This window comes from Gordionus sp. m RMFG-2023, chromosome 4 (genome assembly GCF_954871325.1).
Source record: "Gordionus sp. m RMFG-2023 chromosome 4, tfGorSpeb1-WG-v2, whole genome shotgun sequence".
Taxonomy (NCBI): domain Eukaryota; kingdom Metazoa; phylum Nematomorpha; class Gordioida; order Chordodea; family Parachordodidae; genus Gordionus; species Gordionus sp. m RMFG-2023.
In genome coordinates, this window is record NC_088778.1 from 3,171,140 (window position 1) to 3,315,318 (window position 144,179).

The 144,179-nt window shown below is 30.1% G+C and overlaps 4 protein-coding genes across 7 annotated transcripts in view; all 4 read left to right on the forward strand.

The window, feature by feature from the left end:
- The first annotated feature begins 14,664 nt into the window (after window positions 1-14,664).
- LOC135928929 (uncharacterized) lies at window positions 14,665-75,162 on the forward strand. The gene is made up of 14 exons (XM_065465378.1): window positions 14,665-14,769; window positions 31,542-31,697; window positions 32,155-32,409; window positions 37,422-37,823; window positions 39,146-39,280; window positions 39,870-40,025; window positions 41,541-41,667; window positions 42,797-44,254; window positions 64,173-65,153; window positions 66,239-66,358; window positions 67,649-67,853; window positions 69,641-69,819; window positions 70,985-72,670; window positions 74,062-75,162. Exons 2-14 carry the CDS (start codon window positions 31,587-31,589, stop codon window positions 75,024-75,026), a joined length of 6,780 nt encoding a protein of 2,259 aa, XP_065321450.1. The 5' UTR covers window positions 14,665-14,769; window positions 31,542-31,586; the 3' UTR covers window positions 75,027-75,162.
- A 14,085-nt stretch (window positions 75,163-89,247) lies between these two features.
- On the forward strand, window positions 89,248-119,688 carry LOC135929146 (GATA zinc finger domain-containing protein 10-like). Of its 2 annotated transcripts, XM_065465664.1 has the most exons (8): window positions 89,252-89,530; window positions 97,643-98,061; window positions 98,492-98,816; window positions 98,933-99,047; window positions 99,101-99,261; window positions 102,946-103,141; window positions 103,446-103,504; window positions 119,473-119,630. In XM_065465664.1, exons 1-8 carry the CDS (start codon window positions 89,475-89,477, stop codon window positions 119,474-119,476), a joined length of 1,335 nt encoding a protein of 444 aa, XP_065321736.1. In that variant the 5' UTR covers window positions 89,252-89,474; the 3' UTR covers window positions 119,477-119,630. The 2 variants fall into 2 exon arrangements, with proteins under 2 accessions (XP_065321735.1, XP_065321736.1); XM_065465663.1 differs by lacking the exon at window positions 103,446-103,504 and having other exon boundaries at window positions 89,248-89,530; window positions 119,473-119,688.
- Window positions 104,222-119,462, forward strand: LOC135929000 (uncharacterized). Its single transcript, XM_065465485.1, has 2 exons — window positions 104,222-117,570; window positions 117,976-119,462. Exons 1-2 carry the CDS (start codon window positions 104,222-104,224, stop codon window positions 119,081-119,083), a joined length of 14,457 nt encoding a protein of 4,818 aa, XP_065321557.1. The 3' UTR covers window positions 119,084-119,462.
- An 11,774-nt stretch (window positions 119,689-131,462) lies between the features above and the next one.
- LOC135929068 (cleavage and polyadenylation specificity factor subunit 3-like) overlaps window positions 131,463-144,179 on the forward strand; it is a 19,304-nt gene continuing 6,587 nt past the window's right edge. For all 3 annotated transcript variants that reach the window (XM_065465560.1, XM_065465562.1, XM_065465561.1), the window contains exons 1-13: window positions 131,463-131,604; window positions 131,650-131,713; window positions 131,765-131,862; window positions 131,931-132,059; window positions 132,176-132,260; window positions 137,310-137,402; window positions 137,861-137,950; window positions 139,053-139,206; window positions 139,510-139,694; window positions 140,711-140,869; window positions 141,713-141,859; window positions 142,222-142,374; window positions 142,430-142,538. In XM_065465560.1, the coding sequence (XP_065321632.1) occupies window positions 131,534-131,604; window positions 131,650-131,713; window positions 131,765-131,862; window positions 131,931-132,059; window positions 132,176-132,260; window positions 137,310-137,402; window positions 137,861-137,950; window positions 139,053-139,206; window positions 139,510-139,694; window positions 140,711-140,869; window positions 141,713-141,859; window positions 142,222-142,374; window positions 142,430-142,538 (1,537 nt within the window). In that variant the 5' untranslated portion in view covers window positions 131,463-131,533. The remainder of the gene's footprint in view (window positions 131,605-131,649; window positions 131,714-131,764; window positions 131,863-131,930; window positions 132,060-132,175; window positions 132,261-137,309; window positions 137,403-137,860; window positions 137,951-139,052; window positions 139,207-139,509; window positions 139,695-140,710; window positions 140,870-141,712; window positions 141,860-142,221; window positions 142,375-142,429; window positions 142,539-144,179) is intronic.

Consider the following 144,179-nt stretch of genomic DNA (forward strand, 5'->3'; position numbering starts at 1 on the left):
TCGAGGAGTGTTTGGGACAACGGAATTGTCCCAAATGGTCTGGGCTTCAGCTAATAATGGGTCAGGAAAGTGAGAAAGCTGGCTAATGTGTGAGTCAGATGAGAGGCGGGAGGCGATGAATCCACTGATGGAAAGAGTTAGAGGTGAGCGTAAGCCGATGCCCCCGAGCTTGCATGGAAGTGATGCTTGTAGCCATGAATTATGGTTGAAGCGAAGATTAAGGATCTCTTCGGCAAGAGATTTGACGGAAGTTTCAAATGATTTTAGTGAGTCGGGAAATTTAAAGATTGAGGTGGATCGAAGAGCGTAAAGAATTTTAGGAATGTAGTAAAAGTTTTTGAGGAGAAAAAAAGCTTGATGGCGAGGGAGAAATTTAGAGATGTTTTTGAAATGAAGTAAGCTAGATGATACGTTAGTGAAGAAGTGATTAATGGATTGCAAGCCACCGACAGGTGAGCCGAGATGAGTGAGGGATGATAGCTCGGTTGTAAGGAAGTTATGGGTGAATGGGATGGAACAATGAAGTGGACAGATCTCGGTTTTTTGTTCGTTAAGTGAAAGTCCAATTGCGGCGGAAAATTCAAGATTTTAGAAATTATATATTTTTATGTAAAAAAAGTATAAAGCCAAAATGAATTTTATTAAATTTTAATATAGTTAAAGGTCAACAATAAGACCTGAAGACCTTCAAGATATATGGGCGGAAAACCAACCTAATAATGCCCCCCCCCTTATCAAACTCCTGGCAACACCTATGCCGCTCATCCATGGTTTTTTAAAATTTACCCCCCACCATCCCATTTCTAAAATCAAACATTGCATCTTTTCCCCAGTAAAATGGGCTGACTAAAAATTCTTCTATTTAAAACCCTTAGTACATGTATCAAATAAGAATTATTTATAACACTGTTGCTATTGAAATAGAAATTAACTTTGCCCAAATATAAAAAGGCGCTAAAAATGAAAAGGCGTAGATATAGAGCCTAAAACTAAATAATTATTAGAAATTAATTTTTTAGTGATACATTACACGAATAATCTGTATATTATATTTCTTCTCTCAAATGAAGGGTGTAAAGTTGTGTATTATATTGCCGAAATGTTGATGTGATATAAATTTTTTATTTACATCATTTCAGGCGCTTCCTTTTCCTCATTAAATTGCAAAGCTACATTTGGACTATCTCAATCCCATTTATTTTGGTTAATAGATTTAGGGTTTACCTTAAGAGATGAGCCCATTGGTAAATTATTGGGGAAAAGCTGCAGCTACCCCTGCATGCAAGAAATAAAGCCGCATGCTTAAACACCCACATGAAATAAAAGAGAAAGACCCATTCCCGGTTAAATAAAATTTTCTTATTAGGGGATTTTGTCATGTTTTAGCACTTTAAGCATAAATTAAATTAAAGTAAACCAATACGAAGGCAATCACTTATTAAATTGATTGATCCATATATCCAGACTTTGAAGATAATTAATAATTCATATTTTTAAATTTAATACTCATTCGCAACGGAAAACACAAGCCAAAAATCCGAAAGTTTTTATCATATATGTGAAGAAAAACTTCAATTTATAAAACTTAATATATCATTTCATAATATTTGATATTTTATAAGTTTAATTAAAAAACACATTAAAATATATGATAAGCCATTAAATAAATTTCTAAATATTGGGTAGGAAGTTTTAAAAATTTTAAACAAGTGGATGGGTTAGTTCATCCTAGATCTTGGGTTCAGATAAAATTTAAAAAAGGGTTCAGGGTTTGGAGAGCATAAAGAAATATTGACTCAATATAAATGAAATCTAATACAATTTAAAAAAAATTTTTATTAATTAATTTAAATGTTTTATTCAATCAAGCCATCATAACACGTTCCAGAATATCCTATTTAATATTTCTACGCAAATCTGATAAATGTATTCCAAAGAATATAATTGCTCATATTTAAAATATTGTATTTTTATTAATTATGTTTTTCTAAATTGTTATAAAAAAAAGTTAAGCAATGTATTCCTATTTATATCATATAATCATTTATAATGAAAGTTTACTAACAACATGGAGACACAAAATTGAAAATTTTGGAAAAGCAAAGAAAATTAAAAACCATGAAAAAAATCTCCTTTTATATGAACTTAAATTTTTAAAATGGGTTTGGGTTTAGCAAAAACATGAGGGTTCAGGTTCATATTTCCGTTTTCCCTATTTTTATTTCTATTTAAGAATACATTTTCTAAAATCAATATTTTTCATTTTTTTAATTTGATTAAACAAATGCCAGAAAATATTGCTTAAGCCAGGATTTCACAAACTGCTCAAAAATCTTCAAAGATTTTTAATCTCTAGAGATTAAAACTAATTTTTTTGAGAAAGCTAACACAAGATTTTTTATCAAATTTTGCCCAAATTTCCGTTTTTGTAAAAGAATCTTGACAAAATAATTTTTTTTGAATAAAAAATCTTTTATGACAAATATTACAATTTTTTTATGTAAATATATAATTTATTTTTTAGGATTTTTTTTATGTAAATATATTATTTATTTTTTAGGTTAAAAATTGTAATATAATAATTAATTGCATTTATAAAGTTTAAAAAAATATAATAAGTCACATAATCAAATTTAAGGATTTTAAATTTAAATGGCATCCCTTGTAGTCTGAAAAAATACTTATTTTGCCAAAATTCTATAATAATTCATTATATTATATATATATAAATATTATGAATATATATATTTCAAAAAACTCTATACAGAGGATGTGTTTTGCAAATTATCTAAAAATTGTTTAGTAAATTTGATAATCCTATATGGTTGTTGTTTATCATTATGTTGATTATTATCAAAGCTAAATGCAAATAATTCTGTGCCCTTTGGACTCCATTTTAAGGTGTCAATTTTAATATCTAAATATTTGTTGGTCACATCGGAATCATCGATGTTTTGGTAAATATTGTCAGTTTCCTCTCTATAAGTGGCACATCTGTCGGGTGTCCATAAAAAGCAGTATTGAGTTCTAGTTGATATAGCTAACAAATTTTTGAATGGGTTCCATTGAAAATCTGTTATAGGTAGTTTGTGTGATAATACATGAATCACTAAGCCACTTTCAGTACTCCAAAGGTATAGATGATTAGGAACTCTTGCATTGTAAGTGGCCAAATAAACATTGTCGTAACTAAATTTAGGCTGATAAAATATTAATTTGCTTTTATCAATTGTGGTATTAATTGGTAGTTGTTCAATATGGTAAGGTCTTTGATTCTGTGGAACATATTTACTCTCCCATTTATATCGCAGCTTTGATTCACCTATAGTAAAAGGGATTGTATTATCAAGAAGGGCATCATCATTATCCACAGAACTATTTATGCCATTTACAACCTTCAACATTTCTAATTCGGATGAAGTCATGTTTTGCTTGACCAATGTTTCTTCATGTATCAGAGTTATATCCTCTTCATTTATCAGATTTGGATGTGTAAGATAAAAGAGTAGTTCCCATGTTAAGCAATTTAATAAAAAAACTTTATCAAGGTAACACCATAGAACTAGAAAATCAGATTTATTTAATGACCATATACATCTAATCAATGTTTGTGAGCTTGAGGGACTAGGTAAACTTGGATTCAATAAGTTAATGTTAACAGTTTTAAGCAATTCTTGGCTCTTTACATTGTATATATAAACAATTCCTTCATAAAAAGGTTCCCAGGCACAAATAAACTTGTCATCTAAGCTCCATAAGAATCCTTGAGTAGATTTTGTTTGAAGTTTTATATATTTGTCCAATTTCCATATTATATTGTATTTGTTGTTTTTTACATCATCATCATATAGAGAAAAAATAGTTATCTGATCTTTAGAATATTGGTCAAAGTTTCCAAATTTTTGTAAAGGTTTACTTTCTTCTAAAACAGCTAAATAGTTTCCATTATTGGAAAATGATATGATATCTTTAATTGATTCACATGCTTTCATACTTTTATGTTGCATTGTTTCATCAGTATTAATATTACCTGTTTCTTTGATTTGATGGCATTTTAAATCTTTTATATACATTAATGATGATTTATTTGTTAATGACCATATTGTTGCTCTACCAAGATGGTTCATAATAACAATTATATGCCTGCTGTCTGGAGACCATAAAACATTGTTAAAGCCACATAAAGTTTCAAAAATTGTGCAGTTCCAGGTTAAATCATCTAACCTCCATATTTTAATCATATTGTCTAATAAAAATAATCCCATTATTAAATTTGAATCTGGAGACCATTGATAATGGTCTATATCGTCTTTGTATACTATTTTATATTCTTCATTGTCGTCGACGGATTTTATCTTAATGGAAAAATTATCTAAGGTAGCTATGAATAAACCATTTGGAGATATCTTGGTATGCATTTAAAAATTTTAAAAATTGCGCTTACAATATTTACTGGAATCAAATAATTTATTAAATGACACATCTGAGGGCATATTTGACAGCTCCTGTAAGATCAACTGTTGTACTTGTAATAATATAAATATCCTTAGTTTGTTTTTAAATCGCCTCACAATTATTATTAAAAGAGCTCAAAAAATTAAATTACAAATATTTTATTTATTATCCAGATATGGATGTAGTATAATTTATTTTTACATTAATAACTATTCTTAAAATTATACTTTACTTATAGTATCTACTTCTATATTATGTAGATTAGATTATAAAAATTATAAATGTAATTCTTAGAGCATATTTAGGAGATTTTGAGCAAAATAATTTATTAATACTATTTATACTTTATTTAATAAATATAATTTATAAAAATAATTAATAAAAAGGCATGTTAATTAAGAAACACATATATTTGAAAGGAGCATACTCATGAACATATTTGTTTCTCAATAGTAACTTTTTGTTGTTAATAAAGTCATTTTTATATAAATTTATTAAAGTACTTGAATTAATTTTTTTGAATTCGAATTTTAAAATTAATATTAAGTATTTTTTTTTATAATTAATATTGATTTTATGATCAATTTTAATCAGTGTCTACATAAGCGGGAGAGATAGGAACAGTTTGCATTTGAGGGAGGTAGGGGGTAGGCTGTTTTAATGAGGGTAGGATTTAATTTTGGGGGCGTTATCTATTAAATTTTGAGATAAAATAGGTCATTTAAGTTATCCTTTATAAATTCTCTGAAAAGAGTATCAATAAATTAAAAAGGTGAAAATAATAATAGAGGGTGGCGGTGATTTTTTAGGGGGGTAGTCAAAGGTTTTTGAAGGGGGTTTGCATCCAGTGAAAATCCTGTCATGTAAACGCTGATTTTAATGTCGGGTGGTATTTAATTGCCTAAGATTATTGTTGCAATGTAGAAAGATCTATTATATATTTTATATTCTGCTTTATTAATGATCATGGTTGTATTAATAAATGAATTTTATGAAATATACTATGTGATATGTGAAATTATCCCATTTATAATATAATTAAGCATTTGTTATGTTTACCCGTGAGAAGACATTTTTGGTTTAATGACAAGAATGGGCTAATACCGACTAATATAAGTGTCTTAATTATATATATATATATAACAAAAACTCTTTTTAATCAAAAACGACTTAGGAATAGAAGCTTTTAAATCTTTTCAAAAATTTTGAAATAATTAGGCCCTTAAGAAAAAATTTAGTAATCCTTCGTGTAGAAAATAGAAGTAAATCTTCTCTGAGTTTTATAAACTTCCTTCCAATGCATATGAAAGATAACAATATAAGAATTATTATCAATAAAACTTGGCTTATTGAATGATACCCGAAATTATTTCTAAGGTAAGAGAAATACAATTCTATAGTTAGTTGTAAAAAAAAAGTCTTGAGGAATTACCAGATGTAAGTCCAAATTATACACTTCACATCTACCGAATTGATGTATTCAGTGATATTATTGATAGTATTCAGTAACCAGTTTTATCGAAAGAATTTTAAATGATCCACATCCTATAACGGATGCTCATAGATGGTATGTTGAAGGCAAAGTAGGTATAAATGAATTGCTTTGTTAGAAAAAATAGATAGCGAGATACGAAAATAACTACTGTCATTTTCGTGGAAATTTATGGCAAATTTATTCATAGTGTTTATGCCATGTCATAACAGAGAGTCATGATAAAAATAATTCAAGGTTATATGAAAGAAAATTGCGCAGTGAAGAATAGCTAACCAAATGTAAAACAAAGTGCAAAAGCCTACACTTGCAGATTATTTTCTTACATTAACTTTTGCACAAATGAGCTGTTAACGAACTTCGATAAACTAAAAATAAATTTAAAAAAATCGACTATTAGAAAATAAATAATCGAGGTTACATCTTTTTTTTTAAATGATGGCAGTTGAGCGTAAATTAATAGAGAAAATTGAATTAAGCAAAATTCTCGATATTTGTGTATATTCCTTAGACAAGCGAGAATATATATCAAATTAGAATTTTATTTTATATTTTACATTATATTATGTATATGTATATGTATATGTATATGTATATGTATATGTATATGTATATGTATATGTATATGTATATGTATATGTATATGTATATGTATATGTATATGTATATGTATATGTATATGTATATGTATATGTATATGTATATGTATATGTATATGTATATGTATATGTATATGTATATGTATATGTATATGTATATGTATATGTATATGTATATGTATATGTATATGTATATGTATATGTATATGTATATGTATATGTATATGTATATGTATATGTATATGTATATGTATATGTATATGTATATGTATATGTATATGTATATGTATATGTATATGTATATGTATATGTATATGTATATGTATATGTATATGTATATGTATATGTATAGTGTTGTTAAACAGCTAACTCGATATTTTACCCACTAAAATATTACGCAAGCCTGAAGAGTTCGCCAATAGATGGCACAAAAGGTTTAGACATCTATTAGCGAAATCCTCGAAGTTTAGACAGTTGTTTTCTTGTTAAAATCTTGATGTAGTCGTTATATAAATAACAACACTGATTATATGTATAAATTTTTTTTTATAAAAGATTAAAGGAATTTGTTTACCGTATGACACAATAAACAATATAAAAATGTACAAGTGAAAAAAATTTTGTGTCACTTAAACTTTTGTCCTATGGGGTTTTTTCTCTTCTAGTCTGCCCCTGGCTACTAGTATAACATATAAAAAAACAAATGAAAAAGTATTAACCTAGAGCCTAATCTAAAATAAAATGTAAAATATAAAAATTATAAAATATGTACTTTGCCCCTACCATAATAATTTATATATATATAAAAAAATAAGAACAAATAAAAATATATATAAATCACCTCTCATTAAAATATAGGTTTATTTTTCATACCTCATGAAATATAGCGGATCGAATCAAGGCCGTGCAGAGACTTTTGGCAACCCAGAGTCAATCATTAAAACAAAGTGGGATTAGTAAATAAGCCTAAGATCAATATAAATAAAATAAGTGATATATGTAGTAGTGTTGTTAAACGGTTTGTTTTGAACCGATTTTTAAAAATGGCTAACTCAACATTTTAGCCAAAAATATATTGCCTAAGCCTCGAGATTTTGCTAATAGGTGTCCAAACATACATTCATTCTACGAACAAAAGTCTTCAGGCTTCCGTATTATTATTCTGGATGAAATATCGAGTCAGCTGTTTTTAAAAATCAACACTAATATGTATTTAAAAAATGAAATTATTCCAACGTCCTTGACAAAAATTCAAACATATTCGCGTTCAACGTTCATCAAATTCGTAAATGCCTTCATTTTAATCTATATAAACACATAGGGCAAAATGAAAATATAATCCAAATTTAGCTCGTATTATTTTTATCCGTGTTCCAATTTAATACTAGCCTCGATGCACCTAATTCTAGGGGTTTCAACCAATTTGTTTAAAATTAAAAGGGAAGAAAATTAAAATCTCCAAGCTTTCATCCTCTTATTTTTTTTATATAACTTCGTTTTGTGGATGCTTTTATCCAAGGCAATTCGAATTTAATAGGAGATGTATATGTATGTGTGAGATCAAGATACAATGGCCTAGATAGCGATACTCCGGTGGTAGATGCAAGTGTAATCGATAAGAATACTCCAGTGGGATATCAGAAATATAAATTAGATAAATAGAGATTGCATGTGTAAAAAAGTGGAGAGAGAGATATTAATAGGAGCCTTACCACCAGAAAAAAGGTGAAAGCTAAAAAGGAAAAAAATATATTTAAATTCAAATTTAGGGTAGAAGTAGGCACTAATCAAAAAAATGAAGGCGTGCTAAAAAGGGAAAAAAATATTTAAATTCAAATTTAGGGTAGAAGTAGGCACTAATCAAAAAAATGAATGTGTGCTAAAAAATATCTGACAACAGCTGACTGATTATTTTAAATAAATTTTTCGATAATAAGTTTCGCTTAACTTTAAAAAAAATTGAAATGAGAGAAGAGAAGCGCAAGAAAGGAAACGAATCTAAAAAAATGGAAAATTCAAAATTTGTGTAAAATGAAGAGAATGCATTTTTCATCATACCGTTCTTAGAAAGAAAAGAAAGAGAGAGAAAGAAAGAAAGAAAGAAAGAAAGAAAGAAAGAAAGAAAGAAAGAAAGAAAGAAAGAAAGAAAGAAAGAAAGAAAGAAAGAAAGAAAGAAAGAAAGAAAGAAAGAAAGAAAGAAAGAAAGAAAGAAAGAAAGAAAGAAAGAAAGAAAGAAAGAAAGAAAGAAAGAAAGAAAGAAAGAAAGAAAGAAAGAAAGAAAGAAAGAAAGAAAGAAAGAAAGAAAGAAAGAAAGAAAGAAAGAAAGAAAGAAAGAAAAGAAAAGAAAAGAAAAGAAAGGACTAACGAAAGAGAAAGAAACTCTTTGTTTAACGTAAAATATATCTCTGGTTCAGTTTTGAATATGTAATTTTTAAGTATACGCCACTTTGCTTTCAAATCATACCATATTAAAGGTCAGTTATACAAGCATGGCTTCCAATGACAGGGAATATGTAATCAAAGGTAGTAAATTATATAGCGCATATTTTCACAGGGTTATTTTAAAAAAAAATAAAATAATGGAGAAAATATTATTTTTTTAAAAATTAAAAGTAGAGGCCAAGGTGCCCCGTAAGGAGGCCAATAAGCCCCCCTTCGATTTATTTTTTTAATTTTAAAAATTAATATTAAATCGGTTATAATAAGGAATATAATTACTATTTTCGTTATATTTTTTTTAAATATATATTGTTCGAAAAAAAAAATGACAACCATGAATTTGGAAAAATAAGTTACCGTATTTAAAGTATAAAACTATGTGACAGAATTCTCTTCTTCTTCTCTTCTCTTCTTCTTCTCTTCTTCTTCTCTTCTCTTCTCTTCTCTCTTCTCTTCTTCTTCTCTTCTCTCTTCTCTTCTCTTCTCTTCTTCTCTTCTTCTTCTCTTCTCTTCTTCTTCTCTTCTTCTTCTTCTTCTTCTTCTCTTCTTCTTCTCTTCTCTTCTTCTTCTCTTCTCTCTCTCTTCTCTTCTCTTCTCTTCTCTTCGAGAGGAGAGGAGAGGCGAGAGGAGAGTCTTTTCTTTTCTTTCTTTCTTTCTTTCTTTCTTTCTTTCTTTCTTTCTTCTTCTTTCTTTCTTTCTTTCTTTCTTTCTTTCTTTCTTTCTTTCTTTCTTTCTTTCTTTCTTTCTTTCTTTCTTTCTTTCTTTCTTTCTTACATTTAAAAATAACTTTTTATATCAGTTTATTTTTTATTCCATTATTTATTACTTAATTATAGTATAAAAATATGACACGTACTTTTCCATATATTTGTAACAACTTACTTTTTTTTAAAAAAGAGAGGTTTTAACATGCCGTACTCAGTGTTGTTAAACGGCTCGTTTTGAACCGATTTTTAAAAAATGGCGAACTCGATATATGAGCCGGAAAAATATTGCTTAAGCCTCAAGATTTCGATAATATATTTCTAGACCTTTGTTCCTTCTACGAACAAAATCTTTAGGCTTTGCGTAATATTTTTCCTTTTCTGGATGAAGTATTGAGTTTGATTATTTTTTTTTATACATAATTGTCAGAGTTGTTACGGGATCTAGATACTATCTAGATACAAAAATGTGGTGTCCGTATCTGTAATCTAGATGGATTTTTGATTAAAATATCTGTATCTAGATACTATTTTAGACGATGTATCTGTATCTAGATCCATTTAAAAAGTATCTTTTAACAACTCTGATAATTGTTATCGATATCTTATCTTATTTTTCTTTTTTTTTACAATAAATTACAGCAAATCAAAAAAAACAATTTTATAAAGAAAAATTGTTATACAAAAATATATGTGGAAATGGTTTACAACAAAATCGTACCCGCACCGCACCAACGACATTTATAATACCTAGACTGACGATTCATGCGTTAAAAGTGTACAATGCCAATCAGCTGGAGACGCTGTCTTGGTTACACTAATCATCATTAAAATATTTTGAACGAGAGCCTAATTTATTCCTATATCCGATGCAAACTTTATTAAAGAATTACCGGATCATCGAGATAATAAGGAAAGCAAGTTATCAATTTAATAGTAGTTTTTTTAACATGAGAATAAATACCATATGTGTTACCAAAATGGCGGGTCCAGCTGATTTGTTTTTAACGACGCTTAAAAATGCATTTTAATGAAATGAATCGTCAGTCTAGGTATTATTATCAGAGTTGTTAAAGGATCTAGATATAAAAATGTGGTGTCTGTATTTGTATCTAGATAGATTTTTGATTAAAATATCTGTATCTAGATATTATCTTAGACGATGTATCTGTATCTAGATCCATTTAATATGTATCTTTTAACAAACTCTGAATATTATAAATCATTGACCCCCACACACACACACTGTAAAACGACTGCATAAAAAATATAATATTCATTAAAGTTAATTTTAAACCTGATACTATAATTACGTAGATAAATAAATAGTTATTTTGCTTAGTATATATTTTTTTATATATATTAATAGATAAATATTTAATTTATTTTATTTCTTTTGATTATCTATTTGCTTTTCTTCTTATTAATTTCTTCTTTTTTTCTAGAGGATAAAAAAGCTTGAAGATTTTAATTTTCTTCCCTTTTAATTTTAAGCAAAAAGTAATTAATATATATATATTTTTTGTTTAAAAAAAATAATTAAAAGAAATTAAAAGAAATTAAAAGAATTAGTTCAATTTTCAATCTATATATAAAAGTAATAAAAAAAATAAGTAACATAATTAGGTTTATTTATATATTAAGCTAAATATTTATATTATTAGGATTATAATTAACATGGAAAAAAATAAATAATATAAATAATTAATTGTATATGTAAGTAATTACAATTAATAAAAATGTCAAATTATTTGTTAATATAATGTGTTATTTTAAGTTTTTAAAGTTTCCAAAAAATAATTTAAAATTTTTTTTTTAAAAATTTGGGTAGTTTTACCAACCCAAACAAACCCATAAAAAAAATTGTGAAAAAAATTGATTAGAATAAGTAATAATAATAATCAGAGTTGTTAAAGGATCAAGATACAAGTATCTAGATCCTGTATCTAGATATAAAAATGTGGTTAGATAGATTTTTGAATAAAATATCTGTATCTAGATATTATTTTAGACGATGTATCTGTATCTAGATCCATTTAAAAAGTATCTTTTAACAACTCTGATAATAATGATATGTTATGTAATGTTTATTTTTCGATTTAAAGTTTAGAACAGAAACTGACAGCAACTGCGATACTTTATTATAAAAAAAATTCACATTTTTTAATAAGGCTTAATTATAATAATTATTTGTGGTTATAATAGCCACATTTTTTCTGCTATGTAACGATAAAAGTAACGAGTTATCAAATTGCTTTTTTTATGATATGGAATATTTATAAGTATTACATATATAAATATCTCTCTCAATAAATATATTTTTGAAACTCAATATTTAATCCAAAAAAATTTTATATTGCCTAAGCCTCGAAATTTCACTAATTAAATGTCTAGAGCCTTTGTGCCGTCTATAAGCAAAATCTTCAGGCTTGCGTAATACTATTCTGGATAAAATATTGAGGAGCCGTTTAACGACACTACTTTGAAATTGAACTTATTTTAAAGACAACATTATTAGATTTGTCAGTTTAAGGTTCAGAATTGCAAAAAAAATTACTGTTTATTAAAATATGAATGTCGCATTTACACCAAACTCACCCGTGGTACGTTGGCAGTTCGAGGAAGCTTGTTCTTGGGTGAAAAACTAGATCGCGCCATTTGAACATCAATGAAGAAAAATAGTGTATTTATCAAAGTTCCAAATAAAAATATATATGGTCTAAATTTTTAATCAAAAAACTAAATGCGTGATATTTTTGTTTTATCAGTGCAAACAATTATTTCTTTAAATCTAATTTGAATTTTAATTAAAATTCCTTTGATTAAAAATTTTGTTAAATCGCAAAAATTTATTTTGTATTTAAAATATAAAAAATAAATATAAATAGTATAAATTTGAAAAATGTAATTTGTAGCTATGATTAGATACTTTTTAAAGGGGGTTAACTTGTGATTGTAACTTTTTATCAAAACTGACAATAATGTTTTTAATCTGATAATTATAAGTGGAAATGATTATAAGGAAATATTGCTTAATATTCGCAATAATTAATATGGTCACGATTTTGATTTGTCCACGCAATGTCATTAGTAACGATAACCAGTTACTTTTCTAGGATGTAACTTGTAACTGTAACTTTTTAGAGAGACTGATAATAATGTTTTTAATTGATAAATTATAAGATGAAATAGTTATTAATATAAAAGGTAAAATAAATAAAAGGTTGCTTAAAATTAATATAAGCAATAATATAAGTTTACGATTGATTCAAAAAAAAAATATAATTTTAAAATTGGAATTCTTTTGTTCCTAAAGAATTTTACTCTGGAATCACGAAACAAAATATAATATTAAAAAAAATTAAAAAAATTAGTTCATTTAGGAATAATTAAAATATAATAATAATTTATGAAATAACATTTTAAAAGTATATAAAATATAAATCAAAATTGGGTTGAATTGAAGTTAATTACTTTACTTTTACTCAAGAATCAGCTTCTTCTCTCTTCTCTTTCTCTTCTCTTCTCTCTCTCTTCTCTTCTCTTCTCTTCTCTCTCTCTTCTCTTCCTCTCTCTCTTCTCTTCTCTTCTCTTCTCTTCTCTATGATATTAGCGCTTATAAGGCCAATAAGGTGGTTCTCAAATAGATATCTTTCAACTAAAATATAAATTAAACTAAAATTTCACTTCATTTTTATTTTAAACAAATATTAAATTTTGACGTTTTAACATTTTAGAATTTTTATTTTAAAAAATATAAATAAATAATTAATACAATATTTAGACATTTATTACATTTTGATATAATATAATTCTTGGTATCATTTAAAACAATATTACAATATTCCTCTAAGATTTAACCAAAAAAAATATTCATTGAAGATTTTTTTTTTTTGCTGCTAAATTATTCGAGTAAAAATAATCTTGAAGATCTAACAAAATCACTAAACATTTAAATTATAAAAAGATTTTTCATCCTTTTTAAGAGCATTTTAAAACCGTGAAAAAAAAACAACACAGTTTGTTTTTAATAATCTTTTGATCATCTGAAAGAGAGGCCTTTTAAATTATATTATTTTTGAAAAGAGGGGTTCAGAGATTCAGTCTAGAATTACTAACAGATTTCTTTTTAGTTTATTTTTGATACTTTTCAAATATAAACTATCCGCTCAGAAAATCATATAAACCCCCCAATTTTCTTCAAACTAAATCCAATATGGTCAGAGTCCCACAAGCCCGAACCGGTATCCGGCCCGAACATACCGGCCCGAACCGGTATCCGGCCCGAACCGGTATCCGGCCCTAAAAGAACGAATAAACCCGAGTCGGGTTTAACCCGAGTAAACAATCCGGGCCGGGCGTTAATAAAATTTGCTATAAGATCAAATATTAGAAACGGCAGAATTTTTTTTTATTTAATTTAAAATTTTATTTCGTATTTTTTTATTTTTACCTGTCTGTCTATTAGTTGGTTATTTTAAAAATATATAATAAATATTATTTGTACCTTATATTTTAAATACAAAAAAATACAAAAATATAATAATTAAAAAATAACAATATTATTTATTTATTTATTAAATATATTTTATTATAAAAATTAATGGATCAATTTTTTGTAATACATATACATACATAATAGAAAATTAAATGTACCTATAAAATTAAATATATATATTTAAAAATAATATTATTTTTAAAAAAATATAGTATATATTGTCCATTAGTATAATATAATATAAATAAAAGGGAGTTTTATTGGTTTTATTATATTTATTTTTTTATAAAATATAAAAAACTTGAAATATATACCTTTTGTCATATTTTTTTTAAAATAAAACAAATAAAAAACAATTGGACGTTTTTTAAAAAAAAATTATATTACAAAATAAATTGATTTATTAAACGAATAATTAAAAAATCAATACGCTAAACGCGCAAGGAGTACAAAAATATTTAAAACGATTTTATTGGATTCATTTCCGATACTTCTAAATCGAACAATTATCATTCATTATTCGGATAGATTAGAATCCCTTACTATAATCCCTTCATTCTCATTAATAAACACGCTATCGAGGTATTATATCAATATTATACTAAATAAATATGTAAATTTGTATTGTTTAAAAAACATTAAAAATACTAAAATTCCAAAGATAATAACTTACAATTTTAAGGCTGATATAAAAATAAAGACATGTCCTAAATATAATTCTTAGAAAATTTTAAAACTTTTCGAAATTTTTTTTAAAATAAGGTTTTGGACATAGCAAATAGCATAAGCCTCATTACAATTTTTTTTTTTTTTACAATTGAGAAATAAGGAAGGGAAAGAAATGTATTTTCTAAGCCAAAGAAGAGTATATAATAAATTTGATTCAGAGACCTGTAAAAGTCGGTCTCAGTCATCAAAAGAAAGAAAGAAAGAAAGAAAGAAAGAAAGAAGAGAAGAGAAGAGAAGAGAACATAACATACAACCGCTCAGACCTGTAAGAATCAGTCTCGGTCAGCACACATCATACAACCGCTCAGACCTGTAAAAAATCTAAATAAATACGCGGGATGGAGAAAAATTAAATTATAAAATAGTGTTTAATGCGTCCCTAAGAAATGAATAATTTCAAAAAAATTTTTGAAGGGTCTTTATGAGATAAAAAAAATTAATAATCTGGTTAATACGATTTTTGAAGGATTTGTCACCACGCCTACCTCAATCTATGGGGAAATAATGTGAGATAAAGGGTGTCAATCTTAACTAGTGTTGTTATAAAAACGATTTTTAATAACGGCCCGATTTGAGAACGATAATCTTTAACATATACGCAGGTTATCTCGCGAATGTCTTATTATAACCCATTTGACAAGATAATAATTCATGTTTAATATTACATACGATTACATATATATATAGAAATGAATAAAAAATGGTATATAATTAATTAAATTTAGTTAGAGGGCTTAAATCAATATTAAGATTATTGTAATAACTTCCAAATGTATTATTTTTTAGGATGGTATTGTTATGTTTTTTATTTTTAACACATACTTATTATAAATGCCTTTGAATTACCATAAATTTTACATTTTATTTTTTTGACTAAACGTGAATGATGGCGAAATCTTTATAAAATAAAGTTACTTGAGGTCTTAGATTTGCTCATATTCCGCAAAATGAATATAAACATCATCGGCAAAGGTTTTTAAAAGTTATCTCGCGGAATACAATAACGGAGGCGTAACGCAATAATTTTGGGCGTTGGACCCCTATCCATAATTTGTCGGCGTATCCAGGATTTTATTTCTGGTTTAAATACGCCAACGGACCCTCTATCCATCGTTATGCGGCGAATGTGTTTATCCGTTATCGCCTTTGGACAGTTATTACTGTTTTCTTAAAGTGAGAAACCTTCATATACCCTCAAAATGTCAGTTAGAGCGTGCATAGGGGAACTGCAAATTTTAGAATACTCCCCCCCCCCCCCTTCCCCCACTTAAAGAATTTCCAATTTTTTTTTATAGATATAAATGAGCCAACCCACTCATTCCCTCATTTAAAAAAAAGAGAGGGACACTTATATTCTCTCGAATAAGGTTATATTGACATTTAACTGAAAATGGGCATGACTGGCATTAAAAATTTTTTTTACAACATATGGGAAATGGAATATATAAGAGAATATCTATGTGATGTATCATTAATTTTAGTAGGTCTTACAAATCATAAAAGAATTAAATCAATCAAAAGTTAACATTAATATTTCTAAGTTTTATAGGGTATGGTGAAGTTAACATAAGTCTTAAAAACGAATTTAGTTTCAGATTTTTTTTAAAAAAAGTCATATGTTCACAAGAACCAATAATTCCTAGTAAAGATAATAAATTTTATTTTAAAAAAATTAGGAAAAAATAAAAAGAAAAGGAGATTGAAAAATTAAACAGAAGAATTGTTAAAAATAATATTAATTTTAAAAAAGAATTTTTTAAAAATTTTTTATAATACAAAGGCATCAACTTATTTCACTTTCTGTTTTAAGCTTAGATTTTTCGATTTTCAAAATTAAGGAATTAATGATAAATGGAAAAGTTTTGTTTTATATTAAATGATTTATATAAGAAGAAGAATATTAAAAAAAAATCCAATATATGTAGTACGTAATTAAAAATATATGTTTTTTTTGATTATTAGGTTATAAAAGAAATTCTTAAACGAATTCTTATTCTTTGTGCAAATCGATTTATTTAAAAATTTTAAAAAAACAAAAAAAACAGTTTTTTATATTGGTTTAATAATCGAGTTTTTGAATTCACGGAATGTTTTACAGATATCTTAGACTTTTAGGGTGATTAGAAATTTAGTTTCTTTTTAAAAAAAAATATATATTACAGCGTAGTGTTTGTTAAAACGGCTTCGTTTTCTAGACATTTCGTGAGATTTCGCTAATAGATGTCTAGATTCTTCTATGAACAAAATCTACAGAACTTTTGCATAATATTTTTCTGGATAAAGTGTTGAGTTACGCCGTTTAACAATACTATTACAGTTGTTGTGCAGATTTAATTTAAAAACAGTTCCATATTTTTTTTTTAAAATTTACTTTTGTAAATAAAATTATTTATTAACTTGTACAAAAAAAATTGATAAAGAATATATCGGCCATAGATTAACTCCCCAAGTTATCACTATGACAAATTCACCAAAACCCCACCCCCCTTTATTTTAGGGGCGATGTAGCATACTCCTCAAATTACCTTAGCGAGGAATGGATACACCCCATAAGATATACCCCTTATATCATTTTGATCCACTTTCCTCCTTGTTTAACTTTGGTTTACTGTTGTTAAGCGGCTCGTTTTGAGCCGTTTTTTAAAAATGGCTAACTCAATACTTGATCCAGAAAAAATATTACCCAATTTGCTCATAGAAGGAACAGAGGTCTAGGACATGTATTATCGAAATCTTGAGGCTTAGGCAGTATTTTTCTGGCGAAAATATTGAGTTTTAAGAACACTTACTTTGGTTATTGGAGTTATGTTTTTAACGGAGTTGTTAAAGGATCTAGATCCTCTGTATCTAGATTTAAAAATGTGGTATCTGTATCTAGATAGATTTTTGATTAAAATATTTGTATCTAGATATTATTTTAGACGATGTATCTGTATCTAGATCCATTTAAAAAGTATCTTTAACAACTTTGGTTTTTAAGTCAAATAATAGTATATTTTCAAAAATATAAATTAATAAATTTGGGGAAAAAAAAAATGTTTTAAAATTATATCTGAACGAACACTGTACAATAATTAATTTTTAAATAACTGTGTGTTTTGTTTAAGCAAGGATATTGGCAAAATTTAATTTCAAAAATATCAAATGCATATAAAGAAACGCGGAGAAAGGGGCCTGGAGGGAGCGGGAGAGAGTAACCAATAATTTTTTTTACTTATGGTATCAACGAGTAGAGGAGAAATTCTTTCCTAAAAATGATGCGGAAATTACTTTCTCTCACAAACTCGGACATAGTTTAATTTTAAAATATCCATTATGGAATATAATATTTTATATAAATTTTTTTTTTTTTACAAATAAGATTAAAAATTTTGATTTAGAAATATTTAAGAAATATGCATACCACATGAATTAAGTATTGTGTTAGCCAGGACCAGTCTTAAGGGGCTGATTTGGACCCACCCTTTCCAAACTCTTACAAATAATAATAATATACAATAGAAATTTTTTTTAGATAAATTGTTGTATATAAAAGAATGACTAATTTATAAAATATTTCGCTCATATTTTTTTTAATTAAAATTCTCACAGCGTATTTTTTTGTAACTCTGCTAAATACCATCCGTGGGGTTGACAGCTGTCAGAATAGCCAGATCTATCCTTTTAAATCAATCGTTTCCAAAACAAAGTTTTGTTTTTCATGATAATATTTTTTTTTCGTTAATTTTGACTTTTTACGTTCAATTTTTTTCCTACGTAACCGAAATATAACATTACAAATCAAAACATATTATAAAAAAAGTCACATTTTCGACTCTTATAAAAAATATATATATAAATCAATTAATTAAAGAAGATAGTCTTACCTATTGTTTTACCTGTAATTTTACATGTAATTTTACCTTACATTGTAGGTATAATAATAATAAATAATAATATTATTTAGACGCGTTACAAATGGGTTATTTTTATTTTTTGTGAGGTCGTAAACAAATAAAGTTTATAAAATTATTATTTACTATTACAATAAATAGCAAATGAACAATTTAATTTTTATAGTAAAACCAGGTGGTAAAAAATAAATAATATAAATAAAAATATTACTTTTTAAAAAAAAATAATATAAGGTAAGGTAAGGGTTGGTAGGTAAGAAAGAATCATAAAATATAATGTAATTAAGTTGTCTTTCTTTAAGAAATAAAAAATATAAAGTAATATATATATATATACCTCCGGAATTAAGATATTATTTTAAACAATTAATAATGAAGGCAATTAAATTTAAATTCGATTAATTTTCTGAGGAAAAAAAACAAAAATAAAAAACAAATTATGATATAAAAAACAATCTAGATTTTTTTCAATTATATATTATATACAAATTGTCTAACTAAGATTTAAAAAATTTTTTTTTTTGTAATGTTTTTTTAATTATTACTTATTATCTTTTTTTTACATATGTTCCGCGTGGAGTTGCGGGAAACTTCCCCCTATCCCCCCCCCAAAAAATAACGAATTTAATAAATCTTTTTTAGAATAGATAATAATCAACTATGCGCGTGCGCAGGAATTCGCTGCCAGGTGGGGTGTGGGTGAGTGTGAGGATAATTAAATTTATTTATATTAAAAATTTTTTTATTCTAGGAGTCATTTAAAGAATAACTTAAGTTTTCAGTATCCAATAAGGGGGGGGGGGAGGAGGGGGCAAAGAGATTTATTCTAGAGTATTCTTAGACTGATTCTATATTGATTATTGGAACGATGGACTTTGCCTTGCTGCGAGTCGAGGTAGATAATTACTAAATTCGCAGAGCTCTGTAACTATATTTGCCCTGATTTACTTAAGTTTCCAATATAATGCTTTTAGCTATTCTCATCATTAGTGTTGTAGATGGAACAAAGGTTTGGACACCTATTAGCGAAATCTCGAGGCTTAGGCAACATTTTTCTGGCTAAAATATTGAGTTAACCGTTTTTAATAATCGGCTCAAAACCGTTTTTAAAAACCGGCTCAAAACCGTTTTTAAAAACCGACTCAAAACCGTTTTTAAAACCGGCTCAAAACCGTTTTTAAAAACCGGCTCAAAACCGTTTTTAAAAATCGGCTCAAAACGAGCGCCGTTTTAGCAACACTAATTCTCCATAGTCTCCAAAATTATATCGATTTCATTTTATTTTTGAAACATTTTACTTTAGTTTTTTTTTTCCACCGTAAACGTATTAAAATTTTTAAAAAATGGTAGAAAAATATGACGCCACAAGGAAAATTTAAAATCGATTATAATTCATAGATAAAAATTTGGTTAGTGTGTTTTACTTCTGTTGTAAATGTGATGTATAAAAATTGTAAATCGGAACTGTGTATGCAATAAGATGTAGCAATCAAGTAATGTCTCTGAAAAATATTTAAGCCCCAACCACTCCCCGCTGCCTGCGCCTCTGAACTCAATTCAAGATGGTTCAACTGAAGGAGATTTTTGGATAATTTAAAATTAGACAAGTGTCTGAAGTAGAGGTCTGCACGGGTTTTAACCGCCCAAATGTTTTAAAGTTCCTTTAACCAGCTGGTCCACACTCCCCTGGTTTTTTTTTAAATTCACCCGCCAAGCCCATGTAACCCTCCCGCCCGGCCTTTAAAGATAATTTTATTGGTTATTTGGCTTCTTTACCTAAACTTAGAAAATATGGCGAATATGTAATAAAAATTTTATAAATAAGTAGTCCGTTCCGTTCATTTAACCCTAAAAATAATTCAAATTCTCCCGCCAAACGCCCGCTCTTTGTTTTAGGCTCATTGCAAACCTCTATTCTTAAATATGGAGCGGGATTATTAAAGGTCAGAGAAATATGGGTTAGGATCTAATTTGAGCAGAGTTGTTAAAGGATCAAGATACAAGTATCTAGATCCTGTATCTAGATATAAAAATGTGGTATCTTATCTGTATCTAGATAGATTTTTGATTAAAATATCTGTATCTAGATATTATTTTAGACGATGTATCTGTATCTAGATCCATTTAAAAAGTATCTTTTAACAACTCTGAATTTTAGAAAATTTAAGCATTTTTTTTAATAACAAACCTATCAATGACAAGTTACGTATAAATAGACTAATAGAAACTTAAATAAATCAGCTGTTATAAGGGAGTCATTTAAAAAAAAATATATATATATATATTGCGAATATTTTCTTTTCGAAATGGCATAATTTAGGGGATTAAACAAAAAATCTTTCAAAATCAAAAACATTTATTCGATCAATTAAAATTTTCGAGATCGCGAAGGTAAACCAAATATTTTAAGAAAAGAAAGGCCATAAGGATTACTGCAGAATCTATTTTACCAGCGATAGCCCAATGGGAAAATTTTAGGTCCGGCCTCATATGGGCCGGTGTATAAATGGAATTAGAATTTCGGAGTAAGAAAATAATAAGATAATAATAAAGGGGGTAATGGTTGTTTGTTGTTTTTTTTTGTTTTTTTTAAAAGAAAAATAGTAAGAGTTACCAGTTTTTTTTTGAAGCAGCTGTTGGATCCGTCCCAGTTAAATAAAGGGGGAAGGTGTCGTGATTGACAATCACGAGAAACGAGGAAAAATAGACGAAAGCAAATATGAAAAAAATTATTTCGTCGATTCATTATGATAATAAACATTTTTTTTGGTGTGCTATTTTTATATTATATGATTGTATTTTTCGCGTGAAATTAGGATAATAAGCGTTATTATGGAGTTTTCAAATTATAAAATTATATATTTTTAGATTGTAATTTTGTTTTGAAGGTTAGAGGCTTCCCTATAGGTTGTGCCGCTTGAATTAATATTAGAACGAATAATATGAGGACTATTTTATTTTGCAAACCAAATTAATGAAATATAATTTTACAACAACAAAATATATAATTTCACAATTAAAAGAAACCAAAACCAAAAAAAAACATAATGAATTTGAAGATTTCGGCTTCCCTTTTATAGGGAAGCCTCTAACCTTCAAAACAAAATTATAATCTAAAAATATATTCTTTTATAATTTGAAAACTCCATAATCACGCGTATAATCCTAATTTCACGCCAAAAATAAAATCATATAATATAAAAATAACACATCAAAAAAAAATGTTTATTATCATAATGAATCGACGAAATAATTTTTTTCATATTTGCTTTCGTCTATTTTTCCTCGTTTCACGACACAAATAATTGGAGTGTCTTGCTAAGATTGTTAGCGGCCCAGGAGAATAAGAAAAATTAACAGCTACTTTTAAAAAAAGTAACTCCCTCAATTTACTACTTACGCTTTTAAAATAAAATCACGTTCGTCAAATTTTTTTTAAAATGGTATTAATAATTTAGGAATTTAAAATATGTAATATAAGGCTTAATTTGAAGTGATATTTGTAAAATGCACAAGAATTATATGGTGGCCCTAGATGCCCCACCCCACCCCGCCCTGTTCCCCACATGCCGAGCCTTTTGTTATAAATTTTTGATATTTTAGCCATCATTTAGCGTAATTTTATTATTATTTTTAACAAGTTGAACATAAATATTCTAATAACAGTGTTTGACCAGATTTGATGGGAAAAATTTCGATAATTTGATATCAATTTTTACGAGTTAAAATAATTTTATTTAATAAAAACGAATTTTTTTAAAAAAAATATATGGAAATGTTTTTGAAATTAAATCGTCACAACACTGTATATAATTTTTTCCTATTCATCTTAAATTGTTAATGTTTAATTTTATCTATCTACTTTCCTTACATCCTTATAATGTTATAAAATTTGAAGAGGTTTTCGGGCTAAATGAGAAGTGCATTAATTGGGCTCTGACATTGAATTTGTATTACATGGAATTACAACAACAACAAAAAATTGCAGGAGAGATGATGATCCCTACTCATTTTTACTTATAAAAGCAAAGATTACTTTTCGATTTCTAAGCCAATATTTTATCCAGAACAATTACCAGGTAAGCCTCCTGAAGATTTTGGTTCATAAGATGGCACAGAGGACTGGACATCCATTAGCGAAATCTTGAGGGTTAGGCGATATTTTTTTTTCTGGCTGGAGTCGTTTAACAATACTACCAATGAGCAATATATCCAATATCATTTGTTTCTAATTTGACTTAGGGTTAGGGTTACACTCCACCCCTCCCATTTGCCTCTATATTAGAGAAGGTTGTATATTTTTTATTCATCAGGGATTAAATGGAAATTGAAAGGAAAAGCTAATATCTTTAAAGGAAATAATATAATTTTTTTTATTATTATATTTAAATAAAAACAAAAATAAAATTTAAAATTGTTTTTTTTAGACGATTTTATTGTTTTTTATGCCTAATTTAAATTTTAATATAACCATTGGGACTAATAGAAATATTTTATAACTAAACTCGAATTAGACACGAAATAGAGTATGTTTTTTTCAAAAAAAAAACACTTGAAACCAAGGCCTATGAACCCGTTTAAGAAAATTTTAAACTTCCATTTTAGAGGAAATTATGATAACAGGAAAAATTTGGATTAATCCAACCCCACTTCCGCATCCCACCTCGGGGTTCCACAATTTTCGAATTAGATGGGGTTATCTACAAATCTGTCCTTTGTTTTGGTCTCTCTCTGTTCTCCAAAATATATATATATAACAAAACAAATTTTCATAATTTTTGACTCGCTTTTAAAAGAAAAGGGACGAGAAAGAATGGAAGAATAAATATCGTTGTCTTAGGTGTGAACAGATATGGTGGTCTGCATCGGGCCTGAGTTTTCAAGCCCGACCGGGTCCGACCCGGCCCGAATTTTCTTAAAAAATACCCGGCCCAAGCCCGTTCGGGCCGGTTACGGGTCGAGCCTACTTTTGCAGAACTCTAAACAGATATATGAATGGGAAGAAGGAAAGGGGGGGGGGTAAGAGCGATTCAGCCTCCATATGTCTTCTATCTAAGGGTAAAAGATGGAGGTAAGAGTGCAGGAAAAGTGTTGCAAGGGGAGAGTGTTGGGGGAGGGGTATAAAAGGAAATTTTTTTGTTAGCTTTAGATGATATTTACGAGAGCAGTCATATTTCAGAAGAGTGAGAAATTTCCCCTTGCCCCTCCAACCTGTAAATCGTAGTTAGTTACAGATTAGATTAGAGATTATACTAAATATTTTTGTCTGGATGCTCTTCTTTTTTTTTTAGTTCTGGGAAGGATAAGGATTCAGGAATTTTCCCCAGAAATGGGAGGCAAAAGATAAATACTTTTTTCGGGAACTCGATGGCATTCTCTGTATTACTGCTATAGAGTGAATTTTGCGGATAAACATTAAAATCTCTATAAATTATTTTTTTGTGTCAAAATATTCTCTAAGCAATATTTTGCAGTTGAGTATATTTACATTTTTAATAGTACTCTCACAACCCACACGTTATATTTTATTAAATTTTATAATTTCATATGTGATCCAGAATATCTATCTACATCATTTAACACATTAATGCGCCTTAATGTAGTAAATCATGCCGGTTTATCAAGTTTAGACTATTTTGCCAATTTGATTTCCTTCAAAGGAATAAATATAATTTTAACTGTTAGATAAAATATTTTTTTAAAAAAAGTATGTATATATATATACATAAGTAAATTGACAATATTTTATATTATCATGACACGTTTCTTTTGACCTTCAAACTGGGAGACATGTAAATGTCCTGGGATTTTTTTTTTCATCCCGGAAAAGGAAAAATGGAAGGATTAAATAAAGTTTAAATAGGAGAATTAAAATAAATAATATACTGAGCATCTTTCAACTTAAATTTTTACTAAATTTGAGCAACATTTCTGGCTTCAGACCCATTTTCCTATATAAAATTAATCAAGGATCTTTAAGATAAAGCACACTTACCTTATCCAGTTTCAATGATAAGACTTAAAAATAAAAAAAAATACTTTTTTGAATAGAAATTTCAGCGCTAAATGTATTATCTCTTTGGGAGTTTAGCTTAGAAAATCATTATATCACTTTTTTTTTTAAAATTAGATCAAATTAGTCCCATCCCATCTTACCCCGATCGTGTCCTCGTTTTAAACAATCAATTCCTTTTTTTTTTCAAGGGGCTATGGGACATTTTACTTTTAAAATAAAGACCAAAGAAGAAAATTGACAAGAAAATTCTTGTGCCAAGAGATGGTAAAAATTTACTTTCTTGTAGATCTTAAAATTATAGATTTTTTTCATGTTTTATTTCATAATATTTTTTTTTTCTTCAAAATCATATTTCTATCTTTATAATCATTTATTAAAAATATTGTTTTAAAAAACAAAACAAAAAAATTCATTTCTGGTTTAAAAAAATTTTTTTTTAAAACGAAATAATATATTTCTGGGACGTGTCATGTCTGTAGCATAACTAATCAAATATTTTTCGGTCTGTGTTACACGACATAAAAATGAGGAACAAGCAGTTATAAAAAAATAGATTTAAAATGTTATTTTCTGATTTTTGAAGTATGACGGAAGAGGGGGGGGGGGCGGGAGGAGAGGAGGGAGAGGGATAAATGCTATACTTTTGATTTGACACGTGTATATCATCTTATTATATATTTTTTTTATATGAATATAGGTAATCCGATTTAAAATACAAATCGTATATTCACAAGATAATTTTTTGAACTCTAAGTGTCACATAAATGGTTGGGCGAGGGTAGGGAACACTATTCCTCCCCATGCCACTCAAAGTGTGTTGGGGTGTCGCCCCCAATTTTTTTTCTTCACTTCTATAGACGCTTGAGAAATAGATTAGCCAAGTTTTTAGCCGAAAAAACTATCGACTCTTTACTCAGAGACTTAGAAGTTCAAGTGAAGAAATGGCTCAACTTAGAGTAATACACCCGAAAAAAAACAGCTCTCGCTTAGAAGCTTTGCCGATATAACGTGATGTTGCCAATTTGACATTTTTTTTTCTCTTCTTCTTATTTAAACCAATAATTTCTTTTCCTGGATTAAAAAAAGCAAGAAATTGTATTAATCAAACTCTATGGTTTTAAATTTCAGAAACGGTGTTTCCTAAAGATCGGCTTAACTCACGCTTATAGCGCGATGTCATTAACGTTTCCATGCCAAAAGTTTCTATATCATGCATACTAAAATCCGAACATACAAAACATATTTCATTTACATTTATACCCTTTATTACCAATTTTACAACCTCATCCTCTGTACCTTCTTACCAATTAATTCTCTTCATCTTACACAAGTCATTTTCTATTTTATCATTAACTATGCTATCTCTCTTATTTGATTTTAAAAATAATAGGTCTCATAATTACCCCGATCATTATCTCCCTTACACAATTGTACGTTTCAAAGCGTAAATCTCGGAAAACCATTTGAATATTGAATTAAAACCACGGAGAATCTTTAGATTTTTCAAAATTTTTTATTAAATTTCGTTAATTATAAATGAAAAATTAATAAAATTAAATCTTATTTTGTTTTTACCCACCTTTCATTGTAAATTTATTAATAAAGGAAATTCAAAGAGTGTAAACTTCTGAGTGGACAAAGAGAAAACTTGTTAGTAATTATTAATATTAACTTATTATGTAAATAATTTGAAGATTTTTTATTAATTATATACTACGATATAACTTTTCATAGTATGATTGTAAGTATCAAATATTCAGTTGAAAACTATTTCGTTTATTCGATATTCACGAGAAAAGTAACAAAAAGACAGATTGATTTATATGTTCTAAAAGTTTATTTACAATTATCAAAATTTGATAAGATTGTGACCGTTAGATGGCGTTAAATGCTATGTAAATTATCGCTTCAAAAAACAAAATACTATTGATTGGTTTTGTATTTACGTTTGGAAAGCGTAAAAATTATAAATAAAAAATATTGGTTTTTATGAATTTTCTCATTAAAACACCGAATTTTCCACCACAAAATTTACTAGAAACAATTTGCTGGCCTCTTATGCCTATATTTATTTATTTTTCTTCATTTTTATAGTCAATTCTATGTGTAAGTAAATTAAAAATATTTTTCAAAACAATCCACGACTTCAGATTTCTGGCAATTTTAATCAGTTCTTTGACTACTCAGCTGTTTTAAGACCCGGTTAGGACCGGACTAAATTTTCGGAGACGACAGCCTTCTTGCTGGCGTCATATCAATCAAAAATTATTTTAAATTCTCATTTCTTAAAATCTAAGCGGTAAACATTATCCCAAATTAAATGGATCCCTTCAAATGACACTTCCGGAAAATCTGAAAGTCCAATATATTCCTGCCAATTTTGATAGAGAAGGGCTTATTAGCCTTCATAGCTCTTAAGAAAATCCGTTTAAGTGTTTGACGCGCGATTTACATTTATTTCCGCTTTATTCAAAATCGAGCTATATATATTCTTACAAAGAAAAAAAACCCGAGGATGATAATTTTTTTAGGGCCGTAAACTAGGGGCCCGCTCACACTCATCATTCGCGGAATGCGACGAAAATGAATTTAATTTTAAGGTTAATTTTAATCATACGCACACACTTTACCCACTTGAAAACCAGAGATTCCAACCGAACCCGACCCGCTATTTTTTTTACTTTAAACCGAACCCGACCGGAACCCGGGCTAAAATTTTGCCGGGTTAGCATCCCTGCTGAAAACATTATAATTTACACTAAATTGAATAGGAATGCCTTAATGGCATGACATATAAAAATAATTTAAGTCAAATATTTGTTTAAAAATACCAGAGTTGTTAAAAGATACTTTTTAAATGGATCTAGATACAGATACATAGTCTAAAATAATATATAGATACAGATATTTTAATAAAAATCCTCTGATCTAGATACAGATATCACATTTTTATATCTAGATACATAACAACTCTGAAAAATACGAACCTCTATGTTTGTATTCCTCATAATGTAAATAATTTATTTAGGAATGCCTTAATGGCATGACATATAAAAATAATTTAAGTCAAATATTTGTTTAAAAATACCAGAGTTGTTAAAAGATACTTTTTAAATGGATATAGATACAGATACATAGTATAAAATAATATATAGATACAGATATTTTAATAAAAAATCCATCTAGATACAGATACAGATATCACATTTTTATATCTAGATACATAACAACTCTGAAAAATACGAACCTCTATGTTTGTATTCCTCATAATGTAAATAATTTATTTCTTAAAACCGGGGATGTGGTAAACCTGAACCCGGGTTCAAGAATATAAAATTTCAAATAACAGAAATTTTGATAACGGGAATATAGTCGAAACCGAATTCCTATGAGGGGTCCGAACCTGCCCCTGGTCCATTTTACCCAGGGTTTATTGAGTTGTCCTTATAATCCGTCTCTGTTTGTTCTGAGGTTTCAAAATGCCCAACCAAACCCGGGTTCTCACATCCCTCTGGATGTATTAACTTTCGAAAGAGCCATTTTTTGATTTATTATTATTACAATCGAAAAAGGAAATTGTATAAAATAAAAAGAATATTCGTTGATTATCGCAAAAATTGATGTTAAGTTTAAGTTATAAAGATTAAAAATAAGAAAAAAGAAATAAGAGAGACCTGTACGGGTACCATTTGGCCCGACCCGATTTTTTACGGCCCGGCTCGGATCGGGTTTTATATTTTCGGGCCCGACCCGGCCCGGTTCGCCATCAGAGGCGATACTCTCTTAAATTCGAATAAAATATATGATAATTTAAAAATTAAGGTAAAATTTCAATAATTATATCTTAGAGAGTTCACATTACAATGGAACCGTTGTTTATGCCTTTAATATTCGACTTAATAATGAGACACCGCACAGTTATTTATTTTAAAAGAAGAATAAGAAGAAGAAAAAGAATCAAATTTTATTTTTATCATCAAAGACGGTTTTGACGGGAAAAAAATGACAAAAGTCGTAGAATATAATAGGTTTTATAATCATATCAAATCTAGAAAAATCAAAGAAATTCAAAAAAAAAGATTTTCTCGTATTATCTTCTTTGCCAAAAAAAAATTACAATAAACAATAATAAATAATAAACCTCATACCTTTATTTTTCATGATGTGTTACTGCTATACATTATGTTATTTTATTATAAAGCAATGACAATCAAACTTTTTATTTTTAAGATATATACCGAAGAACAATGATAAAATAAGGTATTTAATAATCCGTTCTTTCTTTCTTTCTTTCTTTCTTTCTTTCTTTCTTTCTTTCTTTCTTTCTTTCTTTCTTTCTTTCTTTCTTTCTTTCTTTCTTTCTTTCTTTCTTTCTTTCTTTCTTTCTTTCTTTCTTTCTTTCTTTCTTTCTTTCTTTCTTTCTTTCTTTCTTTCTTCCTTCTTTCTTTCTGATTAATTCTCTGGAATCCTTCCTTTAGAGGAATTCTGAATTTCTCAATTTTTTTTTAAATAACTTCCTTTGGCGCTATTTTTTAAATTTGAAAAAAAAAAATTCTTAAATTTTACCGTAAAATATTTTTCAAAACTCCCGCCAGATTTAGACCGTGTATATTATACTATATATGTCGTAAGGAGAATTCGAATAAATCATTTACTAAAGGGCGATCTTTGGATTTTAAACATCTGATTTTACAGGAATTGTATTTCAGCATGTAATAGAGTCACCCAAATTGTAGATTTCAAACAATTTTGCCAGGAACTTTAGAACTACTTCTTTCTATTTATACTAATTTTTATATGGATTTGTCATATGAATTACAAAAAATACTAAAATGTCTATAGCTCAAATTTATAGGGTAAATACTCTACACATGCTAGAATTACGGTCCTGTATGATTTTTAAAACCCAAAAGTATCGCTCTTAGTAAATGATTTAAAAATTGAGAGATTCCGAATCCTCTTACGACATATATAGTATATATACGCGGGCTAAATCTGGCGGGAGTTTTGAAAATATTTTTTTTGAAGCTGATGATTGGGTAATTATATCGTTTTTAAATTTTTTTTTAAATACCCGATAGAAAAATCTATGCCGAGTCGCTTCCGCGTCGCGTTGACATTTAGTACCCTATAAATATTAGGGATAAAATTGCCCGAAACTTGCGGTGCATATGCTGGAATTTTCCGGTTTTTAAAAATGGCGCTCAGTAAAATGAATTTAAAATTGGTAGGATTTCCTAATCCTCGCGGGGAAGATTCCAGAATAAATAGTAAAAAGATTTAATTTTAAACGTATAAGAATGTTACATAAACTATTCGGAACGCGGAGTCGGTCGGCGTAGACTTTCGGGCAATGACATCCGAATAAAATTTTTCGGAGGGGGGGGCGGAAGTAAATTTTTTTTCATAAAAAGAAACCTTATTAGAATTGAAGGAAATAAATTTAGGATCAATCTCAAGTCCCTTGTATACTTTTCCACATTTTTTTATCCCAGCTGTTTTAAGACCTGATTAGGACCGGACTAAAATTTCGGAGACGACACCCCTGCTGTGCTGGCCATAATCAAAAATTTATTTTAAATTTGCATTTCTTACTGAGTAGTATTTAACTGGATCGCTTCAAATGGCACTTCCGGCTAAATCTGAAAGTTCAACCCATTCCTACCATGAACATAAATTTTCTCCTTTTCTTCTTTCATATGTTTTATTGAATGGTTCAATTTTTGAGACTAATTTTCTTTAAAAAAAGGTTAAATCAATATTTTAGCAAGGAAAAAAAAAATATTGCTTAGAGCCTCGAAATCTCGTTAAATAGATGTCCAAACATTTGTGATCATCTATGGGAAAAATATCTGGATAAAATATTGAGCTAAACCGTTTATAAAACTGTTTAGCAACACTCTAGTTGCTATTATATATATGATGTTAAAGATGTAATGGCTTGGATTGAACAAACAGGATAGTAGATACCCCGGATTTTTGTCGATGACCGGATAACATTTTCCCATTAATTAAAAATCGACCCGGGTCAAACCCGGCCCGGATTTTTAAGTCATATTGTTTTTCAGGCCCGGTTTACCCTTAGTTAGGTCTCCGAGGAACTCTTTCTCTTTCTCTTCTCTTCTCTTTCTTCTTCTCTTCTCTTCTCTTCTCTTCTCTCTCTCTTCTCTTCTCTTCTCTCTCTTCTCTTCTCTTCTCTTTCTCTTCTCTTCTCTTCTCTTCTCTTCTCTTCTCTCTTCTCTTCTCTTCTCTTTCTCTTCTCTTCTCTCTCTTCTCTGTAGATGAATGAATTACCTAAGCATATTAGGAAGACTTAATTATGAAAAATTGTACATACTTTTTTTAATTAATAGAGTAAAAAACATATATATTATAATATAAAATTATATATATATTAGAAAATTTAACCTCGCCTATTTTTTATCATTAAACAAAAATATAGGAAAAAAGTTATAATATATAACAAGTCTCATAATAAATTAAACGTTTTTCTTCATCATCATCTTACATTATTTTATGGTGTTAGAAAAATTTAATTTTTTTTCCAAAAGTTTCAAATTTTTGTTAATTGAAATATATATATTTTTTCAAATTATTTATTTTTTTGGTGAATCATTTTTCATTCCACTATAAAAAAAAAGTTTTTTTTTAATTAATTATGTCATTTGTCTTTCTTAATTGTGTAATGACATGATTTTTATTTATAATAATGATAGGACGTGAATTATGAGTTTGACTTTAAATCGATACGAGGCGGGAAAATGAACCAATGTAACTCGTACGCCGACGAATCTGGATACTGCCCGGAAGAAGGAGGAGGCGGCGACGCGGATATATCGAATATTCACCCATTTTTGCTCACTTCTATACAGGTTAAATTGTTTTTTTGAATTAGCATAAATGTGCATATCTACACTTGTTAAATCACTCCACTAGGGACATCGGTTCATCTTCGAGGTTAAGTCGTCTATTTTTATTGGCCAACAGTCACGAGACATAAGTTCATACTTTTCCTGAGACGCGAGCCGAGATAGTCAGCCGATTTTAGAAACTACAATTTTTTTTTTAAACCTGTTTACCATCTCTAAATTGAAATTTTTTTATTAGGTTTGTTCAACTTATGTTTATATTAATCGAAAGTGTACGAAATATATATGATTGACAAAGTGAGTGAAGTTTTTTCTTTGCCCCCAGAAATGATGGGCTTTAAGTTTTTGCGCATAATTATCGGGTGAGAAATCTCAACTTAAATCCCTAAACAATTCCCTAAAGTATTTTTGGTTATATTTTAATGATTTGAAATATCTTAAATGACCCCAAAATAATTAGATATTATGGCACCTGGACACCTTCAGAAGAAATTTCAGGGAGATTGACACTCACATTTGCGCGGGCGATCTTGATGACGTTTGCATGTTTTGCTCAATGAAATACGTTTTCAATCGTTTCCAAAAGAGCGAATCGTTGGACTCCCTGGCGTTATCGCTATCTTTCAAAAACCTGAATTTCAGCTGTCCCGAATTTTATCAGGCCTATGGCAAGGAACACAATTCCTACATCCTACTCAACGCGCTCCTTTGCTTAGTGAGTTTATCCACTTATTTAAAAAATATATATAAAGAAAGAAAGAAAGAAAGAAAGAAAGAAAGAAAGAACTTTGATGCAAATTTTTGAGCATTTTTTTTAAAAAATTTGAAAGTCTGATTTTACCGGAAATGTATTTATATCATCATGGTTTGGAATGCCTACTCCATGAATTTTCAGACAAGTTTTTCCGTGAATTTTTTTAAAAACTTAATTTAATTTATATTAGTTTTTCTATACATCTTTAATATAATTCATAAATGATTCAAAGGTTGGCCACAAATTCATGAGATAGATATTCCAAACATGATGGAAATATATTTCCGGTTTAAATTTTTTTTTTTTTAAAAAGGCGCTAAAAAAATAATTTTTAAGTTATAAAAAAAATAACATTTTGCCGGGAAAAAAATAATGACGATATATAAAAATGCTAGCAAACTTAAAGTAACATTTCATTAAAAAATTTTTTTTTTCTAAATGCGGGACTATATTATTTCCTAGTGTCGTGATTGACGGTTTTTATAGGTATAAAAATGTCATTGTTAATTTAAAAATATGTCAATCAATTGATGATTATATATGATGTGAATTCGCGAGTATACCTATATTCGCTGTTTTTACATTTTATAATTTTTTGCTTGCGCAATATTAATACATACGACCATAATTGGTCACCAATTATCTTTGGCGTAATAAGTTTATTAAATTTGTTTATTGCACTTTAGAATCCCGCAAGGAAAGCAAAATTAAGAAAGACTAGCTCCCCTCCCCCCCCCTTAACTAAATGAAATAATTTTTTTTAGGAAGTAAATATAAGAATAATATTGAAACTAATTTGTTGTTGTGATCCCTGACCTTGAATTCATAATGGTTAACACCTGACCTGACCTTGATTTCATAATGGCGAACAGCTGACGGGTTATCGGAATTTGTTTACGAGATCAATTTTTGTTTATTTTGATACTGGATAGAGATCTACAAAAGTAAGTCCGGGCCGGTCTCGGACCTAATATTTTTTAAAAAAATTCGAGCCGGGCCTATTTTTGGGGGTACGGGCTGGGTTGGGTCTTATAAATTTTTTTAAAATATATCTAAATTTATCGATTATATATTGAATTTTTTTGTGTAAAATAAAGAATATTTGATTTTATTTATTAGAAATTTGGCGCCATATAACATACGTTTTTTATTATTCGGGCCGGGCTTGAAAAATTAGGCCCGATGCAGATCACTAATTCTCAGAGTTGTTAAAGGATCTGTATCTAGATCCTGTACTGTATCTAGATATAAAAATGTGGTATCTGTATCTGGATAGATTTTTGATTAAAATATCGGTATCTAGATATTATTTTAGACGATGTATCTGTATCTAGATCCATTTAAAAAGTATCTTTTAACAGCTCTGCTAATTCTAGACCCAAAAATTCAGGAGGGGGGGGGGAGAGAATATAAAGCAAGCCTTAAAAATTGCTCTATTATGATCAACAACAAAAAAAAAGGATAATATTTTATTTTATAATCAATGTTTATAACAGTGTTAGGATAAATGAATTCTGCAAAAATTCGTCTATTTTCTAACATCAACTATGGTTTTCAAAAAATAAATACATCACGAGGGAAAAAAAAATTCCCAAATAAAAAAACATTTGTTAATTATTTTTTCTATTATTTAAAGTAAAATAATTTATTAAAATCTCCAAAAATATAATTCTAGAAAATTTCAAAAATTTATCATGCGTTTTCATTAAAATTTTGAAACTTATGAAAGTTATAAAACTTTTCGAATTTTTTAAAAAAGATTTTGGAATATATATTGGATTTCTAGAATTTTTTTTTAAAAAAAAACAAATTAATAGTATTGTCAAACGGCTCGTTTTGAGTCGATTTTTAAAAACAGCTGACTCAATATTTCATCCAAATAAATTATTACGCAACCCTGAAGATTTTGCTCGCAGAAGGAACAAAGGTTCTGACATATAGGATCGAAATCTCCGGGCTTAGGCAATAGTTTTTCTAGCTAAAATATTGAGTCAGCCGTTTTCTAAAATCGATTCAAAACGAGCCGTTTAACAAACACCTCAAATTAGTCATTTTCCAGAATTTTCTCCTATTTTTCCAGCGTGGAGTCGCGAGAATTGTAACTCTCATTTCAAATTAGTCCCAAAGGTGCTTTTTTTTAAAAAAAACTCGACCTATCACCTGTTGTAGCTGTTGAAAAAAGAAGAAATAAATTTAATCTAATACATCAAATGTCAGTTATTTTCTGACAGGGGATTTTAGTTTTCCTGGTGGATGGAAGGAAAACGTGATCATCACATGGGTTGTTGTTAAGAAAAAGTCCTTTGTTGGAGATTTGGAGTGAAGATATTGGATTATTGGGAGAAGATGTCAGCTGGGAAGAACAAAGAATGGAGAAGATTCAGCTATTTTTATAAATATGAAATTTTCTGATAAATATAATTATGAATAAATATGAATCCTCGTTAATTATGGATCTTCATTAATTATGGATCTTCGTTATCACCTAATAATTTTTTTTAATCGGTCCAAACAAGGGATGTGAACCCGACGCTGGGTTTAGACATTTAAAATTGTTTGATCGGGCATTTTAAAACCACAGACCCAAACATAGACCGTTATAAGGACAACTCATTTATCCCGGGGTTATATGGACCTGGGGCGGGTTCGTTCTTGAACCAGAGATCGGGTTCACATCCTTGGTCCAAACCAAAGTTGCTTAAAATTTTTTTTACTTTTTGCCTTGTGGATCGAAGAAAGTTGGCACTATCGAAACAATCTAAAAAGGTTGATAATAACTGGGTTTACTGCCCATTATTTTTTATCCGGTCAGAAATCAATTTTTTTTTAAAAAAAATACTTGGTACATTTAGCGCCATCTTGCGTTAAAAAATATGTTAAAAATAAGTTAAAAATATGTCAAAAATATATTAAATATTTATTTAAATTTTTTTTTTTTTAAATTGGCTATATATAATTTAAATATAATAATATCTTTTTATTATTCGTAGAATTCTATGATTACTTTTGGTTTATAGTTATTTGATCATTTAAATTTCCGATAAATTCAAATAACAAAGAAGGAATAGATTTAAATATTTTATTTTAATATAAAAATTGATATGAATTACTAAAAAATATATTAATTAGTTACAATGATATTTTAATTTTTTAACCATTTGTAAATTATTACTTGTAGTCAGAGTTCTTAAAGGATCTAGGTATCTAGATCCTGTATCTACATATAAAAATGTGGTATCTGTATCTAGATATTATTTTAGACGATGTATCTGTATCTAGATCCATTTAAAAAGTATCTTTAACAACTCTGCTTGTAGTATTATTGTTAGATTACCTAACTTTTACTCAACTATAAAACAAGCGTAGCCATGTATTTTTTATTTTCAAAAATATTCTAATCGATCTTCAAGTTGAGAAATTCAATTTTTTTTTAGGCTAAAAACTTGACTAAGGGCCACAATAGAGATGGTCAAAGGTAGTTAATTTTGGTTATTTGACCATTTTGAAGTATAATGTGGGAAAAATACTTACAAAAAAATTAAATCAAAACTTATTTAATTTTTATAAAGAAAAAAAAAAATTTTACTCGAGGGGGGGGGCAAGCAAATCTCAGGAATATATTTTTTAGGATTTCCAATTTAATCATTAGCAATTTAATGGGTTTAATAAGAGAAATTAAAAAATTGCGGTAGATTTTAGCGGGAGATTTCCAATTGCGGTAGTTTTGCTGGAGTGAGATATTTATGGTAGATTAAAATTTAAAAGTTGTTTATTTTAATTATTCCGCAAATTAATTATAGAAATAAAATAATAAATTTAAAACCAATAAAAGCACAAAAAATAAAATGAATATAGAAGATATAATTAAATTAAGTTAATTTATAAAAAATAAATTTTAAATTACTTAATCAAAAATATAGTTTCGTGTATAAGAAGAATTGTATTTACAACATTTAAAGATTTCTTTCTTTCTTTCTTTCTTTCTTTCTTTCTTTCTTTCTTTCTTTCTTTCTTTCTTTCTTTCTTTCTTTCTTTCTTTCTTTCTTTCTTTCTTTCTTTCTTTCTTTCTTTCTTTCTTTCTTTCTCTCTTTCTTTCTTTCTTTCTTTCTCTCTTTCTTTCTTTATTTCTTTAAGGGGGTTTGAGTAGGAGAGAACGTTTGCATATGGAACGTTAATGGGGGATGGAATCTAGTTTATGTATATAAAAAAAGTTTCTTAAAATTTAACATTAGAGGTATATAGACTCCCTCGATTTATTTAACATTAAGATTATACGAAAACGTTCATTTCTTGATTACGGAGATTATATATATATCAGAGACCTGAAGGCTCGGCCTAGCCCGTCGCTGGTAATTTTTTTTTATATAAATATGCCCGAGCCAAGATCGGGTCTGAATTTTTTTTTTAAAAACCGGACCCAAACGTTCGAAATCGTCATTATTAGCTATAAAAATCAAAAAGAAATAAAAAAAATCCGGGCCGGGCCTGAAATTTTTTTTCAAAAAAAAACCGGGGCTGGGCCGAGCTAAAAAAACCGGGGCTGGGCCGAGCTAAAAAACCGGGGCTGGGCCGAGCTAAAAACCGGGCTGGGCCGGCTAAAAAAGAATCCGGGCCGGGCCATGGTACTTTTGCAGGTCTCTGATATAGATTAATTTTAATAAAGAAAAGTGATCTCTCATAAACAGATTTTTTGTTTAAAAAAAATACTGTCAGCTGTCAAATTGCGATCGCGATCGCTCCGCTAAGAATTTAAAGTGATTTATAGAATGTTTAACAATCCAAAGGTCTCTAACGCGAAGCGGGACGGGAAGGGACGAATCTACTATAGCGTTTAAATTTTTACGGGGAAAGGAGTTTCAGGGTCAGTTGCTTGAGGGGGGGGGGGGGCTGGAGGATATTTTAGCAATCATGGTACCACCAGAAATATCTTAATTTATTTCTTTTCTTGTAATATCGTAATGGACTTGTTAAAGGAGCACATTACTAAAAAGTTACACGGCCATTTACTCGGACACGACGAATGTACCGCCACTACTTGCCAAAAAGGAGCCGCCGATTGCTTCATCAATAACCGCATGCTAATAAAACTTCAATACGACCCAACTAAACATTTGCAAGTTTGTAACGAAAATGACGATTTAAGCCGGACCAAATTTTTATGCAACGCTACGTCTTCTTTGACCATCACGGTTTCCGAATATTTGACTAAAACCGGCGAATTGGCCAAGAAAATCAATAGGATGAACTTCAACGCCAAGCGGGTCCCTATGGAAGATTACCTGGACCATATTAACAAATGTAACGGAAAAATTGTGTCGGAATGCCATTCAATGTCGAAAGTTATCGGGACCTCGGGTGTTGGCTGGGATTCGGAAGTAAAAATTTTTATTTTATTATTTTCCTAATATAATTAACTTTTATATCCATAACCAAAAGTGTGAGACAAAATAAAAAAAAAAAACCTTCTAACTTATAATGTACTAGAATATGCTGAAGCTCTCTTAAAAAATTTTCCGATTATTCCTTTATTCGAAATTTTATGGGATAAAGAAAATGTTTAATAAAACTACTCCCAAAAAGGTTTGCGATAATAAAATTGTACTCTACTATCTAATTAGTGTTGTTAAAAAAGTCCCATTTGGGGTCAATTTTTCAAAAAGACCCGGTTAAGATTTTAGCTAAAATAAATATCATACAAGCATCATGTTTTTGCGAGTAGATTTGCATTTCTGCCAGCTATTAGCAAGATCTTTAGGCTTACTTAATGTTATTATCAGAGTTGTTAAAAGATACTTTTTAAATGGATCTAGATACAGATACATCGTCTAAAATAATATCTAGATACAGATATTTTAATAAAAAATCTATATAGATACAGATATCACATTTTTATATCTAGATCCTTTAACAACTCTGGTTATTATAGTTATAATCGTAATAGGGATGCAGACCCTAATCTTTTTATCATCACTAATACCTGAAACGTTTTACCTTGGTAAAAATGGATTCATTTTTTAAAAAACAACCACCCTTGTTGTTAGAATTCTTACTTGTGTATACAATTTAATATAAAATCTGTATTCCGAATTTATTTTTTTTGTAGTAAAACTAAAAAGGATGCTAATCAAATTTTAATACAAAAGAATTTGTAGATATAAATATGTATATTTAAGTAAATGACTAAAATATATGCTATAACGACTGTAGCCTTGGCTTTCTATTTCAAAGGCAAAAAGTTAACCTGGTTTTGCGAGAGGTAGGTTATCACCAATACGCGCCAAGATGCGGTAGAAATCTTAGAAAAATAGACTGGAAGCGGGAATGGAATGTGATTGATAAGCATGCCACATTAAATTGGAAAGATGAAAACGTTTAGGGAGGCATTCCCAAAAAATATTATCTAAGAAGATACCGGGTTTATAGGAGCTTATGGAGGATGGGAAAGAGGGTAAATACTATTTTGTTCGGATATAAACAAAATAATAAAATTCCCCCCAGTATAATTATCACTCTTAAACCCCCGAACCTCCGCTAGAACTCTATTTGAGAAATCTAGGTGTCTGATATCTTCCGAATTCTTTAGAAACGATAATGAAATGCCAACAGGTACATTTTATTCTAAATCACGATGTTGTGCACTATAACAGTATAAATTATATTATATTTAATTTAATTTTTTTTTTAAAAAAATTCAAAGTGTAAAATCAAACATATGGAACTCTTGAACTCTCCCGATGTTCTGTTTATAGGTTTGCAATGGGGAAATTCTTACTCATTATCTCAACTACACCAAATTATATACGCTATTGGAAGTAGCATCAAAATAAACCAAGTTTTAATAATATGACAGCAAAATTAATTTCTCATACAAAATTTTTTACCTTAAAATATCTTTTATGCATATAGAGATGCGCACTGCTTAGATCCAGAGATGTGAACCTCAACCCGGGTTCAGGAAATTTAAAATCGTTTGGTTGGGGGACAACTCATTAAATCCGGGGTAATATAGACCTGGGGCAGGTTCGGTCTCTTCGTAGGAAATTGGTTTCGATATTAAATGAAATTTCATATTCTTGAACCCGGGTTCGCGTTCTATATTTATGAGAAAATTGAAATATCTTAGTGTATTTTTTTAATTTAAAAAACGAGATCAAATGACTTGCCAAGTCGCGTGGTCTAACCCCGTTCTTCCCTACTCATATATAATTTTCAGAGTAGTTAAATGATACATTTTGTATGGATCTAGATACAGATACATCGTCTAAGATAATATCTAGATACAGATATTTTAATCAAAAATCTATCTAGATACAGATACCACATTTATATATATATAGATACAAGATCTAGGTACTTGTATCTAGATCCTTTAACAATTCTGCTAATTTTATATTACATATTCTAAACTTCTTTAATAATAGTTATTCAACAAGATTCAAGACAGCAGGATTAAAAAGGCAACCTTTGATCTTAGAGGATTAGTCACGTTTCGATATGAAATCTATAGGTATATAACGTATTTTTACCACTCTAACCTAAAAATCTGGATATCTTTCGACGATCTAACTATACAAGAGGTAAATATATATATATATTGTTTAAATAGTTAATTTGATTTTTTTCTTCTTCTACTAGGCATATAAAAAGCCTCATCCATTACCCATTTCTTCTTTTAAAAAATGGATGATTATATTCAATACTAAGTATTTTACCCATCTATATAAAGTAGTCTTATTAAAAATGAATACAAATATAGTTCATAAAACGAATCGAATAGTTTACTATTCGTTATTCGTAAGGCTTACGACATATATAATGACACGGAACACGCGATCGGGTTATTACCGAAATTGAAATGCATATTTAATTATTTTGAAAGCTAAGTCAATTTTTTTTGTTTTAGGCAAAGAATTAGTTCTAGCTAAGAAAAGCATTTCACAAGGAATTTATATATATATATATATATAAAGAGAAAATAGAAAGGGAAAGAAAGAACAAATGTTTAATTTTATTTTTTAAAAAGCATATTAATAATTATTCCAAATAATTCAAATATTCGGTCAAAGTATTCGAAAGATTTGCCGAAAAAATCTTTATTCGTATTCGAAAATAACGAATAGTGTTACTATTCCATTCGAATTATTCGAACCGAGTTGAATATTCGTTTCATTTTATAATGTGTGCCTAAAATAGGGCATAACGTTACCAAATTTAAAATGATATACATTTGAGTTTAGAATATGTTTTACAACTTAATACGTTAACGCGTTAAAAGTTTGAAATAATAACGAGGCAAGATGCTATTATGTATTATATATGTTAGCATCGATGTGTTATTTTTTTTTCAACTTTAAATCAGATTTTGATTTACCAAAATGTATTCCAAGCATGCTCAGAATACCTCTTACTTAGGAATTGTAGACAATTTTGCAGATTACTTTTGAGTCATTTATATTTATTATAAAAAATTTATGAAAAAAAACAAACCAATATAAATATATATTAGGTTTAAATGTTCATGGCTAAATTGTCCGATATTCCTAGGATATAGGTATTCCAAACAAATAAAAATGCGCTTAAAAAAATGATTAAATGTTGAAAAAAAAATGTGTCACATTGCCTCCGTAACTTATTTGGATAGATTGTTTTTTAAAAAATTTAATCAGTGATCTAGATCATAAATTTTTGCCGCGAAATCCATCTGAGTTCTGCAGGGTCGAGCCAGGATAACCATATGGCATCGCCAATAAAATACTAGCCTGGCCCTGACCCCGATATCCAAAAATAATTACTCATCTATTTCCTCCCATATATATTAAACCTTTCGGATACAAATATTTTTTATTTTTTTTTCTGTGATCATATACTCTCTTAATCGTTATATTACAAAGTCGGTGAATTCCAATTTTATTTTTTTTTACCGCTGGAGGAAAAAATGAACAAATTAATTTGCCGGATTTTAATAGAAAATGAGTCGCAGATACTCGTATAAACGAATAACAGGTGGATGTCACGTGATTCGATACATATATATGAATTAATAAAAAAAAAGATTTTTTTAAAAATGAATTTAACTAAAACAAATTGAAAAGATAGGTGAAGAATGGTCCGACGTCATAAAAAGTTGCTTGGACAATAATAGTTACCCTTTGATTTTGATCTACGCCAACCCTGTCAATACGAAATCCGTCAATGTCGGCGATGACACGCTTCATCAAAGTATTATAACATATTTTGTCCCCCCCCCTCACTAGCCCCCTCCCGTGAAAAATTAAGAGTAAAATCGGTTAGAGTTAATAAAAATACTCTTCTTAGTTAAGTTTCTTATCCCCCCCCCCACAACCATTTTAATTCTTGTCTTTCATGCTATTCGGTCATTCATCTGAGCTTCCCGATTCTAATTGCATCCTTCCATTTTTATTAGTATCAACGATTAGATGCGACCTCTAGCCTGGATATTTCATTTTTCAATATTCAAGGCTTCAATTTTTTGCAGGCTCCCTTCCTTGATTTACCTAACATCAATCTAAGAATTTTCATTTCTGTAACACACTCAACATTCCATTCTGCTTTTCTAGGAGGATCGTTTGCTTTAGCTAAGAGATTTTAGCTTACTATGAGACTTGCTATCATCAGTAACCGTATCCAAAATATTCGATGGTAAGAATTGCCTTTAGACCTAGCACATGTTTCGTGTCGTGGCATTTTAGGATACCAATTTAATTTGTTCTTTTTTTTAAAAAAAAATATAATTATCTTATTGTCGCCATTTTTTGTCGCCTTACGCAACGCCTAACTAAGCCATAGGAGGGATGACCCTGCTATCTTATAATGTAACGAATTTAAAATTTAATGATTTTTATATAATAAAAAGATGCCATCTAATACCTTACGTTCTTGTTATATTCCCAAATAAATTAGTTTTGAGTTGCCAGCCTGCCTTTCTCCCATCTGCTCTTCAACTTAGATGAGCGGGAGGGGGCAAAATACATTTAACACAAGTATTAATATTTGAAAAAAAATATTATACTCCATTTATTCCACTTATACAATTATTGGTCATAGTTGATGATGGCCATTATTTCGTCCAATATATTAATTTTTCTTGAGTGGATCATAAGGAAATGATACATTGTTTCTCATACTACTTGATATGGTAAACAAAAAAAAACCAATTGTAATATTGAGATACGAAAAAAAAAGATTTTTTTTTTTACCATGTGTTTTTCCATTTTAAAAAAAGTTAAATAAACTTGGCTTTTAATTCATTTTTCTTAGCCCATCTTTTACACTCGAAGTATAAAAACATTTATTGTTATTTCTTAACATTTAAAATTTTATATACCAGATAAATCGATCAAAAGCGGTCGTCTAAACATAAGTAAAACCTTATTCAAATCGATGCAATCATTGAACATATCTCACAATCAGAAAATCCCTAAAATCTGTTCGCCCGACAGCTCATTTGGGTGTATACCAAGCAATTTTAACAGATCCATAGAATCCCCCGAGGTGATACTGGCTCAAGACCTGGTGCCCAATAGTAATCATCTACACATGCGCAGTCATAATAAAAGTCTCAATGACCTAACAGTCGTCACTCAATTAGCCGATTTACAGTTAACCTCTCTACGTAGAAATTTCGATGGCACATTAAACGAGACGAATGACGTTAAAAAACCCTCACTCAACATTTCCAAGAAGAGTCTCGGAAAAATGCTAACGAAACACAAGTTTAAAAAGAATTGTATTCCTCGTATGAACAGTGATAGCAAAAATTATTCACCGGATCATGGTACTAAAAATAAATCGTTCACTGATTTAAGATCTATAATAAAATACGGCAGTAAGGGGCTAACATTAGAAGGTTCCAAGCAAGACATTGGGATTGCGTGTATACCCAAAGCCGATTCTTTTATGAGCCAAGGATATTCGCATATCGGCAATGTTAAACAATGTGGGTCTGTGAACAATGGCAATGAGCATTATGAAACTCTTCAAGATATGGTTCATTTAGGCAGCATCGGTATCAAGAAATCAGTAACGTTCGCCACTGTACTAAGTTCGCTTCCTATCGACTCTTTCACCTCCCAGCCCCTTTTGAACCTAGCTCCTGAATACTGTAAAACGATTGATAGTAACGGCTCCAGAATAATGAACAACGAATATCTGACTCAGCAGGAATTGAGAGCTCCGCTAAAATTATGCTTCAATACCTTTAAACACGGAGAATCAAATTATTCCACCATACCCTGCCCTAATCACGCTGCTTCGAATGCTCCAAACTACCTGAACACGGCGGAAGGCAATCATAATTCTTCCCCTATTTATCGCGATAATTGTTATCCTCCACCAACACCTTACTACAATGATTCTAATTTGACGAGAGGTCTTCGAGCGAGATCGTTTTCAGATTTCAATTCCTATGCCAAAGAAAGCCAAAATCAATACTTTGAATCCCTTAAGAGAACGAACAAAAATGTAGAAGAACGTGGCTGTTATATTCCTCGATTGGGGGAATTCGACTACGTGCGATGTCTAGAAAATAGGAATTTGAAAATGTCCTGTCATTATAATTCTTGTGACGACAGTTTGAATATTTCGAATATGATTGTCAAACAGAACGATAATAATTTTGATGCACAATGCCGGAAAGAGTCCGAAAATAAAGGTGTCGATATCGCTGAAGCGGATCATAGTAGGATTAGCTTAGATGATCTAATGATCTTTGAGAATGATGAATATACATCAACGGATCAAATTAGTGCTTGCCATCAATTCGAATCTATTCCTGGAAGCAAAATGAGTAAATTTTATATATTTTTTGCTTTCTATTCATTATAAAAAGATATCGATATCATTGTAACATTATATGCTATAAAAAAAACTAAATTTATTCTGAAAGAATTACAAAAGCGATAGAATATAAAAAAAAATGCCTTAAAAATTGATTATAATGTCATTAACGTCTTGGCATGGCGGTAAAAGGCTCGCCTGGGATGCGTCACGCGTTGTCTCGTTCCCTTCCAATTGGAACTTTAGCCTCCTGGAACTCTTTAGGTCCCTGTTAAATTCTTTCATCTTTGTTCCCGGAATCTTTAGTGTTATAGGAAGTCCCGTTTCTCAATCCCTTATATTTATGAGGATTGGATTAAAAACAAATCCCATTTTATTATAAAACAAAAAAAACCCACTCAATTCGAGATTCTGCAAGGAATTGCAAGCGCTTATTTAGAACGCTTCCTTATCCCTCTTTGTTTGCGTTTTCCTTTCCCCATAGTACGTATTGCAAATTTTTTTTTGTATATCATTTCTAACAGCTATTTAAAAGCTGAAATTTTTGTTTATTTTTTTATATTTCTTTTTTTTTTAGAAAAAATATTATATTTCGATTATCTAAGCAATTATTGTTCATTTTCTTCTACTAGACGGTTCAATTTCATATAATTTAGTAGAGGCAATGTATTAATATTTATTATGATTTATTATAGCGATTAGATAGTATATATAAGTATTTCGTCGGTCTAGAATTGGTGTGCTCCACCCTAACATTTTCAAAATTTTTGAGTTAGAAGTGGATAATAACTTATTTATATTAAAAAAATATTAATTTTTGCCAAAGTTATTGCTCTGTCAAAATTGATGAAATAAGATTTTTCCTATATTTAATCATTTTAAAATTTAATGTCGATTTAGCATTTGCGCAAATGGGGCACTCCAATTCTAAGCCGACTATTTGTGTTTTTAATAAAAAAAATTGACTCTTATTTAATAATAGATTTATATTAACTTGGTATACTGTAATATAGAATTATTATTAGCTAATATTATAGATTTTAAATTAAAGAGATACGGGAAAAAATTCGATTTTTATCCTAGTGAGGAGATGATTCTCGAAAAATTGGAACTTTTGAGAGTTGTTTTTTTTGTAGGATTCAAGATTCCTCATTGGGATCAGCGGTCATGGGATGGTAAACCTAGTTATCGAATGTCCTGAGGGTGTTAGTCACGACCTAAATCAACAACCCGATATTAAGGAAATTGGCGGGGCGGCATATTTAAAAAATTGTCATTGCATCTATCAAGAAAATTTGATTTAAAGGAATTATTTCTGCAATTAAGGCTCAGGAAAGGGCAAAATTTTATCAGATCAAAGTAATTAAGGTAATGGATTTTTTTTAAGTCACTAACACCCTTTCAGATGAGCTCAAGATAATTCTATTATAAAATGAATACTGACTATGTATATGTTAATAAATTGTGGGGGGGGGGCTTCTGAAGTACTCTCTGACGAGAGTCAAGATTCATACCCCTCGTGTTAGAGGGGTCCGGAGAAAAAGGTCCGCCTGTTGCAAGGTGGCAGGAATACGAACATTTTAATTTGAAACATATTATTGAATATTGTTAATATTTATGTTATCTCCCCATTTTAAAAAAAAACAAACTAAGTTACAGCTAAAAGTAAATTTCTCGCTCTCATCTGAACCAGGTTCTTCATAGTAATCAAATAAATCTGAACAGTATTTATCAATTGATTTCATTGAATAATTAAATAGATTTTTTCAAAATTAGGGTGTTGCCAAAATCTAGATCTTATTTATTTTTTTAAAATAGTTCCTTAAGCGTATATAAAAAAATTGAAAAATTATTAATCAACTGACCAAATATTTAAAAATACATGACAAATAATTTTAAATACTGCCTCAATATAAAACTAGAAAATCTACCAAATGTTTTAACAACTGCCCGTTTAATAAAAATACTGCCAATTTGATTAACTTTACTTTACTACTCATTTTTAAAAAATTACCCAAATAATAGGTTGATTTTAGGTTTGTCAAGGTAATCTTGTGAGCATTTTCAAATTTGAAAATCTTCAATTAGTCAAGATTTTGAAACTCCCAAACATTAAGCTAAATTTTCAGATATGGGATTACTATCTAATTAAATTTAAGTATTTCCTATAATCTAATACTGTCCTTAGGTTAGCCCTACCTATGTCAGGCCTTAACATGAACCTTTTGAACAAAAAGCATTTAAAGCTTGGCTTTAGCTTATAGATTTTGATTTATAAGATAATAAAGTAAAAATTCGAATTCCTATATAAAATTTTCATATCTTTTGTGTACATATGATATAATTATACATTTTTCTATATTTTATTATATAATTTCATTTATGTAATGGTGGAATCATAATATAAGCAGCAACTTATCCATTATTATTTCTAAAAATATTTCAATTATAGTAACAAATAAAATATTTTGTGCAAATATAATTTCAGTATTTCTTATTTATTATCATTAAAATATTTTAATCATAGTAGCAAATAATAAAATATTTTGTGCAAACTTAAAATAAATACAATTGCATTTATCTAATAATGGAATCATAATATAAGCAGCTGTTTTTCTTATTTGTCATTCTATTCTAGCTTCAATAAAAAAAAAATATTTTATGACATATATTCCCAACAATCCATAAGAATTGATTCTTATAATTTTACAATTCTTGTGTTTAAAATTATCTTCTGAAGGTACCATGTTACATAATTCATATTTATAATTACATGGAAAATATCATTCCATTTTCCTATTGCCAAACTGTAAATTATGGTTTAACTCATTATTTATGTTAAACTTTTTTATTTGTATTACAATTGAATTACATATAGAAATGGTTCTAGGAATATCTATAACTTTATAAATCATGCGTAATTTTTCTTTTTATCATTTATTAATATATTATTATTCCAAAATAAAATAAAAAATTAAATAAGAAAAAATATATACAGATAGATTAATTTTTATTAACCACCTAAATAATTTTATATTAGTGGCAAAATATCCTATTTTTAACTAATAATAACAAATATAATTAATCTGAATTATAATTACAAACAAAATATTATCTAAAAGAAGGTAAACTACAATTAATTTAATTTAAAATACTTTATAAGTTTTCTATTTTTACATATTTTCTTAGTTAACCAATATTCTTCGTCAATAAAATAATGTAAAATAGGTGGCATGAGTTTTGGAAGGTTATATTGTTATATAAAAAAAATGATTATCAGCAAAGTCAAAACTGATTCATTCCTGAAATATTAAAAAAATTTTATTTTTAATCTGAAAATACTACTAAGTTATAATAGCACTTGTCTCTCATAAAATCTTCAATGCAACTGGATTCATGGAAAAATAAAAACTACATATATTGGAAACGGATCTTGGTCATCATCTTCATTATCGATTGTCATTTCGGAAATAAATGAGGAATCTATCCTATCCTATTATACACTGGGGAGACATCCCACAATTAAGTAGGCACTCCACCCAGGGTTGCCAGATATTATTCACTTAAAAAAGTGAGTTTTTCTTTTAATGGGGGGCTTCGCCCCCCATACCCCCTAATTTGCGGGCCTTCGGCCGGGGATGTTGATATAACATACTAATCTATGTTAATATGTTATATTTAAAAATTTTTTGAGTCAATGAAAATTCAAATTCTTTATTGATTTACTAATCTAATGTATAATTTTCCATGTTATAAATATCGCATAATATTAATTATTATATTTTACAGATGATTTTAAAAGAGGTAATAAAGATTTCCCATCAGCACTGTGGAGATAGGCTGAGAACTCTTTACATGAATAATTAAATTTTTGTTTCACCATAAGTTCCGCTTTCAATGCTGATAAATGTAATCGATTGCGTTCTTTTCTCCAAGCAGTATTCATTAAACTGAATATTCTCTCGGTTGAAGCATTTGAATGTGGAATAGAAAATATAAAATCGCATATTTTCTCTATATCAAGGGTGAATTTTTATTAGAGAGGAAATCCATCCATTTTTCTTGGGCATTCATATGATTGTTTGAAGTTTAAGTGATTTTTAGGAAAATTTTGCCTACAAATTTAATTTTTTGTTTAAGATATTAAAAAAAGTTTTTTCTATAAATTTTTATTTAAGATATTTTGAAAATTTTTTCTACAAAATGTTGTATTAGGGTAAAAAAATATAGAAATTCTTAATTCTGCATCGTTTATATATGGGGGAGAGAGGGGGTATGTAATGGGTCAATCATTCTCGAAATTTTGTTGATCCTAATGACAGATCCATCCACACCCAAAAAGTCGAAAGGCTATGGCGGGGTCTAAAAACAAACTATAAAAGACATGGGGATGGCGATAATATTCATGAATATCTTCTTGAATATAGATATTTTAGAAAATGTAAATTGTTAAATCGTTCTGACATTTTCATTCATTTTATAAATAATATATTTATCCAATGAATAAAATTGAGTATTTAATACTATATGTCGTGTATAAATTTGAATACTATATTTAATTGCGTCATTTAATACTATATTTCGATTTAACCCTTCACTAGAAAGGTTAAAAATCACTTAAACTTCAAAGGTGGGGTCAATAAAAATTTGTAGATTAAATAAAAAATATAATTTGTAGGCAAAATTCTCCTATAAAAATAATTTAAATATTTTACCACAAAAAAAAATTAAATTTGTATGCAAAATTCTCCTAAATATAACTTAAATATGCGGAATTAATAATTCCTATATTTTACCACAAAAAAAAATAAATTTGTATGCAAAATTCTCTAAAATATACTTACAAATAAAAAATTGATAAGAAAAAACATCATAAAAAAATAACATAAATAAATAACAAAAAAAAATAATAATATACCCCCCCCCCCCCGTTAATTTTAATATTATAAACTATGTTAAAAAAATTAAAAATGAATATAAATTTAAAAATATATGATTGGTTAGTTGAACCATTAACAAATACTACAATTTTTTAAAATATTTTAAAATAAAATTAATTTAAAATTTTATATTTGTTTTTAAAAATATTTTAAAATATTTTGAAAAAATTTAAAAACGTGAGAAAAGGTGTGAGATTAAGCGTGATTATTTTAATTTACTCAAAAAACGTGAGAAAAGCGTGAAGTGTGAGAAAACGTGAGTAAGTGAAAAATTAGGTAAGAAATCGTGAGAATCACGGCTAAATCGTGAGATCTGGCAACCCTGACTCCACCACCCCATAGAGGTCGAAATGAGGAATCTAATTTGAATAGTTTAATTTTATAGAAAAATTAACGCTTTTTGATTGACAAGTTTAAAATAAAGTATGAAATTAAATTATCAAACATTTTTCAAAATATATCTTTATCAAAAAATACACTGGTAAAAACTTACTCAGGTATGTAAATACATTATAATAGAAGAATAAGTATTGAATTTACTCATTTAATAGGCCAAGATGAGTGATTATAATACTAGAGTGATTCTAAAACGTTACAGACTTCTTTGTCGTGGAGTTACTTTATTATATTATATATAAAAGAAAAAGACTGGCAAGTTTGAATATTGGGACGCTTAAAGGTAAGACGAGAGAATTGGCATCAATGTTGAACAAGAGAAAAGTTGATATAGCGTGCATACAAGAGACGAAATGGAAAGGACAGAAGACTTTGATGATTGGAGATGGGTATAAATTGTACTATAATGGACTTGTTAGCAATAGGAACGGTGTCGGCATCATCCTCATCTAACCTCCTCAGTTGTAGAAGTCAACAGGATCTCTGATAGACTAATGAAGATAAAACTCTGCTTTGGTCAATCAATACTACACATCCTTTCAGTATATGCTCCTCAAACGGGTTGCAAGGAAGAAGAGAAAGATGATTTTAGAGCTATCCTTGATGAAGCTGTAATGGAAATCCCTAAGGATGACCTAGTCATAATTGGTGGTGACTTAAATGCGCATGTGGGGAAAGCAAGAGATAGCTACAAAAGGCATCATGGTGGTTTTGGATACGGAGAAAGAAATGATGAAGGAGAGCACGTACTGAAATTTGCCCAAGCCTTCGACCTTGCCTTAACCAACACCTACTATAGGAAAAAAGACAGTCATTAACATATGAAAGTGGTACTAGGAAAACACAGATAGATTACATGCTAATCTCTCGCAGAAGATTAAAAGATGTAATAGACTGCAAAGTCATCCCAGGAGAAGATATCGCCGCGCAACACAAGCTACTAATCATGGATTTACAAATCTCAAATAAATCCACTCAAAATAAGATAAAACTGGAACCATGCATCAAATGGGGCAAATTAAAAACAATGACAGATGCCTTTGCAATCAATGCAAACATTGAAACAATAAATTGCTCACAAGTCAGTGAAAAAATCTGGACAGACCTTTCATCCAGATTAATAGACACTGCAAAATCGACGCTAGGCTTGACAAGAGGAGGCAACAAATCACACAAAGAACTATGGTGGTGGAATCAAGAGGTACAAACCACTATACAGGAGAAAAAAGCCCTTTATAAAATATGGTACAAATCCAAAAATGCAGATGACAAGTCAAGATACAAAAAATCCAAGAGATTAGCTACAAAGGCGGTGGCTAGGGCCAAATCTATGGCATACGATGACATGTACGAAGATCTACATACCAAAGAAGGGCAAAATAAAATATACAGATTAGCCAAACAGCGAGAAAAGAACTCTAGGGATATAAACGGAGCTCCGAAAGTAATCAAAAATAAAGATGGGAAATTGATAATAAAGGAAAAAGAAATAATGAAAATAGATGGAAAGAATATTTTCAGGAACTTCTCAACTTTAATTCCCACATATTGCATCTCGACGAACACTCCCCTTGTCAAAACCTTGTACAACCTATAACAGAACAAGAAATAATCACATGCCTCAAGCATATGAAAAACAACAAAGCTAGGGGTCCAGACGATATTCCAATAGAAAGCCTTAAAGTACTAGGAGATGATGGAATACTTCTCCTCACGTATCTGTACAATAAAATACTTGGAAATGAAGAGGTCCCCCAAAAATGGAGGCAGAGCTATCTAGTTCCTATCTTCAAAAATAAAGGGGATCCACACAATTGTCAAAATTACAGGGGCATAAAACTAATGTCACACTGTCTAAAACTATACGAAAAAATAATAGAAAAAAGATTAAGAGATATAATCGAAGTAGGAGAGACACAGTTTGGCTTTATGCCTGGAAGATCAACAACCGATGCTATCCATGCAATTAGGCAAATGAGTGAAAAATACAGGGAAAAGAACAAAAAGCTACACATGGTCTTTCTCGATCTAGAAAAGGCCTTCGATAGAATCCCAAGAAAACTTATCTGGTGGGCGCTACGCCACAAAAAAGTTCCCGAAAAATATATAAGAATAATACAGGATATGTATATGAGACATACAACAATGGTCCGTAGCACAACAGGTACTTCAGCAGGCTTCACAATAGCCGAAGGAGTTCATCAAGGGTCGGCTCTTAGCCCACTTCTTTTCATTACAGTAATAGATGTATTAGCACAGTCTATACCTCAAACAGTCCCGTGGAATACGATATTTGCAGATGATATTGTGATACTTGCCGAATCCAAGGATGAAATGAAAGAAAGGTTAGTGAGTTGGAAAAATATCCTAGAAACGCACGGATTAAAAGTAATTAGAGAAAAGACGGAGTATATGGAGATAGGAGGAGATGAAACAGAGAGTATTGATATAAATGAATGGCAGATATCCGCAATTGAAAGCTGCAAATATTTGGGCTCCACTATACAAACAAACGGCACAATAGAAAAAGAGATAAAGAGTAAGATTAATCAAGGATGGTTAAAGTGGAGATCTTTATCTGGAGTGCTATTTGACAAAAGAATCCCACACAAATTAAAGGGAAAAATTTACAGTTCCATAGTACAACCAACTATTCTATATAGTTCGGAAACATGGCCAACCAAAGAATCAGACGAGAGAAGTCTACAAACTATGGAGATGAGAATGCTGAGAATGATTGCTGGGGTAACAAGAAAGGATAAGGTGCGCAGTACAAGAATACTAAATAGTTTAAAGGTAGTGCCCATTAAGACTAAGTTAATGGTAAACAGACTTAGGTGGTATGGGCACACAATGAGAAGGCCTATGAACTACATAGGAAATAAAGTTGAAAGTTTGGAAGTGATGGGCAAACGTAAAAGAGGAAGGCCAAAACTTCAATGGGGCCATAAAGTTAGAATTAATATAAAGAAGTATAAAATAGATAAAAGTGATTGTATGAATAACATAAAGTGGAGAGAGATGTTGAAGGAGCTTACCACCAGAAAAGGTGAAAGCTAAAGAGAAAAAAAGAAAAAAAGAAAATAATTTGAATCTCCTCAAACAAGACATCAAGGTTTATCGGTATTTTTAATATATTTATTAAATTACAAAAATCATCAATTGATGGTTTCTGTTCCAAGGTAATAATATCTATACATTTGTAAATCGAGTTATTGAAATCCAATTTTGATTGCAAATATTCTAAAATTGTCTTAGTAAAAATATTTTCTTTATTTAAAATACATTAATTAGAGTAATATTTGAACATTTTAATGATATTTTCAGCAATATCTTCATAAAATTATTGTCAATTTTTAACTGTAAAGATGAACACATCTGCAGCATAATTTTGTGAAAAAAAAGATTCTAAATAGATTTCCTACATGTGAAATCATGACTAAATATGCCTCTGCCATTTCACTCTCGAAAATATATTCCAAAATATTAGGACATCTTTTATAATCTTTATTTAAGAAATATTTATTAAAGGTTCGATAAATTTTAAAATTCTATGAATGGCGCGTATCAATGTTAACCACCTGATAGGGACATGTCACATAATTCATTAACTCTTTTAGTTGATTAAATTCTTTCATTACAATTATTTCGACTTTCACAGGCAACACATTCATTACCCTAGTAAGAATTATGTAGTATATGATATATACAGTGTAAAAACGGCTCTTACTCTCAACCCTTCCCTTTAACTTAATCTACACTTAAATTGAGTCACAAATATCCCAAAAGTCCTTTCAAATTCTTTATTCACAATGATAACAACTAATATAAAAATATGTAAACAAATAACCAATAACTATCCCATTACATTGCAAAATCTTCAAAATCAGTCCAAGTCATCCATAGGCTCTTTGTTCTTCCCCCAGCTGGCATCCCGTGATTCCCCATCCTCCCTTCTTTCCCCAAGGAAAATTAATTGTTCATGTCATAAAAATGACTGACATTTAGTATATTATATTAAATTTATTTCTTCTTTTTTCTAACTGCTACAACACCAATTGACATTAAGTCAATATTGGGCTACCTCAATTCTGTAAATACACTCTGGGGTTTGAATTCACTGAGGCATTATCATCACAGAAAGCTGACATGCAACTCGTTGATGAATCTTATATATTTACCATTATATGGTTAGCTATGTCTTAGGATTTTTTACTATCTGAGGAAATTTTTTTAATAGTTTTATTGAAACGCCCTTATTTTTATTAAAATAGCGGAGGAAGGGAAATGTTTTAATATTTCCCTTATTAGATGCATCTGTTAGAATTTCATAAAGAATTGACCTCCTGGATTCAGGTCCTAAAACATTGGTGATAGCCTTGCTCATTTGCACTGATTATGATAATGTGATTGAACTATAATAAATAAAATAATTATTATTGAAATAAGTACAATATTACCATATTATGTATTTAAACGTGATACGTGATAATTAAGCGCCTAGCCCTATAATGTTATACGCACACACATGAAAATGATAAAATATGAATAAATGATGTTAATTTATTATTGAGTAAAAATAAAACATATGATTGGGGGGTAAGGATAGGAAGAAAAACAAAGTAGACATGTTTTTTGAATAAATATTTAAAATTTATTTTTGAAAATATAAAAAATAATCAATTACTCTTTCTCAAAATTATTATTTATGTATAAAAAGCATTAAAATGCTATTAATAAAAAAAAATTGTTCGGGAGAAATTTGAAAATTGCGGTAGTTTTGCGGGAGTGAGATGTCTGCGTGTAAACTAAAAAAAATTGCGGGAGTCTCCCGTTGATGGGAGGAGACCTGACAACCCTGCGTATGACGAGTTTATCGTACTCCGGGGAAATTTAGTTGGTGGTAGATTGATACCTAAAAGCAGCGATCGGCACATTTATTCGGTATGACATTATTTCATCCGAGGCGATGTGAAGTTCCTCGGGAGAGAAAATCAATAGACTGATTCTGGAGGAGCCCTGAGTCATTTAAGTACGGATCACATTGCCGTAAGGATCATAAGAAGGTGTTATAATTAATAAATATAATTGGAAAAAATAGCAATCCCTTTGATATTAATTACGTTTTCATTTATCTCTAAACACACAAACACACATTATAACTTATAAAATTAATATACGCTAAATGATTACTTAAAAAGCATTTTACTATTTTTTTTAAATTATGTGCTATGTGTAATTATAACAAATTCAATTAAAATATATGCCCATTCCCTGATTCTCTGTGTTAGAGTAGTAGAGAATGAGATTAAGAGATTTAGCTAATAAAGCTTTGTTAATTATTTATAATTAACAAAATATAGTTCAATAAGGTTTAATAACATTTTATTAATAAAAATTTATTTTTTAAAAATAACTAATATTAAGAAAATTAGTCAATTGATAATGATATTCCTTTTGCTAATCCATATATTGTAATTTTACAATTTTCTTGATTCTACTGAACTCAGACTTACTAATTATCAAATATTAATAATGACCCTACATTTTGATTTGAAGTGTAAGCCTTAAAAGCATTTGTAAATGATCCCTATCGGGAAATAAATCATTAAAATATAATATATACAATTATTATATTATATTTTACCTTGCGCGTGGTTTCTTTATATGGCCAAACTAAAAAAAATAAAATAAATAATTATTTATTATATAACATAATTGTTTACATTTGTTGAACTTGAACGATAACGAAGATAATAATTATTGTATTCTATTAAGACTACACCTACCCTGTACTACAATACAAATTATAAATTAATCATATTGCGGGACCTATTTTTTAAAGATCCGAGCCTATTCCAAGCCGGAAAAATTAATCTAAAAAAAAGTATTTAGATCGAGGACAAAGAAAGGAAGATTTTTTATTAAGAAGTGAGAAATCACGAGAAGCAACTTTAGAGGAAAAATAAAAAAAAAATTCCCGTTTACACTAAATTACAACTTTTTAGCTATTACACTCCTAGGAGATGTACCATAAATGCGGCCTCTGACCGCCCTTGTATCTGTAATAATTGTGTTACTCATCTTGCACCCAGTCCATATATGTATAATATATTTCTATATCATTATCTCCCATCTTTCTTAGAGGACACGAATATTTTTTTTGCTGTACACAGGGCCGTTAGCTGGATTGTTCACTTGAAATAAGTGGAATCGATGGTGGGAAGGCGCTAATATTATTAATTCTTATTAGGCTAAAATATACTTAACAAATATATAATAATAAGATTTTGTAATATTTTTTTTTAAAAAAAATTTTGATATTTAAATAGGTTGTATTTTGCGAACAGTTTCATCTCTGAAAGATATTTCAACCACATTTATCAACTTATAAAGATTCAATGTATATTTTAAAATCCAGAAGCCGCTAACTACATCAAATATATATATATATATATACTAGGCTAACATCATTATAATTTGTCGAAGTTATCGTCGAATATTTAAAATTTAATTGTATAACATAAAAAAAATTCTGGTGACAGGGCTTTTAAGGTATTTTAGTTAGTGTTGTTAAACGGCTAATTCAACTTTTGATTCAGGAAAATATTATGCATAGCCCATAAGGATATTGCAATGACAGAAAGGTTTGGACAGACATCTATTAGCGAAATCTAGAGACTTAGGCAATATTTTATCTGGTTAAACTGAGTTAGCCCATCACTAGTATTTAGTATAATTTTAATATTAACCCATTTTTATGTGGTGTAATTGTAATAACTTAAAAGCAGAAAAATATTTTAAATAAATTATTGTCAAAATTTAAATAAATGTTTACAAAAAATGTGACAAGAGTGGCTTCATTAAACATAATTACGAAGCAGATGAAAAGGCAAATGATTGATTATGATTTGCAAAAAAAATTAATGTTTAAAATAATTAAAATATTGTATGTTTAATTTAAATATTTCTTTAAAAAAGTAATTGAGTTAATGATGTTAATAATTAACATTTTTTATATCTTCCGTTTACCTATTTCATGACAAAAACAAAAAAATGCTAATTATTTAATTGTGTGGTGTGTGTTTTTTTAATGTTTATAAACTTGAATTTGTGACCAAAAAAAGTAAAAACGTAAGAAAAAAATGAAGGTTTTTTATCGATATTTTTTATTTATAATTTTTTTTTTAAAAGAAATGAAAAACGATATAAAAAATCATATTTACATAAATAAAACCAAATTCAAGGATTGATGTTATATGTTATAATTAACGTTTTTCTTTAATTACTTAAATACGAACCAGCCGCTGTCCGTTACGGTTCGCCATCTCTCCCGTCCAGGTTTCAGGGAGAGTGCGACTTGTTGGTATCGCCTCTTTGGAGTGAACAAAGGTTTGATGTTTCGGTTGTCAAAAAAAAAATATGCCGCTTAAAAAATAAGAGGGGACATTTGGGGGAAAAATGGCCAAAATATTGGCTCAAATCCAGCTGTTTAACAGCCCTAATCCTAAACTGCATCATAATATATTTCCTTATTATTTATGATAGACCCTAGAGATTATGATATGTAAGTTGAGTATAGGCAACCAATCGTCCTCTTATAAATAGATTGAAATTTCGGATTGGATTTAAGCGCATGTAATTCGTTTAAATTATGGGTGAGTTTAATTTGCAGGAATAGGAATTGGAACGAATATCGAAAAGTGAGAAATATCGCGAAATGGAGCGCACCCGAGTAACGAATAGAGCTATTGAGTTCATTCGTCATCGGATTGGAAGGGGGTGAGGGAAAAACTCCTCCATCTTTTCAGACAGGTTATCAACTTTCTTTCTGGCATTAGCAGTATAGATTCCTTATTTAGTAATTTCCGCTGAATGGGATCTGGGGGGTGTATAGCCACGATGAAACGTTACGCGAAGTACGCTTTACTCGTTTTGGTACTTTATGAAATAATAGCGGGCGGAGAAAATGAGATGGGCGTTTAAAAAAAATAGAATAATTAAGATAGAAGCGGCGAGAACAATTACAGTTTAATATATTTAAAAAAATAATCAATTTTACCCAAAGATGGTAGGAGACCTTACGAGGCAAATATACCAATCCCCTGACATGGGATCTAAATGGCGGCTCTGGGTCGCTACTCTGCCCGCTTCATAGTTTGCGCGGAGATTGGGGATTAAATATTTAGGTTAAATTACTTAAAATTCACCAGAGTTGTTAAAAGATACTTTTTAAATAGATCTAGATACAGATACATCGTCTAAAATAATATATAGATACCGATTTTTTAATCAAAAATATATCTAGATACAGACACAGATACCACATTTTTATATCTATATACAGGATCTAGATACATGTATCTAGATCCTTTAACAACTCTGAAATTCACATTTAAATGAGGAAGATAAAAGGAAGTATAATTTTTTATTTTAAAAAAAAGGTTTTATATATCATTATTTTAAATCTTACAAAATTTTTTTTATTTGATTATATATATAATTCAATACTTTTATATAAACATATGCTATTATTTTTTTTAAATTTAAATAATTTTTACTTTTATTATACGAATTTGCTATTTTCTAAAGCATTTTTTTTTTTAAGTTAATTAATATTTAACTAATATAGCACGAAGTCTGAAGAGTTTGCTCATAGAGAAGGCACCAAGGTTTCTAGACACCTGTTTAGCGAAATCGCGAGGCTTTGGCAATATTTTTTCTTGGCTAAAATATTGAGTTCGAGCCGTTTAACAACACTAGTGTCCGGTATATAATCTCCCATTTTCTACTGTATTCAACTTAATTTTCCCCAGGATGTAAACTTTACCGCCGTCCTAATAACCAAACTTCGCTGATGTCTTACTAACTAAAAAATTGGACTAAAGACTTTCTATGAAATTTATAGGGGAAAAAAAATCCACCTAACAGTGCACCCTCCCCCTTTTAGAAAAATCTTGGATATGCCTATGCCCTCCGGCACTGACGTTTTTTTTTCAGTAGATTACTCTATACCATTATCAATAGAACCTAGAGATTCACAAATATTTATTAAACGCTGGAACCCTCTGGCCTCAGCCCTGACAATAAAATTAGACTCAAGGTATACTCCTCGCTTGGATTATACTTGTGAAGATTGTTTTTCCAGATCTTTTTCTGTCAACCCCATCATGAGAGCGAAAAATACAAAGACCAATAAATATGGCCCTCTTGTTCGTTCTAGTAGTTTCAGGCACCTGTGGTTCATTAGGACCCCAAGCCCCCTAGAATTATTCAAAAGGTTACGTTAAATCACAGTTAATCCAAAAAAAAGGTTTCTACTTGCGACAAAGAATATGGATCCAAATTTAACCGATCTAACTTATATGTGGGCCATTAAGCCCCGCCTACTTAACCTAGTTATTATTTTCAATATATTTTTTTTATAGATAAGTGTATGTATATATTTTTTAATTTATTTAATCAATCTTATTGTAACAAAGATTTTAAACAAAAACAACTAAAATAAACATTTGATAATTTTTTTATAATATACCCTCCCCTCTGCGAAAAAATATCATGAGTGAGCTTATCTAATATAGAATATTAAATAATTTAACTCACATAACATAAACATAACATTTCATAAACTCTAGTTAATTAGCAAAGTGACACAAATTACAATTAACCTGAAGTGCGATGCATTTAAATAAAATAATATGTATTATTTATAATATGAATTCTTATATATAGCGATAACCTATTAAATTTCTTTATATATTAATAAATATAATATTTCTTTGTTCTATGTATTTATATACAAATAAAAAACCTTATTAATGTTTGATTATACAAATTTTTAGATAAAAGGGGATATATTATATATATATATATTATATAGTAAAATTGATTAAAAATGCTTAAAATAGATTTTTATTTCATTAATCTCGTCACCTCTTTTTGCGGATAATGAGAATTACTCTACAGTTTACTTTATAATATACTTTATTTTTAGGATGATTTTTCTAATAAACACCGGGGACAAAATTTCAATAAAAAATGAGCCTTATATATTTTAAATAATAAAATTTATAAAGGAAAATAGCAAAGTTGTTAAAAGATACTTTTTAAATGGATCTAGATACAGATACATAGTCTAAAATAATATCTGGATTCTGATATTTTAATCAAAAATCTATCTAGATACAGATACCAAATTTTTATATCAAGATACAGGATCTAGATACTTAACAACTCTGGAAAATAGCATCAATGCTTTGTCGTGAGAACATTTGATCCATAAATAATTAAATTATTTATAATCAATAAAATTAAAAAAAACAAATATATATATATATAAATTGAAAATCTCTCTTATATATCCCAGAAATATTTTTAGAGGAATATTGAAGAATAATTGAAAACAAGTATTTAATAGATGGTATTCTTACATTTGGGAATGCCATTTCAAGGATCTGATGTGTAAGAGTCTACTTCCCTAGCATCTGTTAATATTATGTTGTTAATATTGCTTTCAAAAAAAATTTATTTTAGGAAGATACAAGCGAGATCCCCGATTCTTCAGTTGGTCAGAATGAGAACCCGCGTTACTAAGTTACTTCTCAAAAAAGTAACGAATGACGTCAACTATTCCTCTCCCACTTATTTTTAATCATATAATTATAAATTTTTTGACAAAAGCCGAATATATATTATATTATATATATCCATTATTTTTTTTTATTGAATAAAAAAGAACTTTTCAAAATTTATAGTTGTTTATAAAATTCATACAACCCCCCCCCCCCCCCTATCTTATTTAGCACAGTTGAAGATCTGATAAATATTTTAAAAAAGCGTGTTAATTTTTCGATAAAATAAGATGGGTAGTGGGGTAACAACGATTCTCCAGGCCTCGGTGAACACTCTTCTTCCGTTTATCGTGAACTCCTTGGGGATAGTAGGAGTTGTTAAGGTTAGGATTAATTGGCAGCTTTCTACTGTCGGTGTCGGCCTTAAACCGGGGATCGATTGACGGACCTGTCTTAAGTTCGTCTTAGTATTCAAATTCATATAAATTTTATCACTTTTCTGGGAGGAGTTTACTTTTTAGTTATTTTTAAAAATAAATTTTCTATATAACAATGCAAAATTTTTTCAAAAAGGCATTATAATTCTTTATTATATTATTTCTATTTGATGATTTTTTATACTGTTGACATAAAATACTTTTATATTTGATACAAAATGATATAAAACATGAAATTAAATTGAAACTAGGGGAAAACAAAAATTTTAAAAAAAAGACTGGCCCTGACCGATCTTTTTATATAGGACCGTAGTCCGCTCCGCTAATCTGTCCGGTCTGGTCCAAAGATTGGACCGTGACCTAGTTGGCAACTTCTAATTATGATCATAAATTGTTCATTCTGCTTCTTGCTAAGGGTTGGGTTAAACCAACTGCTTTTCTTTATTTATTATTATTTTTAAACGATTATTAATACAATATTGATATTTAAAATTCCCCTATCTCTTAAGTCTTATCATAATATTTTGATAAAATATTTTCTCTAAAAGGATTAAATAACCTATAAATAACAAAATTTTCATGATTCATGCAATGTTTATATAAAAAAAAACAATTTTTTATAATTTTAAAATAAAGCTGCATAAAATTAAAAAATAAATTATATATATTATATAATGTATAATCCACGGGAAATGGCAAATCGCGAATGCCATTAGCTATATTAAATATTTATCATGGAAAGTTTCATGTTTTTACAATAACATCATCAATACACCTATTTTTATTCATTCATATTTTTACATCTTATTTTTATTTTTCTTACATAAAAGTTTTGACTTTGAAAATTATGAAAAATAAGGTTTGATGGAATAATAGAATAAAAATTTTTTAATTCTTTTATACCAGGACAAAGAGAGAAAATATACAAGGAATAATATTTAAATTTTTTTATAATATAACAATAAGAAATTAGTTGAAAATACGGATTAGAAAAGAAAAAGATTTAGTCATTCATTTAATTCCATTCAATTTATAAAATTTCAAACTTATGTCATTTTAATCTTTATTATTATTATTACCATAGAAAATAAAAAGTATGGCTAAAAGATATTTCGCACAAAAAATTCAAATAAAATATCATTTATATATATTTTTTGGATTTAAATAATCATTTAATAAATGACGGAAGGTGGAAGGGGGGATTTTAATCCGCTTTAATCTTGTCAAGAGTCCTGCCTTGGATCAACTTCCGGCGATCGTCCGTACGAAAGAAACGTAGAGCTGCGCGGACCGATCCAAGATTGGTCGGTTCGACTCATGCAGAAATTTACTCGGGTTCGTCGGGATCGGACCTTGATTTTGATGAACCCAACCGGAAATGAATTGTCGAGCTTGTATCTTTTAAAAAAAATAAATAAAATATAGTCGAGGCTAGAAATGGTGGGAAATTTTTTTAAAAACTTTTTTGATTTTTTTTTGTTCCATCTAGTCGGTCTCTCAAGTCTATCCGACCAGACTTTGAGATGAGCATGATTGGCCCCTGTCCAGTCAACATTTGGCAGATATCTTGATTTAATCTATTGTGGGCCATTTTAAAATCGTTCTTTTTTTTTATATCTCTCTCCAAAGTTCTCAATTTCTTCCCATTTTGAAATTTTTGCTTACCTTTTTTTTATAATTAATTTTATTCCTATAAAAATATGTTTTTCTTTTAATCTTAAAAGAATAAGAAAATGGAAGATAAGAAAGAACATTTCCTCATTGAAACAAAATTTTATTTCCGTCAAAATTATAATTATTTTGCAATTATATATTTTGATATCAGACTCTTATTATATTTTTGGAGATATACCGTATTAATATCTTGTAGGATTAATAATTAGGTATATAGGGTAGACCGGGGCAGGTTGGGATACTTTATGCTCACACCTGAAGTCTCAAGTTTTGTAAGCCCCCCAAAACATAATGTAACCTTGGAAGTTGCGATGTTCTGCCTCGAGCTCAGTGAATTAGCCCGTGCCTATTCAGCAAGACTGTGTGCTGGCCCGTTGCAGAGCCCTCTTACCACTGAGGTTATGAGTCGATCGCAATGCTGTAAATCTTCATGTGTATAGTCAGAATCCATTTTTATTTCAGTCCTCATAAGGGGAGTGGGCTCTGACTCGTGGAACATTTAAATATATATAAAAATTGTAATTAATAGCTTATACAAACATCTTATGGCGGAAAAAAACAAATTACTAATCATAAATCAATTTTTCTCCTCTCAAAAAATGTCGTAATTAAAAAGTTAGACATAATCAGTATTAAATTATTCATTTTTTTTGAGGTTACGATTGTCACATTAACTCGATTAAATATTTTGGCGACGCAAAAATATTATAGACAATTTTAACAAAAAAAACCCCAAATATTTTATTACCCTTGCAAAAAAAATGAGTTTTTCTTTTTCTTCTAAAGTAATATATACTGTAACGTTGTTATATAAAATGTAATTTTATAAAAATAAAATGAAAGAAAGACTAAAAGAAAGAACGAAAGAAGATATTAAAAAAAATGGAAAGAAAAGAACCAAATAGAGAAAAGAAATTGGAAAAAAAAGATTAAAACTTACCTATTAAAAACTTAAAAACACTGGAGGCCAGTGCAAATACAACAAGAGATAATATTTTTATAGAAAACATGTTTTATTTACTTTTTTTTTGTATTTATTATTTGTTTGAATTATTTTTATTAATATTATAAATATAATTAATAAAATTTTATTTTATAAAAAATATAATAATTTATGTTTATCTTGTGAGATCAAAGTTCTGAAGATATTCTCATTAATTCGATATTGCATTAAAAAAAAAATTTTTTTCTTCTTTTTTTGTGTAAAATGATATTTTTTTTTTAAAACACTTTTTCAAAAAATAATAAATTTTTTTTTTTGAAAATGAAATATATAAAAGAAAAAAAAAATTTTTTTAATTAAAAAAACAAAAGGTAGAGTAATATAAATTTTAAAAAAATTTAGCGCCAAAATATGTTAAAATTCGCGCTAAAATCAACTAAAAATTTAACCGATGCCTGTAATGGAGAGGATAAAGATATATATAACCATCTGGACCGTTTCAAAGAAAATGGTGATCCTCCTAGATCGAAGAAATTGTCGCGCCAGAGCACGGGCGGATTGGGTAAGCTATCTTATAGAGCCGACTCGTTCTCTTACAAACCCGCGTCTAAAATTGTTCCCGGTAAAAATGTTAGGAATAATGATACCGCTAGTAAACTCGAGAACCTAACAATAATCGACAAGACCTCGGCGGACATATCGCTTATCTCCAAATCTAGTAGGAGAAGGTCCGGGGGTCATCCCTCTAAGCCTTCCTATTCCTCCAAAGATTTGCTCCTTAACCCTATCCCCTCTGGTTCTTCGCGCCCAGATCATAGCTCGGGCTTCAAGGAATCCCTTAGCGATAAGATAAATTCTAACCTATTGATCAAGATGGGTCAACCCGCTATTTCCCGTCACCCCATTTTAGACGATCCCCCATTATTACTAAAACGCAATAATTTACCCTATTTTAATGACGTTATAGGTATCGAATCAGGCAAAGCGGATGATAGCGGCGGCAGCGCTAGCCGAAACGGCGAAAATACGACCACCAAACTGACCCAAAATGAACAATTCACGGAGAAGAGAGATTCCGGATATCTAACGAACGGAGATCAAAGCAGCACAATATCGTCCAATTCCTCGAAGCGTTCCGGCCCAGCCCCGTCATCTTACCTTTTCCTGAAAAATTACGTTCACTATCCGCAAAATACCAGGAAGGGATCCAGTTTCCGGTGCTCTCCCGCTTCTTCCCAGGACGACGATAGAATGAACGACGGCGCTTCCGCTAAGACAAATAACGACGGCGACGATAATAATCGCAGCATCCTACACGACCATGTATCGTATAGTAATATTAATGATGATAAATATATCAACGAACTCGATAAAACGGACTGCACCAGTATCGCGAGCGGAAAAACGCGTTCGGATTTCGAACTCGAAAATAAAAATAGCAAGGATTCGCAGAGGACTTCCTCTGTATTTTCTTCGTCGGAAGATTCCGCCTTTCCGAATGTCAATCAAAGCTTAGACGCCATAGTTTGCGAGGTCGTCGACGGGGATACGACATTAGTGGGTCTCGAATGTAACAATTCTGATAACGGTAACGTCGGACATTCTTCCTTCAGCGATTATAGCGATTCTTCTCGAAGCAGAAACGATTCCTTCTATAAAGATAAGTCTTACGGTACCCTGGAATCTAACAATGGCTCGCTCGTCGATAAGAGCGAAAATTCGTCGAGGTCGAATCCCACCTCCAGAAAATCTGCGGCGATCCAACACCACAAGCGCGGGAATTATGACGGATACAAAGATGCCCTGATCAGCAAAGTGGACACGGATCTATCCGCGAACCTTTTAAACAACATTAGTCATAGATATTATCATTCGGCTCCGTTGTTGTTAGGGGGCGCAAGCGTTGGTTCGCACGCGGATTCGCTTATGATGGAAACGGAAAATATAAGTATATATTAAATTTTTTTTACCTATTTTCCTGCTGGGATTAACGATGATTTTGCTAAAAATATATTCCTAGTTAGTGTTGAGCCCATTTTTTTAGCCATAAATATATTGCCTAAGCCGCTAGATTTTGCTGATAGGAGTACAAACCTTTGTTCCCTTCTGCAAACAAAATATCCAGGCTCGCATAATATTATTCTGGATGAGATATCGAGTCAGCCGTTTTTAAAAGGCCGACGAGCCGTTTTTAAAAGGGCTCGACGAGCCGTTTTACAACACTATTCCTAGCAGAGTTGTTAAAAGATACTTTTTAAATGGATCTAGATACGGATACATCGTCTAAAATAATATCTTGATACCGATATTTTAATCAAAAATCTATCTAGATACAGATACCACATTTTTATATCTAGATACAGGATCTAGATCCTTTAACAACTCTTCCTAGTATTATAAATGACTTACAATAATGATTGAGTTTATAGGGTATTTTTTTTTTGAGCAGAATGTGCCAACGTCAAAGTTAGTATTGCAAGAAAAAAAAATTTCAAAAATCACATTTTTTGGCCTTAAAAAGCCAACTTTATTGAAGGGAGTTATATTTTTTTTCAGGGTTAGCCCAATACATAATATATCTACATACAACATTCGTTAAAATTTTTGAAATTTAGGGTTCGATAATAATATATATATATTTTTATGCCTATTTAAGTTATAAACATATGAAAAATATAGTCTAAATCAATCCTTTTTTAACTCATGCTAATGTTTTATTGTAATTGACTTGCAAGATTCTATTTCTACTTTTTAAAAAACCTTATTTTTAGCAGTTTTCTAAAAAATTTATAGCAATAAATAATAAATGTTCTTTTAAAAATAAAAAAATAGTTCTCTTGAAAAAAAGAAATCCGAGTGTACATAGAACCTTATAATAATAAAGCGGAGTGCTTCTCTTAATTTAACCCCATTATATTTCTAAAAAAAATTTTTAAAAAAGCATTATCCAATTATATTCGAGTTTTGGTATTCGGGAAATTTTATCATATAACTTAATTTATTTCTTATAATAAAACGAAAATTTAATAAAAGGTGACACTTTCAGATGTAAATCCCTGTGCCAGGAAGCGGAAGCACTTCTGGAACAATCGGAAATGGCGATAAAGATCAACGACATATCCGCGGCTATATTTTTTTGCGCCAATTCGGCTAGTAAATCCAATATTTTTTAACACGTGATTATACCGTTTTTTAAGATCAGAATTTCAAACCAAGGGATGCGTCCCTATTACAAAAATGAAGAATCATTTCTATACCCAATCTTGCTCGCAATTCCTTGGGTTCGGGTTTGATCTCCCTTGCGCTGTTCCGCGAAAAATTTTTTTAAAATATAATTTTGACTATAAAAATTGAAAAATTCGTAATTTGACCAAAAAAAAAAAATAAATTCACCCAATATCTTTACATAAAATGTGATTGCGTTTTGTTCCCGCGTATTCCCGCCTTTCGCTAAATCATCGAAAAATCCCGCTAATATGGCGGGTCTAGTCTTGGTCCCGGGTTTAAGGAATTTGGAGAACATAAAGAATTATTGACGGCGTTTTTAGCCGAGTTTTATATCGTTTATAAAAAACTTATTATGTTTCCCATAGACATTTTAAAAGTTTTTTTTTTTTTACTATTAAAACTTTTGATAAATAGTATAATTAATATAAAATAAAATTAAAAGTTCTTAGAATATAGTGCATGCGCAGTACACCCCCCTTATTCTACGAATTTCAGATAATTTAAGCTGCGATTTTATTTATATTAAATTTTTTTTATACGGAGAGTGAAATGGCCTAAAATTTATGAAGTGGGTTTCATGGCACAATGACATATGGTAATACCTATAGACTGACGATTGCATTCATTAAAAAGCTGTGCGTCAATGAAAAACAGCTGGGGACGCCATTTTGGTTGCCCATATCAATTGTTAAAAAATTTTTAAACGAGAGGTCAATTTATTCCTACGCGTGACGCAAACTTTATTGAAAGAATTGTCTGTGATCATCGAGATAACAAGGAAGCGAGATATCAATTTAATGGTAGTTTTTAACCACGAGAATAATTACCATATGGGTTACCAAAAAGGCGGGCCCAGCTGATTCGCATTTAGCGACGCTTTCCAATGTATTATTATGAAGGCAGTCAGTCTAGGTATATTATTATGAATCATTGGTATCCATGCTCGTTTGAATTAGGATTCATGAGAAATGGGGTTTTCTCTAAATTAGAAGAACCTGGGCTATAAATTAAATTGCTAAAAACCCTGGCTAATGGAGCTCTACCCTTAATTCTCTACCCCCCCCCCCCCCCCTACGAGCTTTAAAAGTAAGTTACTGTCATTCATATGGAGATTTCAAGATGTTTTCGTTTAAGTAATGGATATACTCTTTTTAACAGATGATTTCTTTTTATGGTAAAAATTTTTTTTTTTTAATTATTTCATTCTCAATATAGGTAGAGCTAGACAAGCGATGGATTTACATCAGGCGGAACCCGACTGCATAACGCAAGCCCGAGTCCTTTACAACAAATGCGTGATGAACAGCCGCGAATTTCAGCAAAAATTGATAGAAAACTCTTCTTTATTCACCGTAAATTCGGATGCGCGCTCGCCTAACGTGGCCGCGTCTTGCCCCGAACCACGTGACACGGAATTTAGGTTCTTTAAAAAAAAACTAAATTCCCTATTAATTTGAACCTTCTAAAGTGCGGTTTTAAGAGGCCCCAGAGATTTTGAATATATTTATAGAAAAAATATAAGAACAATATAAATTATGCGTCATCTTTCGCTATCTTTTACCAAATACCCCCTATGACTGAATGCTGTTAAAAAAGCCTAATTCGAGAATTATAATCAAAAATAACGTTATGAAAGTCTAAGGAGTTTTGCTCATAGCTTGGCAGAAATGCTTGGAACATCTAGTTGCCAATCTCGATGCTTACATTATATTATTTTTTGTCATAAGACTTTGGGTAGGACGAGAGTTTGAGCTGGTGTTATTTTTTTTATTTTTTTATCCAAGAATAATGTTGCTAAGTGGCCCAGCCCGATTAGGATCTATTTTTGAAAACGGCCCTATTAAGATTTTAGCCAAAATCGAGGTCCAAATCTTTCTTGCAATCTATGTGAGCAAAATCTCCCGCGCTTTGCATAATACGATTTTGGAAATCTTGATCCAACTTAATACGCGCTGTTTAACAAACAGAAATCTTTGGAGATTTTGATCTCAAAAGATTTTTTTTTCGAGAATACTCCTAAAACAGGATTTTCGAACAAATTTTACCTAAAATTCCAGACATTTTAGGTAAAAATCTTTTATATAGTAAATATTTTCTTATTTTTATGCATAAAAAAATCTTCAATTTTGTGGATTTTTAAAGATTTTTAACTCAAAATTTTGGGCTAAAAAAAATTCCTCAAATTTCTCATTTGAAGATTTTTGTCAAACCCTGTTTATTTATTGAATATATTTTTTAAAATATGATAAAATCTGATTTCGCTGAATATCTATACTATACCATATTTTATGTTAAAAAATATTTTGGGCAAATTTCTAAGAAAATTTTGTTATAAAATTGTCTAAAATTTATAGGGCAGGTATTCTGCACACATTGAAAATACATTTCCGGAAAAAAAAATCCGCCATATTGAGAAGCCAACACCAATATTTTTTTTATAAGAGTTAAAGATGCTTAAAATAGGGATTTGATTAACCATATCTTGCCCCCTAATGGAATAGACCTAACACGGATTTTCCCAAGTGTTAGCCTTCAAACATATACTAGAGTTGTTAAAAAGCCCTAACTGGGGTCGATTTTTCAATAAGATTTTAAGTAAATTAATACTGTCTAAGTAAGCATCATCAAGATTTGGCAAATTAGATGTCCTAGCATTTCTGCCAGGTCAATGATCAAGATCTTTAGGCTTGCATGTCGCATAATGTTATTTTGATTATAAATCTAAACCGGCCGTTTTGTAAATTCGACCCGAATCCGGCTTTTAAACAACACTATTTGATACCGACCCGTTATCGTGTTATCGATCGAATCAAATTTACCCCTATAAATATTATTCTTCTTTTCACTTTTCCTGGTTTTTTGCTTGTCTTTCAGAAAAATGATTTTCGGGCCGGCCCCCCAACTTCGCAGAAAAAGCTTAGCTTCCTCGTTATTCTAGGCAGGGCAGAAAAACCTGATAAAAATAATTCTATAATTTAACTCAAGAATTTTAGTAATCAATATTATGAGCTTATACTTATAATAATAAGTTATTTCTACGAGGTGAGTTTGGGAGAGTGTATTGTGAGCTGGGGTAAAGTAATCCCGTTTAATTTTACCTATTACCTAAATCAATTTTATTGGAATAATTGATTTTCACTCCTTCTTTTTGTAATAATTTTAATTTTTCAAAAAAATTAATTAAATTATTATTTATTAAACAAAAAGGTATGCCAGAAAGAACGAAGAGAGTGCCGCAAATTCATTAGACCCCGATTCATTTCCCAAACAAAATTTGACCAAAACGTTTGCCAGTTTCGTTGAGATTTCGAAGCCTAAGAACATCTCCAGGAAAATCGAAAAATTTGAACAAACCTCCTCCAACACCGATAATTTAAAATTATATGGTATAATACGATACATTAAATGTATTTCTCGTAATGATTTAGTAATCATGTTTTGATTTCGAAATATCTAATTTTGTCTCGCGTAGTGTTTGTTAAACGGACCACTCAAATATTTGAATCCGGAATAATATTTGCGTAAGCCTGAAGAGTTTGCTCATAGATGACACCGAAGTCTAGACACCTCTAAGCGAAATCTAAGCAATATCCGGCTAAAATATTGAGTTGCCATTTAACAACACTCGTCCCGCGAGCAGAGGGAGACGGGCTCGGGCGTCAGACCCTAACTTTTAAACCTTACCGAACTATTGTAAATCTTTCATAACCATAACTCAACTGGTTATAATAAGATATTTTATAAAAAAAAACGAAAGGGTTATAAATATAGTTTGATTTGAAACATGTTTCATAATGATTTTTTTTACAAATTTTATTAAATAATATTATTTAAGATCATTTTAGCCCAATTTAGTAAAAAATAAAATTACTATCAAAATAGTCCCGTTGAAAGAATGAAGATTGAATCATGAAATTCATTCTGATGACGGATGAAATATAAAGATAAGTCAAGAAATTTCTTCTTCATTTGATGAGAGGGTGCGCCATTAAATTGGTCTTTATTTAGATGAAATGTTATAGTGAAGTATATATATATACATAATATAGGATATTATTTACTACTTCCAACTTATGCACAAATTATTTTAAATATAATTTTGATCAAATTATATTACATTTAAACATTTATACATTTTGTAATTTATGATCTTAAAAGAATCTAATCTTGCCCTGCGAAATTTTTTCGGCATATATTTTTACACTACTCGGTTAAACATCCCAAAACCCTCACCTATCAAAGATTAACCTTTAGATTATAAATTATACAATTATACAAAAGTTTTAAAAATTTAGTTTGAAAAGGCTTTTTTATTTTATATGCTTCACTCAATGTAAATCTGTCCGTCAAAAATGAAAGTCACCTCTCATTCAAATTTAGTAGAAATCGAAATACTCTTATCTCATTCGCCATCCAATAAAACATATTTTTTGTGATTTAACCCGCCATTCTTAGAACGGGCTATTTGCTTGGAGAAGTAAATAATCTTGATTACAAAAAAAAATAAATATAATTCATAGCTTTTATTATCATTTGTTGTTTTATCAAAAGGAACTTTACCTCGAGTTTCGTTGAAGAATAGAAATGTAACTTCTCATGATAATTCTCCAAGTAACGATCATCTTAAATCAAATGAGAGTGTCCTCGATTCAAACAAATCCTTCAATAAGAAGAGAAACTCTTTGACTCTCAACATCAACGTCACAGCGTGTCCGCCCATCAAAAATGACATTTCAATCGAAGAAGAAGAAAAAGAAGTGAAACAATCATTGATGCATGTTAGGATGAGTGAGAATAACGAGACGTCGAATGACAAATATAACGTCAATAAGGGTTGCTACCATGTTGATTACAGAGACGCCTATGACTACAAAAATCTAGGAAACCACATAAATGTATCTCAGGTCAGTAATTCTCCATTTTTGAAAAAAGACAGAAAGATCATGTTTGCAGATAAAGATAATAATGCGACGGTAGTAGTGACCACTTCGCATTCGATAAACTTTTCGACAATCGTGACTGAAGATTTAGTGGGAAACAACGTAAATAAACTCTCCTCCAAAGGTAGTCATAAAAGATACAGCGAAGGTTCTAAAAGTGCTAACACACACGGGCGTTCCAACATTTCTTCTCCGTCAGGTATTCCTAATTTATTCAAGAACAGAACCGAGATTACTTATACGGAAGATCTAAAGAATCGCCAATACACGTCGAAGCCAATTTACAGAGAAGACAAAAACAATATCGCATCACAAAACCATTCTAACTGCAATTATTACGAAGAGCCTAATAAACCCATCTCGAACTATTCGCAATCGATCCCTACATCATCTAAAACGACAAATTATTTGACTTACACCTTAGCGTCTCCCATTACCTCGTCACTATCCCCTCAGATTATTAAGTATAACGAATCAAAGTGTCAGGACTTTAGATCGGAACCCAAAACCCTTTCTAAAATTCCATGCTTATCGCGCGAAAATTTATTGGACCTAAAAACCAAGGATCACTTCGACACGAATCGCTTATCGTCTAGGCAGTCCTTTTTACCTCAAACTTGCCGAAAATCGGACTATTTTTATCAACCGACAATCGAATCCAAAAAGGAGTATAGGAATGCTTCACCTGCTTCATTTAGTGAAAATATGGCAATCAGCGATTATTCGAATCCTAACGGAACCCTCAAGGGCATTAAATACATGGACTACATCGATAGCGAGGAAACCGCGACTTCGCGTCGACCTCGTACCTCTTACAATGTCGACAATACCAAATTCAATAGTTATTCCAAGTCTCAGCTCGTGCTTGAACTGAATCCCAACAATAATTCACTGTGTTCCCCATCCCCCAAATCCCCTTCCTACAAAAAATATCACTTTTTAGAAGAATTATCCAGAGATATCGAAACCGGTATAGGAGTAATGCAAGCATCACTCAGTAATGCCAGCAAATCAGAGGCTAACGTTCGAATCAATACAAGTTTCTATGGTAATACTAAATCCAACAAGGATGCCTTAAGAAACAAAAACCCTAATATCACCGGATACGCGAATGAATTGTCTCCCAGGAAAAAGAAACAACTCTCGCAAACAAAAACTAGCTACATATCGTATTCGCCCGTCAATTTCGATAAAATGCCCATCAACGAGTCGAAAAAATGCAACCAATCCAGGGATCATTATTCTCCATCAAAACACGAAACCCATCTGCAACACATCACCACTAGTTATTACACGGGTAAAATAAAACTTAAAATAGTATATATATATATGTGTCGTATGGGGATTCGGAATTTTTGGATTTTAAATCCTTCCTTTACCGAGAGGCCGATTTTTAGATTTTGAAAAATCTGATTTTACACGAATCGTATTTCAGCATGTAATGAAGTACCCAAAACTGTAAATTTTCGAACAATTTTGCCATTTAATGGATTTACCAATAAATCAATGGCTGAAATTGGCTGGAATTTATAGGGGTAAATTCTTTATACGTGCTAGAATACATTCCCGGTTAAATCCATCTCTCGGTAAAGGATTTAAAATCAAAAGATTCCTAATCCCCATACGACACATATATATACATAATGACACTAAGTTTGGAAATTTGAGATAATTTATAAAATTCCGTAAAAAAATATTATTCTATATTCCTTGACTAGACTAATGTTATGAGGAGGAAGGTAATGGGGAAAAAAAAGCAGTAAGATTTTCTTTAAATATTAGAATTTCGATAATTAATAATAATAAATTTTCCGTAATTTAATGTCCATTTTTATAAAATGTTTTTTGAACATCGTAATCAGTATCATTAAAAATTAACCCTTACATTTTGTTATGTTTTTTGAAATAACCTGGATTGCCGCTTAAAAACGATAGAAATCTTTCTTTCTTTCTTTCTTTCTTTCTTTCTTTCTTTCTTTCTTTCTTTCTTTCTTTCTTTCTTTCTTTCTTTCTTTCTTTCTTTCTTTCTTTCTTTCTTTCTTTCTTTCTTTGCATTGTGGGATTCATTTATGGCCTGAGCATTTAGTTGAGATTGTGCGGTAATAAAATGGGGTTTAATTTTTGTGGGAAGATTGGGCATTAATTTAATGCCCCACGAAAATTGAGGTCAGGAGAAAGAATTGAGAGGTTGATTTACGGTTTCAAATGCTAGGGATGAAAAGAGAATATTATGGATTATCTTTGTTGAAACATGATTAAAAGAATGGGATCAAAGAAAAGGGGAGGGGGGGGGGTTATAGGGATGTTTTATTCGTGGGAATCATATGAGAACTAATTGGAAATAAATAGTTTTCAAATCGCGGAAATTCGATTGGTTGAATTCTACTTTTAATTTTTTAAATATATTTTATAAAAATTTATATTAAACCAATAAAAATATTATGTTACCTAAAGTCCATATTCTTCGAGGCCCAGGCTTATTAATAATAATTTATCAAACCTAACCCGAAAAGTGAGTAACGACCATTATTTTATTTATTTTTTTTACTGTGAAAAAAATGAATGGCGTGCTACTACTCACTCGTGGTAGAAACTATCTCTATTTTAAATTATTTTTTATTTGATTGACATCATATGACATTCTACAAAAAATGACGATAATATTTTACTTTTTAAACGTTTATCAAGATAAAACTCAATCACCCAATAAATTTAACCCCTCGCATATTCGGGAAGAAAATGAGGTACCAAAACACGCTCCTATTCCAGACCCGGCTAAATATAAATCTTATCACAGTATAAATGACAATCAAAATTACGCGGTGTCAATCTCACCCAGCAGGTTGTGCGGTCATTCTCGCTCTTCTCACGCTCAAAATTTGTCGGGCGTCACGCTTTACAGCAATTATAACTCCTACAATGATCCGCCTCCATCTAAACCAAAGTGCGTTAACTCTTACGGGCGTAGAACGCCTAATAATAATAATAATGTCAAATCTTCCCCCAATTATTTCCTTCCTTCCCCTCCCAACCGAAATATCTCTAAATCTATTTCGTCGCTGATACCGAACACCTTATTAGGGTCCTCCAGTTCTACTCCGACCACTCATACCAAGGGAAACTTACAAAGCAACATACCGACCATAAAAGAAATTCCGAATCCCTCGTCTCCCGCCAAATATAACTACGTACCCAACACGCAAAGACCAGTCGCGAGCGTAGACTCCCAAACAACGACCAAATTGGGTGTTCGAAGATCTGAGGGCGTCTCAAGGCTGACCGATAAAAATTCTTCTCACGCAACCTCTCACGATTATAATAATAAATTCAAGGTCAGCAACGATTCTTCCAACGAGCGATTGAACGGTTGCAAAAATTCTACCATATCCTACAACAAAAGTTTTAGCGGGGTAATCAATGGTCAACTAAGCAGCTATAACCCATCTAGTAGGACCGACTCTCACCAACAACCCGCTCAAAGGAGAACAGAGCATTCTCGTCAATCCGTGACCGCTTGTCATTTGTGCCGGAAACTGTTCAATACTAACAATAATCCCGACCATATTCACTCCAATTTCTGCAAAGAATGCCAATGCCAGAATTATTCCTCTACTACTAAGTTTAGAAAAAGGGGACACGATTATGGAAATTAATTGAAATTTATATTATTATTTTTTTTTATAAACAATTAGAGAAATTATTTATATTCGTAATTGATTTTTTTTTTTGAAAATAATGTAGAAAATAAATCAAAAAATATATTTTATAATTATATAGTTATTATTAAGAAAGTACAAAATAAAGAAATTTATATATATATATATATGTCGTATTGGGATATGGAATCATGTGTAAATATATAATTACTTTTTCTTCTCTTTTTTGCGGCTGGCACCATATAATTAAAGGCCAAAATAAGGGATTTAATAAGAGAATTTAAAATAGTATAAAATTAAAGGCATATAATAAATGAAATGGGATGAGGTTAAGACTTTTTTGTTTTTAAAAAATATATTTATAAAAAATCCGAAATATTGCAACAATTATTCAATGCAATATGGCATTTCGTTGAACATTTAAGCAGGGACCCTAACCGTTATTTATAACGGTTCAGTTTGGTTACGGTACAGTATATAAAAAATTGTAATGGTTACGTTTTGATTACCGTTCTTGAGAAGAAATTTATATAAAGGTTACATTTCGGTTCAACTTTAGAAATTTTTTTTTTTTATTGAAGCAACACCATCTTCTAATTTATTTTTATTGTAAGCATCTATGAATTATATATATAAAAAAAATATATAAGATTCAAAATAATTCATTTTTAAATATATTATTATTTGAACTTATAAGTTATATATTTTCAAGTATGTTCGTTGTGACCATAACACAAAAAGCCCTTTCTACAGAAACTTGCGTTGTGGGAACCGACAGTATTATAAGAGCACGTTCATATAATTCTGGATATTCAAATTATTTCCATTTCTAAAATATAAAAACTGAACCTGTTTACCCGTTTTTATAAAGGTTCTTTTTACTCCTTCAAAAAATAATTATATCCGATCGGTTACGGTTAGGGTTCAGATATTTATAAAATTTTAAAAAATATATATTTAAGGGGATTCGGAATCTTTATTTTTAAAAATACAATTAAATTACATTTTTTTGCCGCCTGACTGGCACCAGAAAATTTTATTTTTTAGAGATATTTAATATTGTATTACTTTTATGCTTTAAAATCATTAAATACTCACGGTGTTTTTAAATTTTTCAAAACTTTTAATGCTATAATTTTTTACACTTTTTTGGAATTTATTCTATTTATTTCTTTAATTCCATAATCCGTCCGTAATAACAAAAAATAAATACATATTATAAATCCAAATTTTTTACTTAGAAAAAGAAGAATGTCTATTTTTTTTTATTTCAATTGTGTACGCCTTTCCTCTAATAGGCGATTGGCTACGGAAAATAACCTTTCACTAGAAGCCGAATTTGCCAGGGCTGACAAAATTTTATTCTCTAATTTTCTCAAAAAAAGGAAATAAATTTTCCTGCTTCCAAAACTTCAAAATATCGCCATTGTTATTTGTTTTAATTTTTAAAATTTTATTTTGATAATATTGATATTGGTATAATTTTTAAAAAAATGATAAAACACTAAAATATTAAAACTATACAAAAATATGTAAAAATATATAAAATTACTAAACAAAAATATATGTTGGTTCTTAGCCTATTTTTTTAAAAACATTTTGATAATCTCAACTTAAAATTTGTTCGTTGTTATAAATAATTTAGTTTTAACAATCTCTAAATGAGTCTGACCTTATTTGGCTCAACCTAAAGATACATAGTATTTTTCCTTATTCATAATTGATTTTTAAAAACGGCTAACTCAATATTACATTCAGAAAAATAAACCATTATAATTTTTTATATACTGAATCGTAACCAAACTGAACCGTTATAAATGTTCGGGTCCCTGATGTTCAATGAAATGCCATATTGCATTGAATAATTGTTGCAATAATTTGGATTTTTTATAAATATTTTTTTAAAACAAAAAAGTCTTAACCTCATCCCTTTTCATTCATTATATGCCTTAATTTTATACTATTTACTTTTTTTAGGTTCTCTTTTTAAATCCCTTATTTTGGTCTTTTAATTATATTTTTTTAAATATTTTTTAAAAAAACCCTAATAAAACGGGATTCAAGATCTTGAATCCCCACGTTGGGATTCCGAATCCCACATGATTCCATATCCCAATACGACACATATATATATATATATATATAAATAAATGAATTTCTTGACAGGGAGTGATAAGATGGATTGGCAGAATTATACTATGAAATCCACTGTTAGGGTGAATTCGCGGGAAATTATACAAAAACAGAGCATATTTTTACAAACTTTGCCGCCAAATCGTTGATAACTGTGAATACAGGGGTTGGAGGGAAAAGAAATTACAAATAGGGGGTAGGTAAGAGGGGGGAGGAGGGATAGAAAAATTATTTAAAAATGATTTTTTATAAATATAATAATATTACGTTATAATTATATAATAGGTGAAAAGGTTTATTTTGGGTAAGATTTATGGGTTGTGAGCCATATTTACGATTGGTTATCTTTTTATTTATTTATTTGTCATATGATTGGTTAGATTTATTTATCTGTCATATGATTGGTTAGATTATTTATTTTTTTTGTTGAATTTTATTTTTATTTATAGTTATAACCAATTGGCTCTTAATTTTTACACATTTTTTTTTTTAAATTTAAATAGCGAGAATTAAATGTTTAAAATATTTATTTGAAAATCATATATTTTTTGTGGGCCCGGGTTAATAGAAGCATAAATACCCAATCCATAGAGCATCCATCTTTGGCGCGACCTTGAAATATAATATGTTAAATCTGGGAAGTTCCCAATTTATGGAATATCGCATACAGCAAACATATGTTTATTTAAAGAAGAGAGAAAATATAAACCTATTGAGAATATCTTTAAAAATGTTTTAAAAGATATTATATTATTCAAGCATTTCCTATTATAAATGTATAAAATATATATATTTAGTTACATATATTTTTATTACTTTAAATAAAAAGTCAAGTATTTTTCATGTGGACTCAGCAGATAATATGTAATTAGAAAAAAAGCTTATAAGTAAAGATACAAGTGATCATTGAGAAAGAATCAAATGTTCTCTCTAAAAAAAAATAATTAATGAATGTAAGTCTTCACAATTTCTTTTTCGCAGGTTTCTCTTCGTTTTCCTCTTTTACTAATCGTCACCTCATATATAACCATGTACGTGTCTTTATTTAAATTTTAACTTGCGTCCGTCTCTCATTTTTATTTATCTTTTTACCAAAAAAATAGCTAAATAAATTTATACAATAAAAATATCGTTTACAAACAAATAAAAAATTAACGACCAATGGTTTTCAATGATAAATAATATTGAAAATAAAATTCCACCAATCATATGGCAGATAAATAAATAAAAAATAACCAATGGTAATCGGGGCTCACAAACCATAATCTCACCGTATTTTGTTTGTCAACACAGAAATGGATAACGAATGATTAAATTAAACATATTTATGAGTTTTCACAAAAATTGAAAAATTGTAGTTTAACTATTTCCTAGTTAGCTTACCATTTTGGGATGGATAGCTTCTTCCATGTTGGTATTCTATTCGAAGGGGTAATCGGAAGATTACACCCCGAGGAAAAATCTTACAAATAATATATTAGGGGAATTATCTTGAGTGATTTCTTTGTAGACTCTACCTAATAGTTTTTTATACTACTAAATTTATCTTTCTTTGTTATTCCAGCTACCACTCTCAGCCTTCTCTCATAATTCCTTAGTTGATCATATTTCTGAGCTATACAGTATATGTTTGGCCTATTGAATTATTATAATTTGAAAAGTAATAAATATGTGGATTTTATCGCATCGTGTCCTCCCCCAAGAGAATTTAGAGTCTGGGAATATATCACCCTCCTCTCAGCAAAAATCCTTAACACCTTTTTGGAATATTAAAATTGATTTCGACAAATCAATGTATTAGGAGATTATGATTCCATTTCGTATTTCTAATTATATACCGGTTTTGATCTAGCTATGTGTTTTAAAAGTAAAGCAAAATTAATCGTGTTATAGTTACGCGTCAAGTCGAGTAGATATTATAAAACCTGAAATTTGATTATTTATGATTTTAAAACAAAATTTTATTTTATAACATCTTAAATATGCTGGTCTGCTAAAGATAGTTTTAATTAAGAAATCAATTTTCAACGTATAATTCAAAATTTTTTGGAATATATTAATCAGTTAATAAATCGTGAATATTAAATAAATAAAAAAGTTTGCATGATGGACAAGATAAGATATTTTCGTTCTAGGCATCTACTGATGGCAAACGGGAGAGAGAGAGCCTTATGGGTAGGAGGATCAAGAGCTCAGTAGCGTTCTTTTCTACCTTTGTAATATTTACAGTAAGGAGAATTTTGTCAATTACTGCCTATCTGTGAACTGTAGATGTATGGGACGAGGTTTATGTGATCGTTTGAACAACGTCCTATTGACTTTGAGTGCTAGATGTTTACAAGTATAGACTTGAGATGACATTATGCCATTCATATAAGTCATTATTGTTAATGAAGAGTAAATTGGTTAGTTCCTGTATGATTCCGAATCTCTTTGTAGGTCGTTATTTGGGCGAGGTGTGTCTATGAGAATGTTAAGATAATAGATTGTCAGGGCTACCTAATGTTAGTTAAATTATCAGCAACTAAAGCTCTGGCTATATAAAATGAATTCAATCACAAGTCTCAACTAAGCATGAACTAAAAGAGGTCCTGATTTTTAGTTTTATATATACAAATATTTATATTCTTCTTTAACCTCTAGTTTGATGAAGCTGCAAATGCAAAGCTGCAGGTATAAATTATTCATATTAAAAGTAGCAAATAATAAAATATTAAGAAATGTTAACATATCGAAATATCTATTAGTTTTTTTTTCTAAAAAATTTTGGAAACAGCTGAAACTTCTAAAGAATGAAGCCCACCTATATTATGACACCTTTCCAAAAAACCGAACCCGAAATTCTTCAATGATTTTAAAGCTATCTCACTGACATCAGTTGGATATAACGTATTGCTCGTTAAAATCATTTATTGCAATATATATAGTAAAATATTTACGGCATTACCTCAGGTTTACAAAGTGCAGCAGAGGGAATTAATAAAACTATGCTCATTACATTGATTTCAGGGAAAAACCTGATAAACTTTAACTAAGATATATAAACTTATAATTAACCCTACCAACCCCATACCGAATTAAAATACTTAATTAAACTGGGTATGGGCTATTTACAACTATATTTTCATTGCCCATAAGTGTTTAAGTTTACAGCCAGTCTCTATGTGAGCATGGGCAACCGCTGCCTGCCCAAGAAGATTTAACCTCTTATTCTATTTTTCCCCAGTTTTTGATTTGCATAAGAAGGGTCTTCACGACATGATTATCACTGGATGCAAACCCCCTCAAAATAAATTTTCGCCGGCAATAATATCCTCATTATTAATTAACAAACTTATTAATTATAATAGTACTCCTTAGACTAAAAGAGCCATTTTCTGGAACATAAATTCAACCTTTTTAAAATGTCTATGATTGTTTGCAATATATAAGATTTGGTCGATTATTATAGAATTGTCATTTCTATCATAAATAAGGTCTATATAAATGTATTAATTTTTACGGCAATATATTTTGCCCCTATTTCGTCTAAAAATTTAATGGATAACACCCCCCCCCCCCCCCTGCTCACTCATGTAGACGCTGGACGTGAGAAGAATTAAGAGTACCTCTGTTGCCTTTAAAAGCGTTTAAAGAATGACGAATGGGGAGATTAACTAAAAAGCATCAATCATATTAAATCATTTATTAAAATTGTATTAACCCTACTACATATCTGGTGATCTCTTTAACCCTAAAATTCTTTCAAAAATAATTTGGATAAAAATTTTTAAAATTTTTTAAAAAATAAATTATACCACCTTGCTAAATTAAAATATTATCTATTTTAATTATTCCACAATTATTTATTATTAAAAACATATCCAATAATTTAAAATTTTAATTACTTTTTTGTCTATAATATTATAAGAAAATAAAATCAGAACTATATCAATAGAGTATATTATATATTTGCAGTCGACATTTGCATAAGCCAATAAAAAAAAATTTTAATTAATCAATAACTTGTCAAAAATTTTCAAAAAACCTTGCCAATTTATTATAAATATTACTGACCAAGTCAATTTAAAACTTGAAAAATTAATTATCAACTCCCCCAAAAATTTATAATACGTACCAAATAATATTCTTACCACCCATTTAAATTAAATGCTATCCAATCCCTTATACATTTCATTATTATTCATAAATTCAAAACACTTCTCCATTAGGTGTCTAGATTTTGCTGTAACTATACTCTGTATTAATTACTATAATATATAAATGTTATATGTTAAATTAAGAATATTTGTAAATCATTCACATTTATGACAACTGCTCTTTGATTTAAAAAAGGAATAATGTTCATAGATTCATGGCAATTTCTAATAAATATTACATCAAACTTAGTCAGAAGTTATTGTTGGCATCAGTTTCCTCATTTACTGCTAGTAGTATTAACAGTCCCAGCAGAATAGTTTGATGGCATATGCGTAAGCTTCGTAGGCATGTGAAATATATAAAGAGGTTGCGAAGTTTGCTAAAATATTTGGAATAGTCAAGTATCCACAGACTAATCAGGAGGAATATAATGGGAAGTACGATGATAAAATTTACTAGTTATATAATGACTCCTTCGAGAATTTAGCCTAGCCAAAGTATCGACCTTGGAATTTGAAATACTACTTTGAAGGCTAGAAATGTTGTTAAAACGATAGCCAAAATGTTTTACTTTTAGCATTTGAAGTTGAAGTACCGTTTTGAAGGCTAGAAATTTTTTTATCGATAGCAAGAGTTGACCTTTAGCATTTGAAGATAAGGTACTATTTTGAAGGCTAGATGTTATCGCCAAATTCCGAAATCCCGGAAACAGACGATATGGGGATGATAGTTGAATTAGATCCGACAGGGAATGGTCTGAATGAGGTGAGGCAGCAATGGGAAGATGCAATATCGAGAATCTGGTAAATCACATCTAGTTTGCAAGGATTCCTGCAAACATTGTATTCTGCGTAATCAGCATCCATCAAGTCAGAGGTTAATTGTTGAAACAAATCACAAAATCTCTCATGCGATGATCACAGAATTAAGGATTACCTTTGAATATAAAAAAAATAAATATTGTATATGAGCTAGATGCGTTATCGTTTACAAAACAAAATATTTAATCCATTTAATAAGGATAACCCAGTGTCCACATAATTGGAAGGGCTGGAAGGGCGAATCTCCCTTTGATTTTTTGCGAGAACGGGTAAATTATCTGCTTAAAAAGGATAAGAGAGTACAATATTGTGGCATAATACGTGTTAACATCAAACGAATATAAATCAATAAACAAATTTATATGAAGCACCTTTACCTTAGATTCAATTCTCTACTAATAAATGAAAATTTTCACAATTATAAAGATACGAGACCAAACTTGCAAAGTTGGTAGAGATCTACAAAAGTAGGCCCGGTCCGATTAAAAAAAGGGTTCGGGCCAGGTCGGGTCGAATAATTTTTATCGGATTCGGGCCGGGTTTGAAAAATTCGGCCCGGTGCAGATGACTACTTGTTGGCCTTTATAAGGTAAATGAGGAGAAAAAAAATAATATATATTCTAAATAATAAATCACCATAGTTATTCATAATTATGTTGATTTAAAACCATTGGGGCAAAAAAAAAATAAAAATTAAGTCATTCATTTATTTACGCGAAACGACTTTATTTCATTTTCTCACGGAATAAGTATTTAGGGCCAGTAGTGATACGTGGATAAATGTAAATTAATTTTGAAAAAAAATCTTGATCCCGGGGTAGACAGATTGGGAAACTGTCCGATTCAAACGCGCTTCTCAATTATTTTATTCGTTATAGTAATGTAAGGGGAGACCGGGGCGGAAAGGAACATGGGGCATTTCAGAACACTATATTTTTTGAGGGGGGAGGGGGTGCAAGGTTTAGAAAGTTAAATTTAGTTACAATAGAGATATAATGGTCTCTTATATTAGAATCATAGGATTTGATTGTAACATATATATGCGCCTAATTGTAACATTTTTTTTTAAAGATTAAATTGGGATATTCATAAATTTAATGAAAGCTTAATCCCTCCCTCTTCAGATATATTTTTATCATGATAGATCGAGCGCTGCTGTACCGACATATATATGTGAGAAGAGACAGGGATTTTAAGCGCAGAAGGTGAATCGAGGAACGGAAGAGGTCAAGAAGGCAATTTGGGAGCTACTTTATTTAGTATTTATTTTTATCATCAAAGGAGTTGGATAGAATACTAAGGAAAGAATAGCCAAGGAATGGTTGGAGATTATAAGTATTTTACGTAATTTTGGATTTTTCGGATAGCGGAAATGTATAATTAATGTTTAAAAAAAATCGTATTATTTAATCTGGAAAATCAGGTGATGTTTTTATTTATCATTGATGTGACCGTGGCGTAAAAGTAAAATTTATTTAGTAGATTATGTGATATTGTATTGATATGCGCCATAATTAATTACTATGCGTATAACTATAGTTTTAGATTCATTAGTTATCGTTTATTATTTGTTAAATATATTTAAGATTATTTCATAGAATAGAATAGAATAGAATAGAATAGAATAGAATAGAAGCCAGGATTTTTTTAAAAAAAAATATTCCCCGACCCGGGTTTTTTATTTTCAGACCCGGCCCGGTTTTTTTGATAAATACGGCATTTCCGGTGTACCCGCCCCGGGTTTGCAGGTCTCTGAACTAAGAGTAATATTATAACAACGAATAAACAAAATAAACATTTTTAAAAGTAATTTTTTTTTTCTGAATTAAAGTTTTAAAAAAAAGCTTAATTTAGAGGTTTTAAATCATTTGTTTAATGAACCCCTTTTATATATAAAAATGAAGAATTATTTATTATTATAATTAATTATTATTAAATGAATAATTTGTAGATGATGATTTATATAAAGTGATTCTTATTCAAAGGAAGAATTAATTATTACAATTAACTTTAGAGTGAATAATTTATAGAGTGATGATTATGAACATGATTCTTGATCAAACCTCAGGATTTGTGATGATAAATTTAATGAAAAAAAATGTAAGTTCTAATTTATGCCGTTTTATTTTTAAATTAACGCGAATAAAGTAGCTTTTTCTTAAATATTCTTTCGAAAATTTTTTATATAATAATATTATAGGCCATTCATGACGCGTTGCGCACTTAAAAATGCTGGCCTAACTAAATTGGCCAAAAAAAAAATGGAATAAAAATAAAATTTGCTCCTGTTAGAAATTTTGTGGCCCGATTAAGATTCTAGCTGAAATAATATTATTGTAAGCATCGAGATGTGGCAAATAGAATGTTCAAGCATTTCTGCCAGTTATGAGCAAAATCTTTAGGCTTGCATAATGTTATTTTGGTTTATAATCTTAATCATCTGGTTTTTAACAACGCTATAGGCTATTGCCCCCTAGAGTCCAGCTAGTTGATCAAACTCGATTAAACTTTTGCACCACTTCAGCCGGAAGTCCATAAAAAAAAGAATTTCGGGCCGGCTACCTTTGCACAAAAAAAATATTTATCGATCGTGACGGAATTTCATAAATTTTTCTTTTTTTTTGGAGTTTATAATTAGTCCAAATTAATATCTTCTTCCTTTCACATAAAGATTATCGCGAGTTCGATAACTCGCCCAAAATTATTTTATATGCCGGAGCGGAGCGGGTAAAAATGGTTAAGGACCGGGCCAGAAATTTTTTTAAGGGGCCCAGTCGCGTTTTCTTTCCCTTCTCTTTCTTTCTTTCTTTCTTTCTTTCTTTCCTTTCTTTCTTTCTTTCTTTCTTTCTTTCTTTCTTTCTTTCTTTCTTTCCTTCCTTCCTTCCTCTTCGGCTGAGCCCTTTTGGAGATCGGCTTGAGTGTAGCGATGCCTGCATCACCCAATTAGTACGGTATTATAGTGTTCCATATACTTAAAACTAATAAGAATTACGAATATCTATCCATCCGATTTCTAAAAATGCGGCCTGTAATTTTTTTTTGGATATGGAACCTATTCACTTTATTTTATTGAAGGAGATATAGATTGTTTTTTTGTTCCGTTTCCCAAAGGTATAATTAATAAATTTTTCTGAGAATACTATTTTATAGGGGCAAGTTATGGATGAGTTGCTTAAATATCATCTCTAATAGTGTTTGTAAACATGGGCCGATTAAGATTTTTAGCCAAGCCTCTAGATCTGGCGAATAAAGGGTTCTAACCTTTTCTGCCACCCTATGAGCAAAATCCTCTGAGATTGGCTAATACTATTTTGGGCTTAATCCCTAAACTGGCCTTTTTTTAAAAATTGACCCTAATTAATAAACACTAAATTTTCTAAGCATTATTCAATCAGATTTAAAAAAAAAATTTCTACGTCTTTATATGTTTGAAATAGACAATGACATATAATAATAATACCTAGACTGACGATGAGAGTCGTTGAAAGCAAATCAGCTGGATCGGCCATTTTGTTAACGATAACTTGCTTCCGTATTATCTCGATTTAATTAAGTTCTTCATAGGAATAAATTGGCCCCCTCTCAATTTTAAAATTTTTAAAATGATATGGGAAATCAAAATGGCGTCCCCAGCTGTTTTTCATCGATGCACGTACGCTTTTGATGAATGCATCGTCAGTCTCGGTATTATTATATGTCATTGAAAAATAGACCACGCAAATTTTTTAAAAAAAACCTTAAAAAAAATATAATACATATGGAACACTCTAATTCTAAGCCGGCCATTTTATTTTTAAAATCTAAAAACATTCGATGTTTTGTATTTAAAAAAAAAAGAAAAAGTAAACCATATGGATTCTAAAAGATTGGCATTCTTATTTATTAAAATAATAAAATAAATATATTTTTCTTGGAAGCAAAAAAAATGACGGTTTTAAATAGTGTTCCTAACACCTTCTGTTTATTATTTTACATGATGAATGGGTGATAACCATGGATAAAAAAAAAACAAACGAAAAAAACAAGGATGTTTTTTAAAAATTTTTTTGATTTTTTAAAACAATCTACGAATATTTAATTTTATAATGCGTTCATTCTGTTAGATTTGGGATTATAAGGGAAGGCGTATTTTCAAAAGAAAAAAATAATTGTTTTTATAAAGAAAGATTAATTTTTATAAATTTATGAAAGTGTTTCAAGTTTTCTAGTATTGTTAAAAATTGCTTTTTTTTAGCAAGAAGAAGTAACTACTTAAGAGTTACTAATTCAAATACTTAAGAGAAGCTCTTAATTTCGTCCATTATGTAAAGAAGTGAAGAGAGAAAGGTCTGTTGAGAGCAGGCTAGATAATAAGGATTCAACGCAGCAACTGGATTGTCTCAATCCTTTGGATTCGGGCGATGGGACATCATCAGTTAACGATAAAATAGGGGATAGGGTGTAGGATTGTGAAATCAGTTACCCATTTAACTTCATTACCGAAGTGATATTGTCATTTGTAGATTCAATAACCGTAGTGATATTATGCTATTATTGTAGATTCAATAAAAACCGTATATTAATTTTTTTTAAGAGATGTTTTCATCGCTTCAAAATGTAAATTGCAAAATATTTTATTTATTCGTAAAAGTTGAGGGTTCGGTCATAAATTATCAATACGTGCAATTTGATTTTACAATAAATACCCCGAGGTAAAACGTATTTATTTAACAATGTTAACACGAAATAAACTTTTTAAACTCTTGAGCATAAGGAATTTAAATCTGTTTGTTCTTTCTCGGTTAAACCGAGGCATTAGCTCTATGTGAATCTCGAATTCATGATGATACCCCTTTATCTGTCACTTGCAAACTAAACTGTCAATCATGTGTCCCCACGATAGCCCTCCTTTTTTTGTCACTGCTAAATAACTTCAGGTCACAAAGTCCTCGAAGCTATCTCGTTCTCTTAAACTTCAATTGCAAATTGCAAACTCACCAACAAAAATGAACCCGCACATTTATACCGGTATTCGTCTCAGCTGTTAGATTACCCAACCGCACCTTTGCTCTGGTTGAAGTGCTCTCGTCGACTCAAAATAACGGCATAGCCTACACTGCCAATCACACAGAAAAAACGTATCCTTACAATCAATGCGATGCCGTTATTCAACATGCCCCTAAATCTGCAAAGCCCCTACAGATCTTTAACACAAACATAGTTGACATCTAAGAGCTGTGTAAAATAAATAAATATTCGGAAATATCCAAAGAGCACATTTTTATACCTAAACCTCCTATACTTTAATCTACACGTTCACAGAATTCTGTTCACATATCCGTAAAATTACCGAACCCGGGTAGCGTTTTTACCTAAGACAGAGGCTTTCTATCAGCATCCATAAATGGAATTACATTAGTTTCATTGTAAGCCTCCTTCCCAAAGGAACCAACCTAACCTTTTTTAAAATATATTGCATATCTATTTTGTTTAAATTTTATAAATATATAATTTTATAAATATATATATATAATTTAATTATTACAGTTATTAACTAACATTTATTTATATCATCTGAAACCATTTTGATTTCGAATTAACAAAGATATAATTATTAATTAAAAATAAATAAGATTAAAGATATATGTCATAGATTGGAAGAGTGGAATCCCTGAGTATTCAGAATTTCTTAATTTCTTAATTTTAAATCATTTGGCTGAGGATGATTCGCGCCAAATGTTTAAAAATTATTTTAATGGCTGGTTTGGCTCTCCATTTACTTATTTAAATGTATTTTTAATTGAAAACATATAAAAATATGCAAATATTACGAATTAATTGAAGTCTTTTCTGCTCATTTCGTCTGAAATCCTCAAAAGGTTTACACGCCAATCACTCTAAAAAAATTTTTCGACCCGCCCGTCACCAGTAAAATGTTTAAGATATTTAAAAAAAAAATCCGCCAATACAGACCTCTAATCTGCCCTACGTATTTTTGACATTTCTTGACATAAACCTATCGTTTCTGAAGTATGTGGCGAAACTGTTTGAAAATAACCGTTAGGGTATTCTATACAGCGCTGAAATACGATTATGATCCCAATACGAAATTATTTAACATATTTTTAAAAAAGTAACATTCATAAAAAGTAACTAATTACTTTTAACCAGAGTTGTTAAAGGATCTAGATATAAAAATGTGGTATCTGTATCTAGATACATTTAAAAAGTATCTTTTAACAACTCTGCTTTTAACACTATAAATTTCGGTAAAATAATATTTAAGCATGCTTTTGTTAATATTTTTTTTCTTCGCTTTAAAAAAACAGTTTTTTTGTTGCTTTTTTGTCAGTTTTTTCACTTATTATACTTATAACATTTCTCAGTAATTGTAGATCAATTATCAGAGTTGTTAAAAGATACTTTTTAAATGGATCTAGATACAGATACATCGTCTAAAATAATATCTAGATACAAATATTTTAATCAAAAATCTATCTAGATACAGATACCACATTTTTATATCTAGATACAGGATCTAGATACCCTTTAACAACTCTGTCAATTATAATTACGCGAAAAATTTTATAAATTTAAAACAAAGCTTATCTTATCTTTTACCAGGTCCCAGTAAATTACATCTGCTGCCAAAAACCTCCCATTTAAAATAGCTTATTAAAATATTAGATTACATATAAAATGACCACTACCTTCCTATTATTAATTGGCCAAAATGAGGTTTCAATTTTAAATTTTAATATTTTTTTTAAAATTATTATTTTTTTATTGTTTATTTGATCTTGAAAAAACATTTTTCGTATTTATTATTTTTGAAATAATTTTTTTTTTAAAAAATATTATATTTACATATGTTTTAAGTTTAAAAAAAAAATCAAAAAATCAATGATTTTTTCTTCTTTTATTAAAAATAAATAATTTTTTTTTTTTTGGAAAAATAAGTTTAGTTTGTAATAAACATAATTTTTTTTTTATTAATATAGCCAGTTAAGTAAGCGTTTGATTTATCAAATAGAAAAAAGATTATATATTAAGCATATGTCTTTCAACTCTTTATATTTTATTAATCAATATTTCAATTAAAAAAAGTTATTATATAATAAATAATTCCTAAAATATTTAATATTTTATCTTTTGAAAAAAAAAATAAATTATATTTTATTATTTTTTAAATAGAAGAGCAAGAGGTCTAAATAAAAAAAATAAATAAGTTCCAGGATTTTTAGGGTCTAACATCATAGCCCCCCAGTTCGAAAACGGATATCATCTATTTTAAATATTATATTCAATATATTTCAACAAAACACATCCCATCATCTAGAATTAATTCTTTCAACCACGAAAAATTTTAAACATGCAATCCGGAATTACTTATAAATGGGAAGGTATCAAATTCAGAGGGGACGCGGTGTAAGTTCCATTTTAATTTTATATACATCTAATTAAACAAACCGAATAATTTTCTAAACATCTACACGCATCGGGTTTATAGCTTCGGAAGTAAGGATTAGGAAGGGTAGATAAGCCTAAGCCCGTTTTACATTTGGTCAAAGACCTTCACCCATTTTCCTCCCCTTAAGCTAATGAAGATATCCAATTTTGCCCATCCCCTTACCAAATCAAGCCTAACTCACTGCCACAAATATATTCGAATGACTTTAGCAACTTGATAATTATACGTATCCCTTATCCAATTTCAATGACGATCTTTCACCAATACCTTCTTTCCGGCTACTTTTTTTCCCATTTATTTTTGAGCCGGTCTAGAAGCCCTTGCCCGGAAAGTTAGAGGATCCATTTATAAGATTTTTATAAGTCAAAACGTTTAAGTCTAAAATTCCGGCGGTTTTATAATTTAGGCCGGTTACATGGGCCGGGTCGGGCCGGGTAAAATTCCGGCGGTTTTATAATTTAGGCCGGTTACATGGGTCGGGCCGGGCCGGGTTTGAAGGTTTCCTATTATATTTTATTTATTCGTATATTATTTTATCATTGATTTCGAAAAAAATCCGCACGCGAAATGTACCCACTAGTCTCAAATTGGCGAATTCAGCCGCGAGGCCCCACATATTTATAAATCAGTTTAAAGCTCTTCTCTTTTCTCTTAATTTATTCTGTATTTCCGGTATTTACAATTGCGCAATTTTAAACTCTCTCTCTCTCTGGAACATGTAATTTAAATATATATATCTTTAAATCGAAATACGATAACTTAGAATATTTGATTTGCGAATATAGATAAAATGATATTGTAAATAATAGTTAAAGAAGAATAATTTTTTTTGTCCAAATCAATCATAATTTTTGGGTAATTCTTGTATTTTACTTTAAAATTACTTATAGGAAAAATTAATGTAATATAAATCTTTTATGATGATATAAATATTAATATCTGGATAATTATATTTTTTAAATTATTATTTTTTTCATCATCAACACTTTGAATTTATAAAAAGTCATAAACTTATCTAAAAATTTTCTAAAAAATATGGCTAACCCCCCCCCCCCCCCTTTAAAAAATAAATGGTCATTAATCATTAATCTCGCCAAAACTTAACACACACTCACACAAAAAAAAAATTAGATCAGATTTGCCCCGGGACTTTGAGACCCATTCAAGTTTAAAAAAACATTTTTGGGCCATATAATGTAATTTAAAAAATTATTTTTTAAATTTTCGCTTCAACCGGCGCTTGGCCCGAACCGCCCCGCTCGATCCAGCTCGCGGAAAGATTGTCGGAACTGCTTTTTTAAAAACGGCTAACTCAACATTTTAGCCAGAAAAATATTACGCTAAAGCCCCCTAGAGATTTCGCGAATAGTTCTCGAAACCCTTTTAATGCCACAATCTATAAGCAAAAATCTTCAGTTAGAGTTAGCCCTTCTTAAATCCAGCTGTATAACAATCTAAATGACACTAATTTGCAGAGTTGTTATACAAGTATCTAGATCCTGTATCTAGATATAAAAATGTGGTATCTGTACTGTATCTAGATACATTTTTTATTAAAATATCTGTATCTAGATATTATTTTAGACGATGTATCTGTATCTAGATCCATTTAAAAAGTATCTTTTAACAACTTTGCTAATTTGACACAAAGTTGACCCGACTTACCGATGATATTTTTAAACAGAAATTATTTGTTATGTCACCAATTTTTATAATCCTTTAAATTTAAATGAAGAAATTAAGTTATTTTTTAAATTTTATTTTTTCGGAGGTTTCTTAATTACGTTATAGCCAAAAATGTGTAAATTTTTTTTATTTTTTTCTATCAATAAATAAAATTATTATTTTTTTTTTCAAGGGCATTAAATTTCATTACGATAATTCTTTAAATATTTTGTTATGTACTTACTTCTTTTAGTCGAATTTGTATTACAAAATAAAACAGTTGGCAATGATTGGCAAGAGATTGCAAGTTTTTTAATAATGCGTTTAGATTTTAGGAAAAAATAATAGTAACGGAATTTTATTTTTTCTAGCGTTTTAACACCATCATGGGGTCTTCTCTGATTGGACACGATTAATTTATTATTTTTTGGAACCTTATTATATTTATCTATTTTTACTTTCCTTCTTCTATAAACATAAAGAATAATTTTTAAAAATTAATAATTATAAATTTACAGTCAATCAATCCTCTATTTTCTTTTATCCTTGATTCATAATAAAAATATAAAGTTGTATACCTCTTCGTTGACTCTAATCTTCAGCAACTAAAATTATTTTGTTAAATATACAATTATACACATATTTTTATAATCGCTATTAATTTTCTGCATGGATTTTCAATTTTATTCCTAACTGTAAACACCAAAAGGTATGTCCATTTATTTGATGTGTCTTAAAAAAAATTCATCATGTAAATATAAACTGGATAATAATACGTTCGCGGAAGAAGAAAAAAAGATTTTCCAGCCGGACCAGGCACGGGCCTGAATGTTTCAAATATTTTTGATGGTCCTTTTTCTTCCTTCATAACAAAAAAATTTTACTAAAAAATTATTTTTAAAACCCGGGTTAAAAACGTAAATCATTTTTTGAATATCTTCATGGAACAGGTTTGCATCAGGTCAACGTTGACCTCTAAGGTCGATCCAACTATCCGATTTCCGGCTTCGGTAAATTAGGGGAGGGGGGAACATATGGTTGGCGAAAGATTTGATGATAGCAGCCTAATTCGAATCATTAATATATTTTATGTGCAAGGGGGATTCAAGTATCGTATCTTTTTTAACGGGGAAATTTGACCGGACTCACATGTTAACTTATTTTATTGAATATCAATTAATGTTAGAAATAATTAAGTTTTCTAAAACTAACAACTAACTTTCAAAAATGAATTGGTTACGCTTGGAATAGGTTTTTGTTATACATAAAAAAAAATAATTATCGATATTTTTAACCTTGAACAACCAATAAATTCTTTTAAAAAAAAATATATAAATTATATTGAATATTTAAAAAAAATATAAATATATAAAAAAATTTTTATAATTCACAAAAGTTACATATAAAATTGTCTTTCGCTACGAGAAACATATGCTCATTTTTCGTTATGCAGTATGAACCAATTTTGCCAAAAAAACAGATTGGATTGATGCTGCAGCATATTGATAAGAGAATCTTAAATTAAATTCGAATTTTTTGTTTTAATAATAGTTATGAAAGGCGATAATCCCTATGTCAGTTATAAAAAAAAATTGTTAAGGGAAGGTGGTTATCTTACACGATCGAACTATCTGGTTCTTTCTTTCTTTCTTTTCTTTTCTTTTCTTTTCTTTTCTTTTCTTTTCTTTTCTTTTCTTTTCTTTTCTTTTCTTTTCTTTTCTTTTCTTTTCTTTTCTTTTCTTTTCTTTTCTTTTCTTTTCTTTTCTTTTCTTTTCTTTTCTTTTCTTTTCTTTTCTTTTCTTTTCTTTTCTTTTCTTTCTTTCTTTCTTTCTTTCTTTGTCGGGGCAATTAGTTAAGGAGCACCATAACAGGTAAAACTCGACTAAATCTAAAATAAATACTAAGTCTAACGTCTGAAATAGAAATCCCTATGCGATAGATAGATTGATATAACACTTATATCAAATAAATATTATTTTCCTTCAGACTCAAAATTTTATACTTAAAAAGAGGAAATGATACATAATATTTTATATAAGATTTTTCATAATTATCTTTTGAGTTATACTTTAGATTTTTATATGTAATATATCATCAAGTTTTAAGGCCCTTATTCTAACCCCTGACATGTTATTTTTATAGTTTTGGAATCATCCTTTGGTCTTAAATAAGAACATATGGATGAATTGCATATCAATAACATGTAACTATTCATACATCATAATTCTTATTTTTTGTAAAGCATGAAAAAATTTGAAATTTATTGATGTTTCTTCTCTTAATCTTTATTACTAAACCCATTATATCCCGAATAAAAATAAGATTTGACTCTAAGGTTTAAACCTTTTAAATATTTATTTATTTTTCTTTTAAATTTAATTTTTAAAAAAAACTGCATAAAATCTATAACAACTTATGAATTACTTGGATATGGAATTCATATCATTTTCCTGAGGGTGATTATTTCAAAAATTTAATTTAAAAAAAATAATTGTATATGGATCGGAAATATATTCCAAGCATGTGGCGAAAGTAACCAACAGTAATTTAGGATAATTTTTGCTTCTTATGTAACTCGAACTATATAATCTTATTTTATATTCATTTTTTTTTACACATAATTACTTCGGGAAAAATTTCCTGAAAATCAGGATGAGTGCCATGCTTGGGAATACATCTCTCCCCATCCAAAATGGTTCAAATTACTATTTTAAAATCGAATTTCCGTGATCCATATCCTAATCACTCATATTTTTAATAATAATGTTCAGAAATAAAATGTATAATTTTTTTAAAAAAAATTTAAATAATTTTTGCCTTATTTTTTTAAAATTATGTACAAAAAAAAAACAAAAAAATTGCTCTATTTTTTTGTACTTTTAAATGATTAATTCTTTCTTTTTTTTTTAAATTTAAAAATCTTATTTTAACATGAAATGCATTCCAGCGTGCGTGTAGAATATAGTGTTGTTAAACGGCGGCTCGTTTTGAGTACCGATTTTTAGGAACGGCTAACTCAATAATTCCATCCAGAATAATATTACGCAGGCCTGAAGATTTTGTTTGTAGAAGGAACCAAAGGTTGGACATCTATTAGCCAAATCTCGAGATTTAGATAATATTTTTCTACCTAAAATATTGCGTTAGCCGCTTTTAAGGATCGGCTCAAAACCGTTTTTAATAATCGGCTCAAAACGAACCGCCTAACAACACTAGTAGAATACCCTGTTTTTACAAATTTATATATCAAACTTTTGAAGAAATTTTAAATTTACTACACATTCAAAGTTTGTCATAAAATTTATAAGGTGGGGGTATTTATTCTCAATGATATATATATATATATATATATAATGAAACCGAAACTGACGACGCATTCATTCATCAATGAAAACAGCTGGGGACGCCATTTTGGTTACCCGTATCATTATGGAAGATTTTAAACGAGAGGCCAATTTATTCCTATGTCTGAACTCAAACTTTATTAAAGAATTAGCCCGATCATCGTGATAATAAGGAGGAAGCAAGTTATCCAATTTGATAGTAGTTTTTGACATGAGAATAAATTACTGTATGGGTTACCAAGATGGCGGGCCCAGCTGATTTGACATTCAACGACGCTTTGGGTATTCTATGCTATTGGAATGCATTTCCGTCCAAAATCAATTAATGATTTTAAGATGCAAAAGTAAAAAAAAGTGCCAATCAAACTATCGCCTTATACCGGAAATTTTTTTTAGAAAACCTTAATTTTTTTTAAAAAATAATTTATTACTTAAAATCATAATAAAAATATATATAAAAAATATGGAAAATATTTGTAAACTCTCAATTTAATTAATAATGAAGTTTGAAATTCGCTATGACTATTTAAAGGCTTTACGTTTTTCGGTAAGGACACCATTTGTAATATAAAGAGTCTTATACGTAGAAAGCGGATTAAGATTTTAGCCGAAATAATATTATTGTGTGCGCATCAAGATTTTGGCAAATAGATGTGCAAGCATTTCTTCCAGCTATGTGCCCAAAATCTTTAGGCCGCATTCATAGTGGATCCGATCCGACACTATTTAACAGCTGATCGATTTTTAAAATCGGTTTGTGAGAATCAATTTTTCTTTATTAAGACCCCAATATTTCTTGGGTTATTATCATGCGTAGAATTAAAGATAAAATTAATATTATTTTTTTTAAAAAAAATTTGAACTCGTTAAACAGATTTTTAAAATCGATCAGCTGTTAAATCGTGTCGAATCGGATCCACTATGAAACAGCTGATCGATTTTTAAAATCGGTTTGTGAGAATCAATTTTTCTTTATTAAGACCCCAATATTTCTTGGGTTATTATCATGTATAGAATTAAAGATAAAATTAATTAATATTATTTTTTAAAAAAAATTTGAACTCATTAAACAGATTTTTAAAATCGATCAGCTGTTAAATCGTGTCGGATCGGATCCACTATGAATGCGGCCTTAGACTTCATAATGTTATTTTGATTAGGCTTTTTAACAACACTAATTATCAAATAGATTTGTTTGTTTTTATATGGTCCTATGTACCTTCGTAGCTATGTCCACACCCGATTCTGTGTTTTGTTTTTGGCTTGATAGATCTAAAATTAGAAACTACTAGTGTTTGTTAAACGGCTAACTCAATATTTTATCCAAAAAAGTATATTGCGCAAGCCTGAAGATTTTTGCTCATAGGAAGAAACAAAGGTCTAATTGTCAGAGTTGTTAAAAGATACTTTTTAAATGGATCTAGATACAGATACATCGTCTAAAATAATATCTAGATACAGATATTTTAATCAAAAATCTATCTAGATACAGGATCTAGATACACAACTCTGGTCTATATAGATATATTATCGAAATGTCGAGTCTCGGTCAATTTTTTTCCGGCAAAAATATTGAGTTAGCCGTTTTTAAAAATCGGCTCAAAACGGAGCCATCTAACATCACTAGAAAACCGTAATTGTAGTATTAAAAAAAATAAAATTGTATTATCATATTTCAAATGTAAATTTATCATTGTAAAAAAATAAAAAAAAAGTACCGAAATATACAAATTTATATATATATATAAATTTAAATTTAGTTTTAAAAAATAAATGACAAATTTAAATTTAAAATGTTGGGGATTACGGATAGTGGTTGTTAAAAAAAAAGCCTGCATAGCTGGCAGAAATGCTTTGGGACCTTTTGAAAAATCGACACAAAGCGGGCTTTTTCAAACAACACTAGACACGTAATCCGTGCTTCTTTTGATCATTTCTTTTTACTAAGAGCAATTTTTTTTTTAGAGTATCCAAGCTCGTGAATTTCAAAACAAAAGTAACCTTGTGAACTTTAGAATTATGTCCCAGAGACCTGCAGAGGTACTATTTGTACGGCCCGGCCCGGATTTTTTTATTCACAAATTTTTTACGGCCCGGCCCGGGTTTTATATTTTAAAGCCCGGCCCGGCTTTTTATTTTAAAAAAAATTAAAATACGGCCTGGCCCGGGCTGGGCCTGCAGGTCTCTTATAATTAATATGTTTTAAAAGATAATAAGTTTTTAGTTACATGAATGTACAGGGGCAAATATTAATAAAAATGCTTCGTTTGACGGGTGCCGCTTGTCATGTTGACAGATAATGTGACAACTATTACACGATTTTTTTTTTAAAAAAAAATCAAATCTCCTAAAATCTCTTTTATATAATTTTTTTTTGTTTAAAACGTATTTAAAACTAAAGACTACTTCCCATTAAATTAATTTTTACAGAAGCCCAAGTTGAAAATGAGGTCTTGTTTCTGTTCCGACAGACGGATGGTTAAATAAGTGTTTTAAATTTATTAAAGAGTTTCTTAGCAACGAAATATAAAATGTAGCCTGGTATTTTTTTTTTTAAAGAGGATTTAATAATCTGATTTCAAACATTTATTACTCCATCCTACGTTATTCCTCTATAATAATTGTAACGATGTACAAAAAAAAGATACGTTTAAAGTATCGGTTTGAATTCGTTACTAGAGGTATATTCCATCCCCCCCCCTTACGAGACCTGGGCAAAAATATTTTGGAAGCCGGGCAGAAATTACTTATACAAAATTATTTTACAGACCGGGAAGAAAATGTTCTTCGGGCCAGGCTTTCCCGCTCCGACTTTTATTTGTGACATGGAATCTTCACTTTTCCTTTCTGTTTGTTTGTAGGGAAGATTTAAACGATCTAATTTTATTTTTATTAATAGGGCGTGTTCCAATACGGAAATCATCCAAATTGGATGATATATTAGGTGACTTGGAATAAGAGGCTTACTTCCGGTCTAGAGAGGAAATAAAACGTTTTAACCCCCTCCTAACCATCTTTTTTTGGAAATCATTAAAATGTGTATAATAATTTGATTTGTAGGGGAGGAGCGTACGCCATGAGTCGAGAGCAAGATATTCCGCCTTGGGTAAAACACAGCCCTTTAAAGTCTTCTAGGAGTGGTCTCATCCTCAATCCCAGTGGCCAAAATTCTCCTTATTATAGTACCGACGAAGGCCTATCCATGGGAGGTACGAGTGGACCCAGCGGGCGCGCCAGGTCCGTGTCCCCCCAACGCTTTTTAGAAGGTCAGGGCGCTTATCAACCCAGTAGACGAGGCGAATATTATTTTTCCTCCAACCCGCCTCCCCCTCAACCGCATTATTATCATAAATCCTTGCAGCAATCTTTATCCCCGACACAATTTCAGCAATCATATGGTTCGAACCAACGTCAAGGAGGACAAAGCGCGCAGCAGCAACAATACCCCCATCCTCCCGACCCGAATCAAAGATTCATAGGTTTTTTCTATATTAATCAGTTCTATTAGGCTACACTTTTACGGTCCTTTAGTTCGAAACAAGGTTATAACCATGCTTCCGGTTGTTAAACGGCTGACTCAGTATTATAGCCAGGAATATATTGCCTAAGCGTCGAGATTTCGTGCCAATAGATGTTCAATTCCTATGTGCCCATATATGAGCAAAATCTTTAGGCGTTGCGTAATATTTTTTCTGGACCAAAGTATTGAGTTAGCCGTTAAAATCGGTTCTAATTGAGCCGTTTAACTGCACCAATTTTAACGCTAAACTGAGTTAATATATTATTTTTTTTTTTAGTTATTGCTAAAGGACCAATCCCTATTTGTTTGAAAAAAAAACAGTTGATATGATTTTTAAAAAAAACGATATGCATCATATTTTGATCTTTTTTTGTTTTTGTTTATTGAAGTGATTGGTGGGAATGAAGGGTCAACTTACCAACCCTCATCGCCGCAATATCAGTCCAACCAGTTTCAACAACAACAAAATCCAAATCAAAATCGAAGCAAATATTACTCACTCCAACAAGGTCAGAGTCAACAGTCTAGGTCGATTTCTCCTTACCAACAGCAGGAACAGTCATTCTCTGGGTACGAATCTCAGAGTTCCAATCCCGACATCAACCAAACCGGTTATCTCAGAATTCACGCTCTGCCTATCCCGCAATTCAATTATAAGAGTGGCGTAAATATAGGAACGCTATCGGAATACGCCCATCCCCCTGCTGAAATTAGGTTTCATGTTTGTAATTATGTAATTAATTCCTTTTTTTTAAAAAAATCTTATCAAATAATTACTTTTTAACTATATCGGATATCTTACGATATTTTTTTTTCTATCATTGCAACAGAGCCCCAAGCAAAGAAAGGAATTTTAGCCCGCTAGGGAAGGTATCTCCTGATTGGTCAACATCCAACATTTACGAAGTCGATCAATATAAAGAGGCGGAGGATATCGTGAATCAAGTATAGTTATTAAAAATATTTTTGATTGATTGATTGATTGATTAAATTGTCAGCCCTATAGAACAAGACCCATTGTAAAACCTAGCATTAAGCCCAACCCAGATAAGGTCACCGGATCATTCTTAACCGGAGGATTAGCTCAAGTTGGTGTTCCTCATAGCAGGGGACAGACCCCTCAAGGAAAGTTTCAAGAATATCAGGAACGATATTCCAAGTTTTTCTTATTTTAAAAAAAAATCATTTTAATTTATTGATTTTTATTATTATTGTTTTTTTTTTAAATATAAAATTGGGATATTAATCAACGATTTAAATTAACAGATGTTTATTATGATTTATCACTCCTCAGAGTTGGTTTAGAAATAGAAGCGCTTTATCATGGCACCTTTGAAAAAAAACGATTATTTTAAAAAATAATCAAGGATTTTAACCAAAATTGAAAATTCTTGAATAATATATTTTTTTAAAAATTTGTTTCTGACTTTTATAAATTTATTTTAGTAAATCCTATTATATTCTTTAATAAATTCCAGAGTTATGAGGGGATGGTTGGGGGGGGGGAATTGATCAGCAAGTACTAGATTATCACCCTAAGTTAAACAGTAATTTTTTCGTTTAAAGTCAAGAGAATATTACCAATTAAATCGTTTATATATATATACAGGGCCGATTCTAGTTTTTGTACACTGCAAAAATCACTGTTCAATAATATAGTAAAAGTAAAAGTTAACCAAAACTTAAGACTTTTTATTTGTGAAATATATGATTGATAATTCATAATTTAACAGAATTAATTCATGTATTTGTTTTTCCTGAATTTATTGTTACAATTTGCCTTCTGTTAAAATATCACTTTAGCTGATAAAAATTTTCTTCCCACCCCACTCCACTCCTATCTGTTGAAATTATCAGCAATATAAGACTTGCAATCTAATTTTGTATATATTCCAATTATAATGATGAATTTGAAAAGATACAATTAGTAAAAAGTCAATAATGTTTTTAAAATAATAACCACTTATATAATTCAAAATTTTTATATTTAAAAAAGAAAATGAAAATCCAATAATAATTATTATAAAAAAAAACTCCAAATAAAATTAATGGAGAAATTCTCAATACTATTCCCCCCTAACCCACCAAAATTCTTGGTTCCTATGGTTTTTTTGGTGTAGTGTTGATAAACGGCTCTAACTCTATATTTAAGCTATAAAAAAAAATTGCTTAAGCCTCAAGATTTTGCTAATAAATGTCTAGTCTTTTGTAGGATCTATGAACAAGATCTTCAGGCTAGCATAATATTTTTCTGGATAATATACTGAGTTAACCCTTTTTTAAAAAAAATTGGCTCAAAATGAAGTCGTATAACAACACTAATGTTGGGTTCATGGTTGAACGGCTTAATCATAATGTTCGGTTACACTTAAGTTTTATTTGATTTTCGGTTTATTCCTCGAATAATAAAACATAAAAAACACGTTTTTTTCGTTATTTATCCACGTTGCAATTCCTTCTAAAGGAATACTTATCCGATATTCTATTTATTCAAATTTTTATGATCGCTATTTTAAAAAAATAAGATCAAAATTTGAATCAAATCTCTAACTATAATAGTTTAGGAGGCTAGATGAGGTTATGTGAAAGTTGTTTTTCTGACCAATCAAGACTGGCCGTGTCAACTGGCCATAATGCATTATTTAATAATTATATTTATAAATATATAAATATTTGTAAAAAACCTATGTCCGATTATTTTTTAATCCAAATTTTTTTTTTACCTCTCATTCTTCATATTTGAGTTTATTTCCTTAAAAGAACATAAGTCAACGTTAAATCTCTCTACGCTTTTAACTCAATTATTTAACATCAGATGTTTTTAGAAGATTTTAAAAATTTTTTCTAGACAATTTGAATTTTTTTGATATATTTCCTCTGGAACAATAATTATTTCTGTCACCTTGTATTGTGTTCTATTCTGCACTCTGTTTGGTTCTTTTCTTTTCTTTTCTTTTCTTTTCTTTTCTTTTCTTTTCTTTTCTTTTCTTTTCTTTTCTTTTCTTTTCTTTTCTTTTCTTTTCTTTTCTTTTCTTTTCTTTTTTTTTCTTTTCTTTTCACTTTTATTGTATTTTCTGTTATGTTTTGTTAAATGCACGCCCTCCTTATTTACCAAATTTTCATATCTCTAACTTGTTCAGCTCAACACTCATACTTAGCATAGTATTTATTCCACCACAATGTATCAGGTTATAAATTTACTAATTTCTCGTATACCTTTTTTGAAATATTTTATCTTTCTTCATTTAAATAACTATAAAAAAAATAAAGACAGTGAAAATTTTTCATAATTTCTTCGGTAAGATTTGTTTAATTTAAAAAGGTCGGAGGGTTGGCAGATTATTTTTTAGCTGGGTTTTTGGGCCCGGCTAAATTTGCCTAATTATTAGCTTTAAAAAAACATTTTAAACTTAGGTCCTGCCCGAAAAATTTTTTTGCACAATTTGCCCGGTCCATGTGGTGGGCTTACGAGCTGCGCTAATCTCTAGTTTGATTTAAGTATATTAGCTAAAATAATATTCCTTTTTTTTTTTATATATTACGATTTTTAATTTATCAAAAATTTAGATATTTCTGGATTCCACTTTCTTGTTTAATGCAAAAATCTTGAGGTCCATATATAATTGTTATATTGACTCTCCTTCGATTTTGAAATTAAATTACTGCACAAATATTCATACACAAATCATAATTTAAAAAAAAATTTCTTTCTTTCTTTCTTTCTTTCTTTCTTTCTTTCTTTCTTTCTTTCTTTCTTTCAAGCCGCCAACGATTATGAATCTCAAAAATATATGATATACATTACAAATGCCGTAAATATTCGCCAAATAATTCTTTTTTTTTAAAAAAAAAAAATTAAAACGCGTTATCCAACAAATTTCAAAATTATACTTTAATAAACATTTTAAAACGCGATAAAAAGACGGAGCCAATAATTTACTAAAATTATCAATTTTTTTTTGTATAGTCGAAAAATGTGCTATGGAGGGACTTGTGAATTTACGATATTCCTAAATTAGATTTTTCTTAAATGATCATTGAAAACTAACTCTTAGCTTCTTTTAAAAAGATTATTTACAAAAATCTAACTTAGTTCATTCCAGAATCGATGTCGACACTTTTACTTGTGCCTTAAGGAAGCCAAAGATGAAAAATGTAAATAGGTAAGTTTTACTAAAAATGCCAAAATGCTAAGGATTATTGTCCCTGAATTATATTTTTCTTAAATGATTCATTGAAAACTAACTCTTAGCTTCTTCTTAAAAAGATTATTTACAAAAATCTAACTTTTGACAGGGAAGTTCGATAATTATTTTTAAAATTATTGCCGTAAGACGTATTAACTGCTTTTCTCGAAAAAAAATAGTAACGTCGAAACATTTTTTTTTGAGCCGTAACTTGTAAAGAATAAATAGAGTAACATCGGGTTCTGCAAATAAAATGGCTGCTTTTTCTTGACCCGACCGAACCCGGAAAATGAATTACGACAACGCGATCCGATATCCGAACCGTGGTTAGATTTTCGGGTCGGATTTTCGGGTCGGATTTTCGGGTCGAGTTAGATTTTTGCGGGGCTCATTCACATAAACCTAAACATTATTTGAAACGAGTAATAAAAAAAAAATATGATTTAAAAATAATGAGAACAAAATAAAGAATTAGTAACGCGAGTACTGCAAAAAAAAAATAAAGGTAGCGTTTTGCCCCTCTAATTCGTTGACTTCACGGAGGGGTAGCGGCAAATAACGGTGTTATTTACGCCTTACTTTACGACCCCATTTAAAAATAGATTTTACCGTTATAACGGTCATATTAAAAAAAACCGTATATATATATATTAAAGTGAATTATCTCAAATGAGAGGCTCTCAAGGAAATATAATACTGGGCGCTCCGGGCTTCCAAGGTAATCCTCCCAATTATCCTCAACAACAACAACAAAATTATCCTCAATCCCAACAACAACAACAACAACAACAACAAACCCAATATTGGTCAGGGGGACGCCCATCTCCATATTCTCAAAATGGATCTCGAATGGTAAAAATGTTTCAAAAATTTGTTTTAAAAATTTGTTTTTTTTGGGGGAAGATTATAAAATCTGAAAATAAAAAAATTTATTGGACGAGATAATTGTCAAACATATGTTCGCACAACACATACACTAATTCAATTTTTTTTTAAAAAAAAAAATATTAAATTTGGAAAAAGAAATGATTTAAAAATATATATTCCTTGTTGATTCAATAAAATAAATATTTAATTCTTTTATTTCTTTTTTCAATTTTTATTTTTCTCTCCCCACCAAAAAAATATTTAAAATAAATATCCGTGGATTTTGCAGCAAGAACCTCCACCAGATTATTCGATAAAATATCAACCACAATCCCCCTCGCAACAAAAGTAATTTTAATTAAAAAAAATATTTACTTTATATTAACCAATATTTATTTTAACTAATTTTTAAAACCTTCTCAAAAGTCTATACATTTTTAAAATTCACACTAAAAAAAATTTTTTTTCTCGTCTTTCAAAAAATTAATGTGAATAATTGAAAATTACTAACAGAACTACACATTTTGATGAAAGTCAACGTTATAGTTTAAACTCTTCGATTGCTAATGATGGGTTGTATAGGCGACAACCTTCTGAAGATTTAGCTAAAGTTCGAGAAATTAACCAAAATATTATTAAAGATCAGGAAAATATATATATCCTGGATCAATTATGTAACCGGAAATAGGATCGCCTATACCCATTGTCCCAGTCGAAAAACTTCTAGAGCAATCACATGAGTCATTGAATGCCTAAATCTAACGAGTATTTTATTATGTACACTTTTAACCCCTCATTTCCAATTTTTTCTATACAATATATATATATACCGTGAATTTCCTTAATATATTTTGCATCGCATTTCTATATTTCCTTTATTGATTTTAACAATAACCAATGACCAATCAATATTTGTTGATAAATAGTTTAAAAAGAAATTCAAAATAAAATATTGTAATTTATATATCATTATTTATATATATTCTTGTCTTAAAAAAATGTTAATACACTTGTGCAATACTAATAAACTTTCATCATTCTTCTCAACACAAACCGTTTTATTTAATGCATCAACCAAGATATCGATACGATTACGAACAACCTCGGCGTTATTTGTCCACTCCTGATATATACAAATACGGCTCGCAGCTACGAATGTACCAGTCTGGCACAGTGAACTCGTCTCCTATTAGTTACAGAGAACTGCAAGCATGGATATTCCAAAATAGAAGGAATAATAATAACAATACCAGATCATCTACCGGAAATATTAATGCTGGCCATGCGCAAGCGCCTTATTATATCCTCCCAAATCAGAGTGAAGAAATTAATTATGGGCCCCAATATGACCATCAAAGACGCCCATCGCACAAAGATTTGGTTCACTTGAAACATTCTAATATTGATATCAACGATGAGCGTTATCGCGAACAGATTCCTCAAATGAATCAGTTCAACACTACCTTATCCTGTCAACAAATTAGCAAACCTAATCAACAAGGGCGATTAACGTACAAAGATTTACGTAATCCTCAAGATGACAATATCGATTTGGGGTCGAGGCCCATACCTGGAGGATATAAAATAAACAGTTATGAATCGCAATATGAGAAGCCAATGTTTTACGAGGATTCGATAAAGTATCAGAATGCAGTTACTGAAGATAAATCGTTCAGAGACGATAGCGCTTTATATTCGCAAACATACGGTCCTACTAATCAATCATCTTCTCGATCTTGGCTCACGAATAAATCAGAACCCATTAGTTATAGAAAACTTCAATCCTGGTTGTTCAAAAATAGAAATGATAATAGCAGATCATCCACGGGGAATATAGAAAAAACGCAAACATATTTTAACGACGAAGGCAATAAAAATGTAACCAGGTCTCTGTCTGCAGGGCGACCCTTATCACAAAGAGAAGCGGCCCAGGAGATTATGAACAATAATTTACGCGATAAGCAATTTAATAAATATCATCAACAGCAACGAGTATTGCACAAAGATTTGGGTAAAGTACGTGACACTAATTATAAAAGAGAGAGAAATTTTCAAGAAAATTTGTCTCAAATGACTCCAATACCTCCTGTATCATACAGAAATGAAGATAAAAATAAGGAGACAAGTAAATATCGAAGGATTATATATAATAGAGAACCGGTAAATTTTCAAACTAGAACATCTGATACTAAGAATGATTATGTTTTATTGGCTAATAATAACTATATCCAACAAAAGGAATCTGAATGTGTGGACGTTTCGTCTCCTAATAATAGGAAGGAATTACAATCTTTAACCGGGAATATAGATTTAAGCATAACTGATCAATACGGTTATAACGGATTCGTTAGAAAATACGAAAATGATAATAAGAGACGTCCATCACATAGAGAATTAGCGAATCTTAGACCATCGTACATAGAAAATAGAGATAGAAATTATCACGAACATTTACCTGATTACACCTTATCACATGGACGAGTATCCGAAGATCAAATGAATCGACTGAACCAATCAAGGCGTTTATCTCATAAGGATTTGGCGCAACTTCGACATACCGATTTAGAGATAAGAGAGAGAGATTATCATGAACATTTACCTCAGGTGAGCTTATCATCAACTCCCCTAGCTCACCGATATACTGATGATATGAATATTAATGTACAATATAATAAAGGGCCGGCATCTAAAATTGATAGATATGATAAATATGCCCGATCCCAATCGGTTGATAAACCAAATGCGGGTATTAAGGATATGCAAGCCTGGTTGTTTAAAAATAGGAATGAGGGTTATAATTATCCAATGGTAGATACAAATGTTATTCCAACTGAACAATATGCCGGTGGAGAAAGACGCCCTTCTCATAAAGAGTTGGCTCATCTTAAACACTCATTTATAGATATCAAAGATAAAGACTACCACGAACACGTACCTGATTACACTTTATCTCATGCACCCGTTTCCGAAGATCAAGTAAATCGACGGAACCAACCAAGGCGTTTATCGCATAAAGATTTGGCGCAACTTCGACATACCGATTTATATATAAAGGAGAGAGATTATCATGAACATTTACCTCAGGTAAGCTTATCACCAACTCCCCTACCTCACGGCAATACTGATGAAATGAATATTAATGTACAATATAATAAAAGGGCAGCATCCACTGTGTATCCAAATAAAACTGATGAACAAATTAGAGATGATTATACGCGATCCCAATCCGTTGACAAATCAAACGCTGATATTAAGGAAATGCAAGCTTGGTTGTTTAAAAATAGGAAGGAGAGTTATAAATCTTCTGAAAATATTAGTCCAACTGAACAATATGCCGGTGGAGAGAGACGCCCTTCTCATAAAGAGTTGGCTCATCTTAAACACTCATTTATAGATATCAAAGATAAAGACTACCACGAACACCTACCTGATTACACTTTATCTCATGCACCCATTTCCGAGGATCAAGTAAATCGACGGAACCAACCAAGGCGTTTATCGCATAAAGATTTGGCGCAACTTCGACATACCGATTTATATATAAAGGAGAGAGATTATCATGAACATTTACCTCAGGTAAGCTTATCACCAACTCCCCTACCTCACGGCTATACTGATGACATGAATATTAATGTACAATATAATAAAAGGGCAGCATCCACTGTGTATCCAAATAAAACTGATGAACAAATTAAAGATGATTATACGCGATCCCAATCCGTTGACAAATCAAACGCTGATATTAAGGAAATGCAAGCTTGGTTGTTTAAAAATAGGAATGAGGGTTATAATTATCCAATGGTAGATACAAATGTTATTCCAACTGAACAATATGCCGGTGGAGAAAGACGCCCTTCTCATAAAGAGTTGGCTCATCTTAAACACTCATTTATAGATATCAAAGATAAAGACTACCACGAACACGTACCTGATTACACTTTATCTCATGCACCCGTTTCCGAAGATCAAGTAAATCGACGGAACCAACCAAGGCGTTTATCGCACAAGGATATGGCGCAACTTCGACATACCGATTTAGAAATAAAAGAAAAAGATTATCATGAACATTTACCTCAGGTAAGCTTATCACCAACTCCCCTACCTCACGGCTATACTGATGACATGAATATTAATGTACAATATAATAAAAGGGCAGCATCCACTGTGTATCCAAATAAAACTGATGAACAAATTAAAGATGATTATACGCGATCCCAATCCGTTGACAAATCAAACGCTGATATTAAGGAAATGCAAGCTTGGTTGTTTAAAAATAGGAATGAGGGTTATAATTATCCAATGGTAGATACAAATGTTATTCCAACTGAACAATATGCCGGTGGAGAAAGACGCCCTTCTCATAAAGAGTTGGCTCATCTTAAACACTCATTTATAGATATCAAAGATAAAGACTACCACGAACACGTACCTGATTATACTTTATCTCATGCACCCGTTTCCGAAGATCAAGTAAATCGACCGAACCAACCAAGGCGTTTATCGCATAAAGATTTGGCGCAACTTCGACATACCGATTTATATATAAAGGAGAGAGATTATCATGAACATTTACCTCAGGTAAGCTTATCACCAACTCCCCTACCTCACGGCTATACTGATGACATGAATATTAATGTACAATATAATAAAAGGGCAGCATCCACTGTGTATCCAAATAAAACTGATGAACAAATTAAAGATGATTATACGCGATCCCAATCCGTTGACAAATCAAACGCTGATATTAAGGAAATGCAAGCTTGGTTGTTTAAAAATAGGAATGAGGGTTATAATTATCCAATGGTAGATACAAATGTTATTCCAACTGAACAATATGCCGGTGGAGAAAGACGCCCTTCTCATAAAGAGTTGGCTCATCTTAAACACTCATTTATAGATATCAAAGATAAAGACTACCACGAACACGTACCTGATTACACTTTATCTCATGCACCCATTTCCGAGGATCAAGTAAATCGACGGAACCAACCAAGGCGTTTATCGCACAAGGATATGGCGCAACTTCGACATACCGATTTATATATAAAGGAGAGAGATTATCATGAACATTTACCTCAGGTAAGCTTATCACCAACTCCCCTACCTCACGGCTATACTGATGACATGAATATTAATGTACAATATAATAAAAGGGCAGCATCCACTGTGTATCCAAATAAAACTGATGAACAAATTAAAGATGATTATACGCGATCCCAATCCGTTGACAAATCAAACGCTGATATTAAGGAAATGCAAGCTTGGTTGTTTAAAAATAGGAATGAGGGTTATAATTATCCAATGGTAGATACAAATGTTATTCCAACTGAACAATATGCCGGTGGAGAAAGACGCCCTTCTCATAAAGAGTTGGCTCATCTTAAACACTCATATATAGATATCAAAGATAAAGACTACCACGAACACGTACCTGATTACACTTTATCTCATGCACCCGTTTCCGTAGATCAAGTAAATCGACGGAACCAACCAAGGCGTTTATCGCATAAAGATTTGGCGCAACTTCGACATACCGATTTATATATAAAGGAGAGAGATTATCATGAACATTTACCTCAGGTAAGCTTATCACCAACTCCCCTACCTCACGGCTATACTGATGACATGAATATTAATGTACAATATAATAAAAGGGCAGCATCCACTGTGTATCCAAATAAAACTGATGAACAAATTAAAGATGATTATACGCGATCCCAATCCGTTGACAAATCAAACGCTGATATTAAGGAAATGCAAGCTTGGTTGTTTAAAAATAGGAATGAGGGTTATAATTATCCAATGGTAGATACAAATGTTATTCCAACTGAACAATATGCCGGTGGAGAAAGACGCCCTTCTCATAAAGAGTTGGCTCATCTTAAACACTCATTTATAGATATCAAAGATAAAGACTACCACGAACACGTACCTGATTATACTTTATCTCATGCACCCGTTTCCGAAGATCAAGTAAATCGACCGAACCAACCAAGGCGTTTATCGCACAAGGATATGGCGCAACTTCGACATACCGATTTAGAAATAAAAGAAAAAGATTATCATGAACATTTACCTCAAGTAAGCCTATCATCAACTCCACTACCTCACCGATATACTGAAGACATTAATCAAAAGAAGCCAGTTAAAACTGATGAACAAATTAGAGATGAGTATACGCGATCCCAATCCGTTGACAAATCGAACGCTGATATTAAGGAAATGCAAGCTTGGTTGTTTAAAAATAGGAAAGAGAGTTATAAATCTTCTGAAAATATTAGTCCAACTGAACAATATGCCGGTGGAGAAAGACGCCCTTCTCATAAAGAGTTGGCTCATCTTAAACACGCATTCATTGATATCAAAGACAAAGAATACCACGAACATCTACCTGATTACACTTTATCTCATGCACCCATTTCCGAGGATCAAGTAAATCGACGGAACCAACCAAGGCGTTTATCGCACAAGGATATGGCGCAACTTCGACATACCGATTTAGAAATAAAGGAAAGAGATTATCATGAAAATTTACCTCAAGTAAGCCTATCATCAACTCCACTACCTCACCGATATACTGAAGACATTAATCAAAGTAAGCCAGTTAAAACTGATGAACAAATTAGAGATGATTATACGCGATCCCAACCCGTTGACAAATCGAACGCTGATATTAAGGAAATGCAAGCTTGGTTGTTTAAAGATAGGAAGGAGAGTTATAAATCTTCTGAAAATATTAGTCCAACTGAACAATATGACGGTGGAGAAAGACGCCCTTCTCATAAAGAGTTGGCTCATCTTAAACACGCATTCATTGATATCAAAGACAAAGAATACCACGAACATCTACCTGATTACACTTTATCTCATGCACCCATTTCCGAGGATCAAGTAAATCGACGGAACCAACCAAGGCGTTTATCGCACAAGGATATGGCGCAACTTCGACATACCGATTTAGAAATAAAGGAAAGAGATTATCATGAACATTTACCTCAAGTAAGCCTATCATCAACTCCGCTACCTCACCGATATACTGAAGACATTAATCAAAAGAAGCCAGTTAAAACTGATGAACAAATTAGAGATGAGTATACGCGATCCCAATCCGTTGACAAATCGAACGCTGATATTAAGGAAATGCAAGCTTGGTTGTTTAAAAATAGGAAGGAGAGTTATAAATCTTCTGAAAATATTAGTCCAACTGAACAATATGACGGTGGAGAAAGACGCCCTTCTCATAAAGAGTTGGCTCATCTTAAACACGCATTCATTGATATCAAAGACAAAGAATACCACGAACATCTACCTGATTACACTTTATCTCATGCACCCATTTCCGAGGATCAAGTAAATCGACGGAACCAACAAAGGCGTTTATCGCACAAGGATATGGCGCAACTTCGACATACCGATTTAGAAATAAAGGAAAGAGATTATCATGAACATTTACCTCTAGTAAGCCTATCATCAACTCCGCTACCTCACCGATATACAGAAGACATTAATCAAAAGAAGCCAGTTAAAACTGATGAACAAATTAGAGATGAGTATACGCGATCCCAATCCGTTGACAAATCGAACGCTGATATTAAGGAAATGCAAGCTTGGTTGTTTAAAAATAGGAAGGAGAGTTATAAATCTTCTGAAAATATTAGTCCAACTGAACAATATGACGGTGGAGAAAGACGCCCTTCTCATAAAGAGTTGGCTCATCTTAAACACGCATTCATTGATATCAAAGACAAAGAATACCACGAACATCTACCTGATTACACTTTATCTCATGCACCCATTTCCGAGGATCAAGTAAATCGACGGAACCAACCAAGGCGTTTATCGCACAAGGATATGGCGCAACTTCGACATACCGATTTAGAAATAAAGGAAAGAGATTATCATGAACATTTACCTCAAGTAAGCCTATCATCAACTCCACTACCTCACCGATATACTGAAGACATTAATCAAAAGAAGCCAGTTAAAACTGATGAACAAATTAGAGATGATTATAAGCGATCCCAATCCGTTGACAAATCGAACGCTGATATTAAGGAAATGCAAGCTTGGTTGTTTAAAAATAGGAAGGAGAGTTATAAATCTTCTGAAAATATTAGTCCAACTGAACAATATGCCGGTGGAGAAAGACGCCCTTCTCATAAAGAGTTGGCTCATCTTAAACACGCATTCATTGATATCAAAGACAAAGAATACCACGAACATCTACCTGATTACACTTTATCTCATGCACCCATTTCTGAGGATCAAGTAAATCGACGGAACCAACCAAGGCGTTTATCGCACAAGGATATGGCGCAACTTCGACATACCGATTTAGAAATAAAGGAAAGAGATTATCATGAACATTTACCTCAAGTAAGCCTATCATCAACTCCACTACCTCACCGATATACTAAAGACATAAGTTTTCATGCACAAAAGAAGCCAGCTAAAACTGATGAACAAATTAGAGATGATTATACGCGATCCCAATCCGTTGACAAATCGAACGCTGATATTAAGGAAATGCAAGCTTGGTTGTTTAAAAATAGGAAGGAGAGTTATAAATCTTCTGAAAATATTAGTCCAACTGAACAATATGCCGGTGGAGAAAGACGCCCTTCTCATAAAGAGTTGGCTCATCTTAAACACGCATTCATTGATATCAAAGACAAAGAATACCACGAACATCTACCTGATTACACTTTATCTCATGCACCCATTTCCGAGGATCAAGTAAATCGACGGAACCAACCAAGGCGTTTATCGCACAAGGATATGGCGCAACTTCGACATACCGATTTAGAAATAAAGGAAAGAGATTATCATGAACATTTACCTCAAGTAAGCCTATCATCAACTCCACTACCTCACCGATATACTGAAGACATAAGTTTTCATGCACAAAAGAAGCCAGCTAAAACTGATGAACAAATTAGAGATGATTATACGCGATCCCAATCCGTTGACAAATCGAACGCTGATATTAAGGAAATGCAAGCTTGGTTGTTTAAAAATAGGAAGGAGAGTTATAAATCTTCTGAAAATATTAGTCCAACTGAACAATATGCCGGTGGAGAAAGACGCCCTTCTCATAAAGAGTTGGCTCATCTTAAACACGCATTCATTGATATCAAAGACAAAGAATACCACGAACATCTACCTGATTACACTTTATCTCATGCACCCATTTCCGAGGATCAAGTAAATCGACGGAACCAACCAAGGCGTTTATCGCACAAGGATATGGCGCAACTTCGACATACCGATTTAGAAATAAAGGAAAGAGATTATCATGAACATTTACCTCTAGTAAGCCTATCATCAACTCCGCTACCTCACCGATATACAGAAGACATTAATCAAAAGAAGCCAGTTAAAACTGATGAACAAATTAGAGATGAGTATACGCGATCCCAATCCGTTGACAAATCGAACGCTGATATTAAGGAAATGCAAGCTTGGTTGTTTAAAAATAGGAAGGAGAGTTATAAATCTTCTGAAAATATTAGTCCAACTGAACGATATGCCGGTGGAGAAAGACGTCCTTCTCATAAAGAGTTGGCTCATCTTAAACACGCATTCATTGATATCAAAGACAAAGAATACCACGAACACCTTCCTGATTACACTTTATCTCATGCACCCATTTCCGAGGATCAAGTAAATCGACGGAACCAACCAAGGCGTTTATCGCACAAGGATATGGCGCAACTTCGACATACCGATTTAGAAATAAAGGAAAGAGATTATCATGAACATTTACCTCAAGTAAGCCTATCATCAACTCCACTACCTCACCGATATACTGAAGACATTAATCAAAAGAAGCCAGTTAAAACTGATGAACAAATTAGAGATGATTATACGCGATCCCAACCCGTTGACAAATCGAACGCTGATATTAAGGAAATGCAAGCTTGGTTGTTTAAAAATAGGAAGGAGAGTTATAAATCTTCTGAAAATATTAGTCCAACTGAACAATATGCCGGTGGAGAAAGACGCCCTTCTCATAAAGAGTTGGCTCATCTTAAACACGCATTCATTGATATCAAAGACAAAGAATACCACGAACATCTACCTGATTACACTTTATCTCATGCACCCATTTCCGAGGATCAAGTAAATCGACGGAACCAACCAAGGCGTTTATCGCACAAGGATATGGCGCAACTTCGACATACCGATTTAGAAATAAAGGAAAGAGATTATCATGAGCATTTACCTCAAGTAAGCCTATCATCAACTCCACTACCTCACCGATATACTGAAGACATTAATCAAAAGAAGCCAGTTAAAACTGATGAACAAATTAGAGATGATTATACGCGATCCCAATCCGTTGACAAATCGAACGCTGATATTAAGGAAATGCAAGCTTGGTTGTTTAAAAATAGGAAGGAGAGTTATAAATCTTCTGAAAATATTAGTCCAACTGAACAATATGCCGGTGGAGAAAGACGCCCTTCTCATAAAGAGTTGGCTCATCTTAAACACGCATTCATTGATATCAAAGACAAAGAATACCACGAACATCTACCTGATTACACTTTATCTCATGCACCCATTTCCGAGGATCAAGTAAATCGACGGAACCAACCAAGGCGTTTATCGCACAAGGATATGGCGCAACTTCGACATACCGATTTAGAAATAAAGGAAAGAGATTATCATGAACATTTACCTCAAGTAAGCCTATCATCAACTCCGCTACCTCACCGATATACTGAAGACATTAATCAAAAGAAGCCAGTTAAAACTGATGAACAAATTAGAGATGAGTATACGCGATCCCAATCCGTTGACAAATCGAACGCTGATATTAAGGAAATGCAAGCTTGGTTGTTTAAAAATAGGAAGGAGAGTTATAAATCTTCTGAAAATATTAGTCCAACTGAACAATATGCCGGTGGAGAAAGACGCCCTTCTCATAAAGAGTTGGCTCATCTTAAACACGCATTCATTGATATCAAAGACAAAGAATACCACGAACATCTACCTGATTACACTTTATCTCATGCACCCATTTCCGAGGATCAAGTAAATCGACGGAACCAACGAAGGCGTTTATCGCACAAGGATATGGCGCAACTTCGACATACCGATTTAGAAATAAAGGAAAGAGATTATCATGAACATTTACCTCAAGTAAGCCTATCATCAACTCCACTACCTCACCGATATACTGAAGACATTAATCAAAAGAAGCCAGTTAAAACTGATGAACAAATTAGAGATGATTATAAGCGATCCCAATCCGTTGACAAATCGAACGCTGATATTAAGGAAATGCAAGCTTGGTTGTTTAAAAATAGGAAGGAGAGTTATAAATCTTCTGAAAATATTAGTCCAACTGAACAATATGCCGGTGGAGAAAGACGCCCTTCTCATAAAGAGTTGGCTCATCTTAAACACGCATTCATTGATATCAAAGACAAAGAATACCACGAACATCTACCTGATTACACTTTATCTCATGCACCCATTTCCGAGGATCAAGTAAATCGACGGAACCAACCAAGGCGTTTATCGCACAAGGATATGGCGCAACTTCGACATACCGATTTAGAAATAAAGGAAAGAGATTATCATGAACATTTACCTCAAGTAAGCCTATCATCAACTCCACTACCTCACCGATATACTGAAGACATAAGTTTTCATGCACAAAAGAAGCCAGCTAAAACTGATGAACAAATTAGAGATGATTATACGCGATCCCAATCCGTTGACAAATCGAACGCTGATATTAAGGAAATGCAAGCTTGGTTGTTTAAAAATAGGAAGGAGAGTTATAAATCTTCTGAAAATATTAGTCCAACTGAACAATATGCCGGTGGAGAAAGACGTCCTTCTCATAAAGAGTTGGCTCATCTTAAACACGCATTCATTGATATCAAAGATAGAGAATACCACGAACACCTTCCTGATAACACTTTATCTCATGCACCCATATCCGAGGATCAAGTAAATCGAAGGAACCAGCCAAGGCGTTTATCGCACAAGGATATGGCGCAACTTCGACATACCGATTTAGAAATAAAGGAAAGAGATTATCATGAACATTTACCTCAGGTAAGCCTATCATCAACTCCACTACCTCACCGATATACTGAAGACATTAATCAAAAGAAGCCAGTTAAAACTGATGAACAAATTAGAGATGATTATACGCGATCCCAACCCGTTGACAAATCGAACGCTGATATTAAGGAAATGCAAGCTTGGTTTTTTAAAAATAGGAAGGAAAGTTATAAATCTTCTGAAAATATTAGTCCAACTGAACAATATGCCGGTGGAGAAAGACGTCCTTCTCATAAAGAGTTGGCTCATCTTAAACACGCATTCATTGATATCAAAGATAGAGAATACCACGAACATCTACCTGATTACACTTTATCTCATGCACCCATTTCCGAGGATCAAGTAAATCGACGGAACCAACCAAGGCGTTTATCGCACAAGGATATGGCGCAACTTCGACATACCGATTTAGAAATAAAGGAAAGAGATTATCATGAACATTTACCTCAAGTAAGCCTATCATCAACTCCACTACCTCACCGATATACTGAAGACATAAGTTTTCATGCACAAAAGAAGCCAGCTAAAACTGATGAACAAATTAGAGATGATTATACGCGATCCCAATCCGTTGACAAATCGAACGCTGATATTAAGGAAATGCAAGCTTGGTTGTTTAAAAATAGGAAGGAGAGTTATAAATCTTCTGAAAATATTAGTCCAACTGAACAATATGCCGGTGGAGAAAGACGTCCTTCTCATAAAGAGTTGGCTCATCTTAAACACGCATTCATTGATATCAAAGATAGAGAATACCACGATCACCTTCCTGATTACACTTTATCTCATGCACCCATTTCCGAGGATCAAGTAAATCGACGGAACCAACCAAGGCGTTTATCGCACAAGGATATGGCGCAACTTCGACATACAGATTTAGAAATAAAGGAAAGAGATTATCATGAACATTTACCTCAAGTAAGCCTATCATCAACTCCACTACCTCACAGATATACTGAAGACATAAGTTTTAATGCACAAAAGAAGCCAGCTAAAACTGATGAACAAATTAGAGATGATTATACGCGAACCCAATTTTTTGACAAATCAAACGCTGATATTAAGGAAATGCAAGCTTGGTTGTTTAAAAATAGGAAGGAGAGTTATAAATCTTCAGAAAATATTAGTCCAACTGAACAATATGCCGGTGGAGAAAGACGCCCTTCTCAGAAAGAGTTGGCACATCTCAAACATTCATTTATAGATATCAAAAATAAAGAATACCACGAACACCTACCTGATTACACTTTATCTCATGCACCCATTTCCGAGGATCAAGTAAATCGACGGAACCAACCTAGGCGTTTATCGCACAAGGATATGGCGCAACTTCGACATACCGATTTAGAAATAAAGGAGAGAGATTATCATGAACATTTACCTCAAGTAAGCTTAGCATCAACTCCCCTACCTCACCGATACACTGAAGACATTAATATTAATGCGCAATATATTGAGAAGCCACCTAAATCTGATGAACAAATTAAAGATGATTATACGCGATCCCAAACCGTTGACAAATCAAACGCGGATATTAAGGAAAGGCAGTCTTGGTTGTTTATAAATAGAAAAGAGGGTTATAAATATCCAATGGTTGATGAAAATGATGGGCACTCCCACCCCAAAAATTTTTCGCATAAAGATATAGTGAAACTTCGACACGACGACTTTTATATCAAGGATAGTGATTATGTTAAACCCTTACCCGATATTAATTTGGCATCTACATATTTACCTGACGTCAATTCAGAAACGACTCATTCATATAATTATCGAATAAAAATACCGTCTACCAAAACAGATAGTAATATTTTAGATGTCCATGTACACCAGAAACGTTTGCAACATCCTACAGTGTCAACATATACCATAACCCCTACCTCTCAGCAATATCCCAATGCTGATGCCGAAAGCAGTTTAAAAATATCCAACTCAACTTTGAAGAATAATATGAAATCATCCGATATTTATGATCGCGGCTTGCAATATGATGAGAGACACTCTCTCGAAATTACTCACAAACTTCCCGATGTTCATGATCGAGGTTTGCAATATGATAGACAGTCTCTCGAAATTACCCACAAACTTCCTCGTTTCCAAACTAAAAATGCTACGCAAGTGTCGAACGTTAACTTTTTTCAACACGCCTCTAATAAGAATACCGATACTTCAGCTTATGAGGTGTCCGATAAAACTAACACTCGGCCGCCTTTATCTGGTCCGGACAACGACACGCGAAAAACTCATAAAATTACTTCTAAATTTTCCAATCAAAAATACACAATTCCCGATAACGAACATATGGAACACCTTACACCAATAACACACCAGTCAAATACATTTTTTATTTTGAATATTTTATACAAAGTATTCTACTACCCTTTTTTTCTGATGGAATGCCTGATTTATTTAAAATCACTTGTTATAAGCACGGTTTAAATCTATTACATATCTTCCAAGATATATTTTATGAATTTTAAATTTTCCTTGTGTTTATATCTCATTCCTCGTGTGTTTTAACCTCATCTTACATTTTTAATATCTATTAGCCCGAAAATCATTTTTGATTTATAACCTCAATAACCTCAATTCTGCCTGATTTATATATTCTTTGGATGAGAAAAATAAATATAAAATTCAATACTATGCAAATCTCAAAATCTAATTGTTAAGGGAGAGAGAGTTTATCGTACTAATAAAATAACATGAAAAAATTTTTTAAATTTATTTTAAAGCGGTCGAATTTCCGGTCAATTAGATTACCAAGTCATTGGGGATCGCAGAGAATATAATCCTCAATCGTATTCAGCTACCCGTGACTATAAAAACAACAATCAACAAAATATTCAACATGAAACCAATCGACAAATCATTTATAACCAATCTCCCCCTTACAATAACGCACCGGATTCCCTTCACGGTCAATTTAATAGATCACAAAACCAAAACTATTATAAATCGGCGGCTAATACCGTGTATAATCAAGTCGGCGATAAATCATCAGCATCATCATTTGATGACCAAAATGATATTCAACGGCGTAATTATTACTTAGACATTAATAACAAACCTACGTATATTGACGATAAGAGTAATGATTTCCAGGTAAGGGGACAAAAGTTTACTCAACGAATTGACAATGAAAGACCCGCCTACTTTGAACGGCAGAGTAGGCTTTCTCAAGATACAAACATAGGTATATATGGAAATAATCAAATTAATCGGGGTACGCAAAGAGGTAGTGCCCCTGTTAGGATCGTCCCTGCACCGCCTCCTCCAAGGTCCGTTAAAGACATTAATATCCAAGGTAAGAAGGAGTTTTCATCCACCACCTCAAATCTTGTTAATGAGCGCAAATCCTTGCCATTCTTAGATCAAATTAGATCTTTAGGATCTCCTAGCAAAGTTTTAGACACCCTGCACAAAAGCAGTAGGGGAGAGAATATAAATAGATCGGGCAAAAGTTCTACTCAAAATACGCAGTATTCCGCTGGTACCGAATCTGGTCAGACTCGAGCTCTTTCGGTTACCGCTGATGTGCATTACGATAAGCAGTTTAATCCCTATCACGCTGACATCCGCTCTAGCAGACTGGGATACGGTGACAGTGACACTGTCGAAGTACACGAAACCCACAGTAAAGAGAATCACCCTCGTAAAACCTCGAACGTATATGCCAATTTTGTTTACCATAGACCCTCCCAGGACGCTACAAAGATTCATGGCGCTTACACGAACGAAGGCATAAACATCAGAGATGAAGGGGGTGACGAGATAATAGTTTACCCCAAAGAAAATAGTTCCCACACAAATGATTATAAAAAGGATGTAACCCAACACTAAATCACACCAAATTTATTCGATAAAATTTATGACTTTATACATTATCATTGTAAATATTCTCTGTCCGATATATTGCGAAAAATAGATTACATTATATATATATTATTTAAATTAAATGCATTGTTAATTCTACTTATTTATATTAAATGCAATGTTAATTTATGACATGGCCCTCTATAATTCCTATTTAATTCCTATTTAATTCCTATTTATTGATCCCGAACTATTTCGAACCCATTTGTATGAGTAAAAATTAATTAATTAACCTATAAAATTAAAAATCTATTTTTTTAACCACTAATATATATAATAAATTAAATTAATGTTAAAAAAAACCATAATTAAAAAAATATATATATATATTATATTTCTTTTGTTGCACTTTTTAGATAAAGGACAATCCAAAAATAATCGAGAAAAATCTTCAATTCGGAAAATTATTTGACAAAAATAATATTTAATTTTACTTTATATATATTAAAAAAATTATATTTATTATTTGCGGATAGTTTCAAAATTTATTTAGTGTGTGAATAATTACTACAATTCATTTTATTTTTGATAAACATAATTCACAAATACGCTCTTGTCAATTTTACCAATAAATTTGTAATCAGGTTTATATATTATATGATAACAATAAAAATAAATTTGAGCTTCCTTAGGTGGGTATCTATCGTTACAATTCATTTATCAATAATAATAAATTTTTTTTTACTGATAATGCATACCCAATATTAAATTTCTTTTGTGGGTACCTTTGGGCTTATACAAATTATACAAATCCCCTCTAAAGGTTAATAGTTTAATATTTTTTGCTAATGATAATATTTTTTTTGTAATTCGAAATAAATAGTTAATTTTATTATTAGATCCCCAAAATATCCTTCTTATTTTCAGAACTGCTTATTTTTATTACATTAAACCGCTTTTTGTTCACCAATCAATTCTCAATTATTTTTCCTTTTAATTTAAACTCCTTTTTCTAACATTAAAATAGGATGATGATAAAGTAATATTATATATTATTAATAAAAATTTTTAGTGAATTTTTTTTTTTATGTAAGTATCTTCACCAAGTTGTTGGTCCGATATTTAGCATCGGTTTCAGCTAAAAGAAATGATTATCAGGTGCATTTTTGTTAAGGATACAAAATACATTTTTACACATATAGTAAATAAAATAAGATATTAGTAATTTATGTAATACTAAATATAAAAATAAAATCATAAATTCAATATTAATTAATGAATAAAATATAGATATAAATTGTAAGTAATTAGGGGGTATCAGTCATTGAGAATATGAAGCTGAGGTAATTGGATTTTATTATATTGAGGGCTAATCTTTGGCGTAGGTAGTAACCCTCGTTGGGATCTGTATGTCATAATGGAAAATGGAATCCATGGGGAGGCGGAGTAATCTCTCAATTTTGTGTCATTTTACTAAGGAAGATTTTTGAAATTTTGAAAAATATAACCAAAGCTACCCTATGCTTTAAGTAATATTTTTTTTTTTTTATATATAAAAGTGCTTATAAAGTTATTGTTATTTGCAGCATAATGATTTTTAATTTGTAATGATATATAGCTGGCTGCTAGTTTTTATATTAAGGGGTAAGAATGTGATTTTAAACCAATTTTATGCCTCATATCATAGTAAAACTATTTTAATTATTTCGATTCACAATAGGCATATCATTGAGATAGCCATATAGCCAATTTTTCAAGCTTATCGTGCATATGGCATCTTTGTTAACCTGCTTCAAGAGAGGTGACGATTTTGTTTTTTAACGGAAATATATCCGTTTGGCAAAACAATTTTCCATTAGATTTAAACATATAAGAATGACACTAAATCTCTTTATAAAATGGGGTGGTCACTGTAACGTTTCTCCTTAATAAGCTCTTTCATCTAAATCACAAATAATTATTAAAAATCCTCTTCTAGCCAAATGAAAATTATATTATTATAAATATTCGGGGGGGGGGGGGGGGAGAAGAAATCATGTTAAAATGATAAACTTTATTAGAACAGAACTGCTTCAAGAAAAAAATATTCAAAATTTGAAAACTGATGATATTATATAATGTAAGGCTAAGGAATATAAAATGCAAAAATATCTTAATAATAGCAATAAAGTGTGTATTTACAAAGTAACCAACCAGTACATTTCTAGTTTTTGAATAATTATCAATTGTAGTGTGTATTAGGGACCTACATGGGGCAGACCGGTCCAATATTATATTTTTATAGCGTACCTGAGCCGGGCCTGGGTTTTTGAACCTTTTTTTTTAATTGTCTTGGACCTAAAAAATTATTATTATAATGCAATCTTTTTTTCTTCTAATAATAAATTTCGGTTATTGCAAACAAAATGATTGCCCTAAATATAACTGAAATATTGTTATTTTTATTAGAATGCGATAAATTTTTTTTTTTTGAAACTTATTATGGGCTTGGGCCGGGCCTATAAATTTTTTTTTTACTGTGGTTATGGAGCATTAGCAAAAATTCCATACCAATTTATGGACATCTCATCGAATCCGGGGTAAAATGGACTAGGATCGGGTTAGGAATTCTCTTAGAAAATTGGTTTTGATTTAAGCCTGTCATCAAAATTCATTCAATGGAGTTGAATATCCCTGCCCAATTCTGAAGAATCAATAAGTATTACTTATTATAGTGTAATTAAAGCGTTTTCGTTTTGCGTTTTATTATTTCTAATTTAATTTTTAAAAAAGATACGCTTTTTTTAGCGATATACAAACGCAAAACGCTTCTGCTCAATTTTTAAACACAATTATAGCATTAAAACGAAAGTATATATATAAAACTTATATTGTTGTGATATTAAAAAAATATATAGTTAACAATTAAAATATCAATATTTTTATTGACAAGTCTATTATAAAAAATATATCCATTATATTTATTGTTCGCTATTAAAATAATTAAATATTTAAAAAAAAATATCATTGTTAGATTAAGAAACAATGAGTTTTATAAGCAAATCCATTCGCCAGATCTTTTTCGTATTCTTTACCACGGGAAGGAACGGGAAGTGAATCAGGATTTTCAAGTTTTTTTCAGATATCGCAGCAAGTTGTAATAGTCGGCCTTGTTCGATTCTGAGCATAAAATTACAATTATGTATTATGTTGAGAATCAATTTGCCATTTCACCCCCCCCCCCCCATCAATTTTTAACTTTTAAAATCATAATAAAAATCTTAAGGGTGGAAAATACAGCCTGAAGATTTTGCTAATAGATGGCACAAAGGTTTAGGGTTAGCAAAATCTCTAGGATTTAGGCGATTGTTTTTTTTTAAAAAAAAAACGTGAGTTATTTATGCTTAAAAAAATTTGTCGCATTAGAGTTTACCGTCTTTTTTTTGCGTGACCATTTCAGTTACGATATCGCTCGATATTAACGCTATTATTGACATCAAATTGCTCATCCAACAACCCCAATAGGAATATCCCACGATCTAATTGAATAGGTATAATATTTATATAGTTATATAATGTATATGTCGTTGGAGATTAGCGAATTCGTGGTTACAGATACTTATAAGTAACTCCTTACATTGCTACGTGGAATATATGGTTACACTGGCAGAATTCCAATATGGCAGCTTTACATAACACTCTAAAATCAATCATCATAATCATGATTTACAACAATACTTATCATTTGACCCAAGATATTTTTAAACAAATTTTACAAAATTCTTTTTTTGAAATTTTTTTTTGAAGGAACCTAATTTTCCCGGAATCGCATTCCGACACGTATAGAGCATCGTATCGCAAGCTGCGCGAACTAAAAAAAATACTTTAAAGATATCTGAAGCAGAATTTTTGGTCAAGATTTTGATCATCAGCAGAAACAATTTCGTAAAATTTTTAATGAAAGGTATATACACAAATATAAAAATTGATACAGTAAAGCTTGTCTAATTTGGGATCTTGATAATTTGAGCAACTCACTGTTTGAACAAAATTTTGTGTCGTCCCAATCGAATTCCTATTAACGAGTATTAGTCTCGATTGGGTAACTGTCTAAGCTGTACAAAAAATCTTGGTCATTATGCCCAAATTAGACAGGTTTTACTCTATTATAAATTAAGGAAGCTTAAAAATTTACCGCGAACGATTCTGGTACAATAAAGTCTTTTAAAATATTTTTTTTTAAAAACCGCGCCAAAAATGATTCAAGTTTTTAAAGATTTGCTGAACCCCCCTACGATATATTCACCATTATAAGAACATATGTTATGATATTTAGTTACATAAAAAAAAGTAACGGACGTTAATTTAAAAAAGAATAAATAAAATAAAAATGGTGAGCTCGTGTGTTGTTTTAAATCACCTGACTTCTACCAGCTGACGTATGACCTTCTGAGATGAGAGGCTAAGCAACAAAAATGGGACGCTGGAATAAAAACTTGGTTATCCCGTTTTGGATTGCGCATAACTTATTTGAAAATCGGATTGGTCGGATTTTTATATATTACGTAGGTATTGGGTATTTTATATATATCAGAGACCTTCAGAGGTACCATTTGTAACTCTCGGCTCGGGTTTAAAAAATATACGACCCGCCCGGGTTTTAGTTATACCGGTCGGTATTTAAAAAACCGGCTCTACCCGGGCTGGGCATGTAGGTCTCATATAATGTGATATTTATGTAACATGATTGGCCAAAGTCAGGGTGATCTAACAATATTAGCTGTATTACCAGATGATTAAAAAAATATACCTTGAACATGAATTGATGGTTAAAATGTCTGACCAAGTAGTCTGGATGCATCGAGGTTCCAATATCAAACGAAACCATTCCATCCATTTTCACTATGACTTTGTTATTTACGATTTGTTAAAATCGGCGCATGCGCAGTACGTATAAAATGAAATTTAGTTAAAATAAGTATGTAAAAGCGCGACAAAAATTCAGCCCTATCTAACTCACATGATGAGATTTATGAATCCTCTAAATGTGTCGGTAGCTATCTGGATCTACGGTTAATTAATTAACGCTTAAATATCACAAAGATTTGAACAAATATTTAAAATTATTCGATGATGACGATTTTGATTTTAAGCCAATCATAATTATCCCTTCATAAAAAAATATATATAATATTAACTTGCTATCAACAAGAGTAAATCATGCGCCGCCGCCAATTTGTATATATGATCAGTATATAATTGAGTCAGCATAATTACCATAACAAATACTTCCAAAATGGACGATATTATTATTGTCATTTTGGTGAATTCGAAAAATTCTTTCGTGGAAAAAAATAAATAAACTTCCAATAAAAAAGAGAAGATATTTTTATGTAATTTAAATTTATAGCATTTTTTTTACCCAAATGTGATTAACATAACTAAAAGTGTGTGTAAACAATGTCATTGGCTGTTATTAGACCCCACTGAAAGACCCATTTCGTGTAAACGCCTTTCAATGGCTGACTCTAATGTATGTTATACACTTCTTAATCCATTTTGATCAACGAATGAACAGTCTAGGTTATAATAGGTGTCATTGGCTTTTATTTATAACCTACAAAGAGTGGGTTGAAACCGAATTTGGGTTCAGGAATTTTAAACTCTATTTTGGGCGAAATTTTGACAACAGAAATTTTATTCGGAAAACCGATTTATCTGAAAGGGGAGGTTCAAACCCTCCCCTGTCCTAAAATATTCCCGATTCAGTGGGGGAGTAGTTATAAATCGGTCCTTGTTTGGTCTACGTTCTCAAAATGTCCCCAACAATTTTAGATCCCTGAATAAGAATTAGGGTTTCTTCGTATTAGCCCAGCGTAATTATTATTTCAAAATTTAAACGATTATATCATCTCTAATAGGTTTAAATCAGTTTAGGAATGACACTTTACACAACTCGAAATCATATATTTTTTAATTAAAATAAAATAAGAAATATAAAAATTATTCGAGATTATTTTTTTTTTTTAGAGGAAAAAAAAATTGCGAATATTTCCATATGAAAAACAAAATAAAATATCTTCAAAAAATATTTTACTTTTTTGAAAATTATAAAAAGGATTTACCTATAAAAAAAAGGAAATTTTTAAAAAATAAGATTTTGACAATTTTTAAGAATGACATTTTAAATCAAAAATATCTCACTTCTTTAAAAATTAAATATTCATCAATATTTTTTTTCAAACTTCTAATTTGAAATATTATGTCCTGCCTCGACTTAAGTTGGATGATGCCTAATAATTGTTTAGTATGGGTTTTTTTTAAGGTATTACGTTGCATTGTTAATTAATTAATTCTAGTTTTTTTTATGTTTTTTTTTGGTTTTTTTTTTGGCTATTTAGTAATTAGTGACCTAAGGGGATACGACCATATCAACTTTAAAATCATTTTATTTATTTTTTTTCGAAAATTCGAAATATCTGAAACGCCCAATGACATATATAATACTTAGACTGACGATTCATTCATTCATTAAAATGCATTTTTAAGCGTCGTTAAAAGCAAATCAGCTGGACCCGCCATTTTGGTAACACATATAGTAATTATTCTCATGTTAAAAAACAACTATTAAATTGATAACTTGCTTCCTTATTATGTCGATGATCCGGTAATTCTTTAATAAAGTTTGCATCAGATATAGGAATAAATTAGGTCTCTCGTTTAAAATTTTAATAATGATTAGTGTAACCAATATGGAGTCTCCAGCTGATTTGCATTGATGTACACTTTTAATGAATGAATCGTCAGTCTAGGTATTTTATATGACATTGGAAACGCCATAATTTTCGAGAATTTTGATTATGAAATTTTTATCTACGCTAATGACTTAATGTTAACGTTTGTGACAAAATTGTTTTAAATTCATAAAGCTAGTATTCTACTACACATATTTGGAAGACATTTACGGTATACTTAAATAAAACCACTAAATAAATGATTTAGACCGGGTCCTAGTTTTTTTCTAAAGGATAAACCGTTGCTTCCTCTAACTAGAATTTAAAAGAAAGAGTGTATTTATATTTAGTATACACAAGAAAGAAAGAAAAAAAGAAAGAAAGAAAAAAGAAAGAAAGAAGGAAAGAAAGAAAGAAAGAAGGAAACAAAGAAAGAAGGAAAGAAAGAAGGAAAGAAAGAAGGAAAGAAAGAAGGAAAGAAAGAAGGAAAGAAAGAAAGAAAGAAAGAAAGAAAGAAAGAAAGAAAGAAAGAAAGAAAGAAAGAAAGAAAGAAAGAAAGAAAGAAAGAAAGAAAGAAAGAAAGAAAGAAAGAAAGAAAGAAAGAAAGAAAGAAAGAAAGAAAGAAAGAAAGAAAGAAAGAAAGAAAGAAAGAAAGAAAGAAAGAAAGAAAGAAAGAAAGAAAGAAAGAAAGAAAGAAAGAAAGAAAGAAAGAAAGAAAGAAAGAAAGAAAGAAAGAAAGAAAGAAAGAAAGAAAGAAAGAAAGAAAGAAAGAAAGAAAGAAAGAAAGAAAGAAAGAAAGAAAGAAAGAAAGAAAGAAAGAAAGAAAGAAAGAAAGAAAGAAAGAAAGAAAGAAAGAAAGAAAGAAAGAAAGAAAGAAAGAAAGAAAGAAAGAAAGAAAGAAAGAAAGAAAGAAAGAAAGAAAGAAAGAAAGAAAGAAAGAAAGAAAGAAAGAAAGAAAGAAAGAAAGAAAGAAAGAAAGAAAGAAAGAAAGAAAGAAAGAAAGAAAGAAAGAAAGAAAGAAAGAAAGAAAGAAAGAAAGAAAGAAAGAAAGAAAGAAAGAAAGAAAGAAAGAAAGAAAGTAAGAAGGAAAGAAAGAAAGAAAGAAAGAATGAAAGAAAGAAAGAAAGAAAGAAAGAAAGAAAGAAAGAAAGAAAGAAAGAAAGAAAGAAAGAAAGAAAGAAAGAAAGAAAGAAAGAAAGAAAGTAAGTAAGTAAGTAAGAAGGAAAGAAGATTAGGGTGTTTTAGTTCAAAATTTGAATAGACTGGTCTAAAATAAGTTTCACAAATAAGATGCCAAGACTGACTATAAAGTTAAAAAACAAATAACACATTGCCCGAAAAAAAATTAGGCGCTCATATCCTATAATAACTCCTTATTTTATTTAATCAAGTGATAAATGCCATTTAAAATTTGAAATTAATTTTTCGTACTTGGCAAGTAAATCCCTTCGTCCGAATCTATTTCGTCGTGCGTATCATCAACCTTAACGCGGATTATTTGATCAGCTGGTATTTGATGAACCCCCTCGATATTTCGACAGGTGTCGAAGTAGCAAGATTTGAAAAATCCGACTTTCGAATTAGCACCCAACCACCATTCTGTTGCTATGAAGCACCCTAATTGCATTAAATCATTAAAGTATTTTTAAACTCGATCAGCTGTTAAACCGTTAATTTTGCGTCATGGCGCCCACCATAGATTCAGCTATAAAGGGTTGCTCAGCGTATTTAAATTAAATTTGAACTAGAATTTTAAAAAAGCACCTAAATTTATTTAATTTTTTTTTAAAACTACTCTAAATTTTCAAAAGTAGAGCCAATGATGTCCCATCTAGCCTGGCTAAATGTATAATAAGGGGGCTTAACTATAAATGCCTTTCTTTCTAGTTATTAAAAACGTTTATTATAATTTCCAGATTGAATAATAAAATTCATGTTAGCTGCACTATTAGACTAAAAAATTATAAGTTAGCTGTCGTTTATAGTTTAGGAGCTAAATTCCCTGTTGTGTTGTCAATGGTTGACAAACGTATCCATTTTATCCCATTATCTGGGTAATATGTCAGAGGCCCAGGCCCGGGGTACAATAAGTAGCAAAAATTATGATATAAATTTAAACATTTTATTTAACTTTTTAATAACACATGGCATAATTATATATATTTAATTAAAGACAAGAAATATAAAAGGGCAAAATATTTTACACCAGGAGGGCTTAATCAGAAATAATTATGTCAGGCATAGGGATTCTATAGAACATTGATCCTATTCAGCACAAGATGAAAAATCATGAGTAACTACGATTTTACCCTACTTGTAATTTAGCTTGTCTCTTCTAAGCTTAAAAATAGCGTGCTATCGAACAGATGTCAGGCCTTGTTTACAATAAGCGCGATATAGCTCAAACGATGTCTAATTTACGCGAAACTACATAAATATAATTTAACGTTATGAATCTTGTAAATTATGTATCGCTTGAGCGAAGGCCACGTTCATGGTAATTGCTAAATACCGCGATGTCGCTCGCGATAGGCAATTCGTGCTAAACTATAGAATAGCTGTACAATTTAACATGAACAACATCACGGTTTTCCGCTTACGAAACAATTCCAGAATGGAGCCCGATATGCCACTTCATATTTGGGCGATTTTGTTAGCCAACATCTGTTTGGAACGCGAATTCGTGCTTTGGAAAGCAATATCGTAGATATTTTGGGTTAATAGATTTCGTGGACAAATTGTATCGAACTTTTGTTTAATCGAATAAACGAAATTAGTATAATTTGCGAAACGTGGAAACACGACCGATTTCGAAATCACTTTGGATATGTTTATGTTTTCATAAATTTGTTTTTATTTGAATGTGTGGGTGTGTGTTAAAATAGAGAATTCGAATATATTATTAAGCAAAAACCCTTACAGCAACTAAGGGTAAATCCTAGAATGAGAATGGAAAGTGGCCACAACCATAATAATTTTATTTTTTCCTTTGTAACGTTAATCATGAATTGTGATGGTTGATTAATATTTGACAAATACAATTATAGAAAACACGATTCTAAAAAAGAAACATGGCATATATTACAACAAATGTTATATTATAAACAATCATATGTTAGCGGCAATGTGTTATTTTTTCAAACTTATAGTGCGCACAAATTGAATATGTCAAAGCTGCGTTACAAAACGCAAATAATGCATTTTAAGGGCATTCGTATAAATTGACTACGTTTGCGTTTTATATTTTAATTTATTGATATGCGTTTTAAAACGCTGCGTTGAAACGTTCAATTTGTACGCAAGCACTTTTTTTGTTAAATTTTAGAAAATCTCGATTTCACCGGAAATATATTTCATCGTGTTTAAAATACCCATCTTATGAATTGTGGATAACTTTACCGTTAAATTTTGAGCCATTTATAATTTATACGAAAAATCAATGAAAAAAACTGATATAAATTATATTAAGTTCAAAAGTGACAGGAAATAAATTAACTGAATTTTTTAGGATATAGGTATTCCCAAACACGATAGAATGCACTTCCGGTAAAATCCGATTTTCTAAATTTAAAAAAAAACGCGCTCAAAATATGATTTAAATTCGAAAAATTAACCCATTTCTACTAACATATATAAAGATAACGGCTCCCCCCTCCCCTCTCTTTCCGAATGGGTTTATTTTATTTATTTAATTTTCCATGATTTTAATTGAAGCATCATTTTTAGGAATAAGTGAGCCAAGATTGTTTCATCTTATTAGTTGATTTTTGGAAAATAGTTTTGAATTATTGGCGGAGAAAATTTATTTTTCGGGATAGGTTCTTAATGAAAGAGAATAAATAATATAAAATAAATGGGGCGATTGTATCGAATAACTACGGAAGATTGAAGGTTAAGAATATATCATCAATTGTAGAATCCGTGAACATTAGGAATATTAATAATTAAGTTATTTATTTTCAACTAAGATCAAATAAAAACAAAAAAGTAAAGGTAATCATGATCATTTAGGTATATATACAAAATTAACATCAATTTAATATTAAAATAAATTGTATAACTTTTCAAAACATCAATTTAATATTAAATATAATATAATATGTCGTTTTAAGCCTAAAGTCTTCTACAATACAAAATCCATTAATAAACATTGATACTTGTATTTAACAGTTCTTAATTCGCTAAACCAAAAATTGCTAAAAATTGGGAATCTCGTTTATAACTCCTAGAAAATTTTTGAAATAAATTTGAAATTAATATTAGTATGCTAGGGAAATAAACACTGGTATTTAAATTAAGTTTTTTTTAAAAAATCGCCTAACATGGAGGAAATATTATTGATATTCCCAATTTGATTCCCAAATTGGTGAATAATTTTGGGGCAATGATTTTCCTCCATTTTTAGCAATTTTTTTTAAACAAAAACTCGATTTAAATACAATTGTTTATTTCCCTAGCATACATTTAATTAAAAATTTTCTAAGGAATACAGGCAAAATTTCCAAATTTTAGCGATTTACATATATATTAATAATAAATTTTTTATAAGGGCTCTAAAATATCGAATGTTATAGATTCCTAATCCTATTTTAACATATGGAATTCTAACAACAATCGTTATAATATCCTACCGTACATTATAATTAATGTGTAATCGATAGATATATAATTATAAAACTTAATTGGTCAGTCTTTTTAATATCTTAGGTCGTATCTAAAATAATTTCATAAAAGAAGGCTTCATTAATTTTGCTAAATTTAATATTAAAATAATTAACATTTGATGAATATAATTTAAAACTAATTTCTTACTATATAAACAATTTAATTAGGTGTTATGGATTTCTGATGATTTTAAATTATGTTATACTAGTATTTTTTAAGTAATTAAGATTTTATATGAGGTCTCTTAGGCCTTCTGAAGCCATCCGATTTTTTAAACATTGACTGGAGAGCTAGATGTTAGAGAAAGTAAAAAACATTAATGACATTTAAAAAAAATTAGTAGCGTTTTGCATCCCCTTTTTGAGGCCTATTAGCGCTGTCAGTATTGAGGAGGTGTTTTATGTCTCTGTTTATCATGCATTATGATATAGAAAAAAGGAAAGTAATTCACTATATTTAAAATAAATCTTATAATTAAAAAGTTATATGTTTTCTTTTCTTATGGGGCTAGAGAGATTTCAACCAAGAGACCAATCTCATTCTCTGACCCCACCCCCAACCCCATAGCTACGTCAATACTAAAAAGGTATATTTATCTACAAAAAAATAAATGGGAACATTAATAAATCCTTAAATTATATTCCATTAACGAATTCATATACTAGGCCAAAAAATCATATAAAATGAATATATTATTGATAAGCTCAGTTGATATGACCGATTAATACTAACCTTTAATTTGTTTTTTTATGTTGATATAAATTGATTTTTTTATAAATTGTGTAGATTGATTTTTTTTTATATAAATTTTTATATATTAATATGAAAATTGTTATATAAACCTGATTTTTTAGTTTGATAGATAAAATGTAAAATTTTAAAATATATTATAAAAAATTAAATTATTAAAATAAAATAAAATAAACAATCATTTATATAGAAAACTTTAAGCTCTAAATTAAATCTAAATTATACCTATCCAATCAAAATTTCCATTTTAATTTTTACGTTACCTGTCAAATCTACTTTACCTGTCAATTCTCATTTTACCTACCAATTCTCAAACTTTTACAGTGAAATTTAAATTTTAAATTCAGGCATGACTGCAAGACTAAAATTTGAGAGCAATGTATCTCAAGAAGAAAAGGAACAATTCATTATAAAACCATTGTTTGATATAAAATATATTAGTATATATTATAATTACTGTTACAGAGGTGCTGGCCAAGAAGTTGGTAGATCATGTATAATAATAGAATTTAAAGGGAAAAAAATTATGGTTTTTATAAAAAAAATTAATCCTATTATTTTCTATGTATTTTATGTACAGTTAGATTGCGGAATACACCCAGGTTTGATGGGAATGGATGCTCTGCCTTATGTTGATTTCATAGATGCGGATGAAATTGATTTATTATTAGTCAGCCAGTAATATAATTACTACTATTTTTAATAAATTTTAATTATCTTATTCTAATATAATTATTTTGATCTAGCTTTCATTTAGACCATTGTGGAGCTCTGCCTTGGTTTCTTGAAAAAACAACATTTCGGGGTAGATGTTTTATGACCCATGCATCAAAAGCTATATATCGTTGGTTACTTTCTGATTATGTTAGGGTTAGGTTTGTAAATATCATATACCCAATGTATATATATTTATATAATTTATCATATATTTAAAAACTATTAATTCTATCAATTAACTATGGCACTAATTTTATTTAATTAAAACATTTAGTGCATCTACTCAGGAGCAAATGTTATTTACTGAAGAAGATCTTGAAAAAAGTACCCACAAAATTGAAACCATCAATTTTCATGAAGTAAGTTTTGTTAATTAATTAATTTTTTTTTGAAATTTTTAATATATTTCTAAAAATCATTTGGAACAATTTATAAAAAATATTTTATGAGTTTATAATCATAATTTCAAAGGGGCCATGCCATAAATGTATATACAGGGTTGCTGGTATTATATTTGGTAATACATTAAAGCAAAGACCATTAAGTGGTATAATAAATAAGTTTGAAGTGTTTAAAATATAGAAATACCTCATTTATGTAATAGAAGAAAAATTTATTTAATTAAATAAAAAATCTCTCAAAACTTTTTAATTACAAAAAATAATTTTTTAAATTTAAAATGTTTAATATTAATTATATTTTATCCAATAATACCAATGATAGTTTTAGAAATTCCTCTTTATTTAATAATCAAAATATTCACATGTATTCATCATCAATATTTGATAATTCTGTTTATTTAATTTTCCTTTTCCATTCCAGCATTTTTGAAAATAAGTGCCAATTCTACAATAATAAACCTTATGAATTAAGAAAATATAATTGTTGGATTAAATAGAAAATTGAAATAGTAACAAAATTGTTATCCCAGCTTGATATGAAAATAAAGGATATTGCTAAACATTTTGATATGCCAATAGCCTCGGTAAAATATTAAGGCAAGAAACCTTTCCAGAATTTATAGAGTGACCATTGAAGCAATACCAAATACTAAAAAAGGGATGTGAAAAAAAAATAAATCCGAAATCAAAAGAAAGGTGAGAAATCTTTTAATGGATAACAATACGTCTACTATCAAAGATATTTTATAAAATTTGCCTCCAGATTTCCCCCAAAAATGAGGGGACCATGCAAAAATATTTAAATAATAGGATGGTCTATGCTGTTCTTAATGATAATCAAAGACCTGCAGGCCCAGCCCTAAACCTGGCCCAAGCAGGACCTGGCTGTATTTTAAATTTTTTAAATATACCCGGGCTGGCCTTAAAAAATTTTTTTTTAAACATATCCGGGCTGGGCTGGGCCTAAAAATTTTTAAATATATCCGGGCCGGGCCTAAGATTGTTAAACCCAGGCCAGGCCTTAATATTTTTTATAAAAATTTTTACTTGTGAGTTAATGGTTATAAGATTATATTATATTATAGTTATGATTAATATAATATTGGGTGATGGTTAACACTACCTAACAACCCACAGATCGATCTAATTATTAATTTCCTGCAAATTTATTTAAAGTATTAATATATATTTTTTTATAATTCATATCTAAATTTTTACAACATATTTTACCAAAACAATCAAATAAAGGAATATCTTAAATAAGCCCCAATATTCAAGTATTATTAATATATTTTTTTATAATTCATATCTAAATTTTTAGAATATATTTTACCAAAACAATCAAATAAAGGAATATCACTTCTTAAAGTTTGTAATACCTTTCAAAGCGAAAAGGAGAAATAAAATTGATTTTACTTAATATAAAGCATTTTTTAATTGAAAAATTTGTTTTACACAAGTATCATTTTATTTCTCTTTTTCTCTGTCCCAAATTCAAGCAATTATGTATGTAGTCAGGGACAGATCGCAAAATGACGGAAAACTATATAAAAGATTATATTAAATTACAAGAGGCTCAGGAAGTAAATGAAATACCATCGACCAGTCAAATTACGACTGTTGTTAAACAAACTGAATCGTTTTATGACAAATGGGGCGATGGTAATTCTGGTAATATGTCAATACCCAATGATGAATATTATAATTACATAGATAATAGATAAAACATTTAAGGTGGATAATTTGTTAGAGTGGTGGGCGGCTCATCAAAGCGAATTTCCAATTTTAGCAAAATTGGCAATTCCTGCTTTAAGTGCAAGCTGTGAGCGGAATTTTTCCATTACTGGGAGAATTCTTGAAGAAAGAAGAAGTAATCTTCAACCTGAAAAGGTAGATATGCTTCTCTTTATTCATGATAATTTGTGAATTTTTAATATCTTTCTTGAGTATAGGGTTTCGTCAATCATGCTGGTTTTTTACTTTGCAAACTGTCAAATATTTATTGCATTTATTATATTTACCTTGAGTCATGAAAGTTTTTAATTTAACATTTTTCATTATTTTTTTTTACAATATTATATAATACAATTATCTTCTTTTGTTAAAAATTTATATTATAAAATAAATTATATTAATATTGTGCAATTAGATTATATTTTCAAAATACTATTTATTATACATGCATTTTTTTAAATAGCAATTTATTTTTATTTTATAAATTAAATAGTAAATTAAATACAATACATTATATTCTCAAAATATTTTCCATTTTTATAAATTAAATATTAGTTTTATTTTTAAATGTAATATAAAATATAGTGTATGACAAATATTATTACCATTTTTATGAATATTAGTTTTATTTTTATAAATGCAATATAAAATATAGTATATGCTCAAAATATCAATTTTTATAAATAACAGTTTTATAATTTTTATAAATTCAATATAATATTCTCAAAATATTAGCTTTTTACATGTATTTTTTAAATAATAAGCGATAATATTCGCTGAAAAATATGGTAAAATACCTCATAGGTGAATTTTTGTATATACCAGGTCGAATATAATTTTAAAAAATTCCGAGCCGGGCCTGAAATTTTTTTTTTAAAAAAATATCCGGGCCGGGTATTAAATTTTCAAATCCGGGCCGGGCCGTATAAAATTTTTTTTAAAAATATCCGGGCCGGGCCTAAAAAATTTAAAACCGGGCCGGGTAGTGCAAATGGTACCTCTGCAGGTCTCTGATGATAATTACATCATTTGGAAGAATTGTTACTAATTCTTTCAGATAATGAAGAAAACGCAAAGGGTCCTTCAATAATTCGATGCATAAAACGCTGACCTCTTGCCATTGGAAGGTGGAACTATCACAGTTGGTGTGACATTGTATGGGGCTTAAGCAAACAATAACATGTAGGTTTATGCCTGTTTCATCCAGAAAGAACATTTTTTCCATATGTTTATCATTTTAAGGCAGTAAGTCTAGCGAATATGAACTGCCCCTGGTGTATTTTGTCGATCGAACTCTTTCCCAGCCCATTTTTTAGTCCATCCTATTTTTTTAAATTTTTTCCGAATTGTCCCCTCATTTTTGGGGAAACCTGGAGGCATATTATAACATCTTTGATAGTAGACAGACGTGTTGTTACCCATTGAAAGATTTATAACCTTTCTTTCAATTTTCGGATGTATCTTTTTTTGTATCTGTATCATTTTTTTATTTGGCATTGCTTCAATGCCCCCCTCCTCCCATAAATACTAGAAAGGTTTCTTGCCATAATTTGTTAACCGAGGCTATTGACATATCAATATGTTTAGCAATATTCTTTATTTTCATTCCTTCCATTTTGCTGGGGTAACAATTTTGTTACTATAATAATTTTCTTTTTATTCCAACAATTATATTTTCTTTTTGGGTTTTGAAATGGCGGTGAGTTTATAGGGTTTATTATTAAAGAATTGGTACTTGCTGGAATGGAAAAGAAATAAGAACGGAATTATCAAATATTGATGAAGAATACGTGGGAATATTTTGATTATTAAATAAAGAGGAATTTCTAAAACTATCATTTGTATTGGATAAAAAATATTATTAATATTAAACATCTTAAAATTTAAAAAATTATTTTTTTGTAATTAAAAAGTTTTATGAGAAATTTATTTAATTTAATATATTTTTCTTCTATTACATAAATGAGGTATTTCTATTTTTTAAACACTTCAAACTTATTTATTATACCACTTAATGGTCTTTGTATTTAATGTTATTCCCAAATAAAACACCTGCAACCCTGTATAACCTTTTGAAAAGTATTTTTGTGTCAAAGATAATAATTTTTTTTACACAGTATTTGTATCTTAAATCAACTATTTTTATGATCATGATCATGAAATTACTTATAAAAAATTAATTGATGGGATTTTAAATTTAATGTTGTTAAATTATTTAAATTTGAATATAAAAGAGAATTTGTCAGAGTTATTCACAAAATAACCAAATATTTTAAGATAGTAAGAATATACGTGAGTAAAAAAAATAGCTAAAGAATTTTTATATATGTCAAAAAAATTAGATAGATATTTTTAGATATAATTATGTTTGGGAACACAATTATGAAATTGTATTTTTAAATTATAATGTTTTAAATATAAGACAAAAGAGGATAAAGTACAATTATAGAATCAGAAACTTAATTTAAGACAGAAAAGAGTTAATATGTATATATATGTGAATTAATCCAAAAATATTATAAAGTTGTCCATAGTAGTAAATAAGCCTCCATGTTCTATTGGTTAATTTTGAATTGTATAGTTTAGTAATCAATGCCTATAAAAATATATGCTCATTAGATGTAAAAGAATACTAATATTTGCTCTTCTTACTGAATTGCATATTCTTACAATTTAAATTTGTTTTTAATTTAGGTTTAGGTAATTCTAAACAAGATATCACTGTTGCAATCAAAAATATATTAATATCGCAAATGCCAAAAAAATAAAATAAAATATTTGATTGGCAGTGGAGTGGCTTTAATTTAAAAAAAATAAAAATAAATTTCCGATATTTGCAAATAATTTTTAAAATTAACGATTTTCAAAGATTTATAAATAATTTAGATATTTTTTTTACAAATATATTTATATCTGTAATCCCATAGTATTGTTAAATGGCCCAATTTGAACTGATTTTTAAAAGCGGCCAACTCATTATTATCCAGGAAAATATTACGCATAAATGACACAAAGGTCTAGACATCTATTAGCAAAATCTTGAGACCTAGGCAAAATTTTTCTTACTAAAATATTAAGTTACCCATTTTTTTTCAAAAAACGAGCCCTTTTACAGCACTTTTCCCAAATACAATTGTAGGAAAATTGGCTCAACCCTGTAAATAGTGTTACTATAATATTACAATACCATTGACTTAATTAAAAGAACTCCAGGAGTCATTTCGTGTTTTGTTTATATCTTTTTTTTGTGTGTGTGGTGTGTTAATGATTTAGGAAAAAGAGGTTAATGGAATTCGTTTCAAGGCTTATATGGCTGGTCACGTGTTAGGAGCTGCCATGTTTTTCATAGAAATAGCAGGAGTCAAGGTATTATACATTTTAATTCTCTTATTATATTGTAAGCATATTTATGACTGACATGAGTAGTTTTCGTATAAGACTGAATGTAAAATCTTATTTTGAATTTTTCATTTTTTATTGACCAATCAGCCCCAGTTCAGACTATTATTTTATATGATTAGTTTTTAGGGGGGGGGGAAGTAATGTTATACCTGTAGATTGCTCCATCTGGCTGCAACTGGGCAAATCGTAAAGAACGAAAAACGAATCTGGCTGAGCATATTACCCTAAAATGTTTCTGATTAGCCATTTTTTTTTGGTTCTGGACATTGTGCTATTTTTATTTCATATTTTTTTAAAAATAAATCTTCTGCTTTTTTTTAAAAAAAAAAAATTATTTACTTTTCTAATCTCGGTTATAAAGTAATTAATTTTACTATTATGAATTTACTTTTATCCTATTAATGTATTTTAAAAAAATACAGTTACTTTACACTGGAGATTTTTCCCGAGTCGAAGATAGGCATTTGATGGCAGCCGAAATCCCTTCCGTTAGGCCGGACATATTAATCACGGTTTCATTTAGATCAGATGATAATACGTATGGTGAATTCCACTAATAAAATCAACAAAAATGAGGACGATTTTTTTGGCTTGGCATGACCCTTTCAGATTTTTTTTTAAAAAATTTGTGTATTCATAGTATATATTAAATATTAAGTTCAAAATGTCGCAAGTTAAAAGCCGGAAATGTAGTGATGTTACATCCGCTCTATTTATAAGGCCTTTTGTTTTTAAAAAAAAACGGTGAACTTAATATTTTGTTAAGAAAAAAATATGAAACAAGCCGGAAGATTTTGGATCATATATGGCACAAAGGTTTGGATATCTATTAGCGAAATTTCTAGCTAGAATATTGAGTTAACTATTTTTAAAAAAATCTGCTCAATCTAGCCGTTTTGTTTAAAATGAAAATCGCTAAAATTTATTTTTGAATTATTAAATTAAATTTAAAAATATTTTTAAAAGGTTTTATGGCCCTTAAGAACTGTACCTAATGTTTTGTCTCGCAATATCTATAAAAATTGAAAGAGATAATGAACCAATATCTATAAAAATCAACCATGTACATTATAGTGCGCACAAATTGACCGTTTACGTTTTGCCGTAATTTTTAAATAAAAAAAAACGTAACGCGTCCCATGTTTAAATCGAGGTTGTCTTTTTTTCATATTTAATATCCGTCGATTCAAAATTTTAAATAAGTTTCTAGAAAAATAAAAGGATTTGTCTTTGAAAATTATGTTATCGTCTGCCTTCTTATTTCTTTAATTTCTAAGTATTCCTTTTTAGGATTATAAGTAAGTTATTTATAATCACAATTTTTATATAATATTACGAAGTGAAGAATAAAAAAATATTTGCTGTTTTTTTAAATGGTTGCTAACTCCAAACGGTAATTTTACCAATATCCACGATAACCATTCGAAGTGCATTATTTGCGCTTGCAAGTGCAGCGTCCAAAGCGCTCACTTTGTATTTTTCTAAGGCTAAAATTTCGTATGAACAAAGAATTTATTTTTTTCCTATTCTATTCTATTATAACGTTATGCATTCAACTCAAATATTCGGCAATAATTATTGATAAAAAAAATTTATTGTCTATATCACGATTAGGAATCCACGTATGGGACCCACATTCACGAAGATATGGAGGAAAGAGAAAAACGATTTACCTCGTTGGTCCATGACATAACTTACAACCGAGGCGGGAGGTGCCTAATACCCGTTTTTGCCCTCGGACGTGCTCAAGAATTAATGCTCATTTTAGGTTTCTCCATTCTCCCCTCTCCTCTTTTTTTAAAAAAATAAATTAGTTTTGATCCCAAAATAAGATAAGTAGGTGCTGCCATAACTTGGCCCAATGCGCAGACCTTTGCCTGGAAAAAAAAAATTCGCTAAGCCTTGAGGAGTTGATTTTTTGTTCCGCTATAATCGGGGTAGCTTAAAATACCCCGAGGCGGAGGCGATAGTTTTCGTATCAAACCCCTTCTTTAATGGAGCGGTTAACGGTAAAATTGTGTACGATAATTTTTTACGGTTTAACATTGTATTTTTTTTTCTTCTTTCGAAGATGAGTATTGGCGCAACCATCCCGAATTAAACGATATCCCCATATATTACGCGTCCTCCTTAGCCAAGAAGTGCATGAACATTTTTCAGACCTACATTAATTCCATGAACGAAAAAATAAGGAAACAAATAGCTCATTCTCCCAGAGACAATCCCTTCGCGTTTAAGCATATCAAATATCTCAAAGTTCATATATATATATATTTATTTATTTATTATTGGTGTTGTTAAATCACCTTACTTTTTAGACGCCAAATTGTCTAAATTTCTTCTATGTCTAAAGTTCAACCTAAAGGTTTGGGAAGGGTTTATTTTTTATGATTAAGACTTGGCTAAGCCGTTTAGGAGTCTCTAAGGTTTTATTTAACACTTGTAATTAGAGAAGAAACCCTGACATCTGTTTAGTATTAATTGTAACTATTATATTTTTTTTATTTGTTGGTACACATATAGATAACACATTATTAATAGGGGAAGGGGGGGGAGTATATATAGAAGAGATAAAGCTCCCTATAAGATTTTGAAAAGTGGGTTCCATTTCCGGTTTTGATAATTGGCCCTATTTCAAGGATTCCAGAATCTTATTCCTGATAACATTTTCAAACAATATATCGTCCACTAAATATTATAGTTGCATTTTTTCCCCCGATAAATCAAAACCTTTCAATTAGTAATTGTTAAACGGCCCTATTTGTGCCGATTTTTAAAAAAACGGCTAACTCAGTATTTTATCCAGAATAAATATTACTCAAAGCCTAAGGATTTTTCTCATAGACGGCACAAAGGTTTGGGCATCAATTACTGAAATCCAAGACTTTGGCAATATTTTTCTGGCTAAAGTAAGCCTTTTTATAATCGACTCAATCAAGCCATTTAACAACACTACCCGTAATACTGTATTCTTCCATAGCGCCGATAAAGATATTTTAAAAAAAAATAATTTGGAGTTATCCTTTATTTGTATTGAGTTTTGTCGATCTCCTTATCTAGAGTACCATAAATATTTTTTTTGTTAAATGCTCCCCAAAATATATATTATTTAATAAAAAAATATATTAAGCCAACGATATATAAATAAATAATGGGTTCTGGTTCCAAGCTCTAATTAGGTGGAACCCCATAGTCCGATAAAGTCAAACTATCATAAAAAGTATATATATATATATTTTTTTTTATAAATTTAAAATGAAAAACAATAAAAGAGTCTGGAAAATTTTGAAGATCTAGGTCCTTGCGTTGTGCTAGCCAGTCCAGGCATGCTGCAAAACGGGATATCTCGCGAGCTTTTCGAATCTTGGTGCTCGGATCACAAGAACGGCACTATCATAGCTGGTTACTGTGTCGAAGGCACCCTAGCTAAGGTATACGAATTCCTGAGAGTGTTGTTGAAAGACTCGTTTTGAGCCAATTTTCTAATTCAATATTTTAGCCAGAAAAATATCGCCTAAGCCTTCGAGATTTCGACGATATGTGTCTAGACCTTCGTACCTTCTATGAACAAAATCTTTAGACTTGCGTAATATTTTTCTGGAGCCGTTTTTAAGAATCGCCTCAAAACGAGCCGTTTAACAACACTAGATTTAGGAGTTATTTGGCAAATATACTAAAAAAAATGATACAATTGTTTTAAAACTGTAAAAAAAAGAGTCCCTATCACCTCTCAAAGCTATATCATCCCCGCACAACTAAAATAAATAAATCTGCCTTTAGCAACTACTAATTTTATTGACCAACAAAATAATAAAGTATTATAGATCAAAATTTCTTCCCTTTTATAGTTTTTTTGTGACCAATGAATCACGCGTTTTACACGTGATATATAAAATCAGGCGATATATGATAGATATATATACATAAAGTACATTGATGTTCCGCGGTAGAAGCAGAACTATTATTTTTAATTTTGTAGTTATTTTTGACGTAGACATTAAAGATATAAATAAGTATCGTAGTATCGTTTTGGCCGTTATTATTTTTTTAAATGTTGAAAAGTTATGGTAATATTACGATTGTCTAATGAAGGTCGTGGTGGTTCAATCCCGACCGAGATCCTAATCATTGTGAAGAAAAACTTGACATAAACTGGTCTTCAAAAGTTTGATCTAACCTTTAGTTATGATTAATTGCAGTTGTATGGTTATCTATTATATATATATAAACATTGTATTTTAAAAGTAGCATTTATTACTACTCCATTTTTTTAGTCCATACTTTCAGAACCGGACGAAATAACCGCGATGAATGGACAGAGGCTCCCGTTAAGATGTTCGGTAGATTACATTTCCTTTTCCGCTCACACCGATTACAAACAGACTAGCGAATTCGTGAGACTCCTGAAGCCGGCTTATGTCGTACGTAATTCTTTTACTCTCCCTAATATTTGCCATATTAAAAGCATAATTTTTTTTGTATAAGAGTTTCATTTTCTGGGGCTAGATTTATGAAAGGCTGTCAACTCCAAAAAAACGTCTGTCCATCACTTTCTTTCATAAAATTAAGCTCCTATATTAGGATTATCCTTTCGTTAGTTTATTTAATATATATATTTATAACGATCGAAGTTTATAATTGTTGGCATGAGTTAATTTTTGAAGATTATTAGCTCTCAATTATGTCATATTCGAACAATGTTGAAATTTATTAAAAATAGTCCGTTTCTCATTTTTCAAGTTTTTGATTTTCTATATGTTAAGTAAGTATATTTTATATAAAGATATTGGTTCACGGAGAACAGAACGAAATGTACAGACTTAAAGCGGCACTGATTCGAGAATACGAAGACGATCCCGACAATAATATAGAGATATTCAATCCCAGGAATACGCAGGCCGTGGAATTGTATTTCAGGGGAGAAAAAATGGCCAAGGTAAAAAAGTTATATTTTTTAATATAAAAACTTATTTATTTTTTTGTTAATTAAGATTGTAGGAACTTTAGCTATGCATAAACCTAAACCAAATCAAAGAGTGACGGGCATTTTGGTGAAACGCAATTTCAACTACCACATCATGGACTCGAAAGATATAAATAGTAATGTATAAATTACTTTCTTTTTTTGTGGAACATTACTTTTTTGAATAAATTATTTTCGGAAGGAAACTCAGGATTTTGAGGGGGTTAGATTCTTTGTATCTGACCCGATTACTAGGGTTGTGATTCCAGCTCTTTTTAATAAGCAACGACTCCTCGATGTAACTGTCTTTTAACATTGACACCAATCATTATCGTTGAGAATGATGGTAAGAGATTCTTAGGAATGTAAAAAAATGGTAGAATAACCGCCAAAATTTTATAAAAAGGGTTTAAGCAAATTATAAAATGATTGCGATAATCAAGAATTTCGCAACAAAATATTAATAAATTATATTTAAGGTGATTTATAAATATTATAAAAACTTTCAATAAAATATTGTCGTTGGTACCGTATATAGGAGATTATGTTCCAAGCTTATAGCTAACAGGATTTCTGCACAAGTTTCTAACACACTTCTTCCTCTTCTATTAGGTGTCGGAACGAGCTCAGGATGTGAAGCGGCTGCATATATGACTCGTATTTAGATTCAGAATGCTACAATCACTCAACACCTTATTAAAATCTACTTTAGAAATGCTTACAATAGCATTCACAGAAAAGCAATCATGTCAAAATTCATAAAACATTTCTCAGTTTTAGCAAACTATATCCTTTCATCCTATAAGAAACCATCCCATTTGGTATCTGGCCATTATATCTTCCGGAGATTACTTCATCATCAATGTACCATAAATGTAAGGTAGTTATCAAATCATGGATTACAAGACAAAATAATATGGAGGCTAGGGGATCACCCTGCTGAATACCTTCAGAAGAGGTTAATATATAATGGCCAGATACCAAATGGGATGGTTTCTTATAGGATGAAAGGATATAGTTTGTTAAAACTGAGAAATGTTTTATGAATTTTGACATGATTACTTTTCTGTGAATGCTATTGTAAGCATTTCTAATGTCGATTTTAATAAGATGTTGAGTAATTGTAGCATTCTGAATCTAAATACGAGTTATATGTGAAGTCGCTTCACATCCTGAGCTCGTTCCGGCACCTAATTGAAGAGGGAGAAGTATGCTAGAAACTTGTGCAGAAATCCTGCTAGCTATAAGCTTGGAAACATAATCTCATATATACAGCACCAACGGCAATAAACTTTCAATAAAATGTTGACAAATGATATTTTATTTTCCACAAGGATTGTAGTAAAAATAATGTTTTAAAAAAAAAATAACAATAAAAATAAGTTGTTTCTGCCATTACATCTTACCTTAAAAATCTTAAAGGTACGTTATATGCTTACTTAAAATTGATAAAGAAAACAATATCATAAACCACAAAAGATCCTGTATTTTGTGGAGAATACTTTGGGAAGTTTATATCAATGGTCGCTAAATCTATTTAATTCTTGTTTGTTAAGCAGATAAAACATAAACCTTTATTTCATCATAAGATTTTGAGAAACTTTGGTATCATTACATATACAGAGTTCCATCTCATTATTATATCTTGCTCTATAGAAATGGCTTTGGCTTGCTGCAGATCGCATAAAATATCGCACTTGTGGCATTATGGTATTTTATATATGGCATGAACATGGTAGCCCTTTCATCATCTTAAGCACTTATATAAGATTTTCTTA

What these genes read in the sequence shown, in the direction of transcription:
- LOC135928929 (XM_065465378.1), top strand. Translation starts at nt 31,587, where the DNA reads ATGAACCAATGTAACTCGTACGCCGACGAATCTGGATACTGCCCGGAA. An exon ending in TCAACGCGCTCCTTTGCTTA is followed by an intron (nt 32,410 to 37,421) that starts GTGAGTTTATCC and finishes GACTTGTTAAAG; the next exon opens with GAGCACATTACTAAAAAGTT. An exon ending in CGATGACACGCTTCATCAAA is followed by an intron (nt 41,668 to 42,796) that starts GTATTATAACAT and finishes TTTATATACCAG; the next exon opens with ATAAATCGATCAAAAGCGGT.
- LOC135929146 (XM_065465663.1), top strand. Translation starts at nt 89,475, where the DNA reads ATGCAATCCGGAATTACTTATAAATGGGAAGGTATCAAATTCAGAGGG. An exon ending in AAATTCAGAGGGGACGCGGT is followed by an intron (nt 89,531 to 97,642) that starts GTAAGTTCCATT and finishes TTTGATTTGTAG; the next exon opens with GGGAGGAGCGTACGCCATGA. An exon ending in TATCAGGAACGATATTCCAA is followed by an intron (nt 99,262 to 102,945) that starts GTTTTTCTTATT and finishes TATATATTAAAG; the next exon opens with TGAATTATCTCAAATGAGAG.
- LOC135929000 (XM_065465485.1), top strand. Translation starts at nt 104,222, where the DNA reads ATGCATCAACCAAGATATCGATACGATTACGAACAACCTCGGCGTTAT. An exon ending in CTTACACCAATAACACACCA is followed by an intron (nt 117,571 to 117,975) that starts GTCAAATACATT and finishes TTTATTTTAAAG; the next exon opens with CGGTCGAATTTCCGGTCAAT.